This window comes from Talpa occidentalis, unplaced genomic scaffold, assembly GCF_014898055.3.
Source record: "Talpa occidentalis isolate TD23 unplaced genomic scaffold, MPIMG_talOcc4v2.1 talOcc4.14, whole genome shotgun sequence".
Classification (NCBI taxonomy): Eukaryota; Metazoa; Chordata; class Mammalia; order Eulipotyphla; family Talpidae; genus Talpa; species Talpa occidentalis.
Genome location: NW_023601433.1, coordinates 49,952,935 through 50,097,113, shown reverse-complemented (window position 1 = coordinate 50,097,113; position 144,179 = coordinate 49,952,935). Strand labels below are relative to the sequence as shown.

Here is a 144,179-nt window from a genome sequence, read left to right as displayed (position 1 = left end):
TGGACAGGTTTTATAATTTTAAATTCCATAATTAGCTATCAAGGGCTGTTTTAGAGCTAAGCGATGCTATTATTTATCAGGTGTTCTCATGGAAGAATTTGCAGCTTGTTTCATTCTTTGTCCAGCTTGTCCCTCCCCCCACTCTAGAGGTCCATGCCAACTATAGAGGGTGGACATCTTTGGAGGCCTGGCCAGTCTTCAAGGGACCTCACAGAGTCACTGTGGTCCCTCTGAGGCAGACCTGCAGGACAGAGGGAGGTTGGACGACTCACACTACCATGCTCAAGGCACTGTAGGGGCCCCATGGGAAGATGCAGCCGAGAGAGGCACAGAGACCAAGATGCACCATCCTTTCCTTGCTCTCAGCTGACTGTCTTAACAGAGCAGTACCCCAGTGAGCATCTCTGCCCTGAACACATCTGAACCTCAACCCACTCCCCATATTCCACTTCTCTCAGTCTAACCTGCCAAGACAAACCTAAACCCCATCTGCAATTTGACTGGGCTGGTGGTGAGTGTTGTTAATTTAATGTATCACTGGGGACAGAGGCCGAATGTACTGACTGGACATATTCTAATAACTTGGAGGGAAAAATCCATATTGCAAATCACCTTCTTCGTTGCCTTACTAGAACTATTTATTTCACAGGAGTCACAGCGTGTTCATCATTTTCATTCTCCTTGAAGCAGCATGAAATGGCTTCTAGATGAGCTAGGGAATGTCCCCCTCCTGGATGTAAAAGGAGAATGGGAGAGAATGTGAATGCACTAGGATCCTGGTAAAACAGTTGGTTCAGTCAGTGGCTTTGTCAATACATCTGATTACATTCCACATTTGCTAATTTCCACACTAAGGAACTTCACCTAAGAAAGCAATTAGGGTGGGCATGAAGATTAAATACCATTATATTTAACATCATTTTCTTAAAGACAGGGTAATTGATAATATTAAAATATATCATATTTTAAAATATATTTTAATATTTAAAATATAACTATTAAAATATTAAAAATGGAAATACTATATCCATAGATTAAAATTTTTACAAAGGTAAAAATCATGTTTCAAAAAGTATTTAATGCACTGAAAATTATCTAGGCTAATATATGAAAGAAGGAGAATGCATTAGAAACCTGCTGTAATAACGAAGTACACAGTGAAGAAGTTGTAATTTTAGGTTTTTAAATTTTTATTACTTAAAATTTTCAGAAAAACAATTGAAATAATATTAAGTCTAAAAGGAGAACTAAGGCCTGCACAATAAGGCACAGTCAGGACACACTCTGCAATGCCCCTAGGCAGCTGGAGCTGGGACCCTGATAGACTAGTCACTAGATATATTTCACATCACCCATTCAAGCAACTATGTCTGGAGGCAGAAAGTGACAAGTTTCTTAAAATCCAGGAAAAAAATGTTAGAAAAAGAACATTCAGTGGAAAGAATTGCTCAAAACCTGTTAAGAAAGAAAATGAAATACACCATCATACTCTATATACTTTTTTAGAATCTCTGAACTTAAGAGGTAGGAAGAATGTTAAAGATCAGAGAAAATAAGACTCAGATATATCCACCTATTCATCCAAATTCCTAGAGTGTTAGGGGTTGAATTGTGTCTCTCATCCACACCCAAAAATTCATATTTTGAAGGTCTAATTCCCAGTTCCAGAGAGCCTGACCCTCTTTGAAAATAGAGTTATGGATGTAATTGGTTAAGTGAAGTCATTGGGTGGATCTTAATTCAGTATGACTTGTTGGATTGTTCTTATAAAAAGGAATTCAGATATACACGTGGGGAGAACACCATGTGAACAGGAAAGCCAATGCTTGTAGCCAAGGAGTGGCCAAAGATGGCCAGCAAAGCCCCAGGTGACAGCAGAGAGACCTAAGAGATTCTCCCTCATAGGGCTCAGAGGAGAAAATCTGCCAACACCTTGATATTGAACTCTCACATGCAGAACTGGGAGACAATAAATTTCTGTTGTTTAAGCCATTTGCTTTGTGGTGCTTTGTCATGGGAGCTCCAGTAAACTAGGTGGGAAGCAGAACTTAAAATGAGGTGTGCTGACTCACAGCCCTAAACTGAGGGCTTTTAGTATATATTGCACTTGTCTGGCCCATGTTTCCCAGCTCAAGTGGACTCTGGGGCCTCTCTGCATGGAGGTTTTTGTGATGATCATGCTCAAGACAGAACTTGCTTTGAATTCCAAGCCAAACTGAGACTGGAACTGGACTGGAATTGAAGGGTCATGAGGACCTGGTATCTCTAGGCTGCATGTGTAGGTAGGTGAAAAGGGGTATGAAGATCCCCTTATCTGAGTGTGAGGCAAGTCAGATGGCAGAACCTGGACTATGTAATACAGGTTTTAAAAGATATATAGGGTATGATGGTCTAATTATGATTAATATGGTAAAATGGCAAGTGTGTGGCTAGCACCTTTATCCAGGATTCTCATGCTCTTACATTCCTCCTTGAGGCCCAGATATCTGAGGTTAGAATGCTGGGTCCAAAACTTTTAACTCAATCCAGATTATGCATTGATTTCACTTGTTATTAGGCCAAAGAAACAAGAGGTAAGGGGTGGTTTCTGGCTGGATAGAACGTTACCCTTCGTGTATGAAGCAAGACTTACCTCCAGGAGGATACGCACCAGCTACCTACCATGTGTGGAATCTCACTTTTCATGAAACACAGAGCTGATGAGATATTGGGAGAACTCCTGCCCCATCCACCTCCCAACACTGTGTTCATTTTTTTTTTAAAGATTTATTTATTTATTAAAGATTTATCTATTTATTTACACAAGCACTGGGTGCAGTCAGAAGCGCGGGAGGGTGAGAGGATTCACCAGAGCCAGAGCGGGGAGCAGAACAGGCAGACTGACGAAGTACACTGCTGAGGGGAGCGGCGGGCGGCAGGAGAGGTCTGCGCGCCATGTAGGACCCTCCTCCAGTGGCCGGGGAGCAGCCGGGGATCGAACCGGCACTGCAGAGGCCGCGGGTAGCTTCGCAACCCAGCACTCAACCTCTGCGCCACCGGGGAGGCCCCTGTGTTCATTCTTAAAAACACCTTTGAGGCAACTGGAGATCTAGAAGGACAGGGTAGGTAAAGAGGTTTGTGTCTAAAAGCCACAGTGGAATGTTTCCTCTTTAGGATGAAATAGGGATAACATCAGTGGATAACTCCCAGGACTCAGCTTCTTTAACAAGAAGTTAGGGAGGCAGATCAGGGACAAGTGAGGCTCTGGAGGGACACTTTTCAGCCTCTGAGCTGACCCCATGGGCCCTGCTGGAGCCACCCCTGGGGTCCAGCCAGCACTCTGACCGACTGTTTTATGACCCACATAACCTTTCAAAATGGAGTATTCTACAAAGCAGCTTTAAATGCAAACAACAGACTCTTCTGGAAATCACAGCCTCGAGCTGGAAGGGGCGGGGGGCGGGGGCGGGGACGGGGGAGTGCAGAGAACTAGCCGCAAATTAAAGTCCATGATACATTTTGTACATAGTTTGTGGTTTTATAGTCACTTTAATCTTTTTTCCCCCTTAAACTCCTCCAAAGATTTGAATCAGCTGAGCCAACACACAGTTGCACTTCTAAGCAACAAACTTGTAAAACGAGACTCTGGATGGAGTCCATAACAGCTTTGTAACATCTCCAAGAGCAAAGGGTGACATGATAGATTGAAACAGATCCAAGGAACCATTACTATGCGTTGAGTCAAAGAGCTGCTTTATTAAAATCTTACCACTATAAATCAGGTCAGTTGGATGCTGCGTTTCCTTCCTAGCTCTGTATCCCAGGTGGCCACAATCAAGTCCAGCGGTCCTGGAGGCTGTGTTGTGTCCACCCAGGGTCTCCCTGCTGAGCGGTCACAGGCTGGGCTGCAGTGCCCAGGGAGACATGGCTGTGATAGTGGAGACGGAGGTGGCATTCCCCAGCACCCTGCAGCAGGGCACAGGACTTCATGATGTCAGCATGTGTGGCATCCAGCCAGTCCCCACGCTGGGCTCTCAGCAGGTGGCTGACCTGAGGGGGAAAGGCTTGATTTTCTCTCTCAAAGTCTCAATTTCAAACAAGGAGGATAACTATGACTTCTGGCACAGTATCTGTTCTTTTTCTTTCCCCAGGGAAGCCTGAGACTCACGGTCAGGGACGGTTTAGTGAAGAACCTGTTGGATAAGGGAAAAAATGGAGTTGGTTTAATTATGTGGTGTCATAATCTGATCTAGGAGTATTAATTAACATTTCCATAGCTGTGAAAACACAACATTTGTGTGGAGTTATCTGTGCACAACATAGAAAGAGAGACGCTGGCCTTTGCCATGAGGTGGCCTGAGTTTGAGACTTGACCATACAGCACCCAGTCCACTGCTCACCATCCAAAGAGCCTGGCGGGGCCTCCCTGGTGGTGCAGGGGGTTAAGCACAGCGCTGTGAAGCTTTCCGTAGCCTCTGCAGCATGAGTTTGATACAGGCTGGCCAGGGAGCTACCCACATAGCACAGCAGACCTCTCCGGTCTCGCCAGCTGCTCCCCTCAGCAGTGCATTTCAGTCTACCTGCCTGTTCTGTTCCCCACTGTCTCTGGTGAATCCTCTCACCTCCAGCACCTCTTGTCTGTACCCCAGTTCTTGTATGCATAAATAAATAAATCTTTTTAAAAAAAGTTTTTAAAAAAGCCCAAAAAACAAAGAGCCTGGCGGTGAAGCCCACCTTAGGGGGCTCTATGATGGGTAGAGGAGTGGCCACTGCTGTGCTGTGGAGGCATCTGAGATTTTATAGTCACTCCAACCTCCTCCCTCGCAGGGAAACTCTGTGAGCTCTATTTCCTCCATCTTCCATCCTGAAAAGCAGAGGATATGGGCTTGGGTTTTTCTACCCAACTGAGCCAAACACAGCACAGTCACACTTGGGTCCAGATCCCAACAAATTAGCACCACTTCTGTTGTCCTGAACCCAGTGTTAAGCCTGCTGAGAAACTGAAAATATAGATGTTTGGTGAAGTGACCCTCCTCACTCCGGGTGGTTCTCAGGAGCAGATAGTGGCCGGTGCCACCGTGCGGTGAGTGGGCCAGAGCATTTGGGGTCACTGACTGGGTGCACAGGGGGCAGACGTTTAACCCCCATGCTCGGCCAGCAGGAGGAACTCGAGGTAGAGGGACAGCTGGCCCAAGGGCTGATGGAAAGTTGCAGGGGAGCAGGCCTAGCTCTCCCCCAACCACTCTTTCCTGACAGCACCAGGTGGAAATCCTCACCTTGGAGTCAACAAAAGAGCACACTCAGGAGGTAGGACACCACCAGGCTCATGAGAAACTTAGAGCTGACACGTTTGTCAGCAAAGAGGACCCAGGGTCAAGGAGGGCAGAAGAGGGGGATTGTGATCACCTGTCTGCCCAGGATACACGTCTGCTGGGCTTGGGCCCCACCAGCAGGATGCAGGCCCAGCCCTAAGCATGTAACCACACATTCCAGGGCAACAGGCCCTCTGGGGATAGGCAGGCTGCACCCTGGGTTCACCATAGTGTCTGGCACAGGGAAGCAGGGATCACAGGGCTGTGTATTTTTATTCCCCAGAAAGTGAGCCTGTGATGCTCAAAGACAGTCCTGTCAGCAGTGACCTTGCCAGACTCAGCTGGTTCTTTGGGCTCCATGGTTTCCTGTGTCCAGGGGAGCCATGATTCTGGGTTCCCATCACGGACAGGACCCATGCTCAGCTCACACCACACTGGTCTCACTGCAGATCCTGGGACACACAAACACTGGCCCTCTCAGCCTCGCTTGTCCCAGCTGGGGCCCAGACCTACAGACACCATTCAAGGACAATGAGGTCAGGGAAGCAGTTTAATAACTAGGGAGGCTCTGAGCCTCTTACCACACCAGCACACAAACAGCAGGCTAGAGTGAGAAATTCTGAATGGCTGGTGAATAGGAAGAACAATCTGGAAGGCAGGGTAATGGTGACTAAGGAAAGGGATTTCTAGAAGGGATTGGATTTGAAGCCTTTGAGAAGGTACCTAAGATGAAGTGACAGAACTGGATGCCCAGGAGGTCCTGAGGATGGAAACCACTGCAGTGACCCTAGCAGGAAAGGGAGGGCCAGGGTGGTGATGATGCAGGACAATGTCCCAGCATTAGGAGCTGGGAGAGTGAGCCTGTGTACCCCCACCAAGTCCCTGGAGGGGTACAGTACCCTTCCAGATTCTCTTTCATCACACCTGTGACTTCAGAGCGAACATGTCTCACGCCAGTGCATCACCAGCACACTGGCTGGTCTTTCATCTGATGAGAAAGCAGGCCTTGGGCCTAGAGGCTTCACCAGTTAATGTCTAAATGCTGAAGGCACTGATTTGCTTTCATTGCCTTTTTCTGGTTATCTTCTATGTCTGATAAATGTTTCCACTTTTCCCTTTGAGTATAGTAATAGGGAACTTCTTCATAAATACAGTACTTGAGGTAAAAATGTGAGTTCATTTAATGCAAAAAGATTGAGTAAACAGCGGAAGTCAGCTGGTATATGGCAATGCCAAAAATTCCAAAGCGGCTACCTGGGGGTGCAGGGCACAGCAGTGGTCCACAGAGAAGTGAAATGGGCAGAGGCGCTGGTGGAATGTGTCCTGGAGGCAGAGGCCACAGACCTCTCTTCTCCCTGAGAGGCCAGGGCAGAAGCCTTCAGTTCTCAGGCCCACAACTTTTTCTCAGGACAGCGCAGGAGCCGACCTTCCTAAAATCATCCTGCATGACTGCTGGCCCTTGGAAATGGGCCTTGTCATTCAGTATCTGAATTTTTACATTTATTGTAGTTTTGGTAGCTGCTCATGGTAGAGGGTGACATTGACAGTGTAGAGTGAGGTGAGACAAACGCCAGTCCTGGTCCGGATCCGGGAGGCCTGTGGAGACAGCATTGTCCCCACTGCCCATTCAAGGACATCTGAGTTTGGTGAATGACTTTTCAGGTCTCAAGCTGTTTGGGAATAAACAACAGGAAAGTAATGCAGATAACTGTTGTTAGGTCATGTACAGGGAACCATGAAAAACCTGATCTGCGTCCCTCCCTGGTGCAGAGAAAAAAAGAGGGAAGATCCTGATTTAATCAAAGAGAAGCCACACGGTAGTGACCCCGAGCAGACACCAGGCTGAGGGCTGGATCCGTCCTCTCTTTAACATCCTGTCCCCGGAAGGATGGAAACCTGCATGTGCCCTACCATGTGTTTGCATTCAAATTCAGGAGGAAAATGCAATGCTTGGGGGTCTGCTATCGAACAATTTATGATGTCCTGAGGACAAGATATTTATAGTTCATTTTCTCCCTCATTTCTCCCAGGAGAATGTGGTCATGGGTTACTGCCCCATGCTCCCATTGCGGAGTCCCAGCGTCTCCACAGAGAAGAAAAATGGTTAAAACAACAGGTGGCCTGTGGGATTTGCCTTTAATTAAATAGTCTAGGAGGCAGGAATTAACTTACAATTTGACCAAAACTAAAGCTCAAGTTTAATTGAATCCACATTATGTCTGCCTTTCTTCTTTCTTTATTAGCCTTGCCTAGGTCTCTGCTCTCTCCTCTTCTTACTGCTTCCATTTTAGCCTCAATTGAGTCATTTCTCTTGAAAACCTGAGAAAAAGGAATACAGAGTAAATACACGGTTGCTTCTGGAGAATTCCCCAAATTTGAGCCCCAAGTCCCTGTAGGACCATCAGCTCCAGGAGGGCAGGGGCGAGGCCAGGTGGAGTCTACCTCCCCAGTGGGGCAGAGGGCCCTTGGGGGCTCCACGGGTGAAGACTTACCAAGTCAACACCATATTGCGCATTAATTTTATAATAGTGCTTTAATAAAGCTATGGAGGAGGAAGAGCAAGGAGAGAGAAGACAGGAACCCCTGCTCACTTCAGTTGGCTGAGCAACTGGGAAGACACAAGCTGCCAGATTCTCCTTTCCCCAATCTCAATGGGCCTCATAACTCAGGAGATGAACCCATGGCACGGGCTGGAGGAACTGGGCATCTGAGAAAGGGACCAGGTTTTGGCGTCCGGCTGGATATGATTCCAGCTCATTCCCTCACTGACTTGTCTCACCCAGCCGCACCCTTGCCCGCGCGCCCTCACACAGAAGGCACGCCATTGGCAGCCATGCTGCCCACAGCCATGGAGTGCCGGGCCCAGGGGTGGCCTTGTTCTTCCACCCTCAGTGACTCTGTAAGAGGAATAACCGACACATTTCCAGGTAAGATTTTAGACTTTCCAGGAAATTGGGATCTGTAAACGCAGATGATGAATCAGCAATATAATGTGGACAGTTACAGAAAAATGACAACGAACCCAGTGACAGCAGAATCTCCCTAGTGTTACGCTGTCCTGGAGCCAGGCACTGTCAGGCTCTGTGCCTCAGAGTCCCCGCCCGCCCTCTTCCTGCCGTGGTGCATACACTTGTTTTACAGATGAGGCAGTTGGGGCTCAGAGAAGCTGGTTATCTCTGCTGGGTCAAGTGGCCTGTAAGGGTGGAAGTTAGACTTGGGGTGCACAGGGTGGAAAGGGCAGCTCTGTCTGGAAGGGGCCTTTTGCTAACCCACAGAGTTTGCTCTTTGAGAAGTTGGTCCTGTAAGCCCCATAGACAAGGGGACAGGAATGTTTTGCTTAGCGAAAAGGAGACTGTACTGGTGAGGCTTCCCTGGGGCCTTGCGTGGAAAATGGGGGTGAGATTGTCTTCATGCTCAGTTCTTTGGAAGACCTCAGTATTAGCAGCACTTCAGGAATGGCCGAAGTCACTGTGACACTGTGTGTGATGCTCATCTGGAAATGCAGCCCCACAGAGGAGTGAGGTGCAGACAAGGGGCTGGAGGAGACTTTCCGTCAGATCCACACTGGTTCCTCTGGTCCCATCCAATGTCTAACCTCCAAAGAAGAGAAAGGACTTTTGTAAACCAGGCTTATTATCATCCTGGTACCTGGCTGGCATAGGGAGCAACAAAGCCCCTCGCCTCTCCCAGATGGAGGGCACTAGAACAGGATACGTAGCTGTGCTGGAGAGAGAGCTATTTCATGCACTTGAGCTGCTATTTCTATGCGTGCCGCAGATCATTGCACAGTCACTAGAAAGCACAGCATGAACACATCTTTCTCCAAAAGCATGCGGTCTACTAGTCCTGTTCGCCAATGCTCAGCTCCATGACGTACCAGCCATGTGACCCTGGGCACATTAATTTACCTTGCTGTCACTTATAACATGGGAACAACAATTTCTTATCTTCCTTTCAGGGTCTCTGGAAACATGGAAAGAGATAATGTCCATACATTCATGAGTGCAGTGTCCATCTCTTACTTGGTGTATGATCAGTGGCAGTCTTTGAAGAATGGAGTCCTATGGTCTTTGATTTTCATCACAGCATTAGTAGATGGAGATCATAACACTCATTTGACAGGTGAGGAAGCACAGAGTTTGCATAGCCCCAAAGCTAATCTCAAAACCAGTGCTCATTCTACCACATCACAACTCTTTCTTTCTTGTGGTTAAGTCCACAGCTGCCTGTAAGTCCTTTCCTTCCAGCTTTCAGCAGCCTGAGAACAACAGCTGCATCTCACTCCAGGTCAGCCTCAAAGTCCCTTTCCTTGCTGCCCTGGCTCCTGTGAGGCACAGGTTCTGTTAGCCAAGCTCTTTTTTTTTTTTTTTTTTTAATAGAGGCATGTTTTATTTATTTATTTATTTATTTGTTTGTTTGTTTTGTTTATACATGCACTGGGTACAATCAGAAGCGCGGGAGAGTGAGAGAATTCACCAGAGCCAGAGCCCCAGAGCGGGGAGCAGAGCAGGCAGAAGGACCGAAGTACACTGCTGAGGGGAGCAGCGGGCGGCAGGAGAGGTCTGCGCGCCATGCGGGACCCTCCTCCGGTGGCCGGGGAGCAGCCGGGGATCGAACTGGCGCGCGCCGCAGCCTCGCAACCCAGTGCTCAACCGCTGCGCCACCAGGGAGGCCCTGTTATCCAAGCTCTTGCAGCCACCTTTCACTTAGCAAGAATGAGCCTTCTTTACTCTGGTCCCAGTTCTCGTTAACTCAGTTCAAATGCATCACACTGCTTCAAGGTATAAATGGCTGATGATTGTCTATGGAAAGATATCTTTAGAGGAAAAGTCTTGTAAGTAACTTAAAGACTTAGAACAGAGGGGAAGAGTCGCTTTCATCATTAGAGTTGTTTTTTCAGGGCAAATCACGGAGGCTGCTTGGCCCCCCCATCAATACCACCTTGGTATCAAAACTAAAGCAACAGAAGTTCAATGATGAAATTCTCAAAGAAGCTGTTCTGCAAGTAGAGCTCCATGCTGAGATGCCTGAAGATGGACAGCCTGTTGTAGTGACCGCATCAGGATCCAAACCCCTGGGTGCAAAAGAACGGCCAAGACATTCACAGGTCCAGCAGGCCCTCAGCTCACCCTGAGCGGAAGAAGGAGAGTGGTCAGCGGAGCTTCCTGAGCCTTGGGTCATCTTGACCTTCCTCCTGCCCGCCTGTTCAGTCTTGACTCTTGTCTGCACATTCAAGGCCTGGCTGCGGTCAGAGGTCACTGAATGAAATCATGCAGAACAAGAATTTTGCTGATATTTTAGAATTTCTAGGGCGACCTAATTCCCTGTGTCTGTTTTTCACAACTTTTCTATTTTTTTCCTCTCTTGTTTATAAGAGCAAATCGCTGGACTTAGATCAAGCAGTTCCTGGTGCCAAGAAAGCAGAGAGGCTGCAGAGGCTCCGAGTGTGAGGCAGGAAGGCTCCCTGGCGCCAGCATACCCATGGAGGGGCTGCCCTTGAAGCAGGTATTCCAGATCCCTGTGGTAGGCTGGGGGTAGCCCGGGCTCAGCAGGGCTCAAGGCTCAGGGTGCATAACAATTGATACTTTGGAGGGGGCTCTCAGCAGCCTGGTCTGGGCTCCAGTGGTGGTGGTGGGATGGGGGTGGCTGCTTTTATTCCAGGTGTGGGAGCAGGAGCGTGGGTGCAAGTGACTCTCGCCTGTGTTCTGGAGAATAAAGACAAAGTGTTCCTGGGTGGCCAGAATGACACTTCCTGCCCATTCTTCACTCTTTCAAGCATCTTTTGTTTTTCATTCCTTGTTTCTTTCCACAGCCTACACTGCTTCAAGGGAAGAAAGACCCCTGTTCCTTCTTGTTCTTGTGTTTTCTGGTGACCAATCAGAGGCTAGGTCTAGGGGATAGGCAACCCCCAAATTTGACTCTGTTGTGAGCTGGTAAGGTTAGACCTGGCATGTCCATGCGCACTGACGAGTCTGCAGGGTTCCTGTGAGCTGGACGGGGCAAACTACTCCCTGCCCCTATTCAGGAAAACGATCTCAATGCTACAAGGGACTTGCTGAAGATCATTAAGCTTGTAAGTGGAGAAGCTCCAATAGAAACAGATTTCTCTGATTCTAATTCTAAAAAGAAGTTACACGTAAATGAAAACATTTAAATTGCATTTTCTCTTTCTACCATGCTTCAGCAGTGAGATAACTTGAGGGACCCCTGTGGTGACTCCCTGGGGCTCTCCTCATCAGCTCATACACCCAGGTTGTCTGCATGCCCCTTATTGCAAGGTCCCCTGCATGGGTCAGGAATGGAGCCCTTACAACCACCTCCCCAATTCTAGGTGCTTCCCACCTATCTCATTTAGTGTGTACCTCATCATCACATCATCATCATTCTTACCCCCTTGACTGATGGGGACACATAGGCCCAGAACATTTACTAACCTGCCCAAGTCACTCACAAGGGAAGTGGGCACGTTGGATTCACACCCCGAATTCTGGCTCATAGTCTCTGCTTTAAACAGCTTTGATCTCTTCTGCCTCTCTCCTTACTTCTCTCGCTATTTCTTTGAAAGGAGAGGCATGGATCAGAGTTTACAGAGGAGACACTTCAGCAGATGAAACACTATCCCAAGTGACCCTACTTGGAGCTGTAGCTGGGTTGGGAGCCTAAAATTTTCAGGCTAATTTTCAAGAAGCTTCCTTCAGGTATTTAGGATGATGTAATAGAGGAAGAAATATTCAGGAGTAAATCCCCTGGATCTGATTCTAAATTTTAATGTGCACACAAATCCCCCGGAGATGGTATGGAAATGCAAATTGGAATTCAGTGGGCCCGGGTAGGGCCCAGATACCGCGTTTCTCACAAGTGCCTAGGTCATTCAGAAGTTTCTAGTCTGAGGACCACACTTAGAGTGGCAAGGTCTAAACCACAGGTTTTCAGGCTAGATTCCTGGGGTTTCCTGAAAATATCTCAGGGCTGTCCTGGGGATTTTATGAGGGGACTTTGAATAAGATTTCCCTTGAAAAAAGGTTTTTTTTCATGTATAAAAAAAAAGCTTGAAAACCACAACTCTAAATATAATATCCCATACATTTGGAGATGCTTAGTAGATGTGTGGCCAGAAATGTCTGTCTCCAAGATAATTTTCTTAAATACTTTGCTGACTCAGGGAAACAGCAGCCATATTTGGACAGGTGGCCTCACCATGACCTCCCTGCTACCTAATGGAAAATGTTGAAGGTACTGCACTTAGGAATAATTATATTTACATAGCTTCTCTCTCTCTCTCTCTCTCTCATAGATGCTTGCAGGAAAAAAAGAATACTTGCTTCTGGAATTCATCAGCTCCAGCTGTTTACTTCCATTTGAGGCCAGAAAGTTCTTTTTTTTTCCCTTGTGGTTAAGTTTCTTATGGGACAGAGGAGGAAGGAAGACTTCTAACATACAATTATCAGAAATTGTTACCTTAGCTGACAAACCAGTCCTTCTGTCCCAATTTTACCAGTGAGAGCTCACCGCCAGACCAACAGAAAAGCGATCTTGGGGTATTGAGTTGGAAAGACCTAAATGCAAGCCGTGTCCTTAATCTACTCCTATGTTTTCTACTATCTCCAACTGTGTTCTGCAAGAAAAGGATTTTGTAATCAAGGAAGTTAGGGAAACACTGGCTAAACACATTTCTCTATTCTAGTATTTCTTCAAGGCTTTTACAAGCTAATGCAGCTATAATGCTCCCAAAGGCATTAAGAAAGCTCCGTGGTCCCACATTTCCTTGATCACAGTCTGTTCTCCATAGATCATCTCAGGGAACACTAGAGAACTGTGGAACCCAACTCCAGGACCAGTGGGTAGAGCCCAGCTCTTCAGCACCTGATAAAGGAAGTTCCTAAATTTAGGGGTTTATCTTCCCTTGTGATCATGTTGTCAAAGGGATTGGTCCACCAGGACCTTTAACTTCCAGAATTACAATTCCTGAGTAAGACTCTGGGCCAGCCCCAAATGTGTAATGGCAGAGACTGATGCCAGAGGGTCACCCAGGTAGTCTAGTGCTTCTCATGCAAAGCTGGAACTGAGTTTTGGTTTCTGTTGTGTCCCAGGGTGACCCACAGAGAATGTCTATAAATGTGCGCTAGCCTGGATGTGGGGGGGTTGGTCTTGAAGGCAGTATGGAAAGCATAAGGGGGAGGTGCCTAAGCCAGAAGATATGCAGGCACTTAGGAGACCAGGTGGAGTAGCAGAGAGGCTTTTGGTATACAGAAGTAGGAATCCTGGAGAAAGCAAGGAGAGGTTTTTAGGAAAGGTGGGTGTAGCGCAGGACACTAAGATTCCATTCTGGCCAACACTAGGCGTTGTTTTATATTAGTGTCCCTCCACTACCCAGCGCCTCAGTTTACTCATTTCTCTAACGAGGTGGTTTGATGGTTCCATGACCCTCCCAGGGTTAGCAGTTAAAGTCTCCCACACAGCACTTCCAAAAATGTCATAACGATGCGTGCTTGGCAAGCTAGATGAGCCTTGGCGGCAAACAAACAGACATTTTTTATTTTAGTGGTTATGTATTTACTTTAATGCTTGTTAGAAAAAATATGAACTTGAACCTCAAGCCTATGCTTTTCCAGATAGCGTTGCTTTGATGGAGGTAACAGGACGGTGAACAGGCAATCGGGGGGCACCATTAGAGATGCCCAGGAAATTCAGAGTCCCTCTAGGACGGAACATCTGATTTCCTGAGGACACCTGTCCCTGAGGCCAGGAGGCCTGATTATGGGGTCACAGGTTCAGCAGATGCTGGCCCCACTAGTCCCCTCCAGTCATTGACCAGGGGCCTCAAAGCAGTGCCCAGCTGGTTTTCAAAACAACCCAGTTTACATGCACTCCCCAAACACAGACTAGGCTAAAAAGCTCTTCCATGTCTTTGGAACCCAGCTGCCAAGTCAAGAACCACATCTCTACAGGCAATGCCCACCTGTCTCCTAAATGACAGAAAGCTGAGGGTCTGTAAGCAAGTCTTAGAATGTGGTCTCTAGACATGAAAAAAATGTTCAACACCATTTATTATAGGAAAAACGCACATTAAAACCATACTGAGATACTACCTCCTGCCTCTAAGAATGCTCCATATGAAAAAGAACAGAATTAACAAATATTGCAGTGAAAAAGGAACTCTCATCTACTATTGGTGGGAATGCAAGCTGGTAGAGCCCCTGTGGAAAACAGCATGGAGATGTCTCAAGAAAATGAAATTGGAAATCCCATTTAACCCAGCAGTACCGCTATTAGGTGTCTACCCAAATAACATGAAAAATTTTACATAAAAGTTCTCCCTATGCCTATGTATGTAGCAGAACTGTTTACAATTACCAAATCATAGAACCAACTCATGTGCCCTTCAACAGATGGGGAACACAATGGAGAGAGAAACTGTAGAACATACATTCAATGGAATATTATATAGCTCTGAAGAAAGACGAAGTGGTGGCATTTGGCACAAAATGAATGGAACTGGAGGTGATAATGTTGCATGAAATAAGCCAAAAAGTGAAAAACAGATATTGGGGTTTCTCTCATCTGCAGAATATAAATACCAAAAAAATTACATAAAAATAATATAAGAAAAAATACTTTGAACTCAGCAAAAAGATGATAATGTTTTCCAGAGGGACTAAGGGAAAGAGTAAAGACAATGGGGTATGGAGGCAGGTATGATTTAGGCATGGGTACTTTAGTGGAGGCAAAAAGAAAAAAAAAGCACTTAAAAAAAAAAAAAAGAAGAGTGCCTCCCCGGTGGCGCAGTGGTTGAGCACTGGGTTGCGAAGCTGCCAGCAGCCTCTGCAGCGCCGATTCGGTTCCCTGCTGCTCCCCGGCCACCGGAGGAGGGTCCCACATGGCGCGTAGACCTTTCCTGCCGCCCGCTGCTCCCCTCAGCAGTGTACCTCGGTCCTTCTGCCTGCTCTGCTCCCCACTCTGGATCTGGTGAATTCTCTCACCCTCCCACACTTCTGACTGTACCCAGTGCTTGTATAAATAAATAAATAAATAAATAAATAAATAAATAAATAAATAAATAAATAAATAAATCTTTAAAAAAATTGTTTAAAAAAAAGAAAGAAGAAGAAGAAGAAGAAAGTCTGAGGATGAAAAGAGAATGTCCATCCAGCTGCCTTACAAACTGGTTTCTGTCCTCTTGGATTCCAAGACAAGGATTTAATTTACTGGACAAGATTATCTTAAAGCCTACAGCTCCCAAGCACACCTTAGGGTGCTTCAGTTAACTCAAAATAGGTCTTTGCCTGACCTCTTTAATGCTGCAGTTTAATATGACACAGGACATCCTGTACTTGCAAATGGCCAGGTTTAAATAATGCAAAACTTTCTATTTTTGATTATAACTCCAACCTGGTTTCAGCAAGAAGTTTCTGGCCATTTATCACTCTCCTGCAGGAAATAATGACAGTCATTGGGATTTAGTGAAGGCTCATTATGTGTCAGGCACTATTCTAAGAAGTTGACACTTTTTAACGCATTTAATTCCATGAGTCAGGAACAGTTATTATTCCCATTTTACAGATGAGGAGATTAGGCACTGAGACTAAATGGTGCCTGAGATTGGAATCACTTTTCCCCTGGGAAAAGTTTCAGGGCCTATATTCTTTCTATTCACATGCTTAAAAATAAGTATTCAAAAACAAAGCAACAAGCAAACACCTGTGGATTTCTACAGGCAATAGTTTTCAGTGTGGATCAAAGTGACCAAAATGGTCCCTCTACAATAACACAGGAATCTAAAAATCTAGGGGAATCTCCAGGTGACTAGAGTTTGGAAATGTGACTGCATGCCTGTGGAAACACACCTTGTAATGAAGTTAGTCCAGGTTCCCTGGTGGGGAGAGGGTGTGGAGAGGAGACAGGGACAGGGAGTTGAGATACTCTTTGTCCTAGGGTTGGCCTCAGGAGAAAACCAGTTCAGTCCTTCTGAACTGTGGGGATCATCCAGGGAAGCCCATGAAAGCTCAGGAGGGTTGGCTGGAAATCGCTTTCATAGGCCACTTACCAGTTGCAGCAGGTGCCAGGGACACGTTTTGTGCAGAACTGCAAATGCCATGCAGGTACTGACTTGTCCTCTAGGCCTGGGGTCCAAGCTGGCTCTGGGAACCACACTAGATTCTGGCATCGGCCTAGCAGCTCTGAAATTTCATGCAGGTCATCAGGCATCTTCCTGCCCACCAGGCCCTGTAGAGTACTTTGTTGCTGGGCGATCACTGCCACTCTCCTGGCCTGGGAAAAAGCCTGAGTCTTAAGGTCATAGACCCAGGTGAAGGGCCAAGCTGACTAGCATATGTAGCCTTAAACAAAGAGACCTTGGAGGGAAAAGTGGGTGGGGCTGCATCCACACAGCTCAGGCCCCGCTCTCTCCTCTGCCCTCTAAATGCCATCTCTACGCTCTACCTGCAGCCAGCCTCTTCCCCGCAACTTCAGACTGACAGAAGAACTGAGCACCTGAAGTCCTTACTTGGATGTTCCACAGGTATCTCAGATTTCACTTCCATTTTCCCAATACCAGAAGTGCTCACCACTGGTGGATGCTAAGCCCATCCTCCCAGGCACTCAGGCCACATCCACGAAGATCGTCTTGCCTTCTTTCTTTCACACCTCACGTCTTGTTGCATCGGGCAACACCCACTGATAAAGAAACAAGAGTCGTGGAGCAGGCTACGTAAAGCAGGATGCTGCCGAAGAGCAAGATCCTGGCCTTTTTATTGATACAAGAATTATACAGCATCAGTTGTGAGATGAAGGAGGGAAAAAAGGAAAAGGGGAAGAAAGTAACTAGAAAATGTTCTGACATCTGCATTATCTGGGGTTGTGAGTCTGCCCTCCAGGCACTTCTCATCTGCTTGATGACTTAGTATCGTAATTGAGATCAAGTTCTAGATCCCTAGCCATGGTTTTAATCTTATCAACAAGGCTTTCCACTGATCAGCTTCTGGGGTCCCTTGTTATACATCAGTCCTAGGCCCCTCAGGCATTTCCGGTCATACCTCGTGATGTATAAGTGGGGAGTAAGTTTTACACATCGGTCTTCTCCCCAGGTCATACCTCACGGTGCATAGCCTTCCCAGCGTGGTCCAGCTTTGTGCTTTTGATTCATTTGAAAGGCACCCTGCAGGGTTGGGCGCCTGTTCCTAATTGACCAGGACATTCTGACCGTGCTTAGGATTTAGAACTGTAGGTAACAGAATGGTGGCTGAAAGGCCGTTTAGGATTAGCAGACCCACAACATCTGGCCCATCAGCAGATTCTGTAGTCTGTTTGCTCACAACATCAGTTGCTAATGTCACTACTGGCTTCTAAATGACAATCCTGCCTCCTGCCTGGACCATTGCTCTGGCCTCCCGCCCTGTTCCCGCTGTGCATGCTGTCCTGGGAAGTATCTGCATCAGTGAGTCCCATCATAGCCTTCTGTGAGCCGAGTCCACCCAGGGCCCTCAGCTCAGAGGAGAGGTCAGCGGCCTGGTCCTGCTCTTGCCCCGGCCTCTCAGTCCTACTGCTGTGCCTTCACTTCCTTTGCTCACTCAGGGTTGGTCCCACGAGGCCTGGCAGGCTCCTGGCAGGGCCCCACTGGGGACACACTTTCCAGATTCTGAATGGCTTTCTTCCTCACCTCCCAATTCGTGTTCCAATCACCACATCTGTGAGAAGACTTCTTGGGCCACTGTATATACGATGTCCCCCTTCACCTCAATGACATTTCCTCTCCCCTGATTCATTTTTCTCCATAACAGTTTCCCTTTCTAATACCATGTAATTTATGTTTTCATTCATTGTCTGCCCTCTTCACCGGGAGGTAAAATCCACAGGAGTTGGGATTTTTGCCTGTTTTGGTCACTGCTGGATCATTCATACCTCCCACCCCCATCCTGAGGGAGGTTTGTTACCTGAAAGGTTTTGATTCCGGTTCATCAATGGTCAGTCTTCAGAAAGCTGCCCCAGGCCTTCGCCATTTCCACACAGAGCACAGAGCTCACAGCTATACTTCTCCCAGCTCTAAAGGGAGGGAGGAGGGTGGTTCACTGGGGAAATCTGAGTTGTGACCCAGGGGCTTTCCCCTCCTCACGCTGGAGACCTGGAGACCAGCAGCAATGCCAAGAAGCAGTCAAGTGACAGGGTAGTTAGTGCTAGTTTAGCAGCCACAGGTTGGCAGGTGACAGGTGGGGAACTAAGTTCAGACCAGCAGGTGAGAGGCATGTTGCGTCAGCCAGACCACAAAGCAGCTGTTCTGCTGGGTGTTCCATGTTCCTCCCCACCAGCCTTCGAGCTCCTGTGGGCCCAGCCTTGTCCTCTCCTCGGCCCAGTGTCTAGCTCAGGACCCAGGACACAGCAGATAGTCCAGTAAGCAAATCTGGGCTCACTTCCTTTGTTCGTGCTTTTCTAGCATGAGCAAAACCTCTGTGGGGGGATACAGGAGTAGAAGTTGTGGACCCCCAAATGTTGCCTTGTGGTAGGTCTCTCTTAGGAGCCACTATTTCCCGTTGAGGGAGGCAGCTGTGCCTACTACGGGCATGCTTCAGAGCAGTCTCACATCTCCACCCACCCTGGGTAACCCACAGGGCACGCCCTGGAAACCAAAAAAACAGTGCAGCCCTGCCTGTCCCCAGAAGAAAGAATTAAATTGCTACAAACAATTTGGAAAAGAGAAAGGAGCTCGGAAACTCAGACCCAGCAGAATCATCTCATACCACGCCCCCCTCATCCCCCACCTTCTCCTCATAAAAGGGAACACAATGTGATGAACAGGATCAGCCAGATTTCTCTGTTCCCATCCCCTAATGGGGAATCCTAGTGGCATCTTTTCCCTCCCATGGAAACACCCTCCCTTTCCCAGTTGGCTTACAATGCTCCAGTTTCCTGATGGTTTGCAGCTTGAGAGGAATGAATCAAATTCTGAGGCTGGAACCCTGGGCCCTTTTCCCATCAGTTGTGTCTGGTGCCTTTGCAAGGGATTGAACCAATGACTTCCCAGAGCGGCATGAACCAGGACAGCCCCCACCTCCCGCCTCTTGGGTTTCCTTGCCTCATGCTCCCCAGACTTTCTCCACAGACACACCAGGAGAACTGTCCCCAGCTTGGGTTCCCAGAGCCCCCCAAAGCCATGATGAACGGTTCCATGATGCCTGACAGCTAGTTAGCTTGTGGATCACTGAAAAGCCCAGCTACAGTGTAAGTACAGAGGTTGGAAAGAACGTTGGTCTTCACTGGGATTTAATCTGATAGGTTTCTGGCTCTGACTTGGATAAGATTAACTCTTCATTCATATGCAAAGGGAAAAAAAAACAACTCTGAAATATCAGTCTAGTGAAAAATGTGCAGCTTTGAAATCACTGCAGGCAGTCCGATTTGCACGTTCCCTCTTTCCGGGGCTGCATATTTTCCGTGTCTGATAATATGTTTGTTACACCTTGTCTCTGCCAGGGAGACATACAGTAAATTGTCAGCTCGAACCATGTAATCTCTTAACCATAAGGCTCCAACATCTGTTGGCCAGTTGTTGTGTCGTCGGATCATTAACATGCCTTCTAATTTTACTCTTTAACATAAAAAGTTTTAATGAGTGTATGTAATTCATACTTTCCAACTTCAGAGAGTCCTGAAAGAGAAACCTATGCTTTTATAACCAAGTCTCTGAAGTCAAGGGTTTTATTTTAAAATACCATTTCCTCCCCCCCCCCCCCCCCCCCCCCCCCCCAGCTCCCCACCGGCCATTCCTCTCACACAAGGTCATTCTAAAACAGAACAATTGGACATTATTTCCCTCAACAAAAATTGGATCCAAAAATTTGGTAGGTTTGGGTGAGGCGCCCCCTTCTACGTTGTGCTCATGTAACATGGTTGATCTGTTCTGTGTTCGTGTGGAGATTACAATCGTGTTGTGAAACACCATTCACCCATCTCTAAAAACAAATTGAAAATTGGCATAAGAAAGGGGACCCCTGAGTCATGTTGGGAGAATTCAGTTTTAAAACTTGCTTTCACTCTCTTGCCTGTTTTTACTGAAATAAGCTGGGTTTGGTAATGGTTCGTTCCTGCCAATTGAGTTCATTTTTCCCATTCCCTCTTTTCTGGGTATGCCCCCAGTTTCCAGCCTCAAAAGCGACTGCATTTGATAAAATGCAATTTTGGACTGACCTTTTTTATTTAGAGACTTGCCTCCATTTATACATTTTGGGGGTATTTTTAAAGAACAAACCCCAAGAGGCTAGAGCAGCAACGTTTAATCCAACAACATACGTGACTGAAAAAGCCTCCCTCTAACAGTTACTCGTTATAGCTGCGTTTATCATTAGCCACATCCTGGAGAATTTGTAAAGGAATCCCCCATACGAGCATTTGCCTTCTGTTTGGGGTCTTCTACACTAAAAGCATGATGAAGCTTTTAAAGCAAAGGGCCCAGAACTCACTTTGTTAGTGTGGTTTATTAACTCCTGTGCAAGTTCTGCAGATGGTTTGCAGATGCATCTCTGCGCTAAGTGTGCTTTATCTGCCTGGCCTAGGAGCACCAAGAGATGTGGTGCAGATTATGAATTGCCAAATTGAATGATCAAGCACCTCTTGTTTTTACAGGGGATTAAGTGCAACTTCCCTCTGATTCTTTCAATCCCGTTAAGAAACAAGATGGCAACACATTTCACTTCATTGTGTGAAGATCCAGGGCTCAGCTGGGTGGCATTGTCTCAAATGCTGGAGGCTCATAAACTTGACCCAACTCAAGGTCAGTTTCCTCTATTCTTCATTAGATGTGTATTAAGCCTCAGGGACATTGTGGGGAAGCAGAGCAAAAGTACTGCTTTCTTGGCACTCACCTTGTAGCAGGGGGAGGCAAAAAGATAAACAAGTAAGTGATATCTAAGGCAGTGAACTTTGTCTCCCAAAAAAAGGAAGAAAAATTTTCCTGAGTCTTTTGGGGATTTACTCACTAAGGGGCAGATAGGCCGGGCAGATAAAGCACACTTAGCGCAGAGATGCATCTGCAAACCATCAGCAGAACTTGCACATGAGTTAATAAACCACACTAACAAAGTGAGTTCTGGGCCCTTTGCTTTAAGGTTTTACTATTTTTTTTCTAGACTTCTTGGGAGAATTTGCTTGTAAAACATGTTTGAAGGCTAGAGCTTGGTGAGGGGTGGTGAATTCAATGGGGAAGGTGGAGGCCAATAGCAATAAGGAATAATCTGGAGAAAATCTTCTCCAAGGATTGCAGCAATGGTATGCAACTTTTGTTTATCACCAACTTTTGCTCTAAAATCCTCTGAGGCAGATAGAGAAGAGAAGAAGCAGAGGAGAGCATGGGGGAAGAGGAGAGGAATTGATAAAGGAGGTGAGGATTGTGTAGCTGGGAGAAGTGTGGCAGGATCTTGGGGCATGGCATCAAATACTCCTGATTGTTGGGGAGGATGGAGCTGGCTCTGGCCTTCTCTAATCAATGGGACAGAGCCTCAGCTCTTTGTGGTAAGTTTCACGGTGACATGGGTAATTCAGTTTCTTTTCCTTTCTAAGCTTCCCTTTGTCTGCCCTGTGAAGGGGCAGGTTTCCTCAGGAAGAGCTCTATGTCTGAAGAAGCAGATTTAGTCATGATTTCCGGCTCTGAACTTGGATAAGATTAACTGTTCATTTTTAAGGAAGGAAAAGAAAACCCAACTATCTGAAATAGCATAGTGGAAAAATAATAATAGTTAGACACTCATTAAAACAATAAAATAATAAATGACACAGGGGTTGCTATGGTGCATGCTTCAATGAAACTCCAAAGATCTATAGAGAGCTTGTAAAAACAGTCAGCCTATCAATTACTGCATACCCAACCTGATGTAATTCATTAAGCTGCATCTTTGGAACAATTTGCATGTTTAACCGAGCACATATTTGATGCCTCTGGGTCAGCAGCTGGAAACTCTCTGGTGCTCTGATGACCTTTGCATAGAGAAGCAGGGCTGAGCCAAGGCTGTGGGGCCTCTCGCTGCTCTGCTGGGCTGACCCCTACTGTCCACCTGCCCTGTTCACCTCCCAATCACTTAACCCACTCCTGCCCAACTTGGCTTCCTAGAAACAGAGATGGACAGGCAATGGGTAAGGGGAGGGAGAGCTGTTAGGGCTCAAACTGGGGGCCAGGCCAGCTGGTGCAGCCTGCCAGCACCCTGGCTGCTAAGCCACAGGCTCTTTCAAGACAACTAGACTTTCTGAATTCCTCCAGGAGAACATATACAGCAAGGAAAGTAAGAGCAAAGGGATGCTCTCACCATCTGGGTGGCTCACAGACACCTCAACCTCCATGCTATTTCCTCCACACTCATGCTTCCCAGCACAACTGAATGTTGCCCCCTCTGGGAGTCTCTCCCCACCACCCCGCTCCACAACCCCAGGCAGAGGTCATCTTTCCTCTATCCTCCTGCAGCTTGCAAGTCAATTCCTGAGAACCCTGTGTTTACGGCTTCCCTTCCCTCCTTCCCTCTGTGAGCCTTCACCCGGCACATGGAAGGTTCAAGAACTGTTAGTTGGAGAACTGAATCTGAGTGAAGAACACCAAGTCCCCCATGAAGTTGAGATCTCATTTCTATGGGCCAGTCCACTTCTCCAAGGAAGTGGTAAGCAACCCTGGGTGCACTTTAGAATTCCCCCAAATTTTAAAAAAATTACTGCACTGGGGATCAATTGAATCTAAGTGTCTGGAGAATGGAACCCGGTGTAGGTGTTGTGAAAGTTCCTCTTAGATTTCCACGCACTGCCTGGGCTGAGAGCCTCTGCTTCCTGCTGGTCAATGGCCCAGCTTGCTTTCCAGGCCTCTACAGCCCTGTGTGTTCAGTTGCTGCCTGGCTGCTTTTTGACCAAGGGTCTAAGACTAATACACACTACACATTGAGGTCTGTATGTTGGAAAGAGGAAGAGTATAGTAGTCATCCTCAGTGCACTTTCACTTTCTGTGGTTTCAGTTACCTGTGTCAACCATAGTCCAAAAATACCATGCATAGTAAGATATTTTGAGAGAGAGAGAGACCACATCCACATAACTTTTATTATAGTATAATATTATTCTATTCTTCTTAGTTGTTGTTAATCTCTTTCTGTGCCTAATTTATAAGTTAAGCTTTATCATTGGCACATGTGTGCAGGGGCATGGCACATGTCTGAGGTTTCAGGTCTCCACTGGGGATTTTGAAAAGTATCCTCTGTGGATAAGGGGGGACCCTGCACTGCAAATGGGAGCTAGGAAACCTGTATTCTTGACCTGTCTGTGTGACCAAGGACGAATCATATCCCCCAGATACTTTTTTACATTCCTTTGTCACTCCAAGGAGACAAAGGCCTGGAGCATCATTCTACCTTTAGAAATTGTGAGAATTAGAGTGATGGGCCAGGGCGCACAGGGGTGATGCACACCTGGGAGCACAATGCCTCCAGCGTGAGAGATAGAATGTGTGTGTGTGTGTTTATGCATGTGTGCACATCCATGTGCATGCAGGTGCATGTGTGGAACATCAGAGAGCAAAGAACTGAGTCAACAGAGAACTGCTAGCAGTTCTGGGTGCCCTAGCCCACCTGGGACTTGTGATCGTGATTCCTTACCAAACCTTATGAACTAGATGGGATTCCCAGGGAGGATGGAAATGCGGGGCCTTCCAATGAGGAACTGAATGGCTGAATTTAGAGAACGTTTGATAGTAATGGACAATCACATCAACGTAGCAAGAAGAAAGCCAGCAGGAAGCCCTGTGTTAAAAAGACAGACCTGGGTCTGCCTCTTTGCTTTCCAGCTGTGTGGTCTTAGGTAAGTTCCTCAACCTCTGTGAGAATTAGTCCCTCATATGCAGGCGGGGTGATGATGATGCCCACAGCAGAGGGCTGTCAGGAGGTTCAGGGGGGGCACAAGTGTGTGCGGTGAAGTTAGGGCGGAGGCCAGAGATTGTGACTGCAAGGTGAACTGAGATATCCTACCTCCAGTTTCCTTTTCCCTTTACCTTCGGTTGACTTGGGAGACAGCCAGCGCCATGAGGGCGCTTCTGCATGTGCCTTAGATAGAGGAGCGACAGAGGCTTCCCAATTCTTCCCTTTAGCTCAGAGAGAGCTTCCTAATTCTCCCCTTTAGCTCCAGGGCTGGCAAGGCTAGACTGCCACACAGGGAAGACAGCAGGGGCACTCCCAGCTGCTAAATATGTACCTCTGCACACTGGGCACAGGTAAGATCAGAGGATTCTTACAGCGATCAACATATAGAGAGCAAAGGGGGAAGGGCATCTCTGTAGCTTTGACAAATGACCCCTAAGAGGTCAGGTCTGACCATAGTAAATTCCACACACCAGTCAGATCCACATCATAGAATTGCCATCACCCTGGTTCATGACAGCTTGAGTCTGGGTGCTAAAAAGTGCCAGTTGCTTTCAATGGATGTGCGATCCATTTCCCAGGAGCTGTTTCCCAGGAGCTGGCTGTGGAAGGACACTCAGCTAATTGGTTGTCTGGGCCCCTCAATTAGATAACGGCATTTTCAGCTGAGCAGCTGTGAGCACCTGAGAGCAACTGGAACCCCCCAGCTCGGTCACACCGTGACGCCACCACATCTGCCAGGAGGGACCATGTGGGCTGCTCCCATGGGACTGAAGAAACAGCCCCTGAAGGTGGCACCAGTGTTCACGGTCCTGAATATTGGCTGCCTCCCCGAAATAGCCACCAAAAATAAAAATATGAACAAGCAAAAACCCACCAGTAGTCACCGAAAATCCACAAATATTGACAAAACATGACTAACCTTTTGACTGCAATTAAGAAAACTCTGGAGCTCTTCTCTTGAGGCCATTTAAATATTTCAGTGAGAGTTTTGACATCAACAGAAATGTAGCCTGTTGTTCAATACTGAGAATCCTGAAGGAACAGAGAAAGTCCATATTGGAAAAGTCTTTGAGATTTGTGCTTAGAATTTCATGAGCGGTTACCCCCAGTCCCTACCTTAAAGGAAGTGTTTCTGAAATGACCCCACAGGGTACTTCTGCCAGCTTTCACCTTCAGTGTTAATAACAGTCCCATTCCTATCTGAAATGTCTTTTATAATTGTGTAATTACACACCTCATTTATCCAATTGTTAAGCCAGGAGACTGATTAAATATTAACAACTGCTTGGTTCTCTCAGTGTCATTAGTTGGAACACAACCCTGTAATCTCAGGTAACACACGATGGTAATTATCCTTCACATTCACACTTAGCTGAAAACCCAAAGCAGTCAATCCAGATAAGGTTGCCCTGTAGAAAATGCATTGCCTTTAAATCCTATTTTATCTGCACAGTCTGGAGCAAGGTGCATTTCAGACCAGCTCAGGGGTTTTAAGCCGATCTTGCCTGCTGCTTGGGTAATGGCCAGAGGAGCGGAGCTGGGCGGGCAGAACAAACAGCTCAATTCTCATGTATCCAGCCCTCTCCAACCATAAATCCGACTGGGCTTCAGAAGTTATAATGGGATTTTTACCTGAAGCACCAAGATGGAGAATGTGGTTTAGTGCAAGCATTCTTCATCTTAGAGCAGTGCTGAGGCTAGCAGGGCTCACCAGAGATTTCCCCCCGTGGTCCCAGGGTTCTCTGTGCTGGCTTCCTCACAAACTGGCCTTTTCCTCAGGCCATACCAACCCTCTCTCATTCCAAAGATTCTCAGCTTTTCCATCCACATTTCTTTCTGTTCCACACCCTCTGGCTCTTATACCTACTCTCCCTGGTCCATAGTTCAGTTCTGCAGCTTTAATTCCTGCTTGGAACTCTTGGCCCAGAGACTTTGCCCAGGAAGTACCTGTGCGAGGGGAGAGCGGACCTGGGCTGGCTTCCCAGGCAGCAAGAGGGCCGTGCTGCTGTGCGTCAGGGGCTGCAGTCTGGGAGCACAAGACCAGAACCTGCCAAGCACTTTCCATGTGGGTGCCCAGGGTAGCCTGCTGGCATGTGGGGTCTCTTTCAACTTCTCTCCCACACCCCTGATACATGCACTCCTGGCTGAGGGCACAGGGACTGTTTCCTTCCTTTCCAGCCTATTTTATTAGTAAGTGGTATCACATGATATTTTCAGACGTCTGACTACGAAGGGACCATGTTGCTGGGTTAGCGGCCACTCTGCAACATTCCTGCTCCACAGCTTAGACATGGGGACAAGCTCTGAGGCTCAAGAACCCAGTGGTGACCCTCCTTCTGGTGTGGAGGGTGGCACTGACACTGTCTGGAAGGCAGTTACCTTGAGAAGAGCCGCAACATCCGGTGTAGTGTCTTTGTAACTACAGAGGGTGCATGCCTGCTCTGCTTGGCTAATAATGAGCCAGCATTAATGAGAAAGAATTAGCTAATTTTTGCTCAAATCACGTTAAAAAACTACATATATATATTGCCCAACTTTGGGGAAGTGTCTAGAAGGATTTGGACTTATCTTAAAGCTTTATTGGTATACGGGCATTTATTGATGTAAGCAAAAGGAGTGAAAGAGATTATGCAGAATTGCTACTGGTAAACTAACCCGAAGCAAGTGGGGTTCCCACATGTCAGGAAACGCGAGGGGCTGGCAGGCTCCTGCAGATTTCATTATAATGGTCCTGCCACTTGTGTTATACTGATGCTGTAAACCTGATCTCCTATTACTTTATAAAGTAAGCACAAGAGAGGCAGGCCTTTCTATTACATGTCAAAGACCTCCTATTTTAAGTCAAGGAGGAAAATGCAACCATCTCTTATAACAAAAACATTCTGTGTAGCAAATTTGGGGTTTGCACATATTGCTCAGCAGGGCAGAGCCCTTTAAATCCTCCAAAGCAAACAGATTGAAACAATCCTCCTGGGAAGTAAAGCCAGTTTTCTTTTGACAACTCATTTGCTAGATCTTAATTTACTGGTGTTTTTTGTTGTTGTCTTTGTTTGTTTATTTAATACCAAAGTCAGGGAGAAAGTCACATGGGGCAAAATTATACAACATTCTACTCTCCCAGGGAAAAATTCCAGACATTAAATTTGTTTCTATAAGTCATCTGGGGAATCATTAAGACTAACTTTAAAAATAAGGAGACTTGATCAATGGTCTCCAATCGCTAATTTCTTATATGACAGCTTATGTAAGGATTTGCTTCTACATTGAATCAGCCCAGTGGCAAATTCTGTTTGAAGCCTTTCTCCCTTTTAATACACAGGTTTCATTTTTCTGCTTTACAACTTCTTAGCTTACCCACCTCTTATGTCCATCAAAGGACCAAACACCTGTGCCAATGAGCAGGACTTCCTTGCAAGGGCTAAGCTGCCCCAATGCTGAACAAGTGCTGTACCTCAAATGCCCACTGCAACCCCTGCCTTTGTGGATTTATCATTTTTCTTCCCTATTATGCCACTGTTTCTAGGGAATGCTTTTTCACAGCTGGCAATAGGCACACAGTGCTTGGAGGCACTGAGCCCCAGAGACCTGACAACCCTCCTTGAACCATGCCTGAAAAATGTGGTTCATCTTATGGCTGCAGTGGGGGAAAATGCAAGAGTTTAATTGGTTCTGACTTCAGGATTCAGATCATAGTTTTCCCTGGAGGTGTGCATTGCAGGAAACAATATTACCAAAGCCAGGTCCTTTCTAAAGACTGAAATTAATCAAGTTCCATGATCATTTGTAATGGGAAAATGTAAGAGAGCGTTTGAACATTTAATTACAATATTTTGTAATTGTTAAATCACCAGTGACATTACAGAATGCTCTTGGTGACCAGATACATGATGTATTTGTGTGTGAGAAGGCAGAAATGCTCAGCAAAAAATGAGGTAATTGTAGGCACCTTTTCTCCTCCTTAATCTTCCCCAAAAGGGACCAATTCAAATAGATAATTTGACTTGATTGTTTTTAATTACATTGTAAACATTTCAAAAAAATCTAGGATAAAGGTGAATACCAGTCAGTTGGTAATAAAAATACAGGCTCCAATTCTTCTTGGATGACAGATGAAATGAGTTTAATATATTCTTGCTTTGTGAAAGCCACAGAACATTTAAAACTGCAAACAACTGAATTCAATTTGCGGGCCTTGTTCAAAATGGCTTGAAGAACTGGATGGCACGGGACTCTATTATCCACCCATTGTAGAAACTCAGAAAGCAACACAGTCAGGCTGATCAGAATTGGTGGAGAAACAATGTAAAATTGGTCCCTGTGTTTTTCCATCCTGTCATGTCTTCCCCAGGTTAATCCACTACAAGATTCAGTGGCTAATGTTTTCAATCCCTCACCTTATATAAGACCTTAATTCATCAGAAAGATAAAAAAGTAGAGAAAATATATTCAGTGTTGAAAGATGGACTACCAATTGCACTGCCTTCAAATGCCAGTAAATCCCAAAGGTAAAGTTCTATTCCAAATTTCCTTCCACAAATAAATCACAATCAGCAATTGGTGGGTCCTGTGTCCTGCCCAGGGCCTCAAGGAGTCTGTGTCTGTGAGAACCTGCGCTGTGCTAACTTTTTTGCAGTCAATTGCTCAGCCTCTTGTGGCAGTGGTGGAAGAAGAGCTTGGGTCTCCATGGCCATGGGCCTGTGTAGGGTAAGGTAAAAGGTATCAGGCTTTTCTGCCCTCCCGCCATCAGGATAGATGAGGGAACCCTGTGATCCTGAATGCATGCCTGATGGCTGGCACCTGAAGTGGGTACACCTGTGCTAAGACTGTGCTCACAGGGATGCCAGAAGCTGAGGAAGCTGAAGCAGAAGCCGAGGAAGCTGAAGCAGAAGCCGAAAGCAGCAGCCGAGAGAGAAGCAGAGAACGCCAGAGAGCCCAGATAGAGTGAAGACCTGCTGGGGGCTGGGAGGCCTGCCAGCCTCCCGGCCCCCCAGCACCCCTGCCTGCCACGTACCCGCTGAACCCCAATAAAAACCTGCAAAACCACTGAGGACTCTGACTCCTCCTTTACCCGGTCTGCATGGGATCAGAAAACCTGCCCTGTGGTCTTCCTGCCTTTACAGCCTGCCTCCACCATTATCGAACACATGAGTGTTGTTCAGATAAACCACAAAACAGTCAGGAGGGGGGTGGCCAGACCTTGATGCCAGAGGGGAAGCAGGGGGCTCTGGGCAAGGAGGGTCATCTGCAGGCTGGGATCTAAGAGTCAGAAATGAATGCTGTTCATCCAAATTCCCTGGATGGTACATATTCAGGCTTGTAGAATCAGTTACATGATGAATATCGGTATAAAATGGAGGAAGGGAGCGCCCATGGATGGTAGGAGGGTGGAGAGAGATATTCTGCATACTTAAGATTTAACAGACTTTCAGTGGGTGTTGATCTTTCTCATGTCTTAATTAATGATCTTCTCAAAGAATTGCCTGTTCAGGATATTTTCTCAATATTGATGAATGTGGCAGAAAACACAGGATGAGCTTGTTGATGGTTGTAATGACACCAATGTCAGGTTGCACTTAGTAGGAAATTGGCAGGTATGATCTAACAATTGGATGTGAATCAGTCTACTGCAGTGCTGCTAAAGGTGAAAGATCTATTCAGCCTTCACTGAGTGGCAGCACCTACTCACTTTACCTAAGACTGATGCAGTCTCTGCAAATCACACCTCTCAGCCACAACACACAGAAAAGGAACAGCTAGCCTGTTTTCCTGAAATATGGTCAGACACGATGACTTTAGGAGAACTAGCTCTTTCATCTACCCCTGTCAGCCTTGCCACAGAATGCAATTCAGTGGTTTCTTCCCTAAATTAAAACACTATTAATGCTGGAGTGTGCTTAAGGTCTGACTGCACCTACTTTAAGTCTTGTACTAGACGGCTTTTTGCTGTTTCTGAATGGATTACCTGTGACACTGACAGTCCCACAGCCTACCACACTCTTTTATCCCTGGAAGAGAGTAAACCTAGGGGACACAACATGATTTCCTACCTACTGTCTTAACTCTTTAGCAAATCGTTCAGTTTTAAGGCCCAGCACTTTCTCTTCTGGGATTGTCAACAAGGAGGCCAATTAGTGTCTATTATAGCAATGAATTTCGTGATGTGAAAATTTTCCCAATTGCAACTGGACTGAAGTGCCCAATTAATCCCATAAGTTCCAGAAAAGCATGAGTCTTTTGTGAAACTGGCATCAGTGTGCTCTCACTCAACAATAAAGGCCTTCAGAATATAATATTACTGCAATTATTATTTTCCATATAAAATGATGAACATGTTTGAAGTAGAATTTCAGCGCACTGATGAAAATCAATGAAACAAAAACTTCTGTCATCTCATACCTGCCAAATTCCTTCCTTCCTAATGCTGTTCGTTATCAGCAGGAGAGCCAGAGTCTCACCTCCCAGCCACATGGAAGTAGGAAAGCACAGCTTAGCGGCAGCACCTCCCAGGTAAACCCACCTGACTGGCAGTTGGAAGATCTTCCACAGAAGTTGCTCTGCGCCAGGCTGCCTCCTTGGGCCAGTGACCCCCAAAGCGGGCCTGCTGGTTATATGGTTCTCCCTGTGAACAGGAGTGGTCAAGAGCTGTGTTTTGATTTGGGGATATCCCTCGAGGACCTGTGAGTAGTTCCATAAACACCCTTTTAGCAACTTGGGACAGATTTAAGCTGCTATAAAAAGGGGGACCAGACTTATTTTCTTCAAGCTAACACACTAAAATTGAAAATGAGGGACCTCTAAGGAATATACATAGAAGAATGTGAATTAATTAGGTGTTACCTTTGAATGATTTGGGCAAAGTGACAGCTAAGTGAAAAGCAGAATTTTCTCTTCACAGTGCCACTGGGTGTGGAGGGAGCAGTAACACTCGTTGGCATGAATTAGAGACTTGGTCTAATTTCTGCACCAGTCCCTGGAGAAGCGATGGAGGTTAAATATCACTTTGAAGTTGAAAAGGCCCTTTGTTTGACCGTTTCTAACATTGTGACCCAGTTATCCTACAGGCTTGGCAAATGGCAGAACAATTGAACAGGAAAGTGAGGGTCTACCTGTCTACTCAGACACTGGCCAGACATGGGCATGGGTTTCTTAGCACAGGAGAAAAGGAGAAAGGGTAGAGAGCAGAGCATTCTGGTTTGACAAAACTTGCACCACCTTCTGAGGAATCCATTTCTGCCACATCATTTTGTTTGAATTAGGATGAGATGAGGGAGACAATTTCGAACTCAACCCATCCCCATGAGTTGAGACACTCAAGTCAAGTGAAAATTTGAAAAAGGATTTCAAAACCTAGCTGTTTACTGGGGTGAGCCCCAGCTGGGTAGCAATGTCTCTTGGTTCCTAAGTGATGGCCTTACCCTTTTCCAACAGGGCACTCAAGAGCCACCCAGGGCTTTATCAGAGAGGCCCCTTTTAAAGCCCCACTGATTGGCCACAGGGTGTCTGAAATCCCCAGTATTAGTCATCCCTTTGGCTTGAAGCCACCCTTCAATAGGCCCATAAAATGCAGACTTATGGGGAGAGATGACGGTCATTCATTAATCTCCTGAGAGCAAGGACCTGGGAATGGGTGACAAATCAGAAAGGCTACACTGAGCTAGAGGAAGACTCAGAATCTAGCCAATAGTGGTATATTTCAGATTGTATTTGTTCATTAGTGAATCATGAGATCATTTTGGTGTGAGGTAGCCAGCCTGAAAAAATCAGAACTATCAGAATGCAACATGAATTATTACATATACTGTGTGATTTTTATGAAAATTTTTTGTCATGTGAATTTGTATGTTTACACACACACACACACACATACATACATATGTACCAGGTTGAAAAGATATCTTTTCTCACTGTGCATCATGGTTTGGTGCTGCTAGGCAGCAGGAGCTCAGCTGAGGAACTGACCATGGGCAACAAAGCTGGGAATTTTTCTTATTTTCTTTTCTTCACAATATTGCTGAGGCCCTTTTGAATGATCACACAACAGTTACAACATACTTGATCAGTAAAGTCACTTATTAAATTGCAAAAAATAAAAAGCAGCAAAATATTTCAATGATGCAAAAGTGTCCCTTTGTCTCTGTTTCACTGACCCTTTTTCTGAAGTGACCTTCCAGAAATCTGTGCAGATACAAACACACATCTGTCCGCCCCCTCCCTTTTTTTTTTTTAAAGCAAATGAAAGCAAACTATACACAATCTGCACTTTGCTTTCTTCACACAGAATACATTTCAGCACATAAAGTGCCACCTCAGTCATCTCTACTGCAGCATGGTTACTCTATTATATGGTATTCTATAATTTACCTTAACCAGCTTTGATGGACATTCAAGTTGCATCCAGTCTTTTATTATAAACAGTGCTGCATTGAACATCCTCACACATCTGCATGTGCACTCATGCAGCAATATCTAGAGGACAAATTCCTGGAAATGGAGCTCTTGGATCAAAAAGTTTGCAAGTTCAGATTTTGATAGACATAGTTAAATTTCGTTTGCTCCAATGAAGTTGTAAAATATGATGGCATTTTGTTGCCTGGACACTGGGGCCTGGATGGCTTCTCCTCTTACAGTACCCTGTCTAGCCTTCCATCATCAAAAGCTCCTCATACCATAGCTTGACACGGTACTTCTGCCTTTCACGGTACTTCCCCCACTCTACCCTTCAAGAAAGAACACTATTCAAAATACAGTCTTCTCGGAAAATTTAAATCTCCTTGGTTGTAACCGTGGTCTGAAAGGCTGGGAATAAATGTCTTATAAAAATTTAACTGTACTTTGATTAGCCTAGGGAAAGGCAGTGTTTTAGTTTCCTGAGAACACACTCTTTTAAATATTACTTCCAGGTACAGCCATAGCTTTGGGGTGGTTATGCAGCTCATGTTTGAGCCACTTGGATCTCTTCTCTGATCAAATTTTTTTGTAATGACATCTGCATTACAACTCGAGTTAATCAGGTTAAGTCCACTGCTCTGTTTCTGTAATGCCTGTGGAGCACAGGGTAGTCTTTGCACCTAGGAAGATATTAAATTCAATTTTTTTGCTGAATGATCCATTATAATGCTATTGGCTTGCAATTTTGTTTATGGAACATCAAGATGGCAAGTATCACCATTCTATCATAGGTAAATTCTTTACTGCTAAGCTGACTACAGGGTAGGAGGCAATTATGAAGATGGGAGTAAATTTCATTATAAAAAAACCCAAATCTCTTGAGCTTCACATCAAAATTTATAATCTTTAGTCCTCTTTTGGTTTTCACACTTGATTTTCTTCAATAGTTGGCAATTTTTGTTAGGGTTGGGCAACACACTGAGACATTGTCACACTTCAGAGTACGGAAAATATGATGTTCTACTAATGTCTGCATACAAAACGCAGATTTAAAATATGCTTGCAAAACTATGGTTATAATTTTATTATGGGGTAACATTGACCAAATGAGATTCAATAAATATTTCACTTCCAAAAGGAACATTCTTGAAGAGGTGACTATAGTTAGTATATTGGATTGAAGTACAAGCCTAGGAAAGCTGCTGATTGTCTAATGTCTGGGAAGTCGGTATAAAGTTGAAGTTAAAAACCTTTTCTGCTAAATCCCAGTTCATCTTTACCAGAGCACTTTTTCTCAGGAGCTCAGTGAAAAGGGGAGACTATAAAATATACCTAACAAAGCATGTCAGCAGCTTGAATGAAGCAAACCAGTCCAGATCTGAGAATCCTAATAAATAAATGAAGTTGAGCATTTATTGCCAACAACCATGTCACTCGGGCCACAGAAAACTGGAGCCGTGCAGCTGGGAGATGGGAGTGTGCAGCCAGAGAAGGCAATGGAACGCACCCAGGTTTGATTATTTATGGCGTGCTGATGAAGAGACAACTTTCCTTATGAGGAACAGCTTAACAGAGGAAAAGTCAAGCTAAACCAGGAAGAGGTCCAGAGAAAGAGAAACAAAAGGGGATATGAATAAAAATGACAGCTAATAAAACAATACAAATCTAAAATGCTGTAACTTTCAGAAATAATTTAGGGTCAAAAGCAAAGAAAAAAAATGCCTAGTTTTACTGGCTTTGGGGTAAATTTCCAAGAAGCAAAAGACATTAAACAAAATGAATGTGCTGAATTTAAGACCAAATTTGCCTTCGTGCCTTCCTACCTGTAAGATTGGCTGCTCCAAAAGCTGGATTTATTCATAAAAAGGGATGTGGTGATTTTGTGTGTACTTGGCTAATGCATCCATTTTCCATAAATGCCTACTGTGCACTATTCCATGTCAGATGTTATGTGCTGAATGAAGAGGCTGCCCTCATGAGGCTTAATCTATTGTGGGAAGTAGGTGAGTCCATTGTCAAGTCCAGGATGCTACAGTGAGTTCTGTGACAACAGCTGGATAAGGTCTGGAGAAGGGAAAGCAGGGGCAGACTGAAGGAGGAAGACAAAGTTCAATGTGGAAGCTAGAATAGAAATTGAGTGAATTTTGTTTTTTTACTGATTGAATAGACACTTACCATCCCATCCAAACCCCAGTTTGATTAAAAATTATACTTTTTATGCAAAGGTACAAATTTCTATGGTCATAAGTAGTTTCATCCTTAAATTCTGCACTTGCAGTCTACCTGAGCTGTTTATAATTATTTTTCAGGGCCTCCCCTGGTGGCACAGCGGTGAGCGCTGGGCTGTGAAGCTGCCCGCAGCCTCTGCAGCACCAGTTCGATCCTGGCCGCCGGTGAGGGTCCCACATGGGGCGCAGACCTCTCCTGCTGTGCCCGCTGCACCCCTCAGCAGTGTATTTCATCGGTCTGCCTGTTCTGTTCCCCGCTCTGGCTCTAGTGAATTCTCTCACCTTTCCGTGCTTCTGACTGCACCCAGTCCTTGTATAAATAAATAAATAAATAAATCTTTAAAAAATTATTTTTCAATGGTATAACACACCTCTTCTTCCATGTCTGACCAAAAGCATAAGTACCAGCTATCCAAGTGTGTCAGATATTTTATTTGTGTCTCAATGACTCTTCGCAACAATGCTCTGATGTAGGATCATCACACTGATTTTAAAGATGGTGGATGGAGCTATAGAAAGGTAATTTTCTCAGCATCACACGGAGTAAACATCATAGCGCTTTCTTCTACAACTCACTGCTTTTGGGTTAAATTAGGTTGGGAATATGCCAACAATACATTTACACCCATGAAAGGTTTATCAATTAAAACCCACTGGTTTATCAATTTGAGTTGTTCCCAAATTCACTTTCATTTAATTACTCTCTCTTTTCTTTACCTCCCCAATAGAAGTCCTGCTTTCTACCATTCTTGCTAAAGAAACACTACTCTCAAGAGTCAGAAACTCCTTATCTAGATGGCATTGGGGCTGTTCCCATTGTAATTTAGAGGTGCTTCTAGCTGAGACCTGTAACAAGCATTCTATTTGAATGAATCCATATACACAGGCATCTACAGAGGCTCCTCTGCACCGCACGCTTCCTTCTCTCTTAAAACAAGTATTCTTAAAGATGAGTGCACCTCCCTCACTACCCTCACAAACAGATCAATGACCTGATAAGGGGATCTAGCCAGGGCATTTAATCAGGAGCCAATCACATTTCTGCTTTCTGTCCCATTCCTAATTTCTCTTCTTCCCAGGGACTATCTAAGCCTTTGCTGCAATACTATGTGGTTATTAAACATTGGTCACAGATGGATGTTGCCACAACCTTGGGAGGCTTCAGGCTTTTCTTTATGTGCTGGTTGGATGTGTTCTGCTCCCACACCTTTGTTTCCATTTGTAGCCCAGACCCATACCTCTGTCCTTGGCCAACTGGCCAGTATTTTAAAAATACTGCTCATTATCTAAGGACAGGGTAGCCTGTGAATTATATTATAGTTTATAGAATTCAAGTCTCAAGGTTTGAATTCATATAGTATTCTTGGTGGATGTCATTGTTTAATGTCCTCAAGACCAATAGTCCAAAAACAAACTAGGTACTGCACAGAAAGGGAAAGCTATTTCATTACTAACCCAATTCTAAATTTTAAACATTAGAGATCTGATATTCTCTCTTTGAAACCAAGGAGAGCATGCTCAGTTGATAAACCACAGCAAAATCTTTCAGCAGTTTTCTATCTGTTAATTCTCAAACTTATAAATCCACTTGCAAAAAGTCAAGGAATTGAGCTTCCCCTTTTTTCCTATACTATTTGAGCCAAATTATGCCTATGACCACTTGCTTTTAAAACTAGACATTTAAAAAAATTATCTACCCAAAGGACACAAAACAATAATTCATATGGATACCTGCACCACTATGTTCATTGCAGCACTATTTACAATAGGTAAGATACGGAAACAATCAAAATGCCCAAAAATAGATGGCTGGATCAAGATGATGTGGTACATATACACAATAGAATACTATTCCAGCAATCAAAAATGATAAACTCATGCCATTTGCAGCAACATGGATGGAGCTGGAAGGGATTATGCTCAGTGAAATAAGCCAGAAGGAAAAAGAAAAATATCAGATGGCTTCCTTTATAGGAGGAATGTAGCAGTACCAAATAAGGGACCAGGGAAAATAATTGTAATAAATTAAAAACCAAAATTAACAGGCACTTATTAATCAGAGACACTCAACAGGGGAGGGGGAGGGATCAAAACAGGGGAGGGAATGTGTTCTTATACAGGGACTATGGTGATGGTGCAAGGGTGATGGGAATTTTGCGGGAACTATACCTGAAAAGAGAAAACATGCATTGTATTAAAAAAAAGATGTAAAATACATATAAAATAAAATAAAAAATATTTAAGACCCATATCAGCTTACTAGAATTTAATTCCTCCTCTGCTTAGGTAACTTTAATGTAGAAAAATGTTCTGATGACTCCTGGGCCAACAAGGCCAGTCACATGCACAGTATTTCAGGAAAAGTGCCCAAACTTCCTCTAAGAAAATGACTTTGAGACTGAAAGGTTTGTCACCTGGAAATATCATTTGTCAATCTACATACACAGAAAATATTTGAACAAATATACAGGTACATTCAAACACACGTGCTTTTTTTTTTTTTTTTTTTTTACTGAAAAACACATCCTCTACATTTCAATTTCCAAATTTTGATTTTATTTACTCTGAAATAAAGTCTAAGACATTAACAGTTATAGAATTTTAAAATTAATCTGCATACGGTTAGAAAAATATGCATTAAGGACATACATATTTCTTAAGAAAATAAAACTATGTACAAAAATCATTTCTGCTTACCAATCCTGATCTTATCTAGTGAGATTTTTATAATTAAACACCACCCAAACCTCAAAGTTTTGAGAGAAAAGGCAACAGCAAAGTCCTTGAACCTCTCTGGCCCCAGTGTTTCATTTTTCAAATCCATTGGAAAGCTCAATCACTCCTTGGATGGAGAGTGCATTTAAGATTGTCCAAAGTTTGGGAGGGTCTTCACATTTGTGTTGTTGTTCCCAGTGCACAAGGAGTTCTTCTTTCCTTCTCAATGTCTGTGCGCAGAGGATACAATTAAAGCCAGAATGGGACTGTAGGGGGCCAGTTTGGGGGCTGGGACATTCAGGGCCCTGGGGGTCTTCTCTTGGCTCACTTCGCGCTGGCTGGGCTCCGTCATCTTTCATGAGTATTTCCACATCATTCTGATGATGAAGGTAGAGTTGCCTTTTCAGCCTAGGAAATGTGTGTAAATCCTCACCTGAGGGGCAATGCTTTTCCTGCTTTATTCTCTCAGGACACTGTTTCCAGTGAGAATCAGTCTGTTTAACCAGTTCTTCTGGAGTGCCTCTGCTTCCTGGTAAGAGCCCTTCTTGTAGTCTACCCTGAATTTCTTCTCCATGAACATAAAGTAAATGAAACTTTATTTCAGCAAAAGACTGAGCAGTGACCTGACAGCGGCCACATTTGATTTGTAATTTGACTTCACCTGCCTGGTTTAAGAGGAGGTCTTCTTCCAGGCATGACTTGTTTTCCCTGAGAAGAGGGAAAACAGTCTATATAAGATTTATGGAAAGACATAATAAGAATTTTTCCTTTTAGCTCTTTGTCTCCAGGGATCTAAAGACACCCACTGATGAGAAATACAAATGCCGGGGTACACAGGCAGACCTTCAGCAAAGGCCACTGTGAACACCAATGGTACTCTTACTTGGGGCCACATTTTCAAGCTCCCAGGGCCCATTCAGTAAACAAGTGTTTCTTTCATGCACCTCCCCAGGAGTGCTAACTACCACAGGAGCAGTTGTAATCAATACCAGAGTCAGGTAGTGTAAGTGAGGTGCTTGGGTCAGCTGAAGGTAACCACCCTCCCACCCCCAGCTCTCCCTGACCATGAGCAGCGAATGCAATTTGGAAGTTTTACTGAAAATCAACATGTACTATAGGAAAACACTGGAAAAATGAGGTTTCTTTAGAGTCTGTAATGCACATTAGTAGAAAGCACAGATATCTAAAAGGGGACAGAAATCCCTAAAGAAAAACAGGGGGGCCTCCCTGGTGGTGCAAGGGGTTAAGCACCGCACTATGAAGCAATCCGCAGCCTCTGCAGCATGAGTTCGATCCTCGGCCGGCCAGGGAGCAACCCACAAGGGGCAGCAGACCTCTCCTGCCTCACCTGCTGCTCCCCTTAGCAGTGTACTTTGGTCAGTCTTCCTGTTCTGCTCCCCACTCTGTCTCTGGTGAATCCTCTCAACCCCCCGCATCTCTGGTCTGTGCCCCAGCTTCCCAGCTCTTGTATGGATAAATAAATCTTTGAAAAAAAGAAAAACAGGGAAACTACAGAAAGCTAGAAAGAAATGGGACAGGCATACCTTATTTTGAGTGAACATGACAGATTAAGTAGAAATGGAATGTAAGTATTTAGAAAAATTAGGACAATTAAGAATAATGAAGGGTAGCAGAGTGCTAGAAAATTTTCACGGAGATAAGGAAAAATCATCTCAATGAAGATGATTTCCACTTTCTGTGGAAAGTGGACAACAGAGGGAGTTTCGTGGTTTACTTTTCGCCTTAAGACCCGTCTAACTGGCTCTTTGTGTGTGTGTGTGTGTTTTAATTTAACTTAGTATCATTGTTTTACATCCTTGTTATTATTTTGAAAGTAAAGGATTTCTCCCCTCAGGTTTCACCGTTATCTTCCACCACCAAAGCACTCGAAATCCTTTACCAAAGTTCACTGTGCTTGCCTCTCTCCCCGCCCCCACTTTACCCCTCCTCGCTACCCAGAAGTTATCACTTATACGTGGAATATGGGGCCTCCCTGGTGGTGCAAGGGGCTAAGCACCCCACCATGGGGCAATCCGCAGCCTCTGCAGCATGAGTTTGATCCCTAGCCAGGGAGATTCCCACATGGCGCAGCAGACCTCTCCTGTCTTGCCCGCTGCTCCCCTCAGAGGCGTATTTTGGTCAATTTGCCTGTTCTGTTCCCCAGCATCTCTGGCCTGTACCCCAGCTCTTGAATGCATAAATAAATATTTAAAAAAATAAAGCTTTTTCCTTTTATACGTGGAACATGAAGAAACCAACCAGAGCCAGTCAAAAACAAACATCAAAACCAACCCCTTAAAGCTGAACATAGAGCTGAAGCATGTTTACGACAACTGGAAGCAGTACCTGCTAAGGGACTGACACGAGAAAAAGTTCATCTGCCCTAATGGGAAAAATCAAGCAAATGTGGAGAGTCGGGTCAGGAACCTTAGGTCTGGTCAATGTAGGAGGCCCACACTGAGGCCCCACCATGAGTCATGCTATGCTCTGGGGCAAATGATGCTATTTAGATTAACATTCTGTGCACGACTTTGAGGGGAAATTACTTGTAAAGATTATAAGAAACTAAACACAGTATTTACCACGTCATATTTCAGATGCAAAAAATAATCTCTCACCCTATAGTCCCCACCATACCATGACTGGCATTTGCGCCCCCGGTTTACAGGAGTTAGGGCACTTAAAAATCATGACTGATCAGAAACCAAACAGAAACGAGATCTTTCTTCACAGAACTAGCAAGGAGAGGCAGGTACCTTATGAAATCTTTATCTATCAGAAGTTTTTATGAATTTGTTTTTCTGAACATAACATCCTACCCTGTCTTCCAAATCCAAATAGATTATCTCCCCAGGCTTCCCTCTTGTTGGCACTCACCTCTCCATTGACCCTTCCATCCCTCTGGCATTCACGTCTCTGTTCCTTGGCATGTCCCCTAACTGCAGTTCACTTGGGGAAGGCTCGGTGCTGATGACAACCCTGTGCACTTCTTTTAGATGGCCAATATAGACTCTGATGTGACCAAACACTTTTGCACAAAATTCACAGCACATGAGTTTCTTCAGACGGTTTTCACTGTGATGGAGTTTCATGTGTGTGCTCAGGCTGCCAGAATGCACATATGCTTTGCGACAAATCCGACAACTGTAAGGCCGTCTGTTAGTGTGTGTATTCATGTGATCTCGAAGGTGCTGTTTGAATTGGAAGATGTGGTTACAGAACTGACATCTGTGCCAAGGCTTCTTAATGCCAGAGAATCCATTTCTGAATGCACAGCTGGATTTAGGGGAAGGGCTGCCATCCGGCTTATAGTCAAGATTTTTAGGAGTGAGTAAGTTGCTTAACAAAAGGCCTTGCCCTAGACTGTCTGGTGTTTGGGGCTGCAACGTAGCTGCAGGAGAAGCCAGAGCAGACATGACAAGTATAGGTTTAGGCATAATGCTGCGGTATTTTTTCATAGCCCCAGGTTTTGGGTCTCTGGATTCTTGGGTATTATTTTTCAATCTGTCATTTTCTCTGCCCTTATTGATGATGTATTTTCTCCTTTTCCCCTGATATGTCAAAATTTCATCTGGAATCTTTCGTTTTCTTCCTCTTCTCTTTGTTGCCCCCCTGCTCAGTTTCGTTTTGTGATTTACATCTTGTTTGGTGACTGGACAAAAGGGACTTTCACAGGGACTCTGCTCGGACACCTGTAGAACAGGTATCTTGCCAACCACTTTGGTGGCTGCATTAAAGCCTTCTGTGACAGAGGATGTCTTATCACAGTCTGTCCGGAGTTCAGATAAAGAAAAATCTGAATTGTTAACATCTGATTCACTTTTGCAAACCTCTGCTGTTTTCACTCTTGAGTAGGGCAAGATTGGCAGTTTACCTTTGGGGATCAATTGAATTCCACTGCCCAAAACTGCTGGGGATAAGTTGGTCACAGATTTTGCAAGATGAGTGTGTTCTTTGAATTTTTCACTGGCAACAGCAGAAGGTTTACTGGATATCTTTTTGCTTGCAGAGTTTGCTTTCCCAGAAATCTTTGTGAAGCCCTGTTTCGCAGAAGGTTCCCCTGGTAGGGACAATGTTGGGCTGGCAGTAGAGTTCAACACTCCCTGGCCTTGGGTCACTAGAGGTGGAGAGTGTCCATGGCTACCTCTGTCGGTTAGCACAGTAGAGCCCACACTGGCTGGGGTGTGGTCTAGGGATGGCATTTGCTCAGATGGGCTGGGTTGATGTGGAGGTTCAGGGCGATCAGGTGGGGAGGCGGACATTTGGGTTTGAGAAGGAGGTTTGCTGCAGCCACTTTCAGGGGAGTTCAGAATGGGTTTCTTTCTTGATCCTTTGTTGAGTTGGGGGGGCTGGTATCGTGGAATAGGCAGTTTAAGGTTTTCAGGCAGGGGCATTATGGGTTTCTGGAATGGCTGAGCTGAGGCTACGTGTGGCAAAGCAACAAGAGAAAAAGTTCCCTCCTGTCCAGCCACTTGCATCAGAGCGTAATTCTGGGTGGGCATCCCTAAGGGTGTGGAATTGATGGAGGGTCCTGGGTTCCCCTGATCACAGAATGATGGTGAATGGCATGACAACACTCTGGATGCTGGGACTTTGGGCACAATTTTTGGTGCAATGGTCCTAAAGTGACTTTTATTCTGCAAACCTTTCCCACTCAGATTTGTTCCAGAAGGGATGTTTGGTTCACCTGCAAAGACAATATAATATAAAAAGTCATTATTGAGTAACTGGCTTATTTTTGAGAGTGCAAATAAGCATCATATCATTTACTCTGCCTAAAATGCCTTCCTAGGCCCAGCTCTACCCTCTGGGAAACTCCTGTCCTTCAAGACCCAGTTGATGGTACTCTTGCCCACCTTCCACAAGGACTGATAATTATTATCCTCTATGGTTCCATAACCCCAGTTAAGCTATTTATCACTTTTTGTAATAATTTTTCTGTTTGTGTGTCTCAACTACTAAACAGAGTTTTTTAAGTGCTGGGACTCTGTCCTTCTCACATTCATAATTTGCAAGTCAGTCCTCTTCCTTCACCTAATTCTGATTCACTGCTACAGACCAGAGCAGCCCATTCTCCTTTTCTGACTGCCTGAGCTGCAAACTCTCCTCTGGCCACCTGCTCTAGTTTATTCTACTGTGTATTTTTCTTATTTTACATACGTGTCTTGTTTTCCCTATTAAACTTTTAAGTTTTGTAAGATGAAGCCTATATTTGATTCATCTTGATATTTTCCACTCTGTCTTTGGTGTGAGACAAATGTTTCTTATATTAAATTCATTTTTCATTCCATTTCAGGATACATCATTTGACCCATTGGCAGTGCAATTTGTTTTGCACACTGGATGAATTCCAGACTGAATGCTAGCTTTGTTGCTGTTTCCTCATGTGACTTGTGAATTTCTTCTCACACCTTTCAAACTGTTTATGTGTGCTTTTGCAATTAAATCACCAGTATTAAAAAAGCTGATGTGACACCTTAAAAAATGTCGAAGAAAAACAAAAAGATAAAAAGTTACAAGATGCAGAGACAAAAAATATATGAATCACACAAAAAGCAGTTTTGAGGACATTGACAGGAACAATTTTAACTGACAGAATAACACTTTATACTCTAGGTTTATTAGGCTGACCAAAGGCCAATTACCGCAACTCTAAGAGAATAATCAAGGAAACATTTGATGCACTACTTCCAAGGACAGAATCATTGATTTTATTCCATGAAGTTTCAAAGGTTAAAAGGGCTACCTGCAGAAAAGTTTCCCATTACTAAGTACCTCATATTGGTCAAATTGTACTTCCTCTCACATTTACTAGAGACTTACGCTATTCCAGAACTGGCCATTGTAGGCAAACAATCCTTTCTGGAACCTTTGGGGCCAGAAAGGATTTGGAATGTACACTTTCACATTTTAGAAAAGCAGTAACATGAATATACCAAAAAGTTACATACTCCCAACAGTCTGCAGAACATCCATGATTGAACCTATTACCACTTCCATAGCAAAAGACAAGCATATTCACAACAAAGGGGACAAAACTAATATTATTAAGTAGGTTTAATTCAGTTTACTTTTTGCCTCTGAATGACTTTTGGTACTCAGATTTTGTGTTTTCAGAGCTTTTTAAATTTTGAAGTAGTGAGTAAGGGATTAGAGAACCATTTGTTTACGGGATAACAAGGACACAAAGATGAACAGATTTAATTTCTGCTTTCAGTAGCAGCTAGCAAGCTAGTGAAACATACAATTAAAAAAAATCAAAAATCAACCTTAATTTTAAGGTCTAAAGTTAGTGAAGTACATGCAATTTGCAGCAACATGGATGGAGCTGGAAGGGATCATGCTCAGTGAAATAAGGCAGAAAGAAAAAGAAAAATACCGGATGGTCTCACTCATAGCAGGAATCTAAAAAACTTAAATAAGGGATCAGGAAAATGAATAACTATAAGAAAGTGAAAATCAAAATCAACAAACAACTATGAACCAGAGACACTCTATGGGGGTGGGGGGCGGGAGGGGAGGGATTGGGGTCAAAATAAGGGGGTTGCAATTGTATGGGGAATATAAAAATGAAATTTATTAAAAAAATAAAGTTAGTGAAGTAATAATTATAATAGTAAACTGATTCTTTCGGCAAAAATGATATTTTGCAAATAGGTCACATTCACATAGTAAGTGACAAATAGATATAAGGATGAAATGCATACTGATCAATGTATTTTAAAAGTAATTACTGGTTGGTGAAGAAAATGTATGTTAAAAACATATTTCACATGGTAGCTCACATTAGAGTAAAAAGGAAAAAGAATAGAGCTATATAGCCTAGAGAAATCAGATAAGGATGATTAAGTAATCTGTTGGTTTCTTTTTTAGTTTTACTACCTTGAATTGATTAGTCCGTCACCTTGCAATAGTCACCTAAATAAATCTGCCATACTTGTTTGTTCTTCCTACATAATTTTATTCATTTTAAATTTTATTTTCATAGCTTTTTAATAAAAATGTCTTTCATGTTAAGTCTCATCTTTTTGTCTTTTGGGAAGTATGAGAAGTACCGAAGTAAATTGTAAGTAAATGTATTAGGATTGAAAGAGTTCAGAGAATGTCTAAAATTATTGATGACATCTTTTGGTTGCCCAGAGACAAAATTTATTAAATAATTACATTAACAAGAAGAATGGTCTTTGCATCTACATAACAATTGGGGGTGAGAAAGGGAGAGAAAACTCTGGGTCTTTTATATCTAGTACACATGCTGATTGATTGTGCAGAAAATATCTATAGCAGGAACTAGAAGAAAGCCTTTTGTCCTTATTCAGTGATAAACCCTCTTGAAACAACATGTGACTATAATATATCACAACATGAGGCACAGCACCTTAGTCATCTGCTCAAAACTGTTCAAATGCTGTTCATCCCACAGGCAAAGCCAATGGCCATCCAGCTTCCAGGAGCCACTGTCTCCCTCTACTTGCTGCCCTCCAGCTATGGTGGCCTCTGTGGCCACAGTGCTTCTGCGGAGCCTTTGTACATGCTGCTCTCGCTGTCTACACACTCTTTCTCTGGATAAATCCCCAGAACTAGCTACACCACCTCCCTCAGTTTAGTTCAAATGCCCACTTCCCAGTGAGCTTTCCCTGACAACCTATTTAAAACAATCATTTTGATCTCTTTACTCCTCTTTCTTTCCTGCTTTAATTTTCTCCAGCACATCTGCTTCATCTTATGGATGACATTATGGTCCCCTGTGTTCCTTTCACTGGAGCAGATTCCTGGAGGGTAGGGAATTTGTGTTTTTAAGACCTAAAGCAGTATTGGGCATGTAGTAGCAATTTAACATTATTTATTGAATTTCTAAGTGATAATAAAGTAACCAATGGCTGAAATAATTTACAAAGTGAGTCTATTCTCTCAAAGGAGACTAGCATTAGGGGTGCCTTTGGGGTTCAGGCACTGGGGGAACAAAGTGGTCAGGATGGGATGGATGCTTATTTTCCACTGAATACTCTTTATGCTGGGCACATAGGAGGTACTTATATGTATATATTGGTTGAATGACTGAAAGGAAAATGGAAGTTTCCCTATTTGTATCTGAATCTGTTTTTAAAATGGGTATTTTTGAGAATATTCATGATGGGTAAGTGTCTATGCAACTTTAGATTATACACAGAAAGTGTTTAAGTTTTTTTTCAGGTTATTTCCTTGCCTACTTAATTTCAAGAATTGCTAAACATAAGGGATATAATCGCATAATATGACAGGCTGTGCATAACTACACCCAAAGGTAAATATTGAGAACTATGTAGCTCATTACTTCCAAAGGACAATTGGAATTCTGAGAATTATTTCCCCAAACACTTGGATCTTTGGAAAAAACAAAATAATTGCAATAAAAGTCAGTTATCTTGTCTTTTTTTTTCTTTTTCATTCCTTTTTTAAATTAATTATTGAGGTAATTGGTTTACAACATTGTGTATGTTTTAGGAATACAGATACATACCTCTCCAAACATACATTACCACACCAGAGCTACCACCAAAATGCCAATAACCCTCTAGCACAGTCCATGGGATACCGTCCAGCCTTATCTCCCACCCATCTGGCCCTTCGATAGTTTCAGTTCTGCTTTCAGAATCCAAGGGTTTCTTTTGGTTTATTCATTAATTTTGGTTTTTATATATTCTGTGAGTGAAATCATCCAATATTTATCTATCTCCTTCTAGCTTATTTTGCTCAGCATAATTCCCTCAAGAAAATTAAAGCTAGATCTACTACATGATCCAGCAATTCTACTTCTAGGTATCCAAGTATTAAAACACTAATTTGAAAAGCTATATGCATGCCTATGTGCGCTGCAGCAATATTCACACTAGCCAACGCAGGGAACAACCCATGTGCCTGAAGGCAGACAACGGGATAAAGAATATGTGGTATATAGACACATGGAATACTACTCAGGAATAAAAACAAATCTTGCCATTTGTGACGACATGGATTTTTTTTTTTTTTTAAAGTAGCTAAACAGGAGTCCTTAGAGAAACTGAAAATGCTTCTGAATCATATAAATGTTACCTCAAAACAAAAATGAAACTATACCAAAAATTAAATTATGCTTATTTCAAAACAGTAACTTTTATTTTATACTTTTGTGTTTTCCAAATCCTTTTTTTTACAATGTGGTATGTTTTTATAGCTAGAAAAAATTTAAAAATAAAATGCTCAAATAAGAAATAAATATTTTTCTTTTGGATCAAATAATAAAACCACTAAGATAGTATGATTTAGGAAGTCATTCTTGGCAATGTAAGTACAACAGTGGTTTAATCCACTGCACATTTACAAGGTCACACAGATGGTGTGATCTAAAACCCCTCACCTGTCACCTACTAAATTACAGATCTTATAGAAGTGTGCACTAAATAATGAGAAGTAGAGATTTCCACTAACATTAATAATTTCTGGAAATCCTGCGAAATTACCCATAACACAGTTAAAGAGACTCAGAGGACTCTCAGGCACTAAACATGAACTTTTATTAACTGAAAACATTAAAGGTTAACTCAGTAAAATTAATTTTGCACAATTACACAACATGAATACTTAATACTAAGATTTTAAATGTGGGCTGTTTTTAATATGTGAGGCATATTAAGTATAACTGTTTTGAAAAGTGACATTTGCATTTGTTGAGAAATTGATCTAACTGTGCATTAAAGGACACTAGGAGGTCTTTATTATGGTCTAGGTCTTTTAAGTCAGCATTTACAAAAATTTTGTCAAAGATACTACTGTTCCTTTTATAGATTAAGAGTTGAAGAAGTCAAGCAACATGCTTAGGCCCATAGAACCCAGACGTGTCCCATTCCAATCTGAAGCAATGTCTTCCTCCCTTTTTCTCCCCTTAAAAGGGGAAAATTAGTCGAAGTGGTCTTAACTACAAAATATAGTATGAACTCTGAATTTTAAGAAGGAAAAAAAAACCCAGAAAATATGAAACAGAAATAATCCTGTCATATCCCAAAACTACTTGTAGGAAAGGAAAATTAATAGCCATTTGAAGGTAAAAGCAGATTTTTAAAGTTGAATTTGTCATTTTAATATCCATAGGATTCTTAAAAGTCCAGTAAGGGTGCCAGATATTTGTTTGGAAAATGTCCAATGTAGGTCCTGTTCCTCTTCCTACATCACAACCAAAGAATTTGATCTGACAGGTATCAATTGCATGTTAGAGGGGTGTATATATTGGGGGGAGGGGATTAGAGGCAAGGGAGAACGTGGGCTCAAGAGTATCAAGGGCCAGCATCGAATCCAGTTCAATCAAAGTGTTTCCACAGCACAGCCAACAAGACAATATTAAGGAACAACTTCATGGGGTGAGTGATTGTCTAGAGCTGCAAACAACTTCCTTCCTGATTTCCACCAGCAGAACCAAGGCCTGCTTTGTTGCTTCTGAACCATGTTGTACCCGCTCATCCTTCATTTGGTTTGTTTGGGCACAGTTCCATTACTCCATCTGCGGGGACCCACACACATCTATTGCTAAGACTATAGTAGGGAATAGGCGGAGAAAAACAGGAGTTTCCCTGATCCTGAAACAGGCTCCCTGGATCTAGGCTCTGAACAAAAGTGTCACCAAGATTTAGTCACTAAAGAGCCAAAAAACTTTTAGGTACTGTTTAGGTTGTGATTTTATTAAACTGAGAAACTCAATTTTATTTATTGGCAACCCTGTTCTCCCTACTACTTGACTTTCAAATAATAAATTCCAGTTGGGGTTCAAACTGTTTTCCAAGATGGTCTCTGGTTAAAATGAATATGGTAAAACTTGGAGAAGTCAGAGATAAAAGAAATGCCTAATAACACAAGGGAGTGCAATTTAATTTTGTTGAAAAACCTATAAACACATTTAGCAATTGCCTACCCTCTCCCCAAGGTACTGTCCAGGCTCTGGAGCAACAGAGTCAACTGGAATTTATTGAGCATTAACTGTAGAGAGCACCCTGTAAAACGTGCTGGCAGTAGGCACAAGTGCTCTTTTGTTTCTAAGGACTTAAATGCTAAATATAATTTCTAGTTCACGTATTTGTAACATTACCTATAGTCATATCTCAGACCCAAATTTCAGGAAGTTTGACACTTATACAAAGGAAATAAGCACATTCCTATTTGAATCTTTTATTCCGAGTCTAGTCTTCTCCATTCTCCATACACACATATCCTGCTCGCCAAACTTTGGTCTTAGCGAACTCCCTCCAGTCTCCTCCTGTAAAGACACCATGATATCCTGGTTTTACACCTCACCTTGCACTTAGCAAACACCTTTCAGAGGCTGTCTTGCCAAACAATGAATCCATTGCCTAATATAGTGGAAAGAGAATTCTTACCTTCTGAGTATGGGAGTTTCTTGTAATTCCCAGCATTTATCAATACTGTTTCCTTAACGTTATTCCAATGGTAAGAAATATTTCATGACAAGGAATATTCAGGTACTACATAAAATACTTTACATGCATTATCTAATTAAACTGAGATGGACAGTAACCTGAGTTAAGAATTACTGCTAATTTCATTTTACAGATAGAGATTTTCAGCTGGTAAGTACAGGAATCATACTCTGGCCAATCTGAATCCAAGGATTCTTTCTATCACTACATGCTGACTAAGTTATTACACATGGTTATGGTTACCCATGATAGTTTCTAGTGAAAAGATCCTGGGTTTGGGAGTTGAGAAAGACAGAGTTTCAAATCTTGGTTCTATTCCCTGGCTTGGGCTATGTCATTCTATAAGCCTACCTGTTCTCATTCCTGAAACAGGTATAATGGTATCTTGTTGCAAAGGTCACTATCAGGATTAAATAGGGGGAGGGAAATAACCATTAAGATGCCACAGTAATGCCTACCACATGTTAGATGTTCAGTAGGTATCAGTGTTCCACTTACTGTTGGCAAAAAAGTGTGAGGTCAGGCCTCCCTTGTGGTGCAAGGTGTTAAGCACTGCACTATGAAGCAATCCACAGCCTCTGCAGCACGAGTTCAATGCCCGGCTGGCCAGGGAGCAACCCACATGGTGCAGCAGACCTCTCCTGTCTCGCCTGCTGCTCCCTCAGCAGTGTATTTCAGTGAGTCTGCCTGTTCTGTTCCCCTCTCTGTCTCTAGTGAACCCATCTCTGGCCTGTACCCCAGTTCTTGTATGCATAAATAAATAGATCTTAAAAAAAAAAAAAAGGTATGAGATCCCTGACATTTATCTTTGGGGAGGGGAGGGGTAATGTGAATCCAAATCATATTGCGAACTGTATGGAAGTAGTTCTGAATCTAAATTGCTGCTTTTTTTTTTTTAAGATTTATTTATTTATACAAGCACTGGGTACAGTCAGAAGCGCGGGAGGGTGAGAGAATTCACCAGAGCCAGAGCAGGGAGCAGAACAGACAGAGTGACGAAATACACTGCTGAGGGGAGCAGTGGGAGGCAGGAGAGGTCTGTGTGCCATGTGGGACCCTCGCCCAGCGACTGGGGATCGAACCGGTGCTGTAAAGGTTGCGGGCAGCTTCTCAGCCCAGCGCTCAACCACTGTGCCACCAGGGGAGGCCCTCACATTACCTGATTTTAAACTACACTATTATAAAGCAACAGTAATTAAGAAAATATGCTTATGCAATAAAATTAGACACATGGATCAATGAATCAGAATTGAAAGCCCAGAAATAAATTCATGTTTATATCAATAGTTAATTCATGATAACGATGCCATGGTCACACAATGTGCAGCTCATCATTAGCCAAATGGTGTTGGGAAAACTGGACATTCTTATGTAAGAGAATAAAGTTGCATTACTTTTTAATTCCATGTACAAAAATAAATTCAGATGGATTAAAGAATTAGATATAAGATTTGCAACAATAAAACATGTAGAAGAAAACTGGTGATTTGTTTCATAACAATAATAAAGATGTTTTTATTGGAGACCTGATGGCTATGGCAAGGGAAATAAAAGCAAAAATAAACAATTGAGATTGCTTTAAGTTAAAAAGCTTTTATACAGTTAAAAGTAATGTAAGAAAATTAAAAAGACATCCCATGGAATAAGAGAAAATTACACAACCAATAAGGGATTAATATTCAAGATATAAAAAACATATTTACCAATAATAAAACAATGCAATTAATAAGTGGATAGCAGATTTGAATAGACAATTCACCAAAGAGGATATCCAGAAGGCTAGCAGACATGTGGGAAAATGTTTATCATTGCTGTTCATAAGGGAGATGCAGGTTAAATCATGAGATATCATCTCATACCCATGACATTAGCATATATTAAAAGGACCCTCAACAAGTGCTGGAGATGATGGGGAGAAAGAGAAACCCCACTGATGGTGAGAATATACACTGATGCAGCCATTTTAGAAAGCAATCTGGATTTACCTTAGAAAACTGAAAATGGAAATAGCCTATGACCCAGCAAATCCACTTGTGGGCATCCATCCAAAAAACATAACATCATCTACTCAAAAAATTGTATGTTCTTTAATGTTTACCACAGCATTACTTACAATAACCAGGATGTGAAAATAACCTAAATGCACACTGACAGAAGATTAGATTAAGAAGATGTGTTATAGCCACACAATGGAGTATTATTCAGCCATATGTAAAAATGAAATGTTGCCATTCACAGCAAAAAGGAAGGAAATTGAGGGAATTATTTACAGTAAAGAATGTATGGCGAAGACAAATATTGGACATGTACAGAGTAGATGATCTGACTAAGCAAAATACTTTAAAAAATGACATTAATAAAGTGAGGCTTCTGAGGTTAAGAGGTAGGCAGGAAGGAGTAAGGATCACAGGGGTATAAGGGATGGTGATGGGGATAAATTAGGAAAAATTGCTAATTTTAGCCTAAGCACTATAGGATGGCTTGGTGGCCTAGAAATTATTATATCCACTAATGAACTTATTACTATCTACCAATTATTGAAAAACAATCCACATACTTCCAAATAAATGAAACAAAAAATAAATAAAATGAGAAAGAGAAATCCAAACATTTTATTTTTAAGAATAAATCTCCTTCATAAAGTGGACTACACTTATATTTTTTCCTCAGAAAAACAGTCAGTCAAAACAAAACAAAATAAAAAAAAAGGACAACAGGCCCACAATGGAGTGACTTATACTAATTCTTATGCCACCAAAGGGAGATTTAAATTAATTACAATTTGGTCTCTCCCAACATGAACTCTAATCAGGAAGTACCAGTCAGGTAATCTGTCTGTCATCCCTAAAAGAAAGTGACCTTATTACAATCCACTTTTTGCCAATATAACTTCCATGTTCCCTCTCCTCACTACAAATTTATTTCATTTTGTACAGCTACTTGGAGCTCTTTCCTATTTGCTAGACGAAATACTGACGAATTCACTGAATAAAGCCAATGAGACCTTCAAAGTTCACTTAGTTGAATTTTTTTGAACATAACTTATTCTTTTCAGACCATATAATTAATGCCGCAAATACAAAGAAAATTTAAAAAGCTTTATCATTTAAAATACATTTTAATAATTTTCTATTTCAGTGAATTTCCCCTTCATGTTAATTAAGCCCAGTTTTATCAGACCTTACTCCTGGGAGAAACTGTTTTTGATTTCAAGTGCTTCTGATGAAAAATGGCTGAAATTTGTATGAAATAATTTTATTTTTAATACATTTATAAAAATAAAAGTTATTTTTGTGGCAAAAATTTATAACATGCACAAAATTTTATTCATTATTACAAAATACTCAAGTTTGTGCCCTCACCCAAGTTTAAGAATGACTGAGTGGCATAAAAATTTGACTAAGAGGTAATGATCTTTTAGGAACACAAAGCAAGAAAAATGAAAACTTATGAAATGTTTTAATAACCCCATTCTCCCATCATCTTTTTTGTTGTTACTATTACTAGAATTGGTAATATCCTACTGAGTCACACAGATGAAATTTAGAAGATATTGATAGCTGAATGTCATTAAGGTAAAAGCAGCAAATCACTTCATTTGATATCCCATCATCCATAACAATATCTCTGCAGAATGTCTTTCTAGGAGATTCTAACATTTTCTGATTCAGAAGTTTCTCAACAGGACTGGTGAGCACAAAAACATCTCCTGCAAAAGAGTTTTTAGTAAACCTCACAAATACCTTGTACCATGAAACAAATTAAAAATGGGAGGCCCTCCCCGGTGGCGCAGCGGGTTGAGTGCCATGCTGTGAAGCTGTCCGCAGCCTCTGCAGTGCAGGTTTGATCCCGGCCGGCCGGCGAGAATCCCACATGGTGTGGCGGACCTCTCCTGTTGCACCCGCTGTTCCCCTCAGCAGTGTATTTCTATTGTCTGCCTGTTCTGCTCCCTGCTCTGCCTCTGGTGAATCCTCTCACCCTCCCACGCCTCTGGCCTATACCCCAGCTCTTGTATAAAAATAAATAAATCTTAAAAAAAAGAAATGGGAGGCCCTTTGCTGCTTCAGGGTGGGTTGAGATCCCAGCAACATGCCCTTTGACCCAATGCCCTCCCAGGTAACCAGGCCCAGAGCCACTGCTTTGGGGTAGGATGAGGTCTCAGTGACATGCCCCTAGGCCCAGCACCCTCCCAGCCATCCTGACCACCTAAACAAAGTATAGAAGTACTTCAAGAGCAGCCCTAGTATCAACCCATAAGGCCCTAGCAGTTGTTCCTACCACCTGGTAAAATGCCCAAAACAGTATGAGAGAAGGACCCACACACAACAGAAGCTCCAAGGACAGTTGAGCAGAATAAAAGATAACATTGGGGAGAAAAAAAAATTACAAATTGCCAAGCAAATATTCAGGAGAACTATATACCACAGAGAAAAAACAAATCTCCAGAACCCAACCACAAAGATATGGAAGAGTTTTTATTCCATTAAGATACAGAATTCAAAATTGCCATAATCAAGAAAATCAAAGAAATGGAACAATACAAAGAAACCAGTTCAGAGATATTAAAAAAAAAAAAAAAACTCAGAAAAGCAAATGAATGCTATGAGAAACACAATCAATGAACAATAAATCAGAAAGGAGACCCAAAACTGGTTCTTTGAAAAAGTGAAAAGAATAGACTGATTTTAGCCAGGTTCACTAAGAAAAAAAGAAAAAAAAAGTCTCAAATAAGTAGGATAAACAATGAAAGAGGAGAAGTTACAACAGACACTGCAAAATTCAGCGGACAGTAAGAGATACTATGAACATTTATATGCAAACAAGTTCAACAACCTAGGTGAGATAGACAGATTCCTAGAATTGTACAATCATCCAAGACTAAATAGGAGAAATAGGAAACCTGAACAAACCAATCACAAGCAAGGAGATTGAAACAGTTATCACAACTCTCCCCAAAAATACAAGTCCAGGACCAGATGGTACCACAAAGGAGTTCTACGAAACTTTCAAAGTTGAGGTAATACCTATCCTGCACAAACTCTTCAAAAAACTGATAAAGAAGGAATATTCCTAAACATACTTTATGAGGCCAACATTACACAAATACCAAAACCAAACAAAGACAAGACAAGGAAAAAAAAAAACTATAAACCAATTTCCATAATGAAAACAGATGCAAAAATCCCTTGAAATCTTAACAATCTGAATCCAACAATGTATTTAAAAGATCATACATGATGACAATACTAGGAATGCAAGGATGGCTCAGCATCTGAAAATGAATGCAGTTTACCACATCAATAAAAAGACAAATAAAAACCATATGATCATTTCAATAGTTGCTGAGAAAGCATTTGTTAAAATTCAGGATTCATTTATGATGAAAACCCTTAAAAAAGTGGAGATGAACGGAACATACTCAAAATAATAAAAACCATGTATAACAAACACACAGCTAGAATCATTTTCAATGGTGGAAAAATGAAAGCCTTTCCACTAAGATCTGGTATAAGATAGATCTTACCTGTATTCAACATAGATTTAGAAATCCCAGCTAGAGCAATTAGGCAAGAGAAAGCTAAAGGAATCCATACTGGGAAAGAAGAAATAATGCTGTGATTATTTACAGATGATATGATAATACACAAAGGGAACCCCAAAGACTCCAGAGAAAAACTTATTAAACAATAAACCAGGTCAGCGAAGTGGCAGGACACAAAATCAACACACAAAAATCAGTTGCCCTTTTTTTATGAAAACAATGAGCTAGAAAAGAAGAAATTAAGACAGCTATCCCATGTTACACTTATAGGAAGAATATAGGGGAACCAAATACGGGATCAGAGAAAAAATAATAACAGTAAAAAACAAATAAAAATAAACAGGCAACTATAAATCAGAAACACTCTGCCAGGAAGGGGGAGGGAAAGGGATCAAAACAAAGGCGGAAAGAGCACAAGGGACTACGGTGATGATGCACAGGTGAATTGGTGGTGGGAATTCTATGGGGACTACAGCTGAGAAGAGAAAGCAAATGCTGTACAAAAATGAACAATGATGTAAAATAAATAAATAAACAAACAAATAAATAAAAATTTTAAAAAAGAAATCTATCCCATTTACAATCTCACCAAAAGAAAATTTAAATAATTGGGGGAAAAAAAAAACTAACAAAGGAGGTGAAGAACCTATACAAGGAAAACTGTAAAATATTGTTGAAAGCAACAGAAAACACAAAGAAATGGAAAGATATTCTCCACTCCTGGATAGGAAGAATCAACATTGTCTAAATGGCCATTATACCCAAAGTAGCTTACACATTCATTGCAATCTCAAAAAACCATTCAGTGGTATTATTTAAAGATGGAGCACATATTACTAAAATTCATATGGAACCACAAAAGACCTCAAATAGCCTATGGTCTCATAACTAAAAAGGGGAAGAATGGTGGTATCACATCTCCAGGCTTCAAACTATAATACAAAGCCATAATAAGTAAAACAGCATGATATTAGAACAAAAACAGACACACAGACCGATGAAACAGAATTTAGAGCCCAGAAATAAAACCACGCATTTGTGGACAATTTATCTACATAAAAGGAGCAAAAAATATATAATGGAACAAGAAAATCATCTTCAACAAATGGTGATGGGAAAACTGAAATGCCACATGTAAAAGAATAAAACTAGACCACCATATCCCACCATATACAAAAATCAACTTAAAATGGATAAAAGACTTGGATTTAAGACCTGAAACCATAAAATATATAGAGGAAAACATAGGCAAAATATTTCATGACATAGGCTTTGTGGATTTGTCTCCAATAAGAGGAACAAAAGAGAATATAAACAAATGGGACTATACTGAGCTATAAAGCTTCTACACAGTTAAAGAAACTATCACTAAACAAAAAGATAACCTACTGCATGGGAGAAAATATTTGCACACCATACATCTTGACAAGGGGCTGAGATCCAAGATGTACAAAGAACTTGAAAAACTCAACAAGAAGAAAACAAATTACCTAATAAAAAAAACAGGCAGGAGAACTAAACAGATACTTCCTGAAGAAGACATACAGATGGCCAACAGGTACACAGAAAAATATTTAAATATTACTTATCAACACGGACTGCAAATCAAAGCCACAAGGAGATACCATCTCACACCTGTGATAATGTCCCATAAAGTTAATGTCAATTTTCTCACTAGTCTTCAGTTTTGGAGAATACAGGCAATTACATTAAAATACATTATGTTAATAATAAGCTTCTTATTTTAAAGAGAATTCACAATGAGGTTACTGAAGAACATTAGTATTGAATGAAAAACCTGAAAGAACTTCTAAATTCCTCAAGTGGCAAATCCTGCCCCTTTAGTAAACTTAGTAAAACATCAGTGGTATGGTGTGTAAGGTGAATGTGGGGTATTTCTCCTTTTGGGGGTCTCTCAGGGAAAACAAGACACATTTCCTTACATATAACAGAGCAAAGGTCTGGCTATAGTTCTTGGAACTCTCTCTCAGTAGAATAAGAAAAAAGCAGAACAAAATTTTAGTGTCATTAAACTCTGATCCTCACATGTCATTAAACTCTGATCCTCAATTTTTTAAAATTGTGTGATAAAGTGGTTCATACTCATAGTACTCACATGGCATACTAAAGTATAATGGTTGCCTTGAAAAAGAGCACTTCTGCATTGTTTGAGTTGCAAAACTGAACTAGCTGCTTTTTTTCATGAACACCATTTTTACTTAAAAGAACATCTGAAAGACACCATTTTTACTTGAAAGAACATATTCAGACTTGGGTATTTGGCAGATATTTTCTCAAAAGTGAATGAATGGAGCTTGTCACTACAAAAAATACAAAAACAACAAAGGACATCTGACATCATCTGTTGCCAATGATAAAAATCATTCTTTCAGGTGGCAATTAGAATTTTAGAAAAGTTACATCTGAGCGGAGCAACATGGCGGCGAGGAGACGCTGCGAGTAAGATCTCCCATTAAAAAAAGTTAATAGGGAGGAAAAGCGGCAGGTCCCAGTGAGAACTGGGACAGGGAACATAAACGGACGATTCCAGCAAACTACCCGAAGAAGAAAGTTGCCATAAAAGAGGACTAGAAGGGAGGAAAGCGCAGAACCCTGCTCCCCTCCCCCACCCACAGAGTCGGCACTCTCCGACCAGCAGAGAGGAGGGAAACAACAAACCAAAACGACCAACAAGAACAAACTATGCAGCAAGCGGGACTGTGAGTGGAAAGGAACTATTGCAGCCACCACACCCCGTGAACGGGAGCTGTGGAGAACCCTGCAGGATTCGCCGCGGCGGTGAGGGAACGGCTCCCAGTGCCATTAGAGAAGAACAAAGAGACTCTGAAGGAGACCTGCACACAGCCCCGGGCCAGCCAGTAAGCTTGCTCGGAAAAGCGGCGCGCTTGGCGCGCTTGGCGCGCTTGAAAAGCAAACGTGGATCGGGTCGCGGCTGCCCAGGTCCCTGCGCCTGCGACCTAGGCTTGCGGGGAGACGTGCGGAGGCCCTCACGGGGGTGAAAGTCCCTCACTGAGTAAGCAGGAACCAGGCGCCCAGGCACGGGAGCGGGGTGCAAAAGGCGCCATTCCCATGCCACTGAACTGGGCTACAGCCCGCGTCCTGGACCTGAGGGCTTTGGAACTGAGACCCGGGGCACGAAATTCGGGGCGTGGGTTCTCCACGAAGGTGGGGCACAAGGCAGACACAGCACCACAAAGCCATTGAGGTTTACCCTACCATTCCTGCTCTGTTCCCTGTCCCACGGGGTGGGGGGAGGCGAAAAACAGCCCCCCCAAGGACAATAGGAGAGATCTCTGGCGCCACCAGGAAAAAAAAAGTCACCAACACCCATAGAACAGGGAAATTTCTTAAGACTGCTTGAAAAGGGCAGAAGGCTCCCGGAGGAGACAGTGGCCAGCTGGGAAGCTAGCCCACGCCAGGCCCCTTCCGACCAGCAGTCTGAGCCCACAGAGGGAACAGGCACCCATGGCCGTGGCAGACCGGGCGCGCAGAAGAGTGTGCCTGAGACCGGAAGCGCAGGGACTGAGTCCCGTGTCGCCATTTTACAACAGGGACATTTCTTCAGTAAAGACTGCCTGAAACCAGTAGAAAGCTCCCTCAGAAGCCAGAGATGGCTCCTGGAGGAACCAGAGGGGAGCGGAGAAGTTCACCCAAGATGCCGGCCAGTCCGAGCAACACAGTGTCCCAATGCATACGGCAAATTAGAAAACAGACAGTACGGAGTAGAAGAACCACACGCAACCTAACAGCTCCTCAGGAAAAAAGCACACCACAAAAAGAAAACCACCCTCCAGATTACGACAGTAACTTGGAAGAACTTCTGAGACTTCCAGAAAGAGAATTTAAAATTGCTGTGATTAAAAAACTGACAGAAGTCATAAAGGAAAACAATGATATGAGAAAAATAATCAATGATCAGAAGAATGAAATTGAGTCCGTAAAGAGGGAAGCAAAAGAAACGCAGGAGATCAAAGAATTAATGGAGGAACCAAAGAACTCTGGGAAAAGCAATGAAAGCAGAATAGATGAAATGGAAGAACGAATAAGTACTCTTGAAGACACAGAAATAAAAAGAACCAAAACAGAAAAGGAAAGAGAAGTACGAAGGAAAAAGAACGAAGAAAGACTTCGGGAACTATCTGACTCCATGAGGAAAGGAAATATAAGAGTTATAGGAATTCCAGAAGGAAAGGAGAGAGATGTAGGAACAGAGAAAATATTCCAGGAGATAATTGAAGAGAACTTCCCAAATGTGAAGAAGGAGCTGAAAATTGATATACAAGAAGCAAGAAGAACACCAAACTTCCACGACAAAAGGAAAAATACAGCAAGACACATAATAGTAAAGCTCCCAAGAATCCAGGACAAGGAAAAAATAATGAAGCTGGCAAGAGGGAAGAAACAGATAACATTCAAAGGAAAACCAATCAGGCTGGCATCGGACTTCTCCGAAGAAACACTACGGGCAAGGAGAGAGTGGAGGGACATAGTCAACAGACTCCAAGAAAACAGATGCCAACCAAGAAAACTCTATCCCGCAAAGCTCTCCTTCCTCTATGAAGAAAGAATAAGGACCTTCCCAGACAAACAGAAACTCTGGAATTTCATTACGACTAAACCCCCACTCCAAAAATACTACAAGGAATCCTAAAGCCAGAACCTCAGAGGGACGAATAACAACGAAAGAAGACCAAAAAAAAAAAAAGTTATTAAAAGAATAAATAAATAAAATCAAAGGAAAGACAAACACAATGGCAAATACAGATGCTAACATATCAATATTAACTCTAAATGTAAATGGACTAAACTCTTCAATAAAAAGACACAGAGTTGCAGCCTGGATTAAGAAACAAAACCCAACCTTTTGCTGTCTCCAGGAAACACATTTAGCTACAAAAGATAAAAATAGGCTCAAAGTTAAAGGATGGAAAACAATCCTACAAGCAAATGGACCAAAAAAGAAAGCAGGAACAGCTATACTTACATCAGATAAAACAGACTTCAAACTCAAAAAAATAAAAAGAGACCCCAATGGTCATTACATTATGATCAAGGGGACAATACTTCAAGAAGAAATAACACTCATTAACATATACTCACCAAACGAAGGAGCACCAAAATATATCAGACAACTGTTGTCCTCTCTGAAAACAGACATCAGAGAAAACACATACATAGTGGGAGACTTCAACACACCACTATCAACAATGGATAGATCAACAAGACAAAAAATAAGTAAAGAAACTAAAGCTCTAAATAAGGACCTAGAGCATTTGGGCTTAACAGACATCTATAGAACACTAAACCCCAAAAAACGGAGTACACATTTTTCTCAAGTGCACACGGATCATTCTCCAGGATCGATCACATACTGGGGCACAAGACAAACATCAACAGATACACAAAGATTGAAATCATACCAACCATCTTTTCTGACCATGAAGGCATCAAACTAGAAATAACCATAATGGAAGGCAAGGAACTTTCCTACCTCATGGAGATTAAAAACACACTACTGGAAGACCACTGGACTAATGAGGAGATCAAAGAAGAAATTAAAAAATTCTTTGAATTGAATGACAAGGAGGACACCAATATCCTAAATGTATGGGATGCAGCAAAAGCAGTAATAAGAGGAAAATATATAGCAATAGAAGCTCACATCAAGAAACAAGAAAGAACTCAAAGAAACAACCTAATCTCAAAGCTCAAAGATCTAGAAAAAGAACAACAAAAAACCCCAAAACCAGTAGAAGAAAAGAAATAATAAAAACCAAAGCAGAAATAAATGAAATTGAAACTAAAAATACAATCCAAAAGATCAATGAAACCAAGAGCTGGTTCTTTGAAAAAATCAATAAATAGACAAACCCCTAGCCAGGCTCACAAAGGAAAAAAGGGAGAAAGCACAAATAAACAGGATCACAAATGAAAGAGGGGAAATCACAACAGACACAGTAGAAATCAAAAGAATAATCAGTAACTACTATGAACAGTTATATGGAAAAAAGTTCAACAATCTAGAGGAGATGGACAAATTCCTACAACTCTACAATCACCCAAAGCTAGATAAAGAAGAAATAGAACACCTAAACAGACCGATTACAAGCAGCGAAATTGAAATGGTAATCAAAAACCTCCCCAAAAACAAAAGCCCAGGACCTGATGGATTTACAAATGAATTCTACCAAACATTCAGAGACGAATTAGTGCCTATCCTTCACAAACTCTTCCAAAAAATTGAGAAGGAGGGACAATACCAAACACGTTCTATGAAGCAACATTACACTAATACCAAACCCGAACAAGGACAACAACAAAAAAGGAAAACTACAGGCCATCTCCCTAATGAACACTGATGCAAAAATCCTCAATAAATTTTAGCTATCAGAATCCAACAATGTATCCATAAGATAATTCACCACGACCAAGTAGGATTCATTCCAGGGACACAAGGATGGTTTAACATCCGAAAATCAATCAACATTATCCAACACATCAACAAAAAGAAATATAAAAACCATATGATGATATCAATAGATGCTGAGAAGCTTTCGACAAAGTGCAACACCCATTCATGATAAAAAGCCCTTGAAATTCTTGGATACAAGGAAATACTCAACATCATAAGGCCATCTATGACAAGCCAACAGCCAGTATCATTCTCAATGTGAAAAGTGAAAGCAATTCCATTAGATCTGGAACAAGACAAGGATGTCCACTCTCACCACTGCTTTTCAATTATACTGGAAGTCCTAGCCAGAGCAATAAGACAAGAGAAAGACATACAAGGAATCCAAATAGGAAAGAAGAAGTCAAACTATCACTATTTGCAGATGATATGATAATATATGTAGAGAACCCCAAAACTCCACAGAAAAACTAAATCAACTAATCATCAGTTCAGTAAAGTGGCAGGATACAAAATCAACACGCAAAGTCAGTAGCCTTCCTATACACAAACAATAAATCTGAAGAAGAAGAAATAAAAAAAAACATCCCTTTTATTATTGAAACAAAAAAATCAATATTTTGGGATAATCTAACAAAAGAGGTAAAAGACCTATACAAAGAAAACTATAAAACACTGTTAAAAGAAATACAAGAAGAAAGAATGGAAAGACATCCCCGCTCATGGATTGGAAAATAAACATTATTAACATGGCCATCCTTGCAAAAGCATATACAGATTCAATGCTATTCCAATCAAAATTTTAATGTCATTCTTCAAAGAAATAGAAAATTATTGATGAAATTCATATGGAACACAAAAAACCCCGAATAGCCAAAGCTCTCCTGAAAAAAAAGAAGGGAATGGAGGCATCACACTCCCAGACTTCAAACTATACTACAAAGCCATAATCATCAAAACTGCATGGTATTGGAACAAGGACAGACATACAGACCAATGGAATCGAATAGAAAATCCAGAAATAAACCCACAGATTTATGGTCAACTAATATTTGACAAAGGAGCAAAGACTATGCATTGGAGCAAAGAAAGTTTGTTCAATAAATGGTGCTGGGAAAACTGGGTCGCTACATGCAAAAGAATGAAGCTTGACCACTACCTCACACCATACATAAAAATCAACTCAAAATGGATTAAAGAACTAGACATAAGACCTGAAACCATAAAATATATAGAAGAAATATAGGTGAAACACTATGTGATTTGCACATCAAAGACATCTTTACAGACACATCACCCAAAGCAGTGACAGTGAAGGCAAAGATAAACAGCTGGGACTACATCAAATTAAAGAGCTTCTGCACAGCAAAAGAGACAATAACAAAAACAAAGAGAAACCCCACCAACTGGGAGAACATTTTTGCACCCAACACTAATGATAAAGGACTGATCACAAAAATGTGCAAAGAGCTGATGAGACTCAACAACAACAAAGAAAATAACCCAGTCAAAAAATGGGCAGAAGAGCTAAAAAGAAACTTCTCTGAAGAGGAAATGCAAATGGCCAACAGGCATATGAAAAAATGTTCAACATCACTTGCAATCAGGGAAATGCAAATCAAAACTACCATGAGATACCATCTTACACCAGTGAGAATGGCACATATTAAAAAAACTAGCAACAACAAATGTTGGCGAGGGTGTGGAGAAAAAGGAACTCTTCTGCACTGTTGGTGGGAGTGCAAACTGGTCCAACCACTATGGAGAGCTGTGTGGAGATTTCTGGACCTACTAAACATAGAGCTTCCATATGATCCAGCAATTCCACTCCTAGGTATTTACCCAAAGGACACAGAAACATCAATTCCAAAGAACACCTGCACCCCTATGTTTATAGCAGCACTGTTTACAATAGCTAAGCTTTGGAAACAACCCAAATGCCCAAAAATAGATGACTGGATCAAGAAGATGTGGTACATATACACCATGGAATATTACTCAGCATTCAAAAAGATAAACTCATGCAATTTGCAGCAACATGGATGGCACTGGAAGGGATCATGCTCAGCGAAATAAGCCAAAAAGAAAAAGAAAAATACTGGATGGTCTCACTCATAGCAGGAATCTAGAAAACTTAAATAAGGGACCAGGAAAATGAATAACTATAAGAAAGTGAAAATCAGAATCAACAAAAAACTATGAAACAGAGACACTTTTTGGGGGGTGGGGGCGGGAGGGGAGGGATTGGGATCAGAAAGGGGGGGTTGCAATTGTATGGGGAATATAAAAATAAAATTTATTATCAAAAAAATAAAAAAAAGACTACATCTGAGGGGAGAAATCAAATACTGTACAAAAATGAACAACAATGTAAGAAAATTAAAAAATTCAATAAAAAATCTATTCTAAAAAAAAAAAAAAGGAAAAAAGAATTTTAGAAAAGTTGAATCCATCACCAAAAGCTTGAACATTCCCAATACTTGATGAATTTTTAGATGTGACTGGAGGTTATATTAACAAATATGATTTTTTAAATATTTTATACATGATGTATTGATATGTAGATGACTTGTGTAACTATGTGAATAAACATTTTTTTATTGATAAATGGCCAATGCATGATGTTACATCAATGGGTAAGAGGCCAAAACATTTAACAGAATACAAGAAGTACACTGACATGCTTCAATTTTCACACTACAACTAAACATTCAAGAAGTTACTTGACTTCTTTGAAGTCATCTGATGCTTTTTGGTGTAGTATAAAAGAAAAAATATCCACAAGAACTTGTAAAGGCTATTAAAATATTTCCTCCCTTTTTGCAGCTACCGTAATTACAGACAGATCCTCTTCAAACACTTCACCATAAACATACCACAACAGATTGAATGTAAGATCAGCTATGACACACCATTCAAATTAAATAAAGCCAAATTTTAAAGATGCTTGCAAAAAAACCCAAAGTCAGTGTCAATTTTCTCACTAATTTTTTAGTTTTGGAAAATATAGCTTATTATATTAGTATCATATTAATTATAAACCTATACTTATACCATTATTATATTAATATATTATGTCAATGAAACATGATGACCTGAGATAAGCAGCCTGGAGTCTTAGTAAAAACCTCTTGCTCAGTTCCTGGTATGAATCTTGCTTCATGTTAGACCATGTGCCGCCATGAGGCAGAATGGACCTGGGGAGTCCCATGACTACCAATCCTTTACTTGCTCCTTGGTATGCAACTATACAACTCACCTCTTGGTAGGTAGCCATGTCATATCTGACCATGTATAGCTGCCAAAGCAAACCTACCCAGAATCTTGTAGAAACTGAAAGTGTATATAAGCCCCTGACTTCCCACAAACAAAGCTCAGCCTTTGGATCAAATCTGCTGAGTCAGCACTGGTGCAATAAATCTGCTTCTTGTTAGCCCTGGTGTCTGTGTTTCCTTTGTGCCATATAACATTAATAATGAACTTATTACTTTAAAATGAATTCATATATGTTTCAGTTTGTAATCTTAGATATGGTAAATACAAAAAGATATAAATTACATAAACAAATGTTCTTTAGAGTACTTAATTTTTAAGAGTATAAAGGGGCTTTAAAATAAAAAGTTTGAGAACTGCTAACTAGAGGAAATCTAATGTCCCAGAGTCTTTTGAGAGTCTACGGTTTTTTGCTGTGTATATAAATGAGACTTAGGGGACACCATTGGATATGGTGAAGGATTATGAGTGCTTTAGTAGTGGGTGTGGTGTGGTAACATACATCTGAAGAGATGTGAAGGTATACCCATAAATCATACACAATGTACCTCAACAAAAATAATCCAATTAAAAAATATGGAACTGTCGTCTTTTTGTTGAAAAGTTTTTCTTTCCTTTACCTTTGTTTCATTGAGAGAATGTGGCAAATCCATGGGAAAGAGATTCAAAAATAAAGAGTTTAAAAGTAATTTATCCTAAAAAAATCAATTGTAATTAAAATATCACTAGTTGGAAATATTGGAATATAGATTAAATAATAAAGTGCATGACAAAACCTTACAGATATGTAATGCTCAGAAACTTATTTTACTTAATTTGAATTTGTAGTCATGGGATAGCTCATAAATCATATTCAAACTAATGCCACTTTTATTTTACCCCCATTTAAAGAAGTATCATCACAAGATTCTCTTGGAGGTATATAATCTTTTAACAGAGTGCTGCTTAAGAACTTTTGACAAAATGCATTCAAAATCACTTAAAATTATTTTTATCTAAGTAAAATAAGCCTAAATTGCTTTTTTAAATATAAGCTGGAGATTGGAATTTCTATAAATGTTTCTGATGCCAACTAAGAGAGAACAATGTGTTTCCCCTGTTAAAAGTATTACTAGATTTATGAATTTCTCTTCCTATTAGTATTAAACTATTACAAACATAGAACACCTAGCCTATATTTTTGGCTTGTATGATATCTTAAATATACATCAAACTTTTTTTGCTTTTATCCCTGCTCAACTCGTCACACCAACCATCTGCATAAATAAAGATGTAAGCATCTGTGATATGGCAAATGGTCTCAGGGGCAGATGTTTCTATCCTTGTGTTCATGTCACTGGGGCTGGATACATTATTTGAACAGATGTACACAATCTGAAAGTGTTGTGTCCCACAGTGAAATGTCTCCAACTGCTTTCTATCAAAGTACATAAATGCTATTTGCACCTGCATTTATGTTAATGATATAAAGGCAGCAGGGGTTCTGACAAAGTGAGATGTGATGCTATGAAATATATTTACATGGTTAATTGCAGTTTCTGAGAGACTCTGCTGCCAAATGACCATACTGACATTGATACATGCCCAAGCAGATTATCTGACTAGTAGCCTGCCTTTTAAGCAGTGAAATTATGGCTACCTCAAACAACAGAAGTGCTTAGATTGATTTGCCAGTAAGAATATTCCAACTTTTAGTATTTTATCCAAAATAGCAAAATAATTTTAAGTATAAGGTCTACCTGAAAGGTATTAGACCACCCAGGTCATTTCCATTTTGTTTTATAAGTAAATTACCATAGGTATGTATATGTTTTCCATTTGTATTTCTGTTAACAGCTTAACATACTCACAATCCACAGTGGTATTTTGCAGATGTTATTACATTGGAAAGTTCCAATTTCCTACATTAAGGAGTTAACCAAAACCAGCTTGAATATGTCAATTTGTACTTGATCTGCAACATAAAATGGTACCAAAAGTCCAAAAACAGCATTTATACCACTAGTTAAGACCAAAATGTTTCCATATGACTGTCACATATTTGGAAACATAATATTTTGGTAATACATAGGGAATGTTTCCCTCCCAATAATGAGGTCACAAAGCCATGTTAACCACAAAATGCAAAGCATCAAAGCATCCTTGCCACTGTGCATTATATGTGAGGGCTGAAGAGCCAAAGAATTTGCAATAGTAGTTGTTTTTGTAGTTTTATTGAGCTAAGAACTTGTGGTCACTTTCAAATAATATATTTATTACTTTATTAACTTGACATTTGTATCAACTTTGCACAGTCATTACATCTGACTGTTAACCACAATAACTTTTATTGTGCAAATTATCCTGAAATTTACAATGATCTTTGAAAGAATCTACAAGGTGTATTTATGTATAGATGGCCCTCATTATTCAGATTCAATATTTGTGAATCTTCTTTCTTTCTAAACTTTTTTCACAATGCACTTGCAGAAAGTGGTGGCATGTCTGTGGTCTTTGTGGACATAAGCAGGCAAAAAAATCGAGTTGCCTATTGTACATGTTCTCAGCAGCAAGTAGACGCCGTGCCCTCTTGTTTTCAACTCCCCTACTACAAACAAATGTCCTTTCTGTGGACTATTTAGTGCCATATTTTTTGTATTTTTCTCAGTTTTGTTGATGATTTTGTTGGCAAGCTGTCACGTGTTTGTAGTGTAAGAAGACTGTGAGGTACCTAATGGGAAAACTACGTGTATTAGACATATTTTGTTCAGACATATAGTGCAATGTCTGTGAGCTTAGTGTTAAGGAATCAACAATATATATTGAGTGATGGCTTTTAATCAGAAACACACAGAACTAGTTTCCCTATTGTTTGTAGATGAAAATGGTGTGATCAGAGACTCACAGGAACCTAACCCTGAATTTCTCTTAGTAGCAATGGTTCAGTATTTGCTAATTTGGTGTTCATGGTGAACCATAACTATTGTGAATGACAAGACCAACTTGTCTTATTTAACTGTTTCAGGGCAAGAATTATTATCTCCATTTGAACAATGAAGGAATTGAGGTCCATTGATTTGGCCAAGATTACACAGCCTAAAAAGGAGGGCAGAATAACCAGAGCTCAAATGTCCAGCTCTTAGCTTCACCATGCTGAAAGAAGAGGGGAGGAAGTGGAAGAGACTAGAATAAGGGTGAGAAGGAGAAGGAAAAATAGGGATGGAGCTTCAGAAACAACTTTAATATCTTGTTGGAATTAGTAAAAATGTACATAAGATAATAAACCATTTTTTAGGTTAAATCCTCATGAAAAGTAAGTTCCTGCTTGGATATAAACCCAGTTTTATTACTTGAAACTGAGTTGTAAGAGAGTAGAACTTATTTTTCATTTTTTCCCCTTTGCTCCTGCCTCTCCAAAGGCAATAAATATTTGTTAAATGAACACACAGGCCTTAGAACTCCAGCTTGGTGTTTCATCAAAAAACAAAGATTAAATTTTTTTCATAGCATCTAAGTAATATAATTTTGGAAAACATTTTAGAGTTTAAAGCATTTCAAACAAATTTTAATATGTATTTGAGGACCAACTACATCCCAGGGAGTTTTAAAGTCTGCCAAAGACAGAAAATTCATTAATGACTTATAAAGAACCTAACTGATAATGAGTCTAAAATAAATAAGATCACTTTTCTAAACTTAAAGGAAAAAAAAAGAATATTGAATAGCTACCCCAAGTGTTCCTTACTTAAGTTCTAAAATTTTATATTAACTAATACCCAAATGTTTATGTCCATAAGATATAAGCATATATTTTCATATGTATAAGACACAGGATATATTTTAGGCTATGCCATAATTATTTGAAAAGTATTTTATTGAATCTTTATCTTCTTTATCTGACAAGGAAACAAATTCATTTGCATTTTCAATCCTGTGGTGGTTTTGTCTTTCCTTCAACAAATTTAAAGTGGAAGTTACAAGAACTGTAATTGGTTTATGTTGCTTTCATACCTTTATTTTTCAAAAACAATTTATCACTTGCTACAATTTGTTCTTTTGCACCATCCTCACACTTTTTAGCTTATAATATCAAACAACAAAAAAATTATGGGAAAACCAAAAATCCTTATTCCTAAGCTCTGAAAACAGTAAGATAAAAATTATAACAAAATAAGCCAAAGCAAGCAAATTTCTGGAAGTTATAAGTAATATTTCACATAGAAAGGAACAATGATACCACTAAATTATAATGGAAAACTTTTAATTTGGTATAAATTATAATTAGTGATATCACAAAGTTAAATCACTTTATCAAATTAGAAAACAATTTAAACAGAAGCACTAGAATTCCTAATCACTTTCCTCTAGTTCTTTCCTAGCTATAAACCCACATCTGTTGACACCTAAAATTTATTTGATTCACTGTTACACATGTGTGGTGGCCTACTGAAATGTCATCTTCTGTTGTGTTTCCTGACTATCCTCAAAACTTTTGTCTTAACCAACAAAAGTAAATCATACTCACTTCTACTAATGAATTTACCATTCTTAACTCTAGCTAGTTACATACAAACAAGAAACAAGTTTGCTATTCTAATTCTAAACGGACTTTGTGTTTCCTAAAAGACCAAACTCTATATGCTCTGTCATAGCACCTGACATAGTTCCTGGTGGTCAGTGAATCTCTCTTCACCATATGAGATTTTATTACAATATAGTATGTCATGCAGTGGATTTTTCTTAAATCTGAAAATTCTGCTGGGGCTGTTGTACCTGAATTTCATACATAAATGTCTAAAACTTAATACAAAGTAAAAATCAAAATCAACAAGCAACTATAAACCAGAGATACACTATGGGAGTGGCGGGAGAGGAGGGGAGAGGAAGGACTAGGGTCAAAATAAAGGAGGGTGCAATTGTATGGGGAAAATAACCAAAATGATAATGCATACATTCTGAAAAAATGAAAAATGATGTAATAATTACATAAGATAAAATAGTAATTAAAAAATGTTGAATTAAAATTCATTTTAAATGAAAAAAATAAATAAAATCTGTGTGTGTGCATTTAAAGTCTGAAATTCAAAAGAACAATAAATAGCTTATTAAATAAATCACTCAGCCTTTAATTAATAAATGACATGTACCCAGGAAACTTTCATAGATTATATTTGATGACAGAAATATAAACAGAATCATAATGTAGTTTTGTTTTTGTTTTTGTTTTTTTTATTTTGCTAATATTAGTAGCAATCCAGGACACATACAAAGCATTTGAACACATAAATGAATAAATTAATAAATAATGTGGCAATTTTTAGGCTTCATGCAATATACTAATCTGTTTTTCCTTACTGATATAATTTCCCATTATACAAACTCTAATTTTGGCCCACTTTGTTTTAACATAGCATTCAATATTCATATATGTAACTAAGCATTATATATTTGAGCAAAGAAAAAGGGAATAATACAAAAACAGATTCAAAGTATTCTTTATAAGTTTACAGTGTGACACAAGGGACAAATAGTGAGTTTTATATTTTGATAGATTTGGAATCCAATCTTGGCTTAGTCATTTAACTGGTTGGTGATCTTGATAAAGTAGCTAACGTCCCTGAACGTTTAAAATAAAGATGATCTAGGCCTCCCTGGTGGTGCAATGGGTTGAGCACGGCGCTGTGAAGCTATCTGCAGCCTCTGCAGGGCAGGCTCTATTCCCGGCCGGCAAGGGAGAAACCCACATGGCACGGCAGACCCCTCCTGTCTCACCCGCTGCTCTCCTCAGCAGTGTCTTCAGTCCATCTGCCTGTTCTGTTCCCTGCTCTGTCTCTGGTGAATTCTCTCACCCTCCCACACCTCTGACTGTACCCCAGTTCTTGTATAAATAAGTAAATCTTTAAAAAAAATAAAGATGATCTAACTTATTGTGAGGATTAAATACCCAAAGGTCATAAAGTTGTAGGTTAGAGTGACTATTATACTGAAAGCACTTGATTAATTGAGCTCTTTTAGCTATTTTATCTGTTTCCTTATCATATCAAATTCCAGGTTTGGGAGCTTAAGCATCTTTAGTTCCAGAAAAGAAATTACTAAAACTATTCACTCTCTAGCTAGACCTGAAGGGATTTTTTTTTTTTCTGGCCAAGTGAATGTAGTTAACTAAGCTTATGCAACAGTCTAGTAAAGCGACCATAAAAACAAAACAAAATAAACCTTGATGAGAAGCAAAATAGGTCAGAGATGTAGTGGTAACATGCTTCACATCCCCTTATCAACTCACTGCTTAGTTACTCACAAAGACCCATATTTTTTAGAGCTGGTAATGTCTAGTAATCCTGACTTTACTAATAAGGAAAAATAAGGAAACCAACACTTAAGAGCAAAATAACTTGTTTGAGATTCAACTACTGATTGGAGGTAGATCTGGGAAATGAGCTTCTCTGACATTTGATTCAATACTGTTCCTAAGCAGTCATGCCTCTCCTTGATTGTTAAGATGAAGCAGCTATCAGGTAGGATAATGAATTTCTAAACTCTTTTTTTTTTTAAAGATTTTATTCATTTATTCATACAAGCACCGGGTACAGTTAGAAGCATGGGAGGGTGAGAGAATTCACCAGAACCAGAGCGGGGAACAGAACAGGCAGACCAACGAAATACACTGCTGAGGGGAGCAGTGGGCATTGCAGAAGTCTGTAGCGCCATGTGGGACCCTCGCCGGTGGCCGGGGATCAAACCGGCACTGCAGAGGCTGAGGGCAGCTTCTCAGACCAGCGCTCAACCGCTGCGCCACCAGGGGAGGCCCGAATTTCAAAACTCTTTATCAGGCATCTACTAGTGCAAAAATTTTCTGAAGGATATATACCAGAAAATGATCACGGGAAATGCTCACACTTTTTATTTCCTGTTAGTGTTTACTTTCATCTCTCTCATTCCCATCTCCTTTCTTGCCTGAGAGTTCAAAGCTGGATCTTGTGGGAGGCTCAAAGATTTTTTACTCTTCCTTTGGCCAAATGTCTGGATGAGAAGCAAGTCAAGGGCTCTAGTCCATGTTTACTTCCCATGGTCCCCTTGGCTCATGCTTCACCTTCTAAGGTCAGTAGGCAACCAAAGTAGAAGGCACAACCAATGCTTGTTTCATAGTACCAGTCTCCACAGACAAAGCCCACATAATAATAGCAACCAGTAAGAGCAATCGCCACAATCATCTTATATGTGCCTACTATGCAATTATTGGGTTGTCGGAAAAGTCATGATGCATTTTTTCTGTTTTTCAAAGAAAAACATATGTCATGACTTTTCTGTAACCCAACAGAAATATACTGGGTGATTTGCAAATACCTCCTTTAATTTCCACATAACCTATAGGATAGGCTTACTATTTTCATTTTATATTTTACAGATGAGAAACCTAACTCAAGTGATATGACTTAAAGTTTGCAAAACTCAGTGGTGGAATTGAGTTTCAACCCCAGATTCCATCCACTTAACAGTTATGACTTTCTGTTTGGTAGAGATCAAAGAATACTTGCTCCAGTTAAGGGTTCTTTATAGCACATTCCCTCCATTCACTAAAAATTATACCCTCCACTATGCCAGCCCAAATTTGAATCATTAAATAAGTCGGTTTTCTCACACACACCAAATCTTTTTGTAGAAGAGAATGTTGGACAGGAGGAAGAATGGAATTCTTCTTAAAGGTTAGAGTTCACCTCTTAGAGAGGAAAATTCAATTATTTTTTCTTTCTCTCTATCTGTAAACTGCTCTTCTGAAAGCTCTAGGAGCTCCTGTTAAAAAATCATGATTTTCTTTTTTACAAATCATATAGCAGGGAACTAATTTTTCTTATGTTGCTTTTCAAATGAATATGGGAAGGAACATGTGAAAGAAATGTTATGAGCAAATACCCTTTCCTACTTATATGTGGTATGTGTGAATGAATATAAATATGTGTCTATATTCTTTTTACTAAAGCACATGTAATTGATTCCCTAAAATCAGTACTCTGTAATTCCATTAGCCATCTATTAATACCAGATACTATGCTGCACTGAGTGAGTTTTGTGTGGATTGAGATGGTCCTGCCTTCAAGCAGTTCTCAGTAAAGGAGAGATGTCTTTACAGCCTTACAGGCACTCATACTCATATATACTAAATAATTTAACAAAGCAATCAACTTTCATATATAATTATAGTCTCTATTCTTAGTTGTAGATAATGAGTCACTTTGAGGACAGTGATATTAAGATATCAAATAAAACAACATATAACATACACGTAACTATCTTCCTCAGCATGGCTTATCTTACCTTGATCTTTTGGTGGTACTGATAAAGAATTCTGCATTATGTTGTATTTGACTTGAATAGTAACTTTCCTAAAAATAACCAAGCACAAATAATAATTAGAAAATAATTGAGAGGCCATGTTAATAAATACTTAAAACACAAGCTTTTAAAAAGTCTTTCAATTTATAACCATACAGGTAATAAGACATGGACTGAACTATTAAAAAACTGATGTTTTTATTTTCTTTTCATTTTTATACAGATTGAATTTTACTGAATCGGCTGTTGTGAGCTTGGAGAGTAAAGTATGACTCATGGAGAGAGGGATTTATTTGCTCTCATAGAATCAAGGAAAAGTGCAATAAAGCAAAGCTTCCTTAAAAATGCCCTACCTGAAAATTGTTTTATGTACTTTGTTTAAGAAAAAAATAACTAAAATGTTGAACAATATATGAAAAGGTAATATAGTTACAATATAAACGTTTGATGAAATATAATTCAGTCATTACAATGCAATTATGCAGCTTATACAGGTACATGGAAAATGCTGATGATATAACAAACACATTGGACGAACATAGTAAATGGTATACACACTAAGATTTTAAGTATATAAAACACACAACAGGAAATATGTTAAAATGTATATTGGCATTGTCTTTGGTGATGGAATTACAGGTCTTTCCTTCCAAATAGGAAGCTATTTTCCTTATTTTCCAAATTGTCTATAGTACAGGGTCTCATATTAAAAATCTATTTGAATGCAAAAATAAGACAAGCCCTTGAAAACATTAAGGTAAATATTTTTACAAGCCTTCAAACACCAAAACAAAAACCATTAAATAAAGATGGATGAATTTAAAAATTTTAATGTTTTTTAATAGAAAACTATGCTAAATTAAAAGGCAAAACTTATTCCAAAGTAAAATTGATTAACAAAGATCACATTTTTCCTTCTGCCTGAAACAACCAAAACATAAACAAAATATGAAATATTTCTTTAATATTTTTAACTGAGGTATAACTGACATAACCATATTAATTTTAGATGTACAACATAATGGTTTGATATTTATCCATATTATAAAATGATCACCACAATAAATCTAGTTATCGTATCACAGATTTTTTTCTTGTGATAAGAATCTTAGCAACTTTCAAATAAGTAATATAGTATTATTAACTATAGTTACCATATTGTACATTACATCCTCATTACTTACTTAGTCCATAACTTTGTACTTTGATCCACTTGATCCAATACATTTTGCCCAATCTCTGTCTCTGGCAACTAACAATCTGTTCTCTATCTCTGTATTCTTTTTTGTTTTTTAGTTTCCACAAAAAGGTGAGATCATAAGGTATTTGTTTTTCTGTCTGATTTAATTCAGCATAATGCTCTCAAGGCCATTAAAGTTGTTGCAAGTGGAAAGATTTCCCTCTTTTTATGACTGAATAATATTCCATTGTAGATATACACAGACATACCTCATTTTATTACATTTCACTTTACTACCCTTCACAGATACTGCTTTTTATTTTATTTTATTTTTTAAAATATTTATTTATTTATTTATACAAGCACTGGGTACAGTCAGAAGCACGGGAGGGTGAGAGAATTCACCAGAGCCAGAGCGGGGAACAGAACAGGCAGACTGACGAAATACGCTGCTGAGGGGAGCAGCGGGCGCTGCAGGAGAGGTCTGTGTGCCATGTGGGACCCTCGCTGGAGGCCTGGCCGGGGATCAAACTGGCACTGCAGAGGCTGCAGGCAGCTTCGCAGCCCACCGCTTAACCGCTGCACCACCAGGGGAGGCCCTGCTTTTTATTTTTAAACAAAGTTTTAAAAAATTTTATCAAAAACTTTTTTTAACAAATTGGCTCCAACCCTGCATGCAGCCAAGTCTACGGCACTAGACTTGGCTGGACTTCTACAGCATGTACTGGTTTTGTGTCTGTGTCACATTGTGGTAATTCTGGAAATATTTCAAACTTTTTAAAATTATGATTACATCCATCACACTGATCTGTGATCAGTGCTTTTGATGTTACTACTGTTACTGTTCTGGGGTGCCATGAACTGTGCACATATAAGATGATAAATTTAACTGACAGATGCTTTGGTTACTGACTGCTCCACTGATCTTTTGTTCCCCCATCTCTCTTCCATGCTCAGGCCTTCCTATTTCCTGAGACATAACAATATTGAAATTAGGTCAGTTAGTATTTACCAATGGCCCTTAAATTTTCAAATGAAAGGAAGAGTCAAATATCTCTCGCTGTTATCAAAGCATTTTAGTAACAAGTTTATTCATTTAAATAAAATAGACAATTTCCTTGAAAGATACCAACTTACTCAGAGCTTATTCAAGAAGCATCTGTTTTATCCATAATTTTGCCTCCTTCATGTCTTATTTTTATTTGGGGTTATTCTCTTCTTTTCTTTGTGAATCTAGCTAAGGACTTCTCAATTTTGTTAATCCTGTCAAAGAAATAGCTGTGGTTTCACTGATCTTTTGAACTCTATTTTTGGTTTTGATTTCATTTACTTCTGCACTAATTTTTATTATTTCCTTCCTTCTACTGATTTTTGGTTTCATTTGTTCTTCTTTTCCCAGTTACTTCAGGTATAAGGTTATACCAAGGTTACAATGCCTAAGATAGTCCTTCTTGTGCTATTATCAACTTGTTGTCATTTAGCTATAGAGATTCTGTCCTTTTGTTCCTCCCCTTTATTATTCTGTTGTCTCACATTGTTTATACTTTAGATTCTGTATTCCTATTATCACTTTGTTGTTTTGTTTTTTCTTGTAGAAGAACGCCTTTCAACATTTCTTGTAGAGTAGGTCTGGTTAAAACTACTATGGTATTAAGAGTGCAACTCAGAAGTTGGCTAAACAGGTTACCTTTGTAGGTCTGTACATTTCTTCATGATGGCCATCTCTCCCAGTCTTGCTATGCAATTCCTACTCAATTCTTTTGTGATATCTACTTGCCCCAATCAAGAAAATTTTATTGATCTACCTATCTACCTATTATCTTCCAACACACTTTGGTTCAATCTTACCATGGCACCTCTTCAAAATGTCCATTTACTCCTTAAATTTGTTTGTTTCTTGATGGCAAGTAAAATTAATATTTATATTTCCAGAACACAGAGAGGTGACTGGTATATTACAAGGTTTAATAAATGTCTATCGCGTGAAAGTAAATAACAATGCAAACACAATAGTGTTAGAAATTATTTGGCAACATTTGCCCTGTTCCATCCAATGCTTTTCATATCATTTAAACCTTTTAGTTTTCAACAGATAAGCTTCTAAAATTTGGTAAGTATTTTTATGAATAGTGATTTTAAAATCTGAAGCAATGTCTTATTCATTCTACCTTTACTATATTTTTCCAAATTTAAAGTGACAGAACAAAATAACTTAATTTTTCAGTAATAAATTCTCCTTGATCTGTATAGTTTGTTGGTTGTGTTTTTGGTAGACTGAACCACTTCTAAAATAAATTGAAAATTGTCTTATGTAAATGTGAAAAATGCACTAGGTTCTTCAGTTTCTTTAGCGCTTTTGGGGATTTTTAGTTATATTAACAACCTTTTAAGTTTCATCACTTATAGATAACAAATCCTAGGAAATAATGACTCCAAAATTATCTATAAACAGTATGTTGACAATGTTGTTTTCCTGTTAAAAGGCCTCTGTGCATTTTTAGTCATGTATAAAAAGACCTACGTTTTAACAAATAGGCTTTCTTCCATTTCTTATTTAGGAAATGAAAAGGTATAAATATATGCAAAATATTTTCCTCTTTCTGCATCAAACAGAACATTCTTGGAATTTCCAGCCTGACTTCTCAATGCTAAAAGTACAAAGTTGTTCAGGCCATGAGGTTAGCATCATGAAGAAAATGAAAGCATTCAATAAGAATTGCATCACTTGGTAATATATATATATATATATATATATATGTTTCTAATGTTTCTAATCTTTTATGACAATCAGCAGCTAAATAAATACCATAAAATAAAGATGTTATCATTTACACTTCCTTAGTATTACACAAACTGTAAAACTGTTCATTATTCTGTTCCCTTCAATCAGTGTGGTTAGCAGTGTTTCAATCAGCTTGGATTAATTCACTATGAACTGATGACAATTTGACTTTTATTGCTCTTCTCTTATCTATATTCAGTGACAACATCATCTTTACACTAAAGCAGGTTTAAAGAAAATTGTTATCATTTTAAGATAAGTTTGACTTCCCAACACTCTTCTATCTTACATCTCACCTTCTACCAACCACCACTTAGTTTAGGTTACATAGCCACAATGAATGTATTTTCAAAAAAAATTCTGTATCTGTCAACTGGCCTCTTCCGTTCTAATCCCTCACAACATTGCTAGTACAGCCCATTTCACTCATGCCTCTGCTCCTGTCTTTAACTTTTTCCTTCTTTACAGTTCCTGTATTAAATTTAAATATCATCAATTAGCTTACAGTAACTGTTCAACTAAAAGAAGCCACTTCGCTAGTCTATTTCGTGTTAACTTTATCCATACTTCATACGTTTTCACATTCTTGTGTGTATGTGAATTGCTGCTCAAGTGCTGTGGCACTTGAGCTACAGACTTACCTTTTAGGTATCACCTATTTTCTTTTTAAATTCCCTGCCACCAACAATCTTAGTTTAACACTTAGGTTGTCATAAAACAGCTATCTCCAATACAGAAAAATATTTTTCATTCTCTCATTTTATACTCCAAATTCCTCTTCTTTGAAGAAATAATGCTTTAGCACGATCATAAGCATTCTTTCAGAGACAATTTTTGTGTACAGATAAGCTAATGACGCAGAGTAAAAATATGCTCTTTGTTTCCTTGTCCCTCCCCAAATTAGAGCAGATTACACACACTACTCTTTTGTTCATCTAATACATTGTTAAGAGTAATTACGCGCAGTGTTTTTTTTTTTTTTTTTTTTTCAAGACTGCAGAGACTTTCATTGCATGGAACTGCACACAAAATAGTCATAGTAACCAGTTGCCTGCTGATCAAATTAGATTGTTCTCAGCCTTTGTTCTTACAAAGTTGCACTGTGCATTCTTTTTTTAAAAAAAGATTTATTTATTTATGCATTCAAGAGCTGGGGTACAGGTCAGAGATGTGGGGGATGGGAGGTTTCACCAGAGACAGAGCCGGGAACAGAACAGGCAGATCGACAGAAGTACACTGCTGAGGGGAGCAGCGGGCAAGTCAGGAGAGGTCTGCTGCGCTATGTGGGTTGCTCCCTGGCCGGCTGCCGATCGAACTCGTGCTGCAGAGGCTGCAAATTGCTTCATAGTGTGGTGCTTAACCCCTTGCACCACCAAGGAGGCCCACACTGTGCATTCTTATACATAAATCTTTGCTAACATGTTTAAGTCTGTCTGTAGAATGTATTCACTATAGGGAATTTCTAGGTAAATTTTAAATTTTTATGGATATTTCCAAATTATAATTTTAAAAAGTTGTACTGATTTATCCAACACTGCATCAAAACCACTATCTGTGAAATATTCCACAGAACTCTTTCAGACATCTATATATAAAATCTTCAAAGATTCCAACACACCTAGAAATTTTTCTCAACTCTAAACACATAAACACTGCTTTCTGTTGTAATATATAAACCCTGACAATAAAATGAAAACCAAGTTTCACATTTCAAGAACTTAGAAGGGTGATTGTTTATTGGAAGTCCCTGACAGACTAGAAAGAGGAAACAGTTAGCTGTAAGAGATAGTGGTGCTGCCCAACACTACGCAAAGGAAGTGGGCATGTGTATCATGGAACATGACCCATTACTTGGTGTCAGCACATCCTTGATATGAAAATGAAAAGACAAAGTGATTTCCAAATTGAAAAAGACAAACCAAATAGGAATAAAAAAAGTCTTACATATTTGAAAAACCAATTTTTAAAAAATGTTTTTCTTTTGAAGACATTTTAGAAGTACAAGTGTAGTTTAAAAGATAATCTTACAGTATAAAAATGGTGCTCTTTTAATATGAAATAATGTCTTGTGTGAAGTGCTGCCAGCTGAGAACCAGGTGAACCCAATTAACCTAATTTTCACTTGTCTGTACTAAGTGGTTTGTTTTAGATGTATACTACTCCCTAAATCCTTTAGGTACAACATTGAAAAACCATAAACAGGCTACAAAGGTCATGACATTAATTTTCCTGTCATTCTCATGCTTTAAATAGGCATCAAAAAACTTAAAAATCTTGTCCTCTGGGAAGGAAGGCAAATCTGAAACTAATTAAGGTAGTTATTATTGTAATACTATTAATTTAAACACTATGACCCTAGCTGAATTTATTTTGGTACCTCTTGCTAATGAATGCAATTACTCAAATAGGATTATAGCATCCTCTTAAAGCACAAAATGATTCACTAGAGGACTAGTAGATAAAGTAACTACTCCAAAAACTGAATTTTCACTCACCTGAAACTTAGCTAAAAGGTTTAATAAGCATACATGGACTCTTCTTTGAAGAAAATGCTCTATCTAGTGCAAAGCTATATTTAAGGTGTAAAAATTTCGTAAGGGTAAAATACTGAACCAGGAATCATATTGTCTTGGTTATCAGCCTACTTATGGATAATTTTTACTTGTTTTCTGTTGTTTAATATTCTATTGTGTCATTTGTGGATTGTTCATAACTATTATTATTTAACCTAAATAAAAATACATGGGGAAATATTTCAGTAGCTATTTTTTTCCTGCTTAAATTTTCAAGACTCAAACTTTAGGTGACTGGAGGACAAGATGGTCTCACAACAATATCTAAGCTTAATGATTTTCTGGGAGAGCAGGTTTCTACCTCCTTACACCTGAGTTCCAAGTGGGAGAGGAAGCTGCCTGACTTGGCATATGGGAAGTATACACTGTTTATACCATCTAGGATCTTGAAACCACACATGCTGTTGATCGTGTTTTAATTCTTAAAATTGGTGGAGAAGAGACGATGGCTGAGGACAGTGAATGGTGAGTTTGGGTAGTGGGAAGGAAAATTAGGCAAGTAGAGAGGCTATCAATATTAGAGCAGAACTAAAGAGCACTGAGGGGGGGAGGGGGGCTCAAAACTAAGAAAAAGGAAGTGGGGGGGGGAAGGAATAATGGCAACATTATTTTAAAGGAAGAAATAGCATATGAAAAAAGAAAAAAAATCCAGTTTCTTTAAGTGAAGATAAAAAATCATTTAAGAACTAGTTGTTCAGTATCCCATTGCAGTTAAGAGAAGGTACTTATCAGATTTTCTGTGCATTACTGTTAGTCTTGATGGTAAGTAACTATTGACTGATGGTTAAAAGGTCTTGTTGCTAATTTACTGCAATAGTTTATTAAAATTTAAGTTGAGATAAAATTAAATAACTTAAGAGTATATTTTATTTCTCAAAATTTGAAAGTTAATCTTAAAAAAGTTCCAATTGTCTCTCTTTGTTTTAAGGTGCTAATTGACTATGTGGCAGTATCACATAGGAAACAGAAAAACAGAAGTCAAGAGAGGACCATTCCTAACAGGGATTTCTGCAACGGTTTATGTGTCTATTTAGGGATTCCAATTATAAGGATATGATTAGCAGTGTTTTCTGATCCTCTGTTTTAATGTATTTGACCATGTTTCCACAGTATATTTCTTCATGCTTTATAGGTTTAAATCTCTTTGCTTCATGCTCCAAATGTGTATATTTTCACATTAGCTGATAGAGCAATTGTTCAAGCTGATGCATGATGGTGCTGTGAGGGAGTAAAAGTCCAAAAGTCCACTGTGAGGGAGTAATCATCTATCTATGCAACAGTGGTTTTATAATTATTTGAATGTTTTATTACATTTTGCTCTTATTTCAGAAAAATGATTGGTGCTCAGAAGATTAAAAGTAATTGTAATATGAAACCAGAGTATAAACAAAATTAAAATTAGACACATAGTCCCACAGCAAAAGAAAAAATTTCTGCGCATCATACAAGAGAATTAAGAGAGTGAAAAGGTAACCTAGAGCATGGGAGAAATTACTTGCAATCATTTATCTGATAAGTAGTCAATTTCAGAATATATAAAGAAATCCAATAACAATAAACCAAAAGACTTGATTATAAAAATGAACAGAGGAAAGGACATGTGAACAGACATTTCTCCAAAGATAATACATGAACAGTTAACAAGCATATAAAACATGTTCAATATCACTTATTAGGGCACTGCAAATCAAAACCCAAATGACCTATTACCTTATACACATCAAAACACATAAAACATGTTAAAAAATATAAAATAGTAAGCTCATATGTAATTACATAACCACCTATTTTCATATTAAAAATAATAGAGAACCTTTCTAAAAGAGAAAAAAAAAAAACCTAACACTCCATTTTAAAAAGTTATGTTCAGGAAGGACAAATATTTTGATTTTTCAACGAGTAAAATATATTTAACAGTGGCTTTTTTTTTTGCGCTCTGTATTTTGTCAAAAATTCACAATGGTTATTTCATTCTATCAATAAATGGCAAATGGTTAATGTGCCAATATCAACAAGAGGAACATTAGATGTAATTTCTTGAAGTCTTGTTTGAATACTTTTGCTAAACTCACAACCGAGTAACCGATATTTAGTTAAGGATGAATTTTCAAAATCAGCACAAAACTAAAACAAAACACACCATTTTCAATGAAACAATACTCTCTTGACTTCCCTCGTGAGTTAGGTCCCCTTAATCCATGTTTCCAGTCACAGTTTAATTTTCCTTTCCCAACACTGATCATACTTAACATTACTTTAATGACTTTTCCCGATAGGCTCAAAACTACTCATAATTCTACTGAAAACCCTAGGGTCCAAGTTTCTCTTGTTTCCATTAGTCTCAGGGCTTTGGAGATGAGAAGTTCTTTAAAAATATTAGAGATATACTTTGAATGATAACCTACACAAAAGGAGTTGCAAGATTTATAGATACTCAAAGGCAAAAGAGATCTGAAATAAAGAGTATGATGACACCAACCAAACAAAAGAGATGCACATCACAGTTAAAATTAGCATAAGAATGGAAGAAAAGGTTATTTGCCCAAACGGTTGCTGTAACAAAATCAAAGCTGATGTGCTCATCACATCTGTGTCAAATGCCTCCAGTTTTGTCAGTCTTATAAATATTAGTCTCTGAGTCACAAAGCCAGTCTTGGAAAATAAAATGCCCACAAATAACTTCTGAGAATATAATACCATACTCTTAAGACATTGATAAATTCATCTTATTATCAGATTGCTTAAGAAACCATTTTATTTCAAGAATCTTTTAGAAAGAATTATGGGATGGCAAATACCATACACAGGAGGACTTTTGCTTTGACAATTCTGAGAAGAATCCAAATCTTAACACTCTTATAAGATACGTATGCTTTTCCCATGTCTATATTTATGAAAACTTTTTTCTGTAAAAGGCTAGATAATACATATTTTCAGTTTTGTGGGCCCTACAGTCTCTGCTGTTGTAGCATGAAAACAGCCATAAACAATAAAAATGTACATATGTGGCTGTGTTCCAATGAAACTTTTTTAAATTTATGGAATTTTACATAACTTTCCTGTGTCACAAAATAGTATCTTTTTTTAAATTTTTTCCCAATAATTTAGAAGTGTAAAAATTATTCTTAGCTTGCAGGTAAAGCAAAAATACGCCAATCTGGCCTGTGAGCTTTAGGTGGTTAACCCTGACCTAAACCAACTTTCTAGTAAACCTTATTTATATCACTTACTAGCTATCTAGTCTTGTCCTTAATCAAAAAACAAAAACAAAAACAAAAACACACACACAAAAAACCCATCCCTGCCAAACAAACAAAAACAGTAACCATAAATGAATAAATGAAGTATCATTTGAATTTTCAGGTGGAAGTTTTATTTGGTATAAACAACAGTGGCAGAGTTTTTAAGCTTACTATGGCATTTATTTTGAGTTTACTATGTTCCACACAGAGTTCTAAGCATTTTAAATGTGTACCAATAGTTAACTCTTACTAATAGTTAATTCTTGGGGTGGGTATTTTATGATGATCATTTTCCACATAAAGAACTATACACAGACAGGTATATCACTTAGCTAAATCCAACGACTCATAATAGAGGAGCTGAGGTTTGAAGAGAGAGGGCTCTGCTCTTAACCACAACTGCCTCTAAACCTAAAAAATTTGCCCATTCTTTTTTAAAGTTCCCGTATCAAGTAACAATTCTCAGAACTTAAAATGCACAATAGAATAAGCACACATGCAAAGTAACATAATATAGTTAATACCAGCAGAAAGCTAAAACCTTAAATTTAGTATACACTGACCATAAGGAAAATGGAAAACTTGATTCAGATGGATGCAAGATTCAGTTGAAAAAATTAGAAATGATGGTCCCTGACTCCCTCCTGTGTATACTGGCTCAAAAGAACAGTGAAAATTCCTCAGAAGGGGGTGGCAAAAAACAGGCCTCACTATGATTTTTTCTAGATGACTCTTTTGATTCTAATTTAAATTTGCCGCAAGCTGTGCTAGTACAAAAAGAACATTTATGGATATGTAATGTTTGTCTATTATCGATACATTAACAATGAAACACTAATAATCAGGGAGACACCTTTCTTGCAACAGTTAACATATAACAACTTAAATCATATTATTTACATGATCTTTGTTTTCTTTGCCAGGTCTTTCTCTACTTGTCAGTTGGTTCTGTGCACTGATATTCCAAATCTAAGTGAACGTCCAATAACTAATGCTTCAGGGTCTTTAAAAAAGATAGGGTATAGATTAAAATTTATTTCAATGTAGTCTTAAATTTCCAAAGTGAGTTTTAAATATAAAAGGAACAATGAAAAATCATATGGCCAAATCAATAGATGCTGAAAAAAATTGATAAAATTCAGCATCCATTTCTGATAAAAACCCTTAATTGGGGGCGAGCAGGGACATAATAAAAACTATATATGACAAACACATAGATAGCATCATTCTCAAAGGTGAAAAACTAAAAACATTTCCAGTAAGATCTGATACAAGACAAGGATGTCCACTTTCACTACTATTTTTGAGCATATAATTGGAAGCGCTATCTAAAAAGGCACTTCTTTAAGTTTTCTGAATTCCTGCTATGAGTGAGACCATCTGGTATTTTCTTTTTCTTTCTGGCTTATTTCACCGAGCATGATCCCTTCCAGCTCCATCCATGTTACTGCAAATTGCATGAGTTTATCTTTTTTGATTGCTGAGTAATATTCCACTGTGTATATGTACCACATCTTCTTGATCTAGTCATCTATTTTTGGGCATTTGGGTTGTTTCCATAGCTTAGCTATTGTAAATAGTGCTGCTATAAATAAGGGACCAGAAAAAAGACTAATTATAATAAAGTAAAAATCAAAATCAACAAGCAACTATAAACCAGAGACACACTACACAGGGGGAAGAGGGAGTAGGAGCAAAACAAGGCTGGGGGTAATTGGTGGGAATTGTACAGGGACTATAACCAAGATGAAAATGCATATATTGTGCAAAAATGAAAAATGATGTAAAATATATAAAATTTAAAAAATAATAATTAAATAGATATATATTTATTTTAAAAAAAAAAAAGGCACTTCTCCAAAGATGTAGAAATGGCTAATAGGCACAGAAAAAATGTTCATCATTACTTCTCATCAGGGCAATTCAAATGGAACCTATAATGAGATTACATCATGCCTGTGAGAATGCTTATATCAAAAAGACAAGAACACAGGTATTATTGAGTGTTTGGAGAAAAAGGAAGTAACCCTTTTAGAGTTTGTGGGAATTTGGACTGGTCAAGCAACTGTGAAAAACAGTATGGAGGTTTTTCAAAATATTAAAAATAGATCTAACATTTGCTGCAGCAATTCCACTCCTAGGTATCTATCTGAAGAATATGAAAACACACTAATTTGAAGGATACATGTACTCCTATATGCATTAGTAGCACTATATGTATTTACCACAGCCACAACCTGGATAAGTGCCCAACAATGGATAAGTGGATAAAGAAGATGTGGTACATATACATGGAATATTACTAAACTATGAAAAAATATGAAATCTTACCATTTGTGACAAAACAGAGAAGAGTGGAGAGAATTATGATAAGTCAAATAGGTCAGAAGGAGAAAGAGAAATACTGGATGATTTCAGTCATGTGGAATATAAAGAAACAAAGCAAAAGAAGAGGCAAAACCAAACCAAACAAATCTTTGCAAGTTTTTGACAGTAAAACTTTGTCTATCAGAGAGGGAGGACAATGGGAGGCAAGGGTAGAGACGGTCCAATAGACTGTGGAGGATGATTATAGGTCTTTTGATGGTGGGCATGGTAGAGCCAACATAAATTTAAAGAAGTGTGGACTTTTATACCACTCAAGCATATTTAGTGTTATAAATCAACTTTATCTCAATAAAAAATGCATTAATAAGAAGAAACTGTTGTGGAAGGGTTATATTCTGCACCAATTAAAAGCAAGTACTCCATATTAAAAAAAGAGAGAGAACAAAGTAGGAAACAATGTACCTGTTCTTCCTTCCCTTATCAATTTCCTATCTTTCTCATGGGTATGTTGTCAATAAATGATTAGAAAATACTCTCAAACTAAAAAAAAAAAAAAAAAAAATCAATGTAAGTGCACCATGAAAATGTTATTTCAAACAACTAGTATTTAAGGTTCCAAGCACTTCCTGAGACATTTATCACTTGATACAACAGAAATAAATTTTATAATAAATAACTTCATTTATAAAGTACCCTAGGAAAGAGCAGCCTTCACATATTTTGAAAAAGTTGGCCCTTATGAGGCAAATCTGGAAAATCTTCTAGATAAATTTGTTGACTTTCTTAAATATATTTAGAAAAGATGACTGTGTTTTTAAACTTGACAGAAAAACATAAAACAATGTATATCTCTAAGGACATACATGCATTTATTGAAAAAAAGGACACAGTATTTGGGATCCTAAGCAAAATCCATAAAGCTATTTGTCTTATTCTACTGTATAATACAAAAGCATATTACTTCCATAAAGTACTGTGATTTCTAGAAGTAATGTACATGTAAATGAATTAAGTAATAGCTACTGAAATACATGAAATTACAAATCAAAAGATATGCTTAACTTTTGGTTCTGACTATTATGTAATCCACTCTTAGTACCTCAAATATGACATTATGAGGTTCTAGTAAATCATCGCCAATTTTACTTGGGCAACAGGAAAATTAGATTCCAAAATTTATCAAAAGTCTCTCAGAGCTCCTGATTCTGGGCTAAGATTTTATACTTAAAAACAGAAAGAAAAGAAAAAGAATGAACCCAAGGTCCAAGCATAACATGCAAAATGAAAACTCTCAGAAAATAACTTTTACTTTAATTTTCTTTCCTCATCCTCATTTCTACTATTCTTCTTTATTTTCACCTTGAACAACTACCATTTTATCATGCTTTCTTACTGAAAATATTTAAAAGCATGTTACTTAACACTGCACAGTGAATTATTTCCAAACTTATAAGCAGCAATGTTATAGAAGGGTGCTATCCACCCAAAATGAATGACTCTAACCGTATATGATCTAAATGAGAAAAAGTTAAGTATGGCAAAGGTATTTTAGAAGCAGCTGAGCCTTACAGTCATAGTGAGTATCATGGAGCACAAGCCTCAATCTGAAAGTACACTTGCCATGCTAGCACATCATGCCTTCTTCCACTTTTAATAACCACGTCACTACAGAGCCACACGACTTTGGTACACAGAGACAGCAGTGATAACAGGTATGCAGAGAGATTTTTGAAACTCTCTTCATGTCCAAAATAAAGATAATGGCTGACCCATTTATTCTTATTCCCAGTGTACTTAGCCACATCTCCTTTCACACAGCTCTTGAGGACTGAAACTCCTGAGGTTTAAGGTGAGCACTTCTGGAGAAGCAAGGTCCTGGAACTGTCCAGTTCTTAAGAAGACTTAAGGTCTTCTTGGTGATCTATAGCACAGTTATCTCATGTGAGAGTTGGGTATAAAATTCAACCAAGACTCAAAGCAAGTAAAATGGGAGAGATCAGATTTCAAATGGTAGTAAATTCTAGACAGCAAGATTCTCTGGAGAGGAAGTTGGAGGCCACTAGGGTTAATGAAGGCAGGAGCTGATGGGTGCTCTGGAAGAGGTAACAGGACTATGCTTTAGAAATGCCTAGCACGTGTAGTTCCCCTGTAGATGCACAGAAAAATCTGGCAGTGACCAAATATCCCTGTCTCTACCCTCAGGAAAAAAAGCTCCTATAACCATTGGTAGGCAAAGATATAGAAGATGGCTGCAGGAATTTTCAAATCTGATTAGATCAAAAAAATTCTGTTCATTATGAAATCATGAATTCTCATCAAGGGCATGGTAGCATGGATGATGGAGAGATGATCTTACAAAGGAATCAGATGGGACTTTATCTGTTGATGCATTACTTCATTTTGAGAATCACTGGTTTAAATAGACTCTTTGTAGATTGATTTAAAAAAATACACTAAGGCTACAGAAATACATTATCCAAACTTAGTGTGAACATTATTTTTCCTAAGCTGATTCTAATTTAACTTAATTCAGAGGCTATTCTATTCAATGTATCTTTTCTGTCAAAAATCAAGAATAAATTTCACATATTCTACAATAGAAAATACCCAGATAAATCTCTGCAATAAATATCAAAATCTCAGAGTAATGTATTTGTAGCAAATAGAAATTTTCATTATTTAAAAATATAAAAAAAAATGTATGATATATCAGTTATGATTCATAATTCTCAATTTCATAAATAATCATTTAAATTGGGTAAGAGATAATTCTCTTGGTGGACCAAGAATGTGGGGAGTTGTTATTTCAAATAGGAACATTTCTATTCAGTAAAGGTTTGCCAAATTATAAAGTTTCAGTAAGATTCCTTAAGAGGTAAAACACATCCCACAGTATCAGCAGAGTTCCAGTATTTATCATTTTTTCACCATTTTTTGAATACCTGAGGAGTACACTGACGGCAGCTTGTTTAGATACAGATCCTATCCTCAAAAGGCTGTTGACGGTCTTGCTGGTGAAGAGATGGTCTTCTAGGATAAATAAGATGTAAGATAACATGTAAATCACTAAAAGATTGTTTCAACAGGAGATTAATATCATCACTTTTTTTTTTTTTCAACAACCCACGTCCCAGTATCACACAACTTACCTAAATGTGCTACAGTTTCACTAACTTCTGACTTTACATAACAGAGGGGATGTCCCTCCTCTTTCCCAAGACCACTTCCTTTGTCTGTGTCTTGAATTCCCTATTTTCCTATTTTCTCAATGATATGAATATATAATTCCTTTCGTTGCTTGCATATTTAACCTTTTCCTTTTCCTTTCTAAAGAGATCTATTGCACTGGTCTTTAAATAAACCAAGTGTCTTCCTTAAAACAACATACCAAATCATTTGCAACTTCACTCCTTCCACATATAGGTCCTTAGGCCTATATAGATAATTCCCGTCTCAAGTAAACTTTTGTACAAAATGGCCACTTTCACATCTCCCATTCTCTCTTCATATGGTCTTTAATCCTACCATTCCTCCAAAACTGCCTCCTCCAAAGTCATCTACAGTTGCTCTCAGTCTTGATTGTTTATTTCCTTTATACACTCTTTTCTGTTAGCTTCAATGAACCAGAAGTCCTTGGTTATCTCCTTCTGCCTTTCTGGCCATCCTTGGCCATTAAATCTTGGAGCTCCTCAAGGCAAACTTGAGGTCTCACTTTATCTTCTCTCTAGGAGATTCTCACCTATATCTACACTTTTATTTATCACAGTAAATAAATATAACACAATAAACAGGGGTAAGGAGAGTTATTTGTATAACAATAGGCTGTATGAAATGAATTAGTTGGGTAATCATAGGTTATATGAAAGAAAAAATATTAAATAGGAAATCTGCTGGGAGCAGAACAAGAAAATCTTAGGGTATCAGTTACTAGTATTTTCTCCAATCTTGTGAGCTTTTATTAGAATGAATTATTATTAAGGAATAGAATGATTTTTTTTCCAATATATTTTCAGTATATGGGTGGCAAGTCATCTGTTCTTAGTAGGTTAAGGCAGACAAATCCAATCAAAATGACTAAAAAGGATACTAAAAACTAATCAGTGATTTTAATTAATAGGTTGATTGCAACAATGTATTAAACACCTTTTAAACTGACTTTTTTTTTAAGATTTATTTATTTATACAAGCACTGGGTTCAGTCAGAAGCGTGGGAGGGTGAGAGAATTCACCAGAGCCAGAGCAGGGAGCAGAGCAGGCAGAAGGATCGAAGTACACTGCTGAGGGGAGCAGCGGGCGGCAGGAGAGGTCTGCGTGCCATGTGGGACCCTCCGCCAGTGGCAGGGGAGCAGCAGGGGATCGAACCTGTGCTGCAGAGGCTGCGGGCAGCTTCGCAACCCAGCTTCGCCACCCAGCAACCCAGCGCTCAACCGCTGTGCCACTGGGGAGGCTCTAAACTGACATTTTAATAGTTTCATCATTTTATGTTTTGTGTGTGTGTGTATGTGTGTGTGGAAATTAAAAATCACAATAGACTTTTATGGAATACTATTCAACAATTAAAAAAAATACATCTTTGACAAACCTCACAGGAATTATGATGAATGAAAAGTCCCAAAGATTATGTAGTCTAAGATTCCATTCATATAAAGCTGTTGTATGACAACAATATAGAAACAAAGAACAGATTAGTGGCTGCTAGGGATTAGGGATGGGGAGGGGATGTAGGTGAGTATGGTTATAAAAGGGAAACAAGGAATTCTTGTGCTGGATCTACTCTGCATCTTGACTGAGGTGCATACAAAAAAACTATACATGTGATTAAAAGTACATAGAAACTAAATATATACATACACAGATAAATTTAAGCAAAAGTAGGCTATCTGCATAAGAGCTAGATTGCATCGATGTCAATATCTTGGATGTTACCATTTTAGGGAGACTGTATAAGTGGTACTAATGTACATATTATTTATAATTGCATGCAAAATTTACAATTATCCAAAATTTAAAAGTTTAATAAAAAGTAGCTTCAAGGTATTTATAGCATATTATCAAAGATTATTAGATTATCCATCCTGACTACAGAATTTCAATTTTTTATAGTCTTCCTCTAGTTTATCTACATTTCACCTTTGTTTATATAAGTCTCTGAAGAAAGGCAGACTTAGGTAGACAAAAGGAGACATGTTTTGAGGTTGTAAAGAACACAGCAAAAATATATCAATATTTTCAAAAATAGATCTTGAAATGTACTTGAAAGTTTGAGATCATAATGACATAAACAAGTATTTATGACCTAAGAAAAACTGCCTCCTTTAATACTTTGAAGTATTAAAAAAATCACATAGAATTAAATTACAAAGCTAACACATTTGTTTATGCAGCTGGTCTTTTTTAATGTCAAGGAACTTTAAACCTACAATTCTAATAGGCTTACTTGTGACACCCCAATCCTTTGAAAAATAAATGAAATATCATAAATCATCTGACAGTTCTTAAGCTTAGGTTTTATCATCACTCAGAGGCTTTAACAAAAAGCAATATGAAAGGATAGGTTCTTGTTTTGTGGCCTATAAAGTTTAAGATAGAAAATAAATCATGCTATTAAATGTCAATTAGAACCCTAACTTCAATACTTAGGATTGGATTGGCATAATATTCTTGGTTATTCCTATGGGAATTCATGCAAGTAGAGTAGATTTTCTTACAAAATATATTAGAACTCTGGCACTTCCTGTGATAAATGAAGAAATAAGGCTTTGGAATCGCGACTGGGTATATTTAAGTATTTCACACAGGCAACCAGACTGTCATCTTGCTGGATATGTAGCAGTGTGGATTTATTATTTGGTACCAAAAGGAATGTTTGAATACTTACAAAGAGTAAAGGGTTGGGGATAAGACCTTTTAATTTTAAACTACAAATGTAGGATGACATTACAGCTATAGAGTTCAACCTTATTTTCTGGAGAGGTGATTTAATGAAAAAATAGTCACAGATTTTTCAGGAAATCTTAAAATGAAGAATCTGTAAGATATTCAAAATGTTTAAGAGTCAACAGAACAGTAAGATCTAGGTGTTATCCACAGCATTTAAGAGTTGTCATCATAGTTCAAGAAAATAAATTTTGGGTGACATTCTTCATGACTTGATTTAATGTAAATTTAGTATCTGGGTAATGATGAGTTCAAGTGACACCCCAATTCATAAAAACTTGCCTTCAGAAGTTCCCTGAAGTAGCATTATTGAAGTGAGGTCAAATATTATGAAATATTGATTATGTACCATATAAAGAAAATAATAAAATGAACACTGATCTCCCCACTAGCCAATTCAGGGAATAGAAGATTACTGGTAACTTTGAAGATTCCTTTATGTTCTTTACCATTCTAACTCTAATCCTCCTGACGACACATCTTTCTTCTCCCCACCTATCCTGACTCATAAAACTACTTTTCAGTATGACTTTTTTCAGTTAACATCACGAGATTCGTCCATATTGTTGCAGGTATCAAAAGTGTGTTTCCTTTTTATTACTGAGTCGACTTTCATGTTATGAATACACCAGTCTGTTTATCCATTTTCACTGATGGACACCTGGGCTGTTTCTACTTTTTTAGCTATTATGAATAAAGCTATACATACATAGTGTGTAGTTCTCATAAATATCTTTTTGTGTGTGTGTGGACTTATACTGTCATTTTTCTGGGACAAGTACCTAAGAATTGCTGGGACATTGGATAAGCATATGTCGAGATTTCTAAGAACTTTTCAGATTGTTTTTTCAAAGAGGTTGTATACCATTTAACCTTCCTGCACAAAGTGCAAAGGAGCTTTAGTTGTTCAATGTCCTCATCAGCATTTGATGTTATAAACCAAATAATTTATTTTTGTTGTTTTTCATTTATTAAATTTAATTTTACTTGAGGTAATATTAGAATAACCCTATCAAGTATTGCCACTGTAGTACATCCACCATCAAGTCACCCAGAATCCACCACTTATAGTCCATTGTGCTTCATCCCTCTTTGTTCTTACCCCTACCCCTCCCATGCCTTGTGGATGCTTTTAGTTCTCTAGTTATCTTTCAAGGGTTATATTTTAAGCTTCTCTCAATCTGATGCTAAGTTTGGTTTCTCTATATTCCACACATTAGTGACACCATCCAGTATTTATTTTTCTCCTTCTGACTCATTTCACTTAGCATTACTCCTTCCAGCTCCATCCATATTGCCATAAATGGCATGTATTTATCTTTTTTGACGGCTAAGTAATATTACATTGTGTATATATACTACTCATCTGATCCACTCATCTATTTGGGGGCATTTAGGTTGTTTCTGTATTTAGGTATGGCAAATAGTAATGCAATAAACATGGGCATGCATGTTTCCTTTTGAATTAGTGTTTATGAATTTTTCAGGTAGATGCCTAACAATGAAGTTACTGGGTTACAAGGCAGATCCATTTTAGTGTTTTGAGATATCTTCATACAGCTTTCCATAGAGACTGTATTCCCAACTGCAGTGTAGGAGAGGTCCCTTTTCTGTACATCCTCACCAGTATTTGCTGTTTCTGGTCTTTCCAATATGGGCCATTCTCACAGATATGGAAAGGTATCTCACTGAAGTCTTGATTTGCATTTCCCTGATGATTAAGTGATGATGAACAATTCATGCATTTTTTTGCAATGAGTATATCTTTTTTGGAGAAATGTCCATTTAGTTATTCTACCTACTTTTTGATTGTTTTTTTTTTTGTTGTTGTTCTATTGTTGAGTTGTATGTAGTTCTTTGCAGATCTTGGATATCAGTCTCTTGTCAGATGTATGATATCTAAATATTTCCTCCCATTCAACAGGGTATATTTTCATTTTAGTTATGCTTTCTTTCACTGTACAGAAGCTTTTGTTTGATTTAGTCCTACTTATTTATATTCTTTTTTTGTTTTCCTGGCTGTTGTGGATAAATCCCTAAAGATATCACTGAAGCTTATGTCATAAAGTGCTTTGCCTAGCTTTCTTTCCTCTATGTATTATATGGTTTCAGATCTTATATCCAAATCTTTTGTGCATTTGGAATTGACTTTTGTTTATGGTATGAGATAATGGTCTAGAATCTTTGTTTTGAATGCAGCTGTCCAGTTTTCCCAATACCATTTATTGAAGGTGGCATCCTTTTCTAATGCAAGTTCTTGGATCCTCTGTCACAGATCAACTGTACAGAGATGTGGGTTTATTTCTGGCCTCTTAATTCTATTTCATTGACCTGTGTATCTGTGTTTTGTTCCATTACTACGCTGTTTTAATAATTATGGCTTTATAGTACAGTTTGAAGTCTGAACATGTGATAAATCCATTCCCTCTTTTTCATCACGATTGCTTTGGTTATTTGTGATTGCATATGAATTTCAGTAGTGTTAGTTCCAGTTCTTTGAAGAATGCCATTGATATTTTTATTGCATTGAATCTGTATATTACTTTGGGGGGTAAGGCAATTTTTACAATGTTGACTCCTCCAGTCCATGAGCAGGGAATATTTTTCCACTTCTTTGTGTCTCCTTATATTTCTTTTAATAATGTCTTAAGTTTTATTTATATAGATTTTTTTTTAATATCCTGTATTAGGTTTACTCCAAGGTATTTTTTTTCTTTTTTTGATGATTGTAAATAGGGTCACTTTCTTAATTTCTTCCTTTCTTATCTTATTGTTTGTTTATAGGAAGGAAGCTGATTTTTGTGTATTGATTTTATACCCTGCCACTTTGCTAAACTGATTGTTTTGATTAGTTTTTCCATGGAGTCTGGACGGAACTCTGTTTATATTATCAGGTCATATGAAAATAATGATAGCTTTACTTCTTTCCCAATCTGGATTCCTTTGATAGCTTTTTCTCATCTGTTTTAGCTAGGGCTTCCAACACCATATTGAATAGCAGTGGTAAGAGTAGGCATTCTTGTCTTATACCAGATCTTAGTGAAAAAGCTTTCAGTTTTTCACAACTAAGAATGGTATTACTTGTGGATATGTTGTATGTAGCTTTTGTTATTTGAAGGTATGTTCAGTCTATCAGTTTTTCCAGGGTTTTCATCATAAATGGATGTTGGACCTTATCAAATGCTTTCTCAGCATCTATTGATATGATCATATGATTTATATCTTTCTTTTTGTTGATATGATAAATCATGTTGGTAAATTATGTTTTCAGATGTTAAACCACCCTTGTGTCCCTAGTATAAAACCTATTTGGCTATGGCATATGATCCTTTTAATGTATTGTTGGATTTGGTTTCCTAGGATTTTTACATCCCTGTTCATAAAGGAAATTGGGTGTTATCTTTGTTTGGTTTTGGAATAGGAATACTGTTCACCTCATAAAAAAGTATTAGGATGTATACCTTCTTTTTTAATATTTTGAAAGAATACACACAGGACAGGGCCTCCCTCGTGGCACAAGGGGTTAAGACACAGAATTATAAAGCTATCCGCAGCAACTGCAGAACTAGTTCGAACCCTGGCCAGGGAGGTGACCCACATGGCGCAGCAGACCTCTCCTGACTCGTCTGCTGCTCCCCTCAGCAGTGCATTTCAGTCAATCTGCCTGTTCTGCTCCCGACTCTGTCTCTGGTGAATCCTCTCACTGACCCCCCTGCCCCCACCTCTGGCCTATACCTCAGTTCTTGTATGCATAAATCAATCAATCTTAAAAAAAATAGTAAGAACAGGACAGGTATTAGTTCACCTTTCAAGGTTTGGTAGAATTCACTTGTGCAGCCATCTTGTCCTTGACTTTTGTTTTTGGGGAGAGTTTTGATTGCTGGTTCAATTCCCTTGCTTATGATTGGGTTGTTCAGGATTTTCTGCATCTTCCTTACTCAATCTTGGATGATTGCTTGATTTTTAAAAATTTTCCATCTCTCCTAGGTTTCTGAATTTGTTAGTGTTTAATTGTTCATAGTAGTCTCTATCCTCTGAATACTTAGAGGTGTAATTTTTACTCTTTGATTTTTGTTCCCATTTATTTGAGATTTCTCCCTTATTTTCTTAGTGAGCTTTCCTAGAGGTTTGTCTATTTTGTTTATTTTTTTCAAAGAACCAGCTTTTGGCTTTGTTAATCTTTTAGATTGACTTTTTGATTTGTACTCATTTATTTCTGCTTTGATTTTTATTATTCCTTTTCTGACTTTTGGATTTCTTTTTCTAATTACTGAAGATTAGCAAGAAGGTTAATTATTTGAGCTCTTTCTTGTTTCTTGATGTGAGCATGCATTGCTATGTATTTCCCTCTTAGTACTGCTTTTACTGCATTCCTTATGTTTTGGAATGCTATATTCTTGTTATCCTTTGTTTCAAGGTATTTTTTGATGAATTTATTAATACAATAGTCTTTCAGTAGTGTGCTGTTCACTCTCTGAGTATTAAAGGATTTCCCTGGTTTTTTTTTTGGGTAGTTGATTTCTAGTTTGAAACCATTATGATCCCAGAAAATGCTAGATATGATTTCAATCTTTGTAAATTTGTTTTCACAATTTTTTTTGTGTGTGTGTCTCAGAAGGTGTTCTATTCTAGATACTGCCCAATATGCACCTGAGAAAAATGTGTATTCTATTCTTCTTGGGGAGGAGGGTGTGCAGTGACCTGTAAATATGTATATGGTCCATGTGCTCTTAAGTATTTACTTAAAGCTATTGTGTACCTATTTATTTTCTTCCTAGTTTTATCTGTCTATTTGGTGAAAGTAAAGCACTGAAATCCCCTGCCATAATGTGCTTTTTCCAATGCCTGTTTCAGAGTTGATAGTAGCTGCCTAGTGTATTTTTGTGTTCCTTCATTTGGTGAGTATACATATACTGATGAGTGTTATTATCTTCCTGGCATATTGTTCCTTTAATCATTATATAGTCTCCCCTGTATCTCCTGTTATCTTTTTTAACTGGAAATCTATTTTGTCTGATATAAGGATGATCATCTCTGCTTTCTTTTGCAATCCACTTACTTGAAGGATTATTTTCCAGCACTTTACTTTGAATCTATAAATCAATTTGGGGGAAACTGTCAATTAGCTGAGTCTTTGAATCCGTAAAATATTATCTTTATTCATATATTTCTCAGAAATGTTTTATTGTTTTTCATAACATGTTTGCATGTTTTGTTTAGATTTACTCTTAAAGGTTCTACTTTTTAAAAAAGTGGGTTAATGGCATACTATTAATCATTTCACTTAAAAAATTAATTATCAGTTAGGGCTGATTCATCATACATGCTCTTTGTAAATACTAAATACACCAAAATCCCCAACAATTTTGTTTATTCTGTATAAAAGCAAGACAAGAATTTCTAAAACTGGGACAAGGACTCTACAACTTGGCATAAAAATAAAGGATCGGATAAACCCCAATAGCATCTATGCAGGAAGTGGGGTCAGAAAGTTTCTTTAATCTCCTCTCACTTTAAGTATATTCTGTGATGGGTCAAGAAGGGAATCAGATACACGATCACTTCTGTCTAGTGTTGCAGTGATTCTTCAAGCACTTAATTGTTGTTACCTAACTGTTGTAGTCAACTCTTTTTAGACTTCTGGCCCATATAGTCATGAGCAAGGGTTTCAGGAAAAGTAAAGGAAACAGTTTTTAGCTTTGACTTTTGGGAAGAAATAACAAAGATCATTATCTGATGCTAAAGACAGACCGGTATCAAAAAGGTGGTAGGTGTCCCATTTGACCTTTCTATTACATTATATTTATTTCACTTTTTTCACCTCACTGCTATTCCTTTTAATTTTCTGGTTCTTTTGAGCATCACTAATTTCACTACTTATCTTCACGATCTGATTCTTAAGACTTCTTTATTTATCAGGATCTAAGAGTAAACAGATTAAATTCCTCATCATTACACCAATTGTACTAACTGGTCTTTACTTGCCTCTTACTGCTTTCTCTTTCCACTCCCCCACCTCCTTTTAAAAAGGTCTTTCATTCATGTTTTGTGTTGACTTTCTTCCCAAACTTTTATTGAATTTGTTTTCTACCTGAAGCGGTTTTTTTTGTTTTGTTTTGTTTTGTTTTTTGGGCCTAATTAAAGTGGCCATTTTTGCTTCTGTGTTGGTGGCCATTGGTTAAGCAACTTTCCCTAATCAGTAAATGCTATCTACTTACTCACTTAAATTTCTTGTTACTTTTTTTTCCATGTCTCATCAGTATTAGAAGCAGATCAAATTTGAGACTCTCTTGTTTTTACCACTTTTCACTTCAATTTTTCCTTTTATCTGCTTTTCTTCCTCTTCCTTCTCTTCGCCCTCTCCATTATTAATATCACTTGCCAGCTTGTACTCTTTCTTTCTTGCTTCTGATCTCTTGCCAATATACTGGCCACAGTTTTTACTACAAATCACAAACTTGGTAGTTTCATTTCCAAAGGTGGAAGTGGTATTATATTTTACTTTTTTCACCAATCCAAATATATTTTGAGCTTTCAAGCTCAAGTGTGCAAGATCCTTTACCTATTTGATTTACTTTGCCTATCAACAAGCAAAATACATGTTTGGGCATTTTTTGACAATAGTATTCACAGTGTAAGAAAGTTCTTGCCCTAGATTCTACTTCATTGTGAACTAACTTTTGTAGATTGGTATCATGAAAACGTATTGCTTCATTCTTGTTTTGAAGAAATTAAACCTACGTGTAGACAAGTATAGTTATGTGGGTGATCTTCTCAAATAGTTTGTTTCAGATCCTGTCCAGCAATTAGGAGATTGCTAGAAAATCATGATTCTTGTCTGCATTTTGAAGAACCCAAAAGCCTAAGAAAAAGTACTATTATCAGAACCCACAGTTCATCTATCAAAGTTCATTACAGATGCTAAAAAGCTTCCAGAATTGGGACAAGGAAAATCAAAGCCTTGTCAGATCCTATTTTCATGTCTCAAAATACATCTCTACTTTGCAAAACCCAGTTTAAAAAAAAGGTCTGTTCTTCAGACTTCAAAAAAGGTTCAAATGAATACTTTTTGAATATTTTACAAGTCCAAAACTACTTGCCTATGAACTTATACTTGAAGGATTGTTTGGAAAGACATAAAGAACTATGTTACCTCTTCTTAACTTGTATATCTTTTAAATATGCTTTATTTTCTTACACTGAGTATAATCTGTGGTCAAAGCAATTATCCTCTTGTAAATAATTTGACTTAATTTTTTTGGCTCCCTAACAGAATGTCTCTTTACCTTTGAGGTCCAGTAACTTTATGGGTCCAGAAACACAACATGACCTTTCTATCTTCAGACTCAAGTTGTCTTTTATTTCAGAACAGCTTAATTTATAAACAATGAGTTCATTTCATTAGTTGGGGTGACTTGACAATCTGCTCTGCCTGTCTTTCAATAACAATGGTCTACAAATTGACACGTGTTTGGCACTACATGAATGTAAGAGGTCTAGTTAGGAGTAACTTCTGATCCAGTGGGTGGCACTCATAGCCAACTAGATAGACCAAAGAAGCTTTCCAGAATCTTCCCCCTAAGATGTGGTTGATGGAAAGTAGGGGTGGAGCTGAGGCTTTGGCAGTTGAATGGCTTGAACTTGACAGTTAAACTGCTGATGAGGAGGGGTGTCTGTGCAGACGCGATCAGCTACCCATGTGCAGCTTCAGCTTGGACCCAGTCTCTGCTCAGCAGATACTATGTGGAATAGGACAGACTTTGTCTAGTCATGTGCTAGCCCATAAATTCTCTTTTATCTCTCCCTTTTCACACTCTATGTAAGTAAATTCTGTTATTGTTTCTCACCATGTTTTCTTTTGGGCCATGTTCTGCATTCTTTTTTTTTTTTTTTTAAGACTTTTATTTATTTATTTATTTTTAAAGATTTTTATTATTTATTTATTTATACATACAAGCACTGGGAACAGTCAGAAGCGCGGGAGGGTGAGAGAATTCACCAGAGCCAGAGCGGGGAACAGAACAGGCAGACTGACGAAATACATTATTGCTGAGGAGAGCAGCGGGCGCCGCAGGAGAGGTTTGCGCACCATGTGGGACCCTTGCCAGCGGCCGGGGATCCAACCGGCACTGCAGAAGCTGCAGGCAGCTTCGCAGCCCAGTGCTCAACCGCTGCACCACCAGGGGAGGCCCCCATGTTCTGCATTCTTAAGCATGCAGGTGAATACCCACCAATCAGGTTAATGTAGTTTTACTGGGTTTACTCTGTTTCATAAAGATTTTTCAAGAGATATGTATGCACAGATCATTTTAATTCAATCAATTTTCCAGATACTCAACTTCCACCCTTCGTACTACTGAACCTTCTGAGAATATATCTCTAACAAAGGTGTCATGCCAGTTTCTTTCTCATTCTCTATTCCCCTCCTTTACAATCATTGTTTTTTCCACTTTATGAAATAAATACATAATACCTCTCACCAACCCTGTCTAGTGCATTTCCTTGTGATGTACAAAAACCTCTAGGATGCCAAATCTATAAATCCTCCTTAATCAAAACCTACAATAAGGTTTTATTCTTCGCCCATCACACACACAAAAACACACACATATATATTTTTTGAATTGAGAAAGGAAGCATACATGTTCATGTTATTATATCACGTATATTATAAATTCAGACGTATAGGAGAATGAAGCAGTAGTTAGAACATTTGCAATTAAGGGTCTTACCTCTTTTGTAGCCTAATTTTATTGTTAAAGAATCATCTCAACTCTGGGAGATTTTAATGAACACAAACAAATATAAAGGCAGCAGCTCCTTACTGTTTCCAGGCAACACACAGTAATGCTCTGTGCCATACCTAGTTATCTATATTAGAATTAGAATTCAGTTGTGTGATGGTGTCATGGAGACATACATTAACATACTTATTGAATCAAAAAATCATGTTGGAAATTTGATTCAAAGATGGATCAGAGATAGGCTGGAAATAGAAAAATAGTGCTGCCAATTAGACTAAATGGCAACATTTTCCCAAAATTAAGTGATCTACACTTACAGCAGCAAGTCTTTGATAAAAATGTACATCTGACATATGTTAAGATAAAAACTTCTCTAAAACTCATCATATATTGTCAAATATATATATTAAAATTAACAATGTTTCTAACAACCCTTTCTCAGTATATTGGGTTCAACAAGGTGTCTCTAAGTCAAAGAGTAGAAAGTATAACAGTCATTTGGTAATTCTTAGTTAAACTTTCTTAATAAACATCCCCAAATGGGGAAAGTGATTAGCAAATCTCTTTGCAATTCAGGAGTTTTCCGATTTTTTTTTTTTTTTGCCTTCTACAAATGAATGAGAAATTGAGTTTTCAGTAGATAAATAAAATTATTTAATATATACATCACGTTATGAGTTCTTTCATCTAACTCAGCAGCATGAGAAAAGTTAGTGATGCATTTTTTTGCATATTTCAAACACCAATATTTTAAAATGAAAAGTATTACATCAGTCTTTTAAATGTATATTTCACTGGGCTCAGTTTTCTCATTTCTAATTTCTAGAACCTATTTTTTTCTGTACCATTTCTTTTCTCTACACTTCTTTCAATTTTGTTTTCATTTCTTTGGTAGTTTTGTTCTTCAAATTCTTTCCTGATACCTGCTTCTAATCTTCTAACTTTAAAATCTATAATTAAAATTAATTACAATTACTAATTATAATTTAAATTTATAATTCAACATTTTCTCATATGGTGTATGGTGTGAGATAGGAATCTAATGTTATTCTTTCATGTGAGCAATCTCTTATTCTAGCACCACATACTGAAAAATTCTATACAGACATAGTTTATCCCACTGACCTACAACACCAGTTCTGCATTATCAATTTCCATATATAGGTAGATCTATTTCTCAGTTTATTCTTTCCATTGTCCAATTTGAATACCCTTACACTATACACTGGCTTGTCACAAGTGTGTCACTATTAGAGTTTTGTATTAAGTCATAAGGCAGGAAAAGCACTCCTTGTTCAGGAGTGTCTTTGTAATTTTTGGACCACTCCTTTTCTGTATAAATTCAGAATTATAATACTAAATATCACCAAAATGATGGTGGTGGTGATGAAGATGATAGCAGTAGTAGCAACAGTAGTAGCAGTGGTAGCAATGTTAAAATCTGCAAAATCTGTTAGGAATTTGATTCTAAGTGCACTGAGAGAATTAACATCTTTGCAACACAGTCTTTCAAACGATGGATATGGTATTTCTCTCCATTAAACTGGATTGTATTCAATGCTTTTCAATAAAAGTTTATAATATTCTTGACAAAGGTCACAGACATTTTTGTTATATTTATTCAAATATTATACTATCTTGCTACTATAAATTGTGTATTTAAAAAATTATGTTTAGTAAAATAACTTCCTGCAGTGAAACCTGACAGATACCACCTTAACCAAGTAATCAGAGCTAACATTATCAATCATGTCATGTGATATAGTATCCCCTTTGATATGAGGAGTGAATCATGAGAAAACACAAACAAACCCAAATTGAAATGTGTTCTACAAAATATCTATCCATTATTATTCAAAAGTGTCAGATCCCTGAAAGAAAAAAACCAAGAAACTGATGCAAGTTGGAGAAGACTATGGAGATACAGAAACCTGGGTTGGATCCTGAAGCAGAACAAAGGCATCAATAGAAAAATGGGGTAAATCTGAATAAAGGCTTAATTTAGTCAAAATTATTATACCAGTATTAATTTTGTAGTTTTAAAAAGATAAATCATGGTTATGAAGGGTGCTAACTAGTTGAACATAAAATGTTTTTCAAAATTACATTCTGTTTGATTGTTATTGGTGGTTTATAGAAATGCAATTGGCTTACCTGTATTAATTTTGTATCCAGTAAACTGGAAAAAAAACCATAGTTAATTCTAAGACTGTAAATGTAGAGTTTAGAAATTTTCTACATATAAAATTATATTATTTGACAATGACAGTTTTAAAAATTCCTTTCCATTTTTATACTTTTTTTTTTTAGGTTCCCCTCTGCCATCCCCACAATCTTATTCTACTGTCTAGGATCTCTGGTGCAATATTGAATAGAAATGGTGACATCAGGCATCTTTATCTTTAAGAGTAAAACTGAATCTGCTTATGCCCAGAAATAATTTTAATTTCATTGGAATAATCTAGGCAAATAAATTGGTTTTGATTTGAACCACAGAGAAAACAATACCTTTCTTTTAGTTCCAAATACTAATTGTTCATCCAAAAAGCATCAAAGAACATGTAACACAAAGTGAAGCAAAAGGAAGACAAAAAAAGAAAGCAATACGGTATTGTGTTATTAAAACCAAATTTAAAAAAAAGGTAGTCATAGTAACCTTGTTAATCTGTGGACAATTTACATCATTCAAATTTGGGATTTTTCCATCAGTGTAGAGGCAACATGAAGAAGTGGCTGCCCAGCCAGAGTCCACATTTCCAAACCCTCCCTCCTTGCACACCTGATATGGTTTTGTGAATAGTTCTTCCTGCTGGGAAGGGTCCCACATGGCATGCAGACCTCTCCTGCCACCCGCTGCTCCCCTCAGCAGTGTACTTCATCAGTCTGCCTGTTCTGCTCTCCGCTCTGGCTCTGGTGAATTCTCCCACCCTCCCGTGCTTCTGACTGTGCCCAGTGCTTGTATAAATAAATAAATAAATCTTTAAAAAAAAAAAATGTTAAAGTGATTCCCCAAGTCACTGAATGTCATTTCTAAGATTGAGGACTTTTATAAGCTTGTGAATTGTATTCTTGATCTCTTTCCCCAGCTACTGGAGAATTCAAAGACCCCGGTTATAGAAGGTCACCTATTGATAAGAAAGCCTATAATATATGGTTTTAATAGCAATAATTATACTTTAAGTGCATTGAAACTACTATATGTTTTTGGATCCTTTATTATAGCAGCTCGCTGTCCCTAACATAACAAATGGTATCTTTAAATGGGGTGCAGACCATACAAAAAAATCTAAAATATATGGCAATTCTTAGCAGCCAGACAGCAGGAAATGAAGAAACTGAATAAAGTACAGAATGACAGTTATGTCATGTAGTCACAAAACATTTAACAAAAATATTACTTGCCAAAAGGAATCCATAATGATAGAAGTCAAAAAGAGGTTGCCTCTCGGGGAACAAAGTAAGGAAAGAGGCACACATCTGTGGTAATGGAAACTTTCTGTATCTTATTTTCAGTACTGATTTATATAGGTATATGCAGCATCAAGACTCATTAAAATAGGAGTCCAGCAGCAAGATGGTGGCAGAGTGAAGATGCCAGGCTCACATCCTCCACATTTTCACAACCAAATTTCACCTAAACCAAGGCAATAACCCATGAAAGATAAATGAATGACTATGGTATATGTCAAGAGGAGTGTTATAAATACACAAGGATTAATATTGGATTAAGAAGATATGGTATTTCCAGAGAATGGAATATTTTGACTCATAAGGAAAGACAAAATATTTCCATTTACAGCAACATGGCAAGAGTTCGAGGGATTTATGTATAATAAAGCAAGTCAGAATGACAAAGACAATATTGGATTTTTACATACAAGATGATTTAACAAAGCAAAATAATTATTAAAATTAGTAGACAGTAATAAATGAAGTGAGGCTACAGAGGTTGGAAAGGAGTGGGGTGGGAGAAAGGATCAAAGGGGTATAAAGGATTGTTGTGGGGAAAAAAAAACCAAACAAACAAAATTCATTGAATTGAATACTTAAGAGTTGTATGTTTACTATATGTAAGTTATGCCTCAATTTTTTCAAAAGTCTGACACAGTTTCAAAAGGAGTACAAAAATCTACCCATCCTATAGTTACAGGAAGGAGAATCAGAAAACAGATAATTAGAATAAAAAGCATTATTTGCTGCATTTATCAGGGATTTACAATTTAAAAAATGTGCATAGGCAAGAGCTGACAAATTGCAGAGCAGAAATGAAAGAGGATAGACAATCCAGATTTGGAGGCTTCCAGAGTTATAAAAGCTGACTTTTGTATTTTACACTATAAGAGAAAAGATTGAAAAAGTCTTTGGGCAAAAATGGCCTGTTCTATTTGCTCAGCTAAAAAGATGGAAGTCAGTTTTGCTGCAGATCAGAAAAAGTATGTTAAATTCCCATGAAACCTATTTCAAATGACCATAGAAGAGCTCCCTATAAGCTGAGAGAGAAGGGAACAGCAGTCAGGAGTGAAATGAATTAAGTAAATTTAAGATTTACTTGGGGGTATCTTTTGGCTATAGACATATATCATTTATTGTCCTCACTGGGATAGTCTTGAGAGTGAAAGAGAGCATTACTACTAAACATGCACCAGAGATAGAAATTAGGACTGTCCCTGCTCTACTGGGACATGCAGCCACTCTCTTACAGGCACATAGAGTAAATTACAAGATAAATCAGAGGTTAACTAAGTTTCTTTAAAAAAAACCCACATTTCCAAGAAAACCAATGTTTTACCTGTAATACTCTGACCATTTGACCCTTGAAACAAAGATCAAATCACCAAAATGGCATAGATAGAAAGTAGGAAATGAAGTAGTCTCCATGGAAGACATACTCCGCAATGCTCACATAAGTGTAACTTGGAGGAAACTGTGCAAAAAAGAACTTTTTAGAAGGCAGAATTGGGTCCTGCAGAATAATGAGCAATGCATTTACTTCTAGAGAGCAAAGCCGAAGTCTAGTCAAGGGACAACTTCTACCCTAGGCAAAGATTCTTCAAAATGTTTCTTGTTATTCCAGGCTTATTGTCACTGTCGGTATTCTTAATTCTAAATGTTCCTTCAGCTTTAGGGAATTAAACACAAACTTGTAAATTTCTAATTGGGCTTAAAGCAATAAATTATGACTGCTGCACATAATGTGGTGATGATGGTCAGAATAAGCCCAGAATCTTTTATAAAGATCACTAAACGGTTGCCAGGAGGCCATGAATCTCATTCCACCTTCACTATTAATTATGTGACCCAGGATTAAATCATGATTTCTCAGGACTTCATTCCCTTCATTTGTAAAATGCATAAGAGGATAGCTTCCAGTTCCATAATTCTAATTTAAAATTCTTGACCTCACTGAGCCAAAACAAGTACAAAAATCCCCTAGAGAATTCATAATAGACTAGCTGGTCTAGTTCATGTAGCAAGCATTTTAACACAATTCTAAAAAGTTTATTACCAAGAAAAACCCTGACACTCTTTTCATTGCTTATTTTTTACATATTATTTTGGTCACATTAAGGGGCAAAATACACCTTCTTTAACTGGGAAAAGACACGTGTCTTCCATTTCATTAGGCTTTAAAAACTAATCCAAAGGGGGGTGGGGCTTCAAAGTACTTAAAATTTTTAATTTGGGGGGAACAGACTAAAATTTACAATGTTTTAACAAAAATGCATTTTTTTTTTACTATAGAGTCAATGTTCATTAAATCCTAAAATGGTTTTTCAAATAATTAAATTTGAAAAATAAGATGAATTTCAACTTTTAATGCCTCCCTCTATTTTTAGAAGGAAACAGCATTCAGGACTCTTTTTCATTGATAAGACAGAAAGCAATATTTTATACTAAGACCTTGTTACTCATTATTATTTAATTTATACATGTATAAAAATAAGTAGGTAAGATGCAAATTTTGTCATCTTAAATCACTATATCTTGGGAAAAATAAAAAATATCAACATTTACAAATCTTGCTATCACATACTCTACTATCAGCAGTGTGCTTCTAAGTCAGTCGCATTTATTGACTGCTACAAACTACAAAACTATGGCCTTGCTAGTAAACTATATATAAAACAACATCACCTTCACAGTAATTATCTGTGGATTAGACACCTCCACTGTCTAATTATCTAATGAGCTGGAACCAATACAAATGACAATGTGAAACAATTTAGAGACACTGATTTCTAATTTTCAAAATGCTTCTTGTCATTCCATATTTTTTGTAACTTTAATTATCTAATGAGTAAATAAGTAACCAGAATAAGCATTAACAAAGTACCCCAAATCTCTGAAACAAAAAATTATAGGATTTCCTCAGATTACACAAAATTTGAAATAATAGAATATTTAAAAAGATAATTTTATGTGTGCTAAGAAAACTATTTAGATATATTTGATTGTGACACTCAGATAAAGGAAAAAAATATGATAAAATTGATCCCTTAATATAATACATGATAATATTATGTTTTCATATAAGCATTAATGTGAAAAAACTCTTCTTTGTTTCTATCAAAACACTTTGGACATGGCAAAGTTTTTTTGTACTCTGAAAATGTTCACTTCTCTTCTTTTCTAGGAAAATGTCTTGTATTATGTCTTTTATAATTTTCTCCCATTTTCTCTTATATCAGTGAGCAAACATGGACCTCCTGCATTATGTGTCTAATTTATTCCACTAATTTATTTTTCAATCCTTATAATGAATTTATTTCCATCACCATATCTATTTCTTATGAGTTAGTTTTTGTTCTTCACTTTTCCTTTCCCTTAATTATCAATTTTCAAAAAGCCTATTTTCTAGGCAAAATTTTCTCACACTTTCAAGGTAATAAGTATAGTTTAAGTTTTTCACTCCTACCCATAGTTTTTGTCTCACCAGAATTCTTTGATTCTTTTATTTCCATTTTCATATTAGAAGCATTCCCAAACATCTGGTGATCCTTGGCTGACTATTCCCATTTAAGTGTAAAATTATTAGTAAAGTAAATGGTAGCTCTGTCTGTGGGATTGAGCTCATTGAGCATGAGCTTCACTAAAGACCAACTGGGTAACGAGGTAACTTTTACTGTGGAGAAATCAGTGTAGGGTTCATTCAATTTCTCTAGAGAATAATCCTCCAATAATCTAGTTGGGACTTAGAAGTTCAGTTCCTGTTGCTCTAAGTGCAGGGCAAACTTTTACTTCATCCCTCCCTCTACTGTGTTCTGAACCTCAATTCTCTGTAGATTCAATGAATCCACATAATAAATCTCCCATCTCCTGAGCATATGGGGAAGGTAGTTATCTGGTTATGGTGAGATGAAGACCTGAGCATACAACTGGTCTTTTTTTTTTTTTTTAAGATTTATTTATTTATGCATACAAGAACTGGGGTACAGACCAGAGGTGTGGGGGGTGAGAGCATTCACCAGAGACAGAGTGGGGAACAGAACAGGCAGACTGAATGAAATACACTGCTGAGGGGAGCAGCGGGCAAGTCAGGAGAGGTCTGCTATGCTATGTGGGTTGCTCCCAGGCCATGGATCGAACTCATGATGTTTGCAGTGACTGCAGATAGCTTAAGAGGTTGCGTCTTAACCACTTGCACCAGCAGAGAGGCCCACAACAGGTCTTGTTATAGACTTTCAGCCTATCATCTGTTTCTACCCAGATGCCTTATTGCTTTTAAGATTCTAGAGTGCAAAGTGGTTTCATCATTATGTCCCTCCAGCTGCTTAAGTTTTCATCTTCCATTTAAGCCATTTCTCATATACTTTCTGTGCTCATATTTATGGATTATAGATATTGAGGCTACCTATTTTTTATCTAAGAATCAACTGGATTTTTTTATTCCTTCCTTTGTTTTGGGAGTTTATTTTTTAAATAGAGAAGGCAGAAAGCTCCATATTTGCCATCTTAAAATCAGAAGTCACAGTCTTTAAATTATTTCACATTATCATTTGTGATAGATCCAGTTCACTACAATTTTGGTGTGCTGAGCATATATTCCCATCTCCATTCTCCAACTCCTTTAAAGAAAGTCTTCCTTACTCCATTAGGTCCAAGTGGTGCCTTGAGTTGAGGACCAAGCCCCTCTATTACAGCACTGGGAAAACATGCTCACCAGAGAACCTGACTCCTTGGATCACAGTGATTACTCAGTCACGGTGATTATTCAGTCACATTATGCATCTACTTTGAGGCAGATAGATTAATTCTTGATCCAACAAGTTCTCTTTCCTTTAGGATTGCTAAATACTAGGAAGAGGACAGTCTCAAGTAGTGGTCATCTTCCTGATTATATGCCTGCCTGGAAAATCACAAAAATTCAGCAGAGCTGAAAGAGTGCAGATGAGATCATCTGTGTTCCTGGCTACAGCCATGCCTGAAACCAGATACATCTCTGGAAACCAGAGTTATATAAACAATTAAATTCCTCTTTATTTTCAAAAACTGGTTTGAGCTGGCTTTTTTCACTTGCAATTAAAGAACTACTAATGAATTTATCATTTAATTAAAGTATTCCAAATAATGTCTAAATTACAAAACACCAAACTATTTTTTTTTGTTGGATGTCTCTATCATATGATACAAGCATGTCTATTCCTGCTCATTTTTTGTTCCATTTGCTGTGTGGATGTTTTCCAACCGCTACATTGCAACCTCTCTTTGGAGCTGAGATGCTTCTCCTGGAAACAAGAAAAAGTTAGGTTTTGTTTTCTGATCCCACCAGCCACTCTATGTCTTTTGATTGATGAATTCAATCCACTTATATTTTGAGTGATTATTGATATACATTAGAATTTATTATTGTGATGTTGTCTTTAGCTTTCTGGTTCTACCTAATCTCTTTCTTTCTCTTGTGGATATATTTTTAAAAGATTTATTTATGCATTCAAGAATAAGGGTATAGGCCAGAGGTGCAGGGGGTGAGAGGATTCACCAGAGACAGAGTGGGGAACAGAACAGGCAGATTACTGAAATAAACTGCTGAGGGGAGCAGTGGGCAAGACAGGAGAGATCTGTTATGCTATGTGGGTAGCTCTCTGGAGAGGAATCGAACTCATGCTGAAGAGGCTGCGGATAGCTTCACAGTGCTGTGCTTAACCCCTTGTGCCACCAGGGAGGCCCCTTCTTGTGGATACTCTTTTCCCTGATCTAGACAGTAGAAATGTTTTAACATCTCTTATAGAAGAGCTCTGGTTTTGGTAAACACCCTCAGCTTCTGTTTCTCTGGGAAAACTTTTATTTTTCCTTCATTATCTGAAAGAGATTCTTGCAGGATACAGTATTCTTAGATTGCAAATTTTATCATTAAGTATTTTGAATATGTGCTTTCTTTTTCTCCTTGCCTGAAGGGTTTCCTCTGAGAAGTCTGTGTCAACCTGATGGAATTTCCTTTATACTTTACATGTTTCTTTTTCTTAGCCACTTTCATTACTCTTTCTTTGTCTCTGAGCTCTTGTTAGTTTCAAGACTATACATCTTAGTGTAGGTTTCATTATATTTAGATAACAGGTGCTCTTTTACCTTCATGAAATTGTGTATTTAATTCCTCTCCCAGGTTTCGGAAACTTTCCTCTATTATTTATTTGAATAAGTTCTCTTTCTGCTCTCTTCTTTCTTTCTGTGTCTTATGGGATACCCATTATCCTGATGTTGCCTTTCCTAACAGATTTGGATAGGTCTCAAAGTGTTTCTTCATTTTTTTCTTTTTCTATTTCTTTTTTCTCCCACCTGATTTCTATTTGCTTGTTGTTGTTGTTGTTTTTTTTTTTAGACTTATTTATTTATATAAGCACCGGGTACAGTCAGAAGCACAGGAGGGTGAGAGAATTCACCAGAACCAGAGCGGGGAACAGAACAGGCAGATTGAGGAAATAGACTGCTGAAGGGAACAGCGGGTGCGGCAGGAGAGGACCGCAGTACCATGTGGGACCCTCGCCGGTGGCCGGGGATGGAACTGGCACTGCAGAGGCTGCTGGCAGCTTCGCAGCCCAGTGTTCAACTGCTGAGTCACCAGGGGAGGTCCCACCTGATTTCTATTTGGTCTAGTACGCTTCCATAGCTTTCTACACAACTTTTATTCCTCTGTTGATCTTTCTGTGTCCTGCAACTCCCTTATTTTCTTGTTATATCTTTGTTTTCTCAGGAGAGGTCTGCAAGCCATGTGGGACCCTCGCCCGGTGGCCGGGGATCAAACCAGCACTGCGGAGGCTGCAGGCAGCTTCGCAACCCAGCGCTCAACTGCTGCGCCACTGGGGAGGCCCTTTCTTCCATTTTTCAAAATTCGTTTATCATAGCAATTCTGAACTCTCTGTCTGATAGAAAAAGATTTTTCCAGTCTTTGTGGTTGAGTTCTAGAGAAATATTCCTTCCTTGTGGTGTCATATTCTCTTGAGGTGTCAAGTTGTCATGTATTGTATTTTTTTGTCTGCCCATTTAGCTGTTTTAGATCTTCTTTCTAGTAATTCTGAACTCTCTAGCAGTAGCAAGTTGGGAGCTTCAGGGAAAGTATGAGAGAGCATATTAGGGGGAGCTGGGTATCACTCTTAATTCCCCACATTGGCCATTAGCTACTAGTATGCCATTTGTTCAGTGTGGCTAATCATAGTTCCTGATTACACACTCTGGGAATAGGCCCAGAGGTCATGAAGGGGGAAGGGGTGCACAGGAACTCAGATTCTCCAAAGCCTGTGGTATAGGAGTCCCTCCTGCCAGCAAGGCTAGAAGCACTATGCTGGGAGGGCATTTGCTATCCCAATATGTGGAAGAACTAACACAAGGAATCACACCAATTCCAGAACTGCTGATTTGCTGAATCCCCAAATCTAAGAACCCACTAGGCACACTGTATTCACTGTGGCTGCCAGTAGTTCCTTTTTATGCACTCTATAAATGGGCCAGAGGTTGTGCAGAGGAAAGGGGCAGGTGGGAACTCAGGCCCTCTGAAGCCAGATATCTAGGAGACTCCTGCCAAAAGGACTAGGAGTGCTATGACTGCAGGTCCCGTATTCTCCAAGTGCATAGGGTACCAAACACCATAAATCAGGTCAGTTGCAAACCCTGTACTTCTGCTGACTCTCCAAAGCAGGCACAAAATGTTCCACTGAGCAAACTGAGTTCACTGTGGCTATGTAGATTCCTGCTATGCACACTGGGAATGGGATGGATGTTGCATAGTGAGGACAGGTGGATGCCGTACCCAGTTCCCCATTACAGGCACAGACAATTCTGGAAGCCCAGATAGTGTGCAGGGGATAGACTCGTGGTTCTCCTCCCTGCTGAATCTAGTCACTGCCCAAGTTCCCCTTGTTGAATAGTTGAATACACTATGCTCTAGCTAAGAAGTGTGCACTCTCCTTCCTGGGTCAGGGCTACCAGAGAAAGCAGGGGACTCAGTGGGCCAAGGACAGGTGAACCTGTTTCTTAGACTTTCCAACCCTTTTCAATGAATCATTTTTGTCTCTCTGTTTTGCTGAGACACTGGTCATCACATTTTCAGCTCCATTCCTGAAGTGCCTGCCCTTCTTCAGAGATCTATCCTTGGTGTCCCTGAAGGAAGTGATAACTCAGGGATTCTATTTTTCATCTTTTTCCACCCCTCAAGATGCTTTTTGAAAAATATCCTCATGTTTACAGATAGCAACATCTTTGAGAATGAGGCATATACATCCTGTAATATTACAAACCAAACAGACACTGTAGGTACAGAGCAATTTTCTTCCGGGAACTTCAAAAAGTCTTGATATTTCTTCGAACCTTCTCTCTTTGAGCCCTCAGTTTTTAATAAAACTCCAGTTGCATGGTTGTCTTACATAAAGGCTATGTGGAAAAATGAAATAATATATCTAAAACTACTCTTTCCCAAAGGAAGAAAAGTATGACATAAACTCAATGAATTATTCAGCTGGGTCAGTCTCAATCTCTAACCCAGAAACTGGAAACCAGGATAATTTCTACCTAAGGATTTATGGGAAAGAGGTAGATGGTAATAACATGCTTCCAAGGAGATAGGCAGGAATGCTCAGAAATAATGTGTTCCTTGGATGTTCTCCCTGGAATTAACTTCCTCAGGCCACTGTGCTTGCCGACCCAACTATCAATATCTAAGCCTCTGAGTCCGAAGTTCTTGCCTGAATCTTTATCAGTTTTAAGTGCACATCGAGGCCAGGAAGATAATCTGAAAGAGTGAGCAGTTTCAACAATTTTATTTCAAATTACAATTATTTCATTTGCATGAAAAGATAAATTTTATTAAAATTGCAAGGTAATTATTTTATTGGTTCAAGTTTTTATTTTCATGCATCATTTTTATCTAGTGTTCCTAATTTGTCATGGTTTTATAATGCCATCTTAAATAACAGTTTCTTGGTACTGATCCTCCTTGGATGCATAGAAATTAAGTTTAAATAAAAACTAATGATAATTATTTACCTTGTTGAGCATGTGCCAGCCACTGTTCCAAGCATTTTACATAGATTAACTCATTCTGTCCGAACTTCAAGCCTCTGAGGTATTCCCATTTTATAGATAAAAGGCATGGAGGTCTAAGAGGTATAGGCAGCTTGTTCAAGATCATATACTAAATTAGTTGTAAATATGAACCCAGGTAACTCATTTCAAGGATTTCTGTTTTTAAGCTATTACTCTGTACTCTGTAAAGAAATATATCATCTGTTGAGGTTAATTGTGTCCACCAAAATTTTATAGTGAAATGTTAACCCCAGTGCCTGTGAGGTGTGACCTTATTTGGAAATAGGATCTTTGCAGATGTAATGAGGTTAAGATGAGGTTGCACTGGATTAGACCGGATTAGGGTGGACTCTAATGCAATATACTGTTGCCCTTCTAAGAAGACAGTCATAAAAATACAGGGGCAGATGGAGTTATGCTGCCACAAACTGAAGAAATCCTGGACAAGAGGCAGGAAAGATCCTCCCTAAAGGCCTTTGAAGGAGTCTTGGTTTCAGACTTCTAGCTTTCAAAATAGCAAGAGAATAAATTTCTGTTTCTTTAAAGTCACACAGTTTGTGGTAGTTTGCTAGAATTGCTTCAGGAAACAAACACTTTGACTTTCACTTTTACTGAAATATGCCAGCCTATCAACTTGGTGTTTCCAATTTTAACACAGGTGGCAGTATAACTAATGTTTAACTTTCATATTAATTCTATTTAGAGAAAAATCAATAACCAGGGGAGGAGCTCTGAGAGCAGAATAGCACAGACTCCCTTCTGATAGAAGCAGTTTTTACTCAGCAGGACCAAATTGCCAGAGTTTACTGTTTTCAAGGGAATCCAGAAATCTGGATATTTACATTAAATTAATTAAAAACAAATTAAATTAGCCACTGGTTAAAATAACACTAGTTAATAACTAATTGATATTTAAAATAAACACTGTATTAGCCAAAGGAGACAGAGCTATGGACCAAATCTAGCCACAGTTTCTGATTTATATGTTTTCTTTGCTTACTATGTCTATTTTCACTTCACTTTGCCAGACACTGAATGGAGTCATCCATACACCAGATGTAGGAAGTAGGCACAGCACTACACTAAGAGTCATATGGAAGTCAAGACCCCTCTTTGGAATATATTGAGTGAGGCAAATGAGATGAGGCCTTCTTACTTATGAAGCCAAGATTGAACAGGTGCATGCATGCTTCTAGAACTGTATCTGAGGTCTAATATTACTTCTCTATTCTGTCAGCTGGTCTTAAGACATCTGTCTTTTGTGAGTTTGATGTAAAAGATACTTAAGAGTTTTAATTGGGTAAAGCTTTTGGATAAACCTAGGAGATCTTGGTACTAAAGGTTCACTGCCACTTCAAACAGCACTATTCTTATAATTTAATGATTTCCCTAAATTTCTTATTTCTTACATATAAATTTGAAAGAAATATAAATGGATCGTAGTAGCTCATAGTTGTCTTTCAGTAGTCAAGATCTTTCACCTATGAACGTTGCCCAGAAACCCGGAAACGCTTTTGAAAGGCAGGTCGATGAAAGTTTATAAAAATGTGACTTTACCCCTTAGGCTTCCTCAGAAACTCCAAAATTATAAGGAATTATTCTGAGACTGTTAACATCAACTCTACTATAATTAGTCTACTGCTATTTAGTAGCCTTACATATTTCTGAATTCTCATTGGCCACAAAACATTTCTTCAGTATCATCAGAGTCCAGTCCTATCTGATATGATATGGAAACTATTGTTTCTGGCAAGTGAAAGAAGATACTTGATATTTTGCAAAGACTCTCTGCTACACTGAGATTAAATTCAGCAATGCAGTTTGGTATACTATGGCATTTGAACTTATAAAATTAACCAACATTATTTTTTGAAAGTTTGTAGAGCTATGTTAAGAAGTGAAATGCCACAAAATCTATCCAAGTCATCTCATTTAATCTTTTTTTTTTTTTTTTTTTTTTTGGTGGTGGTGGTTGGGGGGGAGAGGATTGTTTATTTTTGGTTTGAATTAAAAATTTCTCAATATTCTATTGATTCTTAAACCTATAAAAGCATTAATAAATTCACTAGTTTATTATCCTCCCAACATTCCCAAATGGTCAGAAAAGCAGGATTTATTCATATATGATAAATGAGGAAACTGAAGCTCACAATATTAAATAATTTGTTCAAACTCCCTGATTTGGAGTTCAGTTATCTTTCCCAAAAAATAAGCCATGCAGATTTACAATACCAGTTATTCAGACAGACAGATTTAGAATCAAAACCAAGGTCTATTGTTGACTTAACTTTTAACTTCAAATAATTTTTTAAGAATTCTTTTCCTCACTTAAAAAATGGAATTAATACATTTATATTTCTTTCAAATTTATATGTATTAATACATATAAAGAACATGCATAGAGTTGACACTCAACAAATAGTATCCCTCTCCTCCCTCTTTGCTAGTGGATCCCTCAAATCTAAGCATAGTTCACTGTCTGGTTAAATAGTTGAGTGATTAGTGAAAACCTACATAGCGATAGAAAAGTTACAAGGGATATGGATATATTGATAACAAAACAATGTCACAGAAAAAGAAGATCATAGCAAAAACTGTTGTTATATATCTACTATTATAGAATAGCTGAGATGGTGGTTATATTTTCAAAAATCCATGATGGATAATACATATCTGAAGAGGTGTGGAACTATTCCGCTAAATCACAGAGTATTGTAAACTAATGTTACAAAAAAAAAAAAAGTTACAGGAAATGAAAGAAAAATTCATGATGTTGAGTCTTTTTCAAAAGGGGGACAGATCACATCAAAACTCCATTCCTTGAACTTATTCTCTCCAGTCTAATAAATATGGCTCACTGTTTCCAACACATGGTATGCATAGTTTGAAACTCCAGAGTGTGAGTAGCAACTGTCATGTCCCACAGGTGCCAGGAGTGACAATCACCAGTACCACCCAGTTTTTCAGTGCCAAAAGAGAATGTAAATTCAAACTTATTTAAAACTACACTCTGCTAGCTCACTTGGGTGAGGATGGAGTGGGAGCATTAGAAGTGAGGGGCTACACTGACTGTGAATGTGGGCAGGAGAGAAGCATAATTTCAGTGTAAGCACAGCTGTTGTTTTCAGGAATTACACGTAAGTCTACTAATGGAAAAATTAAATAATTATCAAACTTGATCCTAAAAATATTAAAATATATAGCATGATTTAGGATAATTTTTCAAATTTTAATTTAATGCTGGAGAATTATGTGCCAATAACTCTCACATACGAGACACATGCTCTTGGTACCATCCTGCGTAAATGGGATTGTGTTATTACATATGTGGGTGGTTATTAAATGTTTTATAATAATTATGTTTAAGGTCATATTCCTCATACACATAACTTCACTTGCTATTATGAGTTAGACATGTACATGAGTAGACAATAGTCTCCTTCCATTAAAAGCAAACTGGCTAAAATTACTGTATAAGTTGCCAGGTTGTAAGCAAACGATCAAATAAATGAGGGTAAAGTTGTATAATCAGTTTATAAAACAAATCATGCCAAAGTCAAGGCTGACATTACTAACTTCCACACATCAAAATACACTTCAAAATGTGACTTTTCTTTTACTCCACCACCACTGCTTTAATGCAAGCTATTTCTTTTTTCTCTTTCATTCACATGCACTTGACAAATCATTTATTGGGGCAAACATCAACTTATCATGTCAACCATCTCAGAAACCTCTGAGGGCTCACACTGTTTGAGAGACAGAGGTCCGATTCCTCAGCAAGGCATTCATGACTCCTGTAAACTTGGTCTATCCTAATTCAATGTTTTTCAACTGCTGAGGGAGCTTTAAAAGACAAATAGGCTTATATCTTATGTCCCAGGAATTCTATTTATTAGTTCTAGGAATCCAGGGACTTAATTTTTTAGATATCTTTGGATGACTCATTTGCTGCCAAGGTTGAACCACTGGTATAATTTCCCTGGCTATTATTTTGCCCAACATGAAATAAACACTCTGGGTCCACCCAGTAAAGCTCTTTTGTTTGTGCCTCTAGTCCTCTTTCAAGCCCTATCCACTGCAGGGCAGCCTGGATGCTGCCCAGAGATAACACTCTAGCGGCCAGCTAAAAACTGCTATTGCCACTGCAGTCTTAGGGGCCCCAGGGCTCCAACTCAACTGGCACCACTGGCTGCTGCTTTTAGAGTGGTGCTCACACACTCTAGGGCACCAGGTCTGGAAACCACCACTGCCACTCAGCCTCTAGGCACTTCCGCTAGGTAGGCCATAGCAAGGCTCTAATCTGGACTACCAAATATTTCCTTTCAGTTCTTTATTTAAATCTTTACTGTTCCTCTAAGACTAACTGCAATCCAAACTGCTATCTTTACAACCATGATGAATCATAATGATTCATGAAGTACTTTATGGCAATTAATAACATTGTTTACACTGTGTTTCTTTCATACTTCACTTTCTGTATTTCAGGTTCTTAGAGAGAAAGCAAACTTTTCATATTATCTTTGGTTCTCACTCCCTAGACCCCTAGCATCTATGACCATATTAAGAATAAAGTAGACATTTACTCATGTGCTCAAAGTTTATGGCTGAACAAATAAAATTCTCTAAAATTTATGAAGTAATTTTCTTAAAGCCTGACAATATAAACTATCACCTTCAAGGCTGTCTTTGCATACTCTGATATATTTTTCATGGGCAGCATCACTATGTGTATGCAGAAAATAAAATCATTTGTCCACAAAAACCAATGTGATACTTATAAATGTGTTAAGATAGAAACATTTTCCATGTTTATATAATCAAGTCTCATAAATTGGTAGAAAAACAGAAAGAGGGATGTAGTAAAGCAGTTCCTAATCTGTCAGTGCGGACTTACAAATGACTTGTTCATGTGAAAGTACAGTTGGGACACTGTCTACCATCCCCATGTACTATGGAGAGGATCAGAAGAGCAAGTGTTCTCTTACCCTCAGTTTAGAAGACACGAGAGTATCAGTAATTTACAGGCAAATCTCTCTTATACAAATTGAAAACCAAAAAGTTATTGATGTAAATGAAACTGGAGTCCCACAGCTGCCCACCAGGAGGAGGTGCCTAGAGGCTGAGCGGCAGTGGTGGTTTTAGGCCTCATGGCCTAGTGTGTGAGCACCACTCTAAAAAGGGGCAGCCTGCACCACTTGAGTTGGAGCGCTGGGGCCCCTAAAACTCTGGTGGCAGTAGTAAAAGTTTCCAGCTGGTCACCCAGAGGATGCTGCCCAGAGGCAGCATCCAGGCTGCCCTATAGTGGGAGGCTGCAGGAAGGCTGCAGTGGGTAAGGCTTGATTGTCACCCCTGTACTAGCTGGATTTGAGCAAACCCCATACCTGTGCTCAGCCCCAGAAGTCCACTGCTTATAGGCAGCACAACTGGTAGCTGGCTGTAGTAGGTAGTGGGGCATTTACTGTCCCCCTCCTGTGCCCCTACTGGGGTCCAGGCTACTGGCACAGGCCTGCAGTGATGGTGGGCAGCAGAGATTCCCCTACCACATGGCCCTAGGGCATGCAGTGGTGCCACTGAGATTGCGGTAGCAAGACTGCTTTGTGCAGGAGCAAACTCAAGCAAAGAAGGCAAGAGCAAGCCTGCGGTCCTTGGTTCAGGGCTACAGGGAAGAGCATGGGGCCTCAGTGGCCCAGCTCCAGTACTGTAGCTGGCAGTAGAGGCCATGGAGTTTCCAGGCAACACGGCGGGCTCCCACCAGAGCCCACCCTGCAGCAAGAGAATCCCATATGTTGAGCTACTGACAGAGCCCCAGATCAGGCCCTTCTATTTCTCAAGCTATCAAGAACATTATTATTCTTCTAGAGCATGGGAGATGTTCATCCATATTCAGAGATAGAATTTCATTACAAAACATTATACATGGTGGCTGCCTGGAGTTAAAGTAAACACTGGTACTTACGAGTTAAACAGTCTTGGGAGGGCTGGTTGAGAACCTTACCACTGTATATAACAGTTTTTGTGGAAGAATGCTTTCTGTATTCCAAACAACAGAATTAGACATGAACTTGCATAATATATTTTGTTTGGTAGGTCAGGGACTGGCTGTATCTTGTTAATTACACTAGGGGCAGGATTTTCCTAGGATAATATAGCAGCATGGAGGTCTATGAGAAGTGTGAAAGAGGAATCAACAGTGTGTATATAAGTGTGAAAAGACAAAAGGGATGATAAGAGAAGTCAGACACATTCTTACTAATTTATTAAACAAATATTTATTGAGCACTATTAAATACTATGCTGAATTTTTGAAAGACAAAAATAAGACAGACAAGATCTTTAAATTTATAGACCTTATATATATAAAGACAGCAGATAAGATAGACAATAAACATGAATAATAAACTGCATGGTAAAAGGTGCTATAATAGTGATTAAAAATATTAGATAAAGTCAGCAGAGACAGGGAGAATTAGTATTTCTTGCTGGAGAGATAAGGGGAAGCTTCAAAAAAGGACCTTGGACCTGGACTGAGCCTGGGGGAATTGTTCAGGATTTGAACAGGCAAAGGAAACAGTAAAAGGAGAGGGAGCAGGGGTCATCATATAAAAACATCCAGAAAAACAGTTTACAGAGGTATGGAGAACAATGAGAATTCAGAGTATAGGAAAGAGCTCTCAGTTGGCTAAAGTGGAGGATAATTTTAGAAGCTTGGTATAGGGCTTTGAATTTCAGGCAAAGGAGTGTAATTTCCATCCAAAAGTGACTAGGCGCCTTTAAAGGATTTAAAAATTATTTTACGAGTGATTCTGCAAGCAGATTTTGGCAGCGGAATAGAGAATAAAAGAAGAGAACGAAGATAGAAGACCATTCAGAAAAAATTATAATAGATCTTTTAAAGCTACAATTTTAAAGAAATAGTTAATATTAAGGTTGAAGGCCAGTTAATTACTAAGTATTTCCCTTTAATAATCAAGTACTTATAAATCATTTTTTAAATTATACAAAGACTAAATTTATACAAAGACTACAATTATACAAAGAATATCACTGAAGATTGATATTTCCTTTTGATGAATTCTTTTGTTATAAAATATCTGTTCATTTAAGTATCATTCCCTGTTCTGAAGCCTATTTTGTTGGATACTAATATAGCCATTACAGCTTCTTAATGATTAGTGCATCCATGGTATGTCTTTTTCAATCCTTTTATGCTTACCTATGTACTCATATTTGAAGAGGATTTCTTGTAGGCAGTATGTAGTTAGTAGGGTTTGCATTTTTTAATCTAGACTGATGATCAATGCCTTTAAAATATTTAGACCTTTTCACTTAATGTTATTAGATAGTGGATTAATTAACCATCTTCATATTTTATATTTGTCCCAATTTGTTTTGTTTCCTCTTCCTTTTTTCCCTTGTTGTAAATATATTTTTTTATTTCATTTCACCTCCTCTGTGAGTTCACATAGTTAATTTTTTTTTTATTTTTAATGGTTGCTCTAGTGTTTCAAATATACATCTAAACTTGTAACAGTCTAACTTAAAATATTATACCACTTCATACACAAGACTTTTACAACAGAATATGTCTATTCTCCTTTCTGTCTTCTGTGCTATTGGTATCACAGTCTAACTGTTGTGAGACTGTCAGACTGATGAAGCTAAGTATAGGTGCTCTGATTGACAGTTGCAGTTATGATTAGCTTTTGAATGATCTTTGTCAAAATACAAGAGATGTAAGCAAAGTTGTCCTGTACCCTCCAAACCAGTCCATTCTCCATCAGAATGCCACAAGCTGACCTCACCTACTGCTCATGGAGAAGAATAACCACCAACTGAGCTCATCATTTCCACTGACTCCCAAATTGTGAAGTATAATAAAATTACCGCCTTAAAATCTTAAGTTTCCAGGTAATTTATTATAGAAATATTGAATACAGAGCTATAACAGATTCTGGTAATTGGAACTGGGTTCCATAATAAAAATCTTAAAATGTGACATTAGTTTTAGAATCAGGTGAGGAGGAGAAGACTGTTGAATGAAAGACTAAAAGCCATTCATGAAAATGTTACAAAGGATGAAGAAATGATAAACTCTCTCATACAGTAGTGGAAGGTATGCAACACTGTTCCTTTCAAAATACAGAAAAAAGGAAAATATACCCAATAAAGTGGTAGAACTGGCTAAGGAGATTTCTAGGCATAAAATTGATATTTTAGCCATGTCTGATAAAGCTTGCATAAAGAAAGATGAGTTAATGAAAGAACTGTTTCATTTTCAAATGGAACTTAGAGGAAATATAAATAAACCAGAACGTGCTTGCTCTTTTTAAAACTAAAAGTTTCTCACCCCCATTCTTTGCAAATAGAAAAGTAAGAAATATTTTCAGAGTAAACATCAAGTCCAAGGCTCTACCATTAAAACATGGTTTTAGGGTAAAACTTGAGTACTACTGTAAAATACTGTGTTCAGACTGAAAAAGGATTTAAAGTTGTATCTCCTTCAGTTCTAAAAATCTTAACTCTAAAAATCATAGACTCTCTCTCTAGATAAAAGGTAGCTAGGAATCTTGAGTGTGCCCTCTGTACTCTTCCAAATAGAAAAACTTCTAAGAATTGCATGAGTATTGTCTTTTTGACTCTCAGTCTAAATAGAAAAAGTGTATCTCAAAAACAAAAGCAGCCTTATAAAAGTAGATTATAATTTGCTACACAGGAATCTCACAAGGTTTTTAAGGGAATTATGTCAGACTGGGTTGAAAGAAATAGAGATAGCACTAAACGAAAAGAAGCTTTGGACTCTCAACTTCTACAAACAAGAAATATGGTTAGAAAGGCTACCCAATTGTAAATGTGAACAATTTATATAACAATAGAAAAAGGATGACTCAGATGGATAGGGTGAAGCCAGGAATCATGGATAATAATTTCCAGTGAGTAGGAATGATCCTAATAAAGGAACTGATACCAGAATTGCAAAATTATCATGGACCAGTAAAAGTTACATGCCTCCAATTTCCCCTATTTATTTTATTTTATTTTATTATTTTTTTAAAGATTTATTTATTTATACAACAACTGGGGTATAGGTCAGAGGCGCGGGAGGGCAAAAGAATTCACCAGAGAGAGAAGGGAGCAGAACAGGCAGACAGACCAAAGACACTGCTGAGGGGAACAGTGGGCGACACAGGAGAAATCTGCCACGCCATGTGTGTTTCTCCCTGGCCAGCCAGGAATCAAACCCACACTGCAGAGGCTGTGGACAGCTCTGTGCCACCGAATTTCCCCAATTTTAAATGAAAAAGTTTGCTACAGTTATTCTATGTTTATCCTCCATTTTATGCTTAGCAGATAACTTTCTTTTGAGAGGAACTAATTCTCAGGAACTTCCTATACATCTGGACCGATTTAAATCACAAGATTCTACACCTTAGGCTTGAGGCTAAAGTCACAGTGGGAAAAGAATTTGGGGAGTTTTGAAAGGGGGTGAATATATTTTGAATATAGGAATAATGTAAATAATTTGTAGCTGGAGAGTTGACAGTGGTAAATTAAAGATGGTCACAAATTCTAATACCTCCTCCATTTACTGAGCATACTTAAATTCCCTTTCATTGAAACTGAGAGGGCTCTGGAACTACTTTGACCAACAGAATATAGTATAAGTGATGTGCCAATTTCCAGTTTTAGGTCTTAAGACACTGGCACCTTCCATTTCCTGTCTCTTGGAAACTTCCCTCTAGGAGTCCCTAGCCACATTAGATGTCTAACTATCTTGAGACTATCATGCTAGAAAGGTCATGAGAACCAGTCTTTCATCTTTACTGAGTCACCATAAAGATATCTTGAGTCCTCCACAGCAATACATCCAAACCATCCAGTGATTTCAATCAATACAGCAAAAAAAAAAAAAGAAAAATGACCTATCTGAGAACAGCCTTAATTCCCAACCCAAAGAATGATGAGCTTTATAAGACTGTTGTTTTAAACCTCTAAGTGTGGAGGCAACTTGTTATGTAATAGATGACAACAATGATGTTAGTAATTTATCTTTTTTTAACTTATGTTGTTGCACGAGTCACAATGTCCTGCTACCACATTCTACATTCCAATTGTTAACAGAAATCTAAAACTAGCTATTATTTAAAGTAACTTGCAAAGTTCATTATAAAGTAAAATTATTTCTTAGAGAAAAAAGGCCAGTATTCTGAGATATTATAAAAGAATTCCCCAAACATAATAAACTTCAATAAACATCAGTCATTTTCATAATCAAACCAAAGAATTCAAGCTCATGCTGTCCTTCAGTTCATTTAACAAATGACAATTTGGACATTTTTTTCATGACAGAAATAAGCCCAGGATTATAAATATAAAATTTAGACCATTTGTAGTAGTCAAAAGTAGTGCTTTTTTTAAAATATAGGATGAAATAAAAAAACTTGGTGCATTAAGAACATTCTGAACTTCAAAAAACAGGTAATACCTATTACTAAAGTGGCAATATGTATACACACACATGTATGTGTGTTGGTGAGTACATGCGCACTCATCCTTTTTCTAAATGGAGAACAGCCTTGTACCAATATGTTTGCTGAAGCATTACAACAGCTAAAAAGAAGAAACAATTTAAATACATGTGAATAGAAAAAATGGCTAAACAAATACAGAAGCTGTAATTTTTATTTTTACATATTGTATATTTGACATATGAACTGAATTGAGAGGTTTTACAAAAAGCATGTATCACATGAAATTTACAGTAAAAACCTACCATTCCACCTAAAGTCTATGGTTATATCCTACTATCTTAGAGACTGAACTAACTCTTGGTCTATGCACTGATCTTGGGCTATGTACTGATTAACAACCAAAATCATCTCTCAGGAAGAAATCATAATCCATCAGCAAGTGGTTCTTCAGAATGCAACTCCTTCCTGAGTCTATAGCCTGCTGGTCTCTCCTATCAATCTTGGACTTGCCAAACCTCCACACCACAGAGTTAATTCCTTAAAATAAATCTCACATAAAGACATCCTATCAATTCTGTTTCTGGAAAAACCTGAATGATATATTTGTTCAGTTAGCATAACTTTTAAAGAATTGACAAAACCCTTTTCCAAGATGGCTATATCATGTTACATTTCCAACAAGAATAAGTGAGTCTACATCCTACATACTAGATATTTTAATTATACCTACTAGGCATACAGATTCTTACTATGATTTTTGTGCATTTTGCTAATAACTAGTGATGTTGAGCACATTTTCATGTGCTTATTAGTTCATTTGTATGTCTTTTTCTGATAAGATGTCTTTTCAGTTCTTTTGCTCAATTTTTAATTGGGTTGTCTTATTATTAAGCTGCTGGACACAGTCATTTGTAAATCATGATTTGCAAATATTTTCCCTGTGGACTGTCTTTTGTTTATTTTTTAGTGTGTGTGTGTGTGTGTGTGTATTTTTAATTAGAAGACAGCATTGTTTTACAACACTGCATATGATTCAAAAATGTAAGATCAGGTATATGCTGCACACCACTACTCCTAAGGCACTATAGAATATTGTGTCCTCTCTACCTTCCACTCTGCCTCCGGTAGCCTCAGTTTTATAGTCAAACTTCAATGGTTTGTTTTTTGCTCTGATGTTGCCTGATGAGTCTCTCTCTGTATTCCAAATATGAGTGAAACCATCCAATATTTGTTGTTTTACTTCTGGTTTGTTTTGTTTAGCACAATTCCATCTATGTTGTTGCAAATGGCAAGAGTTCTTTCTTTTTTAATAGTTGGGTAGTATTCCATTGTGTGTGTGTGTGTGTGTGTGTGTGTTTATGTGTATAAAACACATCTTCTTAATCTGCTCATCAGTCTCTGGGTTCTTAGGTTGCCAACATACTTTGGCTGTTGTAAACAGTTCTGTAATAAATATAGGTCTTCAGATCTCTTTTATATTTTGAGAAAACTTCATACTGTTTTCCATAGGAGTTGGACCAGTCTAAGTCTACATCCTCAAAAGCAGTGTACAAGGGTTCCTTTTTGTCTAAACCCTTACTAATTTCTGTTGTTTCTGGGTTGGGGTTGTTTTGGTTTTTTGGTTTTTTTTTTTTTTTTTTTGGATTTGGGCCTTTCCCATGGGTGTAACATGGTATCTCATTGTGGTTCTGATTTGCATTTCCCTGATAATAAGCATTGATGAGCTTTTTTTTCATATACCTAATGGCCATCTGTATGTCTTCTTCAGAGAATTGTCTACTTAGCTCTTGTGCCCACTTTTTGATTTGTTTTTTTGTTCAGTTGTGTGAGTTCTTTGTAGATCTTTGATATTAGCCCCCTGTCAGAGATATAATGGGCAAATATAAGGCATCTTTTTTTTTTGAAGATTAATTTATTTATGCATACAAGAGCTGGGGTACAGGACAGAGGTGTCGGGGGTGAGAGGATTCACCAGAGACAGAGTGGGGAACAGAACAGGCAGATTGACCGAAGTACACTGCTGAGGGGAGCAGTGGGTGAGTCAGGCTGCCGGGAGATTGAACTTGTGCTGCAGTGGCTGCAGATAGCTTCATAGATTGAGTCCTAACCCTTGCGCCACCAGGGAAGCCCACAAAGGTTTTGAATATAAATGAAGACAAATATATAATTTTTTCTCAAATCTTATGTTTTTGGTGTTATAGCTAACAATTTTTGCCCAATTCAAGTCATGAATATCCTCCTATGCTTTTTTTTTTTTTTTTGAAGATTTATTTATTTATTTATACAAGCACTGGGTACAGACAGAAGTGCAGGAGGGTGAGAGAACTCACCAGAGCCAGAGCGGGGAACTTAACAGGCAGGCTGACGAAATACACTGCTGAGGGGAGCAGTGGGTGCGGCAGGAGAGGTCTGTCGTGCCATGCGGGACCCTCGCCAGCGATCAGGATAGAACCAGCGCTGCAGAGGCTGTGGGCAGCTTCAAAGCCCAGTGCTCAACCACTATGCCACCAGGTGAGGCCCTATCCGCCTATGCTCTTTAAAAAGATATTAGTGTTTTACATGTGTAGGGACAAGGGGGCATGTGGGAACTCTCCTTATGTTCTACTCAATTTTGCTGTGAACTTATATAAAAATGTTCTTAAAGTAAAAAATATATTAAGAAAAAGAGGGCTTAAGTCTGACCTCATCCAAAAAAAAAGATATTATAGTGTTTTAGCTCTTAAATTTAAGTCCATAATTAATTTTGTGCTTATTTTTGGGTACAATTGATTTGGAAGTATGGAAGTGTGGGGTTTTTTTTTTTTGTTTGTTTGTTTTACATATGGATACCCAATTTTCCCAGAACCATTTGTTTAAAAGATAATTCTTTTTCTGTGGAATAATTTCAGCAGTTCTTTTAAAGAGCTAAAAATCAATGAACTAGAGATACAGGGGTTTATTTCCAAACCCTCAATTCCACTCTACTGATCTTTGTGTTTATCCTTCTGTCAGTGCCATATTGTCTTAGTCACTGTCACTTTATACTTAGGCTTGAAACTGGGGGGCAAAAGAGTCCTCTTATTTTTTATCTTATTCATTTATTTTAAATTTAATTTTACATTTTGTCGAGCAATGTTACAGTACATTACATATAAATAAAATACAAGATAGCTTAAAGATTTTTTTCAGAAGAATATATTCCTCTTAAGATTTGAAATAACAACTACTTTTTCTCACAGGAAAATTTTGACATTAAATCATACCCATTCCCACACCAATAAGCATTTATTGAATGTCTACTAGACACCAGGCACTATACAAAATTAGGTGCTAAAGATACAGAGACAAATAAGATGCAGTTCCTCACGTAGAACATAAATAATGACAGCACAGCGCATTAGTATCAAGAATAGAAATATGTGCAAGATACATAGTAGCAACAGCAAGAGTTATTACTACATGTAATACTGTGGTTTCCAAAAAGATGGTTTTTGGTACATTTTTAAACTAAGGGAAATTAGAAATGCTAAAGAAGCTAGTATTTACAAAACTTAAAGTAAGCAATCCTTTCTTAAAGTGGTTCTGTCATCTAGTTAAGTTTTTTAGTTTATTCTTTGTTTTTAAGATTACAAAAGGAATTTATACTAATGGAAAATTCCAAACAAAATAGATGTATAATAAAATGTGAAAGTTTTATTTTACCTCCAACTTACCATACTTTTCCCTCCAAAAGGTAACTTTTGTCATGGTTGATCAATATCTGATTTTTCAGAAGATGCCAAGAGAATGAACTCTCAAAATCCTCAAATTCCATACTTTTTTTTGAGAGGAGTCTTAGCCTCTTTCTCTAAACTTAACAACATAATAGCCCGTCAAAATTTAAAAGTATTCTTTTACCTTACGCCCTATCCTAGGCTCTAGAAATGATGGAAATTAACAGAAAAATGGACGAAAGTAACAGATCTAAATAATGTGTGTGCATTTAAATTTGATAGAAACTGGGCCTCTGCTGGTGGCGCAGCAGTTGAGCGCTGGGCTGCAAAGCTGCCCACAGCCTCTGCAGCGCTGGTTTGATCCCCGGCCACTGGTGAGGGTCCCACATGGTGAGGGTCCCTCTCCTGCTGCGCCCACTGCTCCCTTCAGCAGTGTATTTCGTCAGTCTGCCTGTTCTGTTCCCCGCTCTGGCTCTGGTGAATTCTCTCACCCTCCTGCGCTTCTGACTGTACCCAGTGCTTGTATAAATAAATAAATAAATCTTAACAAAAAATATAAATAAATAAATAAATTTCATAGAAACTATTCCCAAAACTTGTTTTACAGGAAAATTTAATGTGCTCTTTAAAAAGAAAGGGAAAATTAACACACTGAATCAAGAAACTGGTTAGCAGCTCATTCTGATTAAAAAGGCTTCTGTAGTGACTGGATAAAACACATGCACGCACACACACACTTAAATTACAACTCAGCTGTAAAGAAAAGATTTTGCCATATGAGACAACATGGATGGAACTGGTGGGTATTATATAAGCAAATTAAGTCAGAAGGGAAAAGACAAATACTGGACAATTTCATTTATATGTGGAATATAGATAAACAAAACAAAGGAACAGACAAAATTAAATGAAAACACTCCCTAGAAATGTGACAGCAGAATTGAGGCTATAAGAGTGGGAGGGTAGGGGTGGGTGAAGGACAAAGAGGAGAGTGAGGGTCCAATGGTCTATGATGAAGGATTATGGATTCTTTGGTGATGGGTATGGTGTGGTAACAGATATACATCAGAAGAGGTATGAAGCTATTCTTCTAAATCATATACAGTATTGTAAACCAACATTATCAATAAATAATGAGTGAATGAATGAATAGGAAAAAAAAGTAAGCTGGAGGGAAGAAAGGAAGGCAGGCAGGGAGACAGGGTAGTTTCCCAGGCCAAATACACTTGGAAAATACTGGGTTACATAAAATATCAATATACACTGGAATGCTCCTACCGTTCTTAAAATTAGCAGGCCACCAAACTCCTTAAACATGGATAACCAGCAATATTGTGACTCTAGATTATCATAAAAATATAGTGTGGGAAACAATTATTAGTCATATTATAATGGCTACAATTAATATAACTGCTTAAATAGGCGTATTCAGAAATATGCATGGGGCTACATAAATTTTCTACTGGACAAAAAACTGGAAAAAAAAAAATAGAGGCACCACACTGTCTTAAGATTCTCTTTACTATGTTAGAAAACCCACTTTCATCTCTGTGCTATGTTATTTCTCCTTTGGTTGTATGAATAAAAATAAATAAAAATAAAAGTAGAGACAGAAGGCCTCCCTGGTGGTGTAGGAGTTAAAATCTCAGCACTATTAAACTATACTAAGTTTTATCTCTAGTCAGCTAACCCACATGGCGCAGCAGACCTCTCCTGTCTCGCCCACTGCTCCCCTCAGCAGTGTATTTCAGAAGATCTGCCTGTTTTGTTCTGTACTCTGTCTCTGGTGAATCCTCTCATCCCCCGCACCTCTGGCCTACACCCCAGTTCTTGTATGCATAAATAAATCTTAAAAAAAAAAACACAGGGGCCTCCCCTGGTGGCGCAGGTGGTTAAGCACTGCGCTGTGAAGCTGTTTGCAGCCTCTGCAGCACAGGTTCGATCCTGGCCTGCCGGCGAGGGTCCCACCTGGTGCGGCAGATCTCTCCTGTCGCGTCCACTGCTCCCCTCAGCAGTGCACTTCGGTCCATCTGCCTGTTCTGTTCCCTGCTCTGTCTCTGGTGAATCCTCTCACCTTCCTGCGCATCTGGCCTATACCCCGGTTCTTGTATAAAATAAATAAATAAATCTTAAAAAAAAAAACAAAAAACACAGAAGTTTCACTCTAAAATTAAATACATTCAAGATTTTGCTTCTAATAGTAATAAGTAAAACATAAATTTCTCAAAATAAATTATATTTATTTTTAATTTGCTTTGTAAAATAAAAAAAAACATGGATTAAAATAGTTTAGAATATCTTAAAAATTGCTTTATGGTAAAAAAAAAATTCTTTAAGGAGCCAATTAAAAATTTGTTGTGATATTATATTTATATGCAATGATTGCAGCTACCTGAATCAGTGCAAATAGACAACAATAAATCCAAAATAAACAGAAAATTTGGAACTATCTTCTTATATGTTAGATTTCAAATCAGGATATAACTCAGGAATGAGGCCTGTTAAAGATTCCATTGATGGGCCTCCCCTGGTGGCGCAGTGGTTGAGCACTGGGCTGCGGAGCTGCCCGCAGCCTCTGCAGTGCCGGTTTGATCCCCGGCCACTGGCGAGGGTCCCACATGGCATGCAGACCTCTCCTGCTGCACCCACTGCTCCCCTCAGCAGTGTATTTCGTCAGTCTGCCTATTCTGTTTCCCGCTCTGGCTCTGGTGAATTCTCACACCCTCCTGTGCTTCTGACTGTACCCAGTGCTTGAATAAATAAATGAATAAATCTTTAAAAAAAAAAAGATTCCATTGAGATTAGGCGGGGCCTTTCATACCAAAGTGCAGTCATGAAGGACAACTTTCAATACATCGTATTTCTGTCTTCCTGCTGAAATTTCAACTGGGTAAAAAATTTGGAAGGGCTTCCTACTGAAATGATTCTATGGTAATTAAGACATGATGCATATCCTCAGTGAAAGCTTATCTGAAATTCCATTTCAGTAAAAAATAAAGGATAAATAAGTCACTAATGGAGAAAATCTTCATATAATTAAGTTGTTTCTTCAATGCTGCTAGAAACAGGAAGTATGATAACTATCATAAATTTTATATAACTCAAACTCTAACTTTAATGTCTAATTTAAATGTTCTCTAGAAAATCTCTGGTCACTCTCTAATTCAAGTCAAATTATTTCTTCCTCCTCTAAGCTACTTAATTCTTGTGTTATCATACAAATGTGCTTCACTTAGCACATAACCATATTGAATATAACTTAAGTTGCTAAGTAATTTGACTAATGTATACCTAACCTAGTCACCGAAAAATCTAGGAGATTTTCAGTGGCATACACATCTTTGTAGAACCCATACCAGGCACAATGTTGTTTACATTAGCTTTAATAAGTACTTGTTAACTGACTCATAATGCTATTCAATGCTTTATGATGGTCCTATGAATAATCATTGGGAGAAAATATAAGCATTTCATAAGAATTATAAATGTTGGTTGGTTTTACAAAGTGTTAACAGATTATCTACAATTTATTTTTTAATAAATGTCTTTTTTTTTCCCCTTTATAAGCAGCATCATGGTTAAGCCAGCAAGGTATAGATCACTGAAGCACTCAGGCATAAAATGTTGTGAGGGCACAAGTAGGGGCATAGGTATGTCCTGTTCCTATCAATTCATCAAAAGCTGCTGACATACATTATGTTTCCCAGGAACAAAATGCTTTCTTCTAAAATTTAAGGGGGGATAGCAAGAATAGAAAACCTTTTGCCAACCACAAAAATGTGTATTAAAAAAAAAGTGGAATAAAAATGAATTGCTATATGCTTATAAGATCAGAATAAAAGTAGAAAATATCAAGTATCTCCCAATGCTCAACTATAACCCACTACATTAAACTGGAGCAGAAATGTTGCAGTTTCAGGAGTTTAAGGAGTTTTTCATCTGAGGCAACTGAAAATCTTCTACCAATTAAATAAACTGAAAGTGAGATGGTAGATAAAATTTTACACTTTTAGAATCAGAACCCATTTTTAAAGTATGTTTTTAAAGGAAGATTGAAAGTTTTAGTAAATTAATGGGTTTCCATTCAACTAGAATGTTACTAAATTAGGAATCAGTAGATTCTAAAATCTACACCATTAACTTGACAAACTTGACCGCTAAATGTAAGTTTTGAAACTAATATGTTACTGCTCTGTTTTTATTTTACACAAAGGAATTTTTATTTCCCTGGGACTGTGAAGGAATGAGCATTTGGCCTATCTCATGAAGGAACAATTACTAGTCTTAAAAATAAAGAGGTTTGTCTACATGATCACCTGGGACAAACTTGGCCAGTACAAGTAGGCTAGAAGGTTATAGGAGCCTGGGAATGTTTAACATCAAGAAAGGAATTACAGCTCAGAAAGATCACAGGGAATTACACAGGAAATGTGAACAGTAACCCTTTCATATCTATGGAGCCCCTCCCATTGCCTGTGATAAATGAAGTCCTGCTGCCGTCCAACTACAAGAATATACAAACCAACAGCACAGGGACTGAGAAAAAGGAAAAAAGCACTTTATAGACACATGCACAAGCACACACGCCACTGCATAAATTCTTAAGGACATGATAAAATCATGTTCCTCTAGAAAACCGTTTTTAGTCATTCTAACTGCCACGTATGCACTGTATTATTGCTTTATCCAAAAGAGCCCTAAGTAAAAATTCCAAAGAAACTTGAAGAATCATGGGGGCGTGGAGGGATAGAATAGTTGGCAAACTCATTGTAAGTACTGAAACGTGGCTCCTCAGATGCTGACCAAACAAACAGGTCTCCACCCTGGCTTATGTTTAAAAGTCCTGTTCCTAGTCAGTCTGTAGGGAAAACATTCTTTCCACAATAAATAATATGCAATCAAATGACAAATTCTTACTCCATCCTTTATCTAATCTATATAAAAGTTTCTTCAATATTCTAAACCATAAGTTTAGAGAATTCAACTGAATGCGTTTTTTTTTTTTAAGGGTAGCTTGTTATAGTTAACTATAGGTAACTACAAGTTAAACTATTTCTAATTGCTAATTTGAAAAAGCAAATGTGACTATGCAAATCATAGACTCCTGTGGAGACCCTTGTTAGGAGCTCCAGAAAGAATGCTACTTTTGCCATATCTGTCTCTTGTAAAAGTAAATTCTCTCACTCTATAAACAGATGAATCTGAAAAAAATTAATTAAAAAAAACATAGTCTTTAGATAGTAAGGGTATGGATGGGGCAGCAAAACAAAATGAAGAAAAGCACGATTATTCCCAATGAGTTAAGCTTACAATATGGAATGGAATTTCATAGGTCACTTTGAAACAAGATTTTTCTATTGGTATAACTTTAGGATAGAGATGGTTTGTCATAAAGCACAGGTCGAAAAGTAAATGAAAGTGAATACAGAGATGACAAAGCAAACCACTAATAAAAGACAAAAGGGTAAGCTCTCATACTATCCAGAAGTGGGAATAATAAAACAAAATGATTTTCCAGCAAAGCATCTTCTCAACAGCACATATTCTTCTTCAAGAAATAGCCTATACAAGCAGTGTTTTTATACAATAAATGGATCATGCCAAAATGACAAGTGAGATTTAAATTTCAGACCTCAAAGCTGCTTTAAACGACTGGGTGTCTAATTTTTCTAGCACTGGCTCTTAGATAGTCAGACCCAAGACTCTGCAACAAGCTAAAGTGACTTGTTTTCCATGGATCCCAAGTTACTATTACTTAATGCATTTACATTAAGAAAAACGTTAACAGAACACGTGGAAGCAAGATAATGAACACACTCAAAATAACAAACCACACTTCTGATTGAGTTTCAATGAAATAATCAGTTTTCCCACTACAGTGTAGACCCCGAAGCACATCAAATGGAAATTAAATGGAGCTATCTCTTCGTGTGGAAATATGAGGTTACTCCTAGTGCTTCTCAACCATTTTTTAAGCCATCTCCTATTCTATAGCATAAAAACCTTATATACCCTCAGCAAATGTTATTCGAGACTTCAAAGCAGTTTAACTATTATAGCAAAAAAAAAAAAAAAAACACCACCAAAAACAAGTTAATTTCTGATTGTTTTTTCAATGTCCCACTATAGCAAAACTTAACAAATACTTCACTGAGTAAACAGATATAAATAACTTATTTGTTTTTATCTTAAAGAAACAAGGTAAAAAATGCCTATCAATGCTAATGCATTGATGACATTAAAGTGATATTTATTAGGACCTTCAGTATATCTCCTCTCGTTGAGTTACTGCAGCTGATCTTTTCAATTCTTGCATTAGGACTAAGGAAATGCTGACTTCAGTATTTGTGAAATGATTCAGCAATAAGGCCTCTTTTTTGATTCTGAAAGTAACGGAGCCCTAATATAGTACCTTTTCTCGAGTAATAAAAGTTGCTCGCAAACAGGTTAAGTTTTCATCACAGAGGCAACAGTAAAATAGGCAAACTGTGAAAAACTTTGACAAGAGTTATGATAATGAAAGTACTAAGAATATCATCCTATATTTGCATATCTACATAGCATTTTGCCGTAAATAAAATATGTAATTTCATAACTTTATGAAAATACTTTATGAAGTAGATATTATTATCATTTGATTGAAATAGTATAAAGTGGCTTTTTCAAGGTCACCCAGCTAGTAAGGCAAATATTTGAAAATCTTCATCCAAACTCCACAATCAGGGCATAAACACAATCTTTTTTTCTTTCAACCCCCCAATATTACTCTCTTTATATCAAGTCCCATAAAAATTCCAAGTTCCCATTGCAGCAATTTTTATTTTTTCATACCATTATAACTATGGGTGCAATGAAAAACATCTTTCACATACATTCTTCTACCTAGGTCTATATGACTCTCCTCCCCTATAAGGAAATCACAGGCACGGGTTTTCAAGTCTATTAACTACTGCAAAAATGTCTGGAATTTTCTGTTCTTCACTTAGAAAGACTCAAATATAACTCCCAGTACCTCTTCGTTCCAAAAAGGTAAGCAGGAGTCGCCCTTATATACCCAGCCTTCTAGATTAACAGACACTGACTCCAGGGATTTGGTAGAGAAAGGCCAGCTATATAAGAATAACTAAACTAAACTAAATGTTATGTAGGGTAAGGAAAAATGTCAGGCTTTTCTGCCCTCCCACCATCAGGATAGATAATGTATCCTTGCGGTCCTTTATGCATGCCTGATGGCAGGCACCTGGAGTAGGGTGTGGGAATAGGTAGATGGGATTCACCTAGGCTGAGACTGTGCTTTTAAGGGCGGAGTCATGGGGATGCCAGCAGCAGCAGCAGATGAAAGAGAAGCAGCAGAAGGGGAGAGATAAAGAGGGGGGGAGGGGGGAGAATGAAAGGAGGGAGGTGGGAGGTGGGAGGGGGTGCCAGAGAGCACAGATAGCCGGGACCCCATTACCCCTGCCTGCTGTGTGCCTGGTAAACCCCAATAAAAGCCTGCAAAAAAGCCACTGATGGCTCTGACTCCTCTTTTACCCCGTCTGCTGGATCATAGAAAACCTGCCCTGTGGTCTTCCCGACCGTACAGTTATATTTCTACCAGTGTTTATTATCATCCTAAATATTTTATTTCTGAAGTCTTACTAAGACTAATGATAAAACCCTGGCATTAGTAAATTAACATAATTTAATAATGGTAGAATTTCATTCATATAAAATCAACTGGTTTTACTCACCTCTGAAGCTATGAGACTAAATGAAGATCATGAGACTAAAGTATTATTATATGAAAATTGCTAAACATCATACCTAGCAATTAGTAAGTACTCAATAAATGTCACTATTAGTAAATTACTGCACTATTAAAAACATAACATAATAAAAGGCCATATTTATAATTAACCAGCAAATATATTCTGTTAGCTATTTTGCAACATCTACACAAAACATAGGTATCTGTTTCTATGCTTACAAATATACATATATAAATATATAAATATTCAGAAAAGACTTGAAGAGAATTGAACCATGATGACCTCTGAGAAGATGGGACAGTGCTTTTCAAAGAGAACTCTGATTTGTTTAAAAAAAAAAGTATTCCTTCTGTAAATAAAATTAATTTTTTAAAAGCAAACAGACAAAGCATTATTTTAGTGTGTTTCTTCAATTTCATAGTTGATTTCAGTATTACATGAAAAAATTTACTTTTATTTGTGGCTAATGTATCCAAGTGAGGGATAAAGACTCATTTCCTTTATTTAGCAATACCATTCAAGCTTTACGTTACACACATTGCTTTCAATAATCTTCCTAATGATAGTCCTATTTGCTATATCAAAAATGCCTACTTATACAAAAAGGAATGGGGGGGGGAAGCCCTCATCACAATTTTAACAAGTTTTAAAATCACTCAATGTGTTTAACCAATTGCAAGGAGGCTTTCAAAGTCGAGGATGCCATAGCTCAAAACAGTTTTACATTCAAAGATTATCTTTTTCACTTTAATTTTTGTGTATGTTTATATTTAATAAACCATGCAGAGAAAGCTGAGTCCCTGGCTAAAATGTTGCCCATCTAAAATCATCATAATAATTTCAAATGTTTTGAATCTTCCCATAATTAAAAACCTCTCCTCCAAGGCTCTTCCCAATTTCCAATTCTTGTCTGTACCATCCTGACTCTGGTTTTAAAATTCTAATTTCCTCTAGTTTACAACTGTAACTTTCACTTTTTCATCCCATTTTTCTTCTTCAGGTAATCTAAAGTTGAGCCTATAAACTACAGGCAAATCAGGTCACAAAACTTCTTCTTAACCTTCTTGTAACAGCAAATAGCAGGGCCTCCTCTGGCTCAAGAATGGAGAAAGCCACATGCACCACAGGCCCAGCCTGCTTAGGCCCCCTTCAATTTATAAATCCAGCTTGCAAATTAAAGGTGTCTAGTGCTGTACAAAAAGACCAACATTTCAATGGAGGAGTGCCAGTGAAAGCAACCTCTTACTTAACCAGGAGGACACTGAGCTGAAAGAAAATCTCTATCTCAAATAGCTAAGGGATTCAGTTATTGTGGGTCCTTTTGCAATCTCTTTTAGATATATTTAAAATTCAAGAAAGTTCTTTTCTGTAAATTAACAGGAAATAGTATTTGATAAAAAGGTATTTTTTGTAATTTCAAATAAATCCCAGTTATAATTGCAGCTAGTACAACTGTAAGGCAATTCTAATAATGATTATAACAAAATGTAGCTTTATTCCTGAAAAATGAAAATCACATGTATTGACAATTTTCTTTCTCCTAGATGCTCAGTTATGGACCCATACATATTAAGCCGCTGTACTTGCAAAAACATACAGCAATGGTTCCTCCATTAGCTGACTGTATTAATTCTATAGGCCTTAACCTAACACTTCTTAATTCTAGAAGTGGTGAATGCCATGTTCCAGATCCACCACATACCATGTTGTTATTGGTCAAGTTACTAGGCCTCAGTTTCTGAGCTTCTAGTAGTACCCACCTTAAAGGATTACTATAAGGTTTATATGACTTGCTAATTATATAAAAAGCACTAGAACTGTGCATTATACAGAGAAAAGCACTGTGTAATTCTTGGCTATTATTACAAACCTTAACATCAGAAACACACAGGTCGTAGAACATTCACAACCAGAAAGAACAGATTCCTTGACAGAGCTTAGTTTTATTTTAGACCTTTACCTGCATCATTCCCTCGGTCTAATGCCTTATCCCTCCTATATTCCACCCTGCTACTTATTTATCTTTCTTTGGACAATAATGTCTTGAGAACAGGGACTCTACCTCACTTGATCGTCTCAACATCCAGCACCATGCCTTGGACAGAGTAGATGATCTATAAAAACTAAACGAAACCTAAATTTGAGGCATAAATAATAGCCATTTATCTGTCTGTCTCACTCAACTTAAGCTCCTGAAGATAGAGGTCATTGAATGTTGATATCCACATCCATGGTGGGTCTATCAATAGTGGCATTAAATAATAGCTTATCACATTATATTTTTTTCAAAATCTCTAATTTATTTTAGATTTTACTTGGATTTATTCACAAAATGTATTTACTAAAAATGCATTTATGAAATGGAAACAATTTTCTTTTTTTCCCCTAAAAGATCTTGATAAAATGGGAAACAACACTTTTCAATGATTTTCTAGTCCTCAAAGTGATGCCCACAAAGAAGAGAAGCAACCTCTGTGTCCACCGCATCATCTTTTCAATGATGCTCTGGGTGGAGCCTTTGTCAGGGTCTCTTCCTCCAGAATCTGCCAGAACAAAGCATTTCTTCAAAAAGAGTCACCCTCTGACAGTTGTTCAGATCTTATTCAGTCACACTGTTTCCTAACTCTTTCACAATTGTGACATAATCATTATTTGAAAATTCTCTCTGCCCATCCTGCATATGACCATGTCCTAGTTCAGTTATGACAAAAAGTCAGTTTGGGTAGCATCCTATTGCTGATCATGTGAAATATGAATTCAGTACTGGCTGTCTTCTAATCATCACATGCTCATCAGTGAAAGATCTTCAGGGTGACCTTATATTTGATCTCTGATTGTTACCACACAGGGGCCTACCTCCCAGCATCTTCAACCTCAAGACATGTACATATCACAATGGAAAAGGTAATAACCTTCTGGGAGGCTAGATAAATATCTTTGTTTTCTCAGGGAAATATGGTGATTTAACATTTCTCTGCGTCATTCTATTACCAGATTGTTTCCAGGTGTTATAACTGGGACACTGTCCCACAACATGTGACACTTACCTAATACTAAGTCAGAGCATAAAAGAATATCCATGTCATATATGATCCCGTCTTCTAATTTTCCTTATTCAAAGTAGTAAGATAAAGTCTTATTCCTCTTGATTTTACAAGGGGAAATTAAGCTGATTTTTTTGCTTTTGATGAAGTTAAAAATAAAAATGCTGTCAAATGGAAACTTCCTTGCTATCCCTGATGTCCAGATCAGTCACAGAATTTGAGAGTTAAAAAGAAAGCAATCTTCCCCATTCAACAAATCTAGCTTAAGGCCCTGAAAACTTGAATGATTTGCCATGGTCACAAAAGAAAACAACCAAAGCTAGAATAAATGTCTTCCTGCCTCCTCAGTCCATGTTTTCCATATATTACACTAAAATGAGTCTCTTGCCAAGAACTTCACCCTGACCCACAAACCTGGAGAGGTGGTGCTCAGTTTTACTTCAATCCTTACATCTTCATAGCCCAGCTACATAATTGTCTGCTAAGAAAAAAATATTAGAAAGATAAGACTGCCATCTCTAAAAATAACTTAGGGACATTATTATTTTCTTAAAGATATTATTCCTAGCAACTGGTACAGTTTTCTTTCTTCCATAATGTTTCCAAAACAAGGCAGTGAGTCCTCTAACATCCTGCTTTCCTAAACAGTCCTCAAACATATTTTGAAAAAAACTGGGAAAACCCCAAATGCAAACACCCTTATTACAGAGAAGAAATGGAGCTGATGTCCACTTGAGGTCACACGCCCAGAAGCATTCAAGGCAGGGATAAAAGCCTATCTGAGATTTAAGACAGCTAAAGAACAGCTTCTGTCACTGAACAGATATTGAGAACAGATATTGAGAATGGAAATAGAACAGATATTAAGAATAGAACACATCCAGTGTTACCAGATACAGTAAATGATAGGACACCTCAAAAAAACAAGCTTATAGTAAAAACTGGTAATATTCCCCCATCTATTACCATAAAAGCCACTAATCCAATAACTTCAAACATATTCTGAATTTTATACTTTGCTATAAATAAAAAATTGATATTTTAACCTCAAATTTGAGTTTTTTCTAATGAGTAGAGAAATGGTCTGATGGTGGGGATCGGGGGAAAAAAGTGTTTTTTTAAGATGTAATATGGAAAGAGATCACAAAAATAACGTAGTAAGACAAAAATGTCTATTTTTAATGACTCATATACTTGGAAAAAAGAAATAATATATTTAAAGCTGTAACAGTCCTAGGGCTTTCATAATTTTTATGCCCATACAAAATTGATGAAGGAAATAATTTTGTAAATTATTTTAAAATTACAGTTTAATACTAGTCTGAGATTTAAAAAATCTGATCATATTAATGTGAACTCAGAAGCAGATAAGTAAAACCCTATTAAATTTCTTATTTCATAAGTAATTTAAAAAAGAAAGCTTAAAAAAGAGATTAATGAAGAAACCAATTAGATCAATTTTGACAATAAATATAAATGAGTAAAACTGTTAGAAGGAAAAGGTTTTCATTAAATTAAAAAATGAAACCCAATTATGCTCCACTTTTAGGAAATATATCTAAATGAAATGACAAAGATAGGATAAATATAATAAGTGCAAAGATTTATAAAGAAACAACCTAAAAGAGCTAAATTAATGTCAGCTAAAACAAAGCAACAGGCATAAATTAGGAAGAAAGCCACTCATTCTGATTATAGGTATACCTCAGCTGATATTTGATAATAATTAACACATCAACACACAAACCAAAACAAAAACTAATAGAAAAAGAAAAATTAACATAAAAAATCACTGATTTCTAGTTAAAACTTTTGATAGACCAGACCAAAAATAACGATAGAAAAGTTGAACATGATAACTATTAGGTATCTTAAAAGAAGACAACTTCTTTTAAAAAGTCTTTGGAATTTTACCAAAATTGATTATAAAAAACCCACAAAGTCTTAAAAAAAATTAGAAAAGCAGAATGCTATTGATCATTTGCTAATAGTGCCTAACACTTAAAACTGACTTGGAAATTTGAGAAACAGTCTTCTAATTAACTACTAGCTCAAAGAGAACATACTAAAATATATTGGGTGTTGTCTAAGAGTACATAGAAAAAAAAGTCTTCTATTTTATATATTATAAACTTTCTTCCATAGCAAAGATACAAAAAAATATAGCAGTTCAAGTTCAAAATTTTTCTTTCCCCTGTCACAATACAGGTTAGCAGATGTGCTTCACAAGGCCATTCACAGACCCACTCTGGCTCTGCTATACTCCATCCTTGGAACTAAGGTGACTGATAAGACTTGATGCAAGATCCCAGTTGGCAAAATTGGAAAAGAGAAAGTCTAGGGCAAGTTGTTGATTTGTAAACAAGAGATCTTATACATAATACTAATCACTTCTCATTAATCACAAAGCCCCACACTGCTGCAAGAGAAGCTGAGAGGTATATTTCTTAGATAGGCAGCCATATATGGGGAGCTCAGGTAAAATCCAGGGGCTTTTCTCCTAAAATAAATGAGTCTAAGGAACACTAGAACAAAAGGGTATGCTGCATACCCTTTTTTGTTAAAAAAAAAAAAAAGTAGAATAAAACAAAACCAAGAATGGGTTATTTGTAATTATTTCATTTTATCTGGATTCTTCTTAGTGTCAAAAATATACCAAAATCAAAATCAACAAGCAACTGTAAACCAGACACACACTGGAGGGGTGGGCAGAGAAGAGAGGAGTGAGTAGGATCAAAACAAGGGGGGTGGGAATTGTATGGAGACTATAACTAAGATGAAAATACATACATTGTGCAAAAATGAAAAATGATGTAAAATATATAAAATAAAATTAAAAATAAAATAAAAAATATATATACAAAATATCAACTTAATAAATTAAAAATGCACATCAACACATTCTAAGGATGCTAGAGCTCCATTCCACTATGTTGAATCATAAGCTAGAAAGTTAAGCTGAGAATTCATCACTCTCTTTCCCTGTTTCAGAATTCTTGTATTATTGTTCATACTGTATGTGTTCATTTATTTAAATGGATTTTCCAGGTTGACTCAGTTTCAGACTTACAAGTGTTCTTCAAACATTGAAAAGAATAACTATAATAAAGAAAAAATCAAAATCAACAAGCAACTATAAACCAGAGATACACTACGGAGGGGGGCGGGGAGAGGAGGGATTAGGTTCAAAATAAGGGGGGTGCAATTGTATGGGGAATATAACCAAGACGAAAATGCATACATTATGCAAAAATGAAAAATGATGTAAGAATTATATAAAAAATTACAGATAGAAAATAAAGTTTAAGAGTTGAGTGTTAAAAAAAAAAATTAGACAGAGGTTACTCCTTTGCAGTAACTTTCAAAATTTGTGAATTTTTAAAATTAACATCATTGAGATCTACTTTATATACAATGAAATATGTAATTTTAAATATAATGAATTTCAATGAATTTTACAAACATGTTTGTGTGTGTGTATCTCTCTCTTCATAGAATCACCACAATCACTGACCACTGTCAAGATGTAGAATATATTCATTATTCCAAAAAGTTCCCTTGTGCCCTATATAAGTCAGTCTCTTTCTTCTCTCAACTACAGGCAACAACCTGTCTGCTTTTTGTCACCATAAATTTGTTCTTTTTAGTGTTTTTGATATAATATTCAAGGGTAGTAAATGGAGCGTATCTTTTAGTATTGGGCTTATTTAACTCAGCAAATGTTTGTGAAATTCATTCATGTTACTGTGTATCGGTACTTGATCTTTTAATTATTAATTAATATTCCGTTGCTTAGATAAAAGAAAATGTGTTTACTCAATCATTAGTTGATGGACATTTAGGTTATTTCCAGCTTAGGCATATTATTAATCAAGCTGCTATGAATGTTTATGGAGCAGCAGTTGTATGTGAACATGTTTCATTTTTCTTGGGTAAATATTTCAAAGTACAGTTTTGGGCCCACATAGTAATAATATGATTAACTTTTACACACTCTCAAGCTGTTTCCTAAAATACTTTTTATTCTTTTCCCTTCCCACCATCAATCTATGAATGTTCCAAGAGGTCAACATCTCAGCAAACACTCATTTTTAATATTAGCTTTTTGATGACTGTACAATGATAATCTCATTATTGTATTGATGTCCAAAGATGTTGAACCTGCTTTTCTATATGACATTCATTGGTTATTCATTATCTTTTTGTATCTATTTTTTAAACTAGGTTGTCTCATATTAATGAACTGTAAGAGTTCTTTATATATTCTAGGCAAAAGTCATTTGTCAGGTATATTGTTAATATGTTCTCTCGGCTTTAGGATGCCTTTTCATTTTCCTAACAATGTCTTTTCAAGGATAAATTTTAAATTTTGATGGAGTCCCATTTTTCAGTTTTTCTTTTATAGTTCATGCTTTTTGTATCCTAAGAAATCTTTGCCTATCCCAAGTTAATATTTTCTCCTGTGAATTTTAAAAGGTATATAGTTTTATTCTTTAGTAATTAGATATATGATTCTTTTCAAATTATTTTGTATGTATAAAACATAAGGGTTGAGGTTATTTATTTTAGATATTAAGATATCCAGGTGGTCCAGTACCATTTGTTGAAAAACTATCCTTTCCCCATGGATTTACCTTAGCACTGCTGTTAAATAACAACTGACCATAGATGTGTGAGTCTGTTTATGGGTTCTCCATTCATTTTCATTAATATATATGTCTATCTTAGGCCAACACTGCCTCTATAACTGTCACTTTGAAGAGGCAGCTTTAAAATGTAGAAGTCTTGAAAATCTTCCAATATTGTTCTTGTCATTTTTTTTTTCTTTTCCAGGTCCTTTCTTTTTCCATATAATTTAAATATTCAGTCTCCAACTGTTCATTGCTAGTCTATACACATAAGACTGATTTTGTGTATCTATGCTGTGTCCTAAAATCTTGCTAAATTCAATTAAAACTTCATGGGTTTTTTTTTTTGAGATTTCTTAGCATTTTCTCTGTTCAAGATCATATTGTCTGCGAATAAATACATTTTACTTCCACCTTGCCAATCTGTATACCATTTGTTTCTTTTTATTGCTTATTATACTGGGACCTCATTACAATGTTAGATAGACAGAGGGAGGAAAACAGGCCCACTTGGCAAGTTTTCTATCTTCAGGGAAGGACAATGCATCTTTTAACAACAGAGATTTTAACTAGAAGTCAGATGTAGATTTTATCAAACTGAGAAAGTTTCCTTCTATTTCTAGCTTCCTGAGAGAATTTATCATTAATGACTGTTGAATTAAGTTCAGTGCTTTTTCTGCACTATTGAAATTGACAGGATCTTATAGATAGATAGCTCTTTTCCCTTTTTCCTTTTACAGTGATTACTTATGCTAGTGGATTTTCCAATGTTAATCATGTTAATCCAACCTTGCATCCCTAGAATAAGCCTATTTTTAATATACTGCTGGATTTGATTTGCTAATGACTTGTTAACAAATTCTTAATCTATGTTTATGAAGACTGGTTTTCCTTTCTTGTAATATCTTTATCTAGTTTTGGTATTAGGGTACTGCTGATCTTCTAAATTGAGTTGAAAAGTATTAAAAATATTTGCCCTTTGTTATTTGAGTAGTAAATTATTTAAATTGAAGCCCCCACTAAATCATTAAATATCTTTATTTATTGAGGAAAAAATGTTTGGGGGGAGGTTAAAGAGCCTATGCTTACATGAATCAAGTTTGAATATACAGCATTACTGAGAATAACTGAATGGTATTTAAAAAATGATTCTTAACCAAGGATAGCACTAGGGTGAGATGAGTGAGGCACCTAACACACCCCACTCTCTTCTCACTAGGCCCAGCCCTGTCCTTAAGTATATACTATGAATGTACAGAAATGTCGTGCTACTCAGAGAGGGGTTCATGGGTCAACATGGGTTCAGCATCAACATTCCCTGGAAACCTGTTAGAAATGTAAATAATTGGGTCCCATGATCGACTGAATCAAAATTTACATGTTGACAAGCTATTCAGATAATTCATATAGATGTGAAAATTTAAAAAGTGGTGCCCAAGTTTAATAATTTCTCCTGTTATTGAATTCTGTACTATTTTCAAGTAGTGTACTATGATAATTATGTTATTAGAAGAGACACATTAAAGTAGAAATCCTCAGTCTCTATATTCTGTTTAGATTTATAACTTCTAATTAGCTATGATCTTTGATGACCAGCCTTATTAAAATTGAGTTAGAGATTTCAAAGATCAATATATTAAGTGCTTATATACTTAGGTTTGAATCCCAATTCTGACAAAGCAAGCTGTTTAACTGTTAATGATGTAACCTGACTAAGACTTAGCTTCCTCATCTGTTAAATGAGGATTATAATATACCTAAAAGGATTGCTGTGAAAATTAATTTAGCTAAAATACATGAAGTGTGAAGAACACAGTAAGTACTGTTTGTTTGCCATTACTATTATGTGGAAAAACAAGTAAATAAGCTCTAAGTGAACCTGATACCAAGTAGCTGCATTTAACAGAGAGAATTACACTACATTTGAGACTTGTTTCACCCATTTGCCTATTTATTATTGGCTTAAAAGGGGGTGGGTATATTAGTAGTTTGTTAAATTTGGGTGTAAAAATTAATCTCAACTGCCTAGATATAAGGTATTAAGAACCATGACACATGAGGTAGTACTGTCTATTTCAACTCCTTGACCTTGGCTCAAGTCAAGACAGAAATATCAACACAGGACAGACAATCCACACTACATGTTTTGGGTCAGAAGTTTGTTTGGGTGAAGTCAAAATAGTCACCAAAAAAAAAGGAGTTGAAATATCTAAAAGACAAAGAGTATACATAAAGGGATAGAGCGCGCAAAGTCAGAAACCCTGGGAAGACAGAAACAAAAAGAGACTGAAGGTGAAAACACCTCAAGGAGATCAGGCCGCTCTTCAACAATCAAAATAGTGTAGTCAAGAGAACACTGATTTAATATGTGTGCCAGGCACAAGTGCCAGGGAGGCCCGACTGTAGAAGGAAGCTGTGCCAGGCTAGAGGCAACTTTATGATGAGTTATCCTATTACTCAGGTGCTAACCACCAGTAGCAATCAAATACAAAGTTCTTAAGTGTCACAGACACACTGAATATCATTCTTTCCTAATGCTAAATTCCAAGTTGCACACTAAACTATAAGAAGAAACCTGAATTTGTGTATAGTCTTATTCAGACCTAACTAAAAGCACTTATGACTTAGGATTTGCTTTAATCATATGTTTGCCTATTCTAAGGGAAGAAAAGGGAATAGCTGTATCACACTCAATGAAACAATCAAATACGGTCACTATTTTCAAAGAATTTCTGGTGTAAGGATAAACGTAAGGTGATATTTTCATTTTTCACAAGATCTTTCCAAACACTATTTCCTAAT

The 144,179-nt window shown here is 38.2% G+C and overlaps 1 protein-coding gene and 1 long non-coding RNA gene across 7 annotated transcripts; one reads left to right on the top strand and one right to left on the bottom strand.

Moving 5' to 3' along the window:
• Positions 1–37,311: 37,311 nt before the first annotated feature.
• On the bottom strand, positions 37,312–137,215 carry ZNF438 (zinc finger protein 438). 6 transcript variants are annotated; one of them, XM_037510492.2, is made up of 5 exons: positions 137,164–137,215; positions 87,542–87,629; positions 72,477–72,544; positions 40,370–42,179; positions 37,312–38,200 (listed from the first exon to the last, which is right to left on the bottom strand). In XM_037510492.2, exons 3-5 carry the CDS (start codon positions 72,511–72,513, stop codon positions 37,585–37,587), a joined length of 2,463 nt encoding a protein of 820 aa, XP_037366389.1. In that variant the 5' UTR covers positions 72,514–72,544; positions 87,542–87,629; positions 137,164–137,215; the 3' UTR covers positions 37,312–37,584. The 6 variants fall into 6 exon arrangements, with proteins under 6 accessions (XP_037366389.1, XP_037366392.1, XP_037366394.1 ...); XM_037510495.2 differs by lacking the exon at positions 137,164–137,215 and adding an exon at positions 101,435–101,457; XM_037510497.2 differs by lacking the exon at positions 137,164–137,215 and adding an exon at positions 99,269–99,302.
• On the top strand, positions 136,406–140,282 carry LOC129145766 (uncharacterized). Its single transcript, XR_008551788.1, has 3 exons — positions 136,406–136,609; positions 138,958–139,030; positions 140,245–140,282. It is a non-coding gene; the product is annotated as an uncharacterized LOC129145766 (long non-coding RNA).
• The last annotated feature ends 3,897 nt before the right edge of the window (positions 140,283–144,179 follow it).

What these genes read in the sequence shown, in the direction of transcription:
- ZNF438 (XM_037510498.2), bottom strand. Translation starts at nt 94,465, where the DNA reads ATGCAGAAAATCCTGAACAACCCAATCATAAGCAAGGGAATTGAACCA. An exon ending in ATTCTACCAAACCTTGAAAG is followed by an intron (nt 87,630 to 94,341) that starts GTGAACTAATAC and finishes TATTTATCCTAG; the next exon opens with AAGACCATCTCTTCACCAGC. An exon ending in ATGGAAGGGTCAATGGAGAG is followed by an intron (nt 38,201 to 40,369) that starts GTGAGTGCCAAC and finishes CCCTCTTCTCAG; the next exon opens with GGAAAACAAGTCATGCCTGG.